The 144179-nt window shown below is 43.3% G+C and overlaps 1 protein-coding gene across 1 annotated transcript; it reads left to right on the top strand.

Moving 5' to 3' along the window:
• Positions 1-52882: 52882 nt before the first annotated feature.
• On the top strand, positions 52883-107206 carry C2_2H4orf46 (chromosome 2_2 C4orf46 homolog). Its single transcript, XM_085643273.1, has 2 exons — positions 52883-53123; positions 106713-107206. Exons 1-2 carry the CDS (start codon positions 52992-52994, stop codon positions 106866-106868), a joined length of 288 nt encoding a protein of 95 aa, XP_085499399.1. The 5' UTR covers positions 52883-52991; the 3' UTR covers positions 106869-107206.
• Positions 107207-144179: the final 36973 nt, after the last annotated feature.

Here is a 144179-nt window from a genome sequence, read left to right as displayed (position 1 = left end):
GTGAGAAAACATAGATAAAAACATACATATGTATAAAACACATAAAATACACCATGAAACACAACAAACTACATTGCCAATACTACATAGAAAAGTGACATCATTACATGTAGCCATATAAAATAGTAAACACACCTCAACGAACATACAAATTCAATTTCAAATTTGACATATACATATATTACATACAAAAGATGAGTCAAAAGTATATTGCATTTTCATACATATATAAAAACCAAAAATAACATACATATTAATCAAACACATATACATCACAAATGGTTTAAAAACACTACAGAAAACACATATATATTCTGCTTACTTTCACGGACAGGACTTAGTGTGTTCTGCCCACCTACATGCGCTGTCCAATGTTTTGTAAAGAGAACTCCTTTGAGTCAATTTATAAGTGTGAAAAGAACCCTAAAAAATAAAGGCGGGAACATCATGGTAATGAATCATGTAGATTATATACAGGAGATATCAAGACAGCTCAGTAACAAGACACATTATCGTAAGGTCAATGAGAATCCAATCCCCAACAGCACAGCGAACATCAATGCAAAACTATTAGAATGGCGGGAATCCGGTCTTCTCAGTGAAGATGAATGCAGATTTATGTGGGTGAATTGTCCGAATTTCCCATGTATCTATGTGTTACCTAAGGTACATAAGGGGGGGAAATTTCCCCCTGGGAGACCAATCATTTCTGGGGTGGGCTCACCCACAGAAAAAATATCAGAATTCGTTGATCACAAGCTCCAGAAATATGTCCCCAATTTGCCCTCATATGTAAGGGATAGTAAGGACATCTTAATGAAGTTCAAAGACTTTGATTGGTCAGATGAGTTAACATTTGTAACTCTAGATGTAGAGAGTCTCTACACCTGCATTAACAAGACATATGGTATCAAAGCAGTTCAATCCTTCCTTGATAGAGAAGACGCTAGCTTTTTTGACTACAATGAGATGATTGTTTCAATGATTAACATCATTTTGGACAACAACTTTTTCCTTTTTGATGGTGAATGGTTCCAACAGATACATGGAACCGCAATGGGTTCCAGGTTTGCTCCCTCTTACGCCTGCCTTTTCATGGGATGGTTTGAGAGGGAGCATGCCTGGAACAGGAATGCCTCCCCCTGGACCAATTACATTGTGTACTGGGGGAGGTATATTGATGACGTGATTTGCCTGTGGTCCGGGTCGATTGACCAATTAAATCAATATGTATCCTTTTTGAATAATAACACATACAATGTAAAATTTACCATGACTTACCATAAGGAACATATCAACTTCCTGGATATTACTTTTTACATCAAACATGGGCAAATACAAAGTACACTATATAGGAAGGAAACTGCGTGTAACGCTGTGCTGCACGCAACGAGTGCACACCCCCACTCTGTAAAGAAGAACATTCCCTTTGGTGAAATGGTGAGGGTCAGACGGAATTGTAGTGAGGAAGACATGTTCCATGCACATATTGGAGACACCAAGAGCAGATTTGCAAAAAGGGGATACGATCGGGCCACTTTGGATAGAGCTGAACTCAGGGTCAGTAGGATGGATCGGAATACGACATTACAGGACAAACAGAAAATGCACGTAACTGACACCAAGGTTAGGTTCATAACCCAATACACTTCCCATAGTAATACCATTTTTAATATTTTCAGAAAACATTGGCATCTCTTAGTGGGGGTCCCAGGCCTAAGAGATGTGATTAACAACAGACCATCTATTACATACAGAAAGGGTATGTCCCTGAAAAGATCACTCTGTCCTAGTTATGTAACCTCTCATCAAAAAACTCAAACATGGTTACCGGAGAAACCAAAGGGATTTTTCATCTGTGGAATGTGCAATGTCTGCCCTCTAGGCAGGAATAAAACATTCGTCTTCTGTTACAATAGCTCGAGAGAGTACAGAATTGAGAATTTCATAAACTGCAATACGACATTTGTGATATATGTCTTGGGATGCAGATGTGGTATAATCTATGTCGGAAGTACCATCCGGGCTTTAAAACTCAGGATTCAGGAACATAGAAGGGCAATAAAATCCAAAGACACCAGATACCCAATCACTAATCATTACGCTAGTGAACATCCTGATGATTTGGAATTCTGGTTCCATGCTATTGAACATGTTCCGAAACCAAAGAGAGGCGGCAACAGGGATCTGTTGCTGAGACAGAAAGAATCCAAATGGATTTGTCGTTTGAGAGCGAATTGTCTGGGGCATAATACGGATGGGGAAATGCACTATTTTTTATAGTTGGATACTTAGACTAATATATTGTTTTACACAGTTGGTTTTGTTAGATATGATTTTCTTCTTTTTTATACCTGTTGGACAATTGGGTCGATATACTCTACAAAATTTATTTATTATTTTTTCCGTGTTTGCTCTCCTCATCCTATTACTAAACTAGTTGCAGATAACCCTTGGTGGCCATTACTTTTTAAATAGCTCCACTGGTCACATGAACTTACCATTATTGACTAGAGGACATCGCGAGAACATCTAGAAGAATTGTCCGTTTATCTATATATCCCTAAGAATACCCTCTGAGTATAACTTGGGCCTTACTGGATCTCATTTTGTTCGTTTCGTCCCCTTCTTTTCCCTTCTCTGTTAAAGTGTTGATTTCCATTGTTCCAAACAGATTTGAAACGTAAATAAAAATTCGTTATATATTGAGCCCATGGAGGGTTGGGCAATAATGTTTCCTGGTATTGCGTGCAGATCGGGCGAACATCAATCTAATATCATTGGCGCTTTTTGGCTTCTAATGATATACACATCTAGTTTTGATGCGTGGCACTCTTTCCTATTTGATGCGTGTCATTCTTTCCTTTTAGGTAAAGATAGTACTAACATCAGGGAATGCTGGTACGTCATTATACATGGATCGTATCGAGCTTATACTCTCTTCACGCCCATTAGTCAATTATTCAGGTTCACGTGCCTATATTGATTTCAATATTTGTATATTTTCTTGGTGTGCACCCGTATATATAGGAAACCCTATATTTATTCTTTGAGGTTTCCTTTCGTTTCTCGATATCGCAAAGGTCGTCAGTATTGATTATTGAATACGTAGGCAAATGATACGCATAGGTCGCCACTTGGGCCTATACCTTACTACTGGATAACCAATAGGGTCGTAATATAGCATTTTTTGAAATACTTGGTTTATACTTAAAATTTGGTCGCCGCATATATTACGGTCATATATAGACATAAGAGGCCTTTCAGAATTATTTTCCAGCATGTTATTCCCATGGTGTCCGAGTACTGAAAACCTAGCAAAAGAACCGTTTTAGTGAAGATATTATTGTCGCAACTTGAATATGGGACTGATTTGCACATCGAATTTCTTATATTTATTCAAGTGACTTATATATATGCTGGTTTGACTAATATGAGATTGAATACTATGTATGGGAACTCCGTTCCAAAATGGCGCCCGCAGAGGTGAAACAAGCACTAAGATTTACATTTTCACCTAATAAACATCGAAATTCATCACGTGACATGGGGGCTATGCCTATTTAAGACGGTTGACCTATGGGGTAGGGTTTCACCGGTGACACGAGATAGCGCCCGATTTTGAAAGGTAAGACGAGATCGCTATGGTGTATGTGGAGGGGAGTGTATTGGTGCATCACCACCTTTGCATATTGAGGAGAAAAAAACGCCTTCATCGTTTGCTGTCTTAGATTTTATTCTATTATTTTTATTATTATTGTCTTTTGGGGCGAATTGTGCGATAAAAAGAAACGTTTTTACTGAATTATTGACATGAGCGTTGTTCGTTGCTCGTGTATTAATGCCTTTCGCTAGGATTTCCGCTGTTACCGTCCCATTAGTCTCACAAGTCAATAGCTCGAGGTGAGGCAGATAAGGACAGCTACATGTCTAAACTAGTGAATATGATGTTGATCGTTCGCCTGCCCAAAACGCTTCTGACGCTAATATTCTATGCACGTAATTAAGTGGGACCCTCCGGTCTTTGAAGCGGTCCAATGTATTATGGTGATAAATATAGCCTTTATTTTATTTTGTGATATATTAGTGCATATTCGAATGAACAATATGCAATAGAAATTATCAATACAGATTTAAACCATAGTGGACTCCTTTGACACATTGTGTGTTTTTTATATTACTTCTCTAGAATGATGGAGCCTGTACTGTGGGCATAAATATACGACAACAAGGTCGTTTTACTTTTTCCGTTGAAACATAGAAATCGGACAAAAAGGTTTCGATTAATTGATTGTTGGACTAGCCGGTGATATTTCAACAAGAACCTCTACATTTGCAGAGGTAAGACTTTTGTCATCATTTTGTGTATGAATCAAATGGCTACTTGAGAAGATTGTGATAAGTCATGCCCGCAATAGGCCTTAATGGAATTCGTCTTTTTTCTTCTCTTGTAAAACTACTATTCGTATTAGGTTACATACATTCGTATTACTTTAAAGGACGGCGGTGTCTCTTTTGGAATTTATGGTGGCCGCTCCTTGGAGACAATCTATGGTAAGAATTGTTATCTCGATTTCTTCATTATTTTTTTTCTTTTTATAGATTTTTTCTTTATTTCTCTTTCTTTATAGATCATCTTCTATTTGAGTTAGTGTCTTCGGTATTAAAAGGATTATTTTCTTTAACTCTATTAATATACCTGATTATAGATTATTATTTTTTAGGGTTCTTTTCACACTTATAAATTGACTCAAAGGAGTTCTCTTTACAAAACATTGGACAGCGCATGTAGGTGGGCAGAACACACTAAGTCCTGTCCGTGAAAGTAAGCAGAATATATATGTGTTTTCTGTAGTGTTTTTAAACCTTTTGTGATGTATATGTGTTTGATTAATATGTATGTTATTTTTGGTTTTTATATATGTATGAAAATGCAATATACTTTTGACTCATCTTTTGTATGTAATATATGTATATGTCAAATTTGAAATTGAATTTGTATGTTCGTTGAGGTGTGTTTACTATTTTATATGGCTACATGTAATGATGTCACTTTTCTATGTAGTATTGGCAATGTAGTTTGTTGTGTTTCATGGTGTATTTTATGTGTTTTATACATATGTATGTTTTTATCTATGTTTTCTCACAGCCCTGACGAAGTTCGTAGAGAACGAAACGCGTTGGCTGAGTCTGTTTCTTGAAAATTGAATGAAAATAAAAGAACAACAAATTGGATTTAGTGAAAAGACTTTTCCCTTGGTGCACCATCCTTAGGGAGGGTGTTCACTGGAAAAAACCCTAAAAATTATTCTTTGCGTTTCTGTGGCTGCTCCAAAAAATCGGATATCTGAAGAGTGTCAGTTTTTTCTTATTTTTATAGATAACAAAATCTGTCTGGCGTGATTGATTTGTAGCACACTGTCAAACACAGAGAACACCACCATATTCACGTTCGCGACAAACGGTTGTTTAAAATTTATTTTGACTTTCAGATTGTCATTTTTGTTAAGATTATAATGATCGCTATCTTCCATATCAGGACTCAAATCAAAAGCAAACAGTGTGTATCCAGCCCCATATGCTTCTCTTTCTACAGCAACGCAAGAGTCCTGTGAATGATTTTCCAGTTATTGATCCCACACCAAGATATTCCTAAACAAAATTGCTGTTATGAAAGCTTGACATATCAGGCTTCGCAGGAATCGCAACCCCATTGTGGAACATAATAGGTGATGTTATAGTGTGAAAATTAAATGGATTTGTGGCATACACCCCACTAAAGGAAGTATTGTCAATGAAGCCTATAATGATGAGCTTCTGAAGTTGCCCCAAAAGTAACTTTTGTTGCTGAGTTAAGCATGTCTCTGCAGGTATGCTGAATATCTTCAGAGCCCCTTTCTCAATATCGTACTTGACGTTTGATAGCTGCAAATCTTCAGCATGTACCAATCTGATGCTAGGCGACACTTTCACTTGCTTTATGAATAAACTGGCCAAAAGTATTACCAATTTATATTACTCAGCATCTCCGCTGATGAGGCAAAATGCATCTTTGTTGCAGGAAAGTTTTACCTTACGATCAATCCCATTGATAAGTAGTTTATCTTGAAAAAAGACAGCAGAATGTATACAGCCGAGGAGGTCAAACTGTTTACTTCCAGATGCGAATCTGGCTCTCTTTACAAAACCCTCATTGTCACAATCCAGGTAGGAATTTTCAAGGTGGGAAAATGTGTCCTTATAAAAGAGCCCTGCAGAAATTTCGGTATCCAGGGCGGCACTGCTGTGATTGAGAATACTCTCAATATAGGCTCTGTAAGCGTACATATTATCACTTTGGGTTATGCGACTTGGTTAAAAATAGTAGCAATAGGGTAAGAAACTTTTGTAACGTTGGCATCCGCTTCTATGTTGGCCCCATCAGCTTTTTTGATTTTACAAATCAGGTGTAAAAGAGTATTTTTGAGATCCATGTACATGTCTGAAGATTCAGATACAAAGAACTCTTTTCGGGCCAGAGGTGTAAAAGCCACTGAAGTTGAAACTTCCATGAAAAAACTACTTTCAATGCTGGTCTGTGTGGGCTTGAAGGAGAACAAGTCTAACTCCGACTTGGCACGTTCTCCAGAGGCAGAGTGTACAAAGGCCATTGCTATTTCTTTTTGAGTTTAAAAAATATTTACACATGCAGTGGTTTTCCTTGTTCTTGTAAGACCTCTTCCGACTTGCAGATCTTTTTCTTTTGTGAGAGACTTTTGAAGTGCGCTTCCTATTTTTTATGGGGCAGCGGTGGACCCCTTCAGTTGATGCTTTGCACTTCATTTTGATACCAATCTTAGGCCTGTAGAGAAGTCTTGCTCCTTATTGGTGCTGTTTGTTCATACGCTCATCAACAGCTGATGTAACTGAGCCCACCACATCATGAGCGATGTGTGCAGCTCCCGCTTTAACATGGGGTTTTGCTATTTCAAACCCTTTTCTGAAGAAAGGCCCAGCTCTTCTAAACAAGCTCCGAAAAAAGCCTCCCAGTCCAGCGCCATGCATAACCAGTGCACCTTGAAAGAAAGAGGAACCTCCATACCTGGCCTTATTACAGTAACATTCCCTATATAGGGAAGGGTCTTCATATGTTTTCACAAACACTATGTTGATTTATTTTCAAATATTCGCAGCCATGTTGCAGTCTGAAATGAAGCTTCTTAATCACTTTCCTGTATTTAAAGGCCACTTCCTGTGACTGATCGTCAAATATCAATGCTGACAAAGTGTTTATGTCGTTCTTAGAAATTGCTACGCAGTCAGGCTTGACATACTGATTATTATTGTCACCCTTGACATGCACATACCTTAGGAAAAGGGCGTAGCTATCACCAACTCTCTGTGGCTCTATAATATCGCTGCATACATAGAGAGTGTAGAAACCCCCATTAATATCTAAAGGGTCAGTACTTTTCAAATGTTGTACTGTTCCTAAAACTATACAGTGCAAATAAATTCTGTATAAAGGTGAGTGCATCTTAAAAAAAACCTTTCTTATGACACTATCTAAAAACAGATGAATATCTGAATACCTGTCAATGCTAGCTGGAGCTTTGTTGATAGCATCGACCACCGCTGTGACACTTGAATAATATCACTAAGGAAATCCGGCATGAAGTAACTCTACTGCCTGATGCTGCATAATGGTAAACTTAGCCTCAGATTTAGAAAAGGTATTCTAGGTTCGGTAGTACTGGATTTTCTGTGAGGGTGACTTCCCAATCCCCATTTAAATCTACTGGTTTATCCAGTTTCACAGTAAAGTTATAAATCCGATTGTTGGGAAACATGTCTGGTGAAGTGTTTGACAGTAAGGTGATATAGAATGACGAGGTCTCCATATTTGTACTAATTCAAGAGCCCTTTACTTCTTATGTCCTTTAGGGAGCTAGCATCCACCCAACTGTTACATTTCTCAGGCCACCCCTGCCATTTGACAAAAGCTTGCTTCTTTGCACCTTTATCTTTCCATTTTAACACCGTTTCAGTCCTGTAGACCCAACACGGATCCTCCATGGCTTTTTGTAACTCTTGACTGTAACAGGCCCTGAAACAGCTTCAGGTCATAATCTTGTAAGTGATAAATATAATCGTCTTCTTTAAGCTCAACCCTCTCCACTATAAAAATGTAATTGCTGAAAGTCTGTTGACAACCTTTTGTCAATACATCTTTGAGCTTAGACACTCTAATGTGATCCTCTTCTTTTAGAAAGGACTTCTTTACGCGAGCAATGAATCGATCGCCGTACTCAGTCCTCCAAGCTGCTAAAGCATTCTGGGATGTTACAGAATTAGGTGTAGTCTTGATAGTCCGATGTAACTAGCGTTATAAACGTGTACAAATGACTGTAATACATCCACATTGCTGAAGGTGTTGTATGCTGTGAAATACCTCCATATTTTAGATTTTAAAGTTCTAGTAAAATGTTCACTTCTGTGTGGGTAATAAAATAATGAATTGCATGCTCTTTTATTAATCTCTGAAAAGGCTTGTTCAAAAATATTTTTCACAGCATCTGTTTGTAGTTATTGAGGTGTTCGGCCTTTGCTAAATATGGCCTCAAAAGCTGCCGTAATACTTGACCGGTCTTGTCTTTTAGTGCCTCTGCAAAGGTGTACTTAGAAAGTGCATCTATGACAGTCAATATATATTGTGCACCATTATTAATATTTAGATAATTTCTGAAGGCAAATTAGATCTGTCTGCCATTGACAGTCATAGTCTCCACAACCGTTAGTCTTCTCCTAAATTGCTTTGAACAGGTTAATGTACACAATATGTATCTTCCCCAGATAACCACTACTTCCCCACAGTTCTTGCAACAGGCTCTTTTTCAGCCCGACCCTTCTCATCACAGTTTCAGCACTACCGAAACTTCCAACCCCTTTTTCATCATATTAAGGCTTCCTCAGCAGAGAATCAGTCATGTTACTCACAGGTGCAATCCATAAAATAAAAGCCTCTTGTTTTGTGTAATGTTATTTTATAAAAAATAATAATAACACATGGTTTACATTTTGAATATTTAAAGCTTACAGATCATAGGGCGGCTTCCGTATACCAACTAACTGTCACCATACCTATTAGTTTGTATTCGGAGAAGGACATCTTGTGCAATTGTCACTGTACTGTTCATAGATACGCTGACATAAAATCACTATCTTTGCTATTTTTCATAGCATAAAATAGGCTTTCCTTCTCTCCATGCCTATAACTTTGTATACATAGTACACTTGAGGCATTCATCAGTTCATACATTTTTCTGTCAAACAGTACATAACCCTTATTATTGAAATAATACACTATTAAATGTTCTAAGCTATCTTGCACTCTGACATTTGCTGGTAAAGTCAATCAATCCATACAGTACTTGCATAAATGCCAATATTGATCCATTGTAGGTAACCATGTATTTACGCATAAATTGGCAATACACCTGAGGATATTACACTGTGGAGTAGCAGATGGAATACAAAACTTCAAATATTTCAAAGTTGCAGGTTTTATTCTGCTAGTCATTCTTTAGGCTACGGGTATAGCAATTTGGCAGTGCATATGTATCTAGGTGTTATTTAACAGTCAGATTGTGGATAGCCGTTCTGAAATTTGCCCTAAAAGGTAAGTATATATATGTAAGTAAAAGCAAAATGTAGCCATAGCAAATTTTTAAAACAGCCTCTTTGGGGTTAAAGAAACTCTAAGATGTCTAATTTTAAAATAAACGTCACACACACATTTTTCTATAGGTCTTTCAACCAATCTTTTAACAATAACGGAACATTAGCCTTGTATCCACTCACGTTTTCTGTCAGGGTTACATGTAGCTTGAATCTCTCTGAATTTAACAAAACATGTATCATATCAGCATGCACCAGCATGCACTTTGTTACCTATCAAGTTATACAACAGTCTTAACAATATGTAAACTCTGTGAGGATCTAACAAAAAAAATATACGGCAAATAGTTCTTGACATGTATGAGGGTTGTAGACAGTCGTGGGCGTCCTGTTGAGGACCTTTAATTTTATGTCCATAATAGTGAGAATAGAAACCTCACTTTAATCAGGCATTTACTGCGCGGCTGCAAAACCCTTAACCTCCTGAATGTCATGGAGGGGTACGCCCCGGGCTGCCTTTTGTTAAAATTGCCACTATCATCATAATATACACAACTTTAACACCTCTCTCTGCTTTGGGTAGTTAAACTTTCATTCTGTTTTGAAAAGCATAAGCAGTAAAAATTAACAGTCAATCAATTACTTCCTATTGAATATGTATGTGCATACAGTTTAAGAACACAAGTGAACATATTCTACTCACTTCAGAGCATTCTGCTTGTTCAAAGGCACCTCTTCACTCCGGAGAGTCATGTACTTCCATAGATGTATAGCCATCTTCAGGGTTGGGGCGTTTGCTCTGAACGCCAGCAGCATCCGGAGTCATTTCATTAAAAAATCCCAAATCTTCATACACTGGGGGGTCAGGAACATTTATAGATTCTTTCACAATTTCCATATTTAGCAAAGTTGTTTTCAGATGAGTTTTCGATGTCTGAGGCAACACTGCATCGGTCCTTCTTAATAGGAGATATTAGCTCTGGCACATCAAGCAATCTGAGGTTTGACAACCGCTGGCAGAGCTCTTCTTCAAACCTTGTGACTTCATGGCTTTGATCTTTACATACAGGGTGCTGCAACTCCCCTCCAGTGATGGCGTCGTCAATCAACTGTAATAATTATCAATAGTATTCAGACATATAGCAGAAGGCATATTTTTATCGTATTAACTATATTTCTTCATGATGCATGTGGCTCTTGTGTGCAGCGTAGCACAGGCTTTTGGTGGGACTGTCTCAGAACCTTCATATATGTCTACCCTTAGCTAAAAAAAAAAATCACTTTCCACAATGTCACTTCATGGTCACATAGGCCACGATGGAATGCCACTTCACAGGTCTGCCTTTCGGGTTAAGACTCATAGAAAGTATAATTCCCTGGGCAGAACTTTCAGGTCAGGGGTAATGAGTGCTTCCATGGTAAGGGGTCATGGGCAGTGTCTCTTCCTGTTCAGAAGGACTTCTGTGTCAGTGCTCACAATGTCTTCAATTCTGGACGAGGAACTTCTGGGTTAGGGGGTCACAGGTGACATCACTACCTGTTCACATGAACCAGAGATGACGTCTCCATGACTTCCTTTCCGGAGCAGGGACTTGCTGGTTAGGGGTCACGGGTGACATCACTAGCGGGTCACATGGGCCGAAAGTGACGTCACTTACATAGGAGGGACTTCCGGGGCATTTTAGAGGTTGATGAAAGGTATCTCTCCAATACTTCTTGGTGGAGAGTGCCTGATACAGCAGCTTTCATTTGGACAAAATATGTAATGCAGAAGGAGAGACTGTATCCAACATGTTGCTGAATACTGTGCATACCTTTAATGAGCTGCAGGAGCTACAACATACTGCCCTAGAGTTAGAAAAGGCCAAATGGGAAAAGATGGACTATGTGAGGGATACCAGTGATATTTGGGTATCTGGAGAGGGAAAGCCTGTTCTCCCTGATTCCCTCCTGCCTGTGATAGTGCAACACATTCATGGTCTGACTAATGTGGGCTTGGATGAGACGATGTCCACCTTCCAATCTTATTGGTACAATCCCGATTTCAGATCAATGGCAGAGAGTTTTTAACAGCATTGAATAATATGTCAGAAACAGAATGTGGGCAAGAGAGTTGCTGTGTCCATGAGTCATATTGGAAAGTCTTATGGTCCCTTCAACCATCTCCAAATGGAGTTTGTGGAGATGCCACAATATAAACAATTGAGGTATATTCTAGTCATTGAGTGTCTGTTCTCACAATGGGTTGAGGCTTCTCCCACCAGGAGATGTAACAGCTTAACGGTCGCCAAGCTATTACTGAAGAAATCAATACCACGATTCAAGATGCCAGTTTATCTTGAATCAGATCAAGAATTAGATAATGCAGTTATTGTGTACATCCTTGTGGACTGACCAGGGGTTTCACTGTACTTACAGACCCCAGGCATCAGGTGCTTTTGAAAGATTGAACAGAATGCTCAAAGCTAAACTGGCTAAAGCGGGTGACTCCATGTCACTGAAATGTCCTGGCGCTCTTGAGCATCCAAAGTACCTCCTGTAAATTAACTGGATTGTCACCGCATGAGGTGTCGATGGGGAGGCCCATGCGAATACCCTCTGTCATGGCAGCTGTCCTTGTGAATATTACAGATGACCTGGTCCTCGAGTACTGCAAGGGATTGCCTGACATGGTGCTGTCATCAGGTTGACATTTCTGCTCCAGCTGTTCGAGGGTGCCCTGAAAATGACCTGAACCCTGGAAACTGGATCCACATTAAGAAGAATGTCTAGAAGTCCTGTGTGTAGGAGCTCTGGAGAGGACCCTACCAGGTGATACTGGTCACTGACACTGCTGTCAAATGTGCTGGTCCACCAAACTAGATACATGCCTCCCATACCAAGAGGACAAGGCATGAAAGGGAAGAAGCAGAGCCAATCTCTACTAATTCCTCGAGTTGCCCTAGGTTTTAGGTATGCAAAGTTCCGGAAGAAGAAAATCAGGCTGAGAGTCCATAGTGTAGTGCTGTTGTCCCAGTGACCACTGTGATACTGACCACTGGACTGAGAATTTGTATTCAGTGGAAATTCATTGAAAGCTGAAACTAATCTGCCACAGCAAACCTTGCAAGAAATTGAGGAGGAAGTAGGGTAAGGAAGCCCCACCTCAGATAGTGAGTCTACCTCATCTGAGATGGAGATTTCAAGCACCTCCAAGGGTTGAGACTTGGCAGAAGGTTGATCAAAGACTTCAGCCACGCGGAAGAGACTGTTGACACCTAAGAAAAAACCTGAGAAACTGAGTTAGACAAACAAGAACAGGGTGACCAAATTGACACTGTGAACAAAATTCTGGACTCTATACCAAGCGACCCAAATGAGAAAGAAAGATCATTCGGAAGTATTCGGGTCCGGACTGGACATACCTTGCCAAAATCAAGTTTGAATCTGATGACTGCCTGACTGACGTTGACGAGCCTCCCTGAGATGAAAAGACACTGCAGCAGGAGCCTTTTCACACTTACTGTTGATAAGAGATGAAAGGACAGATAGAGATTAGGGTAACAGTCAGAGTAAAGTAGCTTCTTTAGGCCTCCGGTTGATGCAGAATAAAACTCCTGGTAGCTTTCAAGGTAGGGTAGAGACAATAGGAAAATACGTAGAAAACTAACAGCTCCACTTAATGCTTCCTTGATCTGATTTAGATTGACATGGCTCAGCAACGCTGCAAAGTTTTACTTGTAAATTTAGCAGTTGCCATTCCTGTTGCCATGTTTGAATGGCTGTTGGATGTCTATTTGTTGGCAAGGGATATCCCTCACATGTCAATCACTCTACCTAGGAACTTATAGCTAGGCCATCCTCTCTGAGCAAAGTATCTCACCTTACCCAGCACGAGAGTGTGTGTAGTTATAATGTACATTAGCAAATGTTAGCGGAATATGTGAAGGTCATGGAGGTGGAGGATTCTTATTTCTGTTCTTATCTTTCAGCCTCTGCAGCCGAGGGAGCAGCATACTTCCTCTTTCTTCTGTTCGGTCTTCTTATATCTTTTCTATTGTCAGGTTTCCGTCGAGTTGTTTTGTTCTGATTTTGATGATCCTTTAGAGAAGGGACTAATCATCTATGGTGAAAATTTGTATTTGTGGGCTACTAAAGATACTTCTTGCTCTCATCAATTGTTTAAGTCAAGGGATCAGCGTCGGTATATGATGAATTCTTTTTCCCATTGATTAATGTGAGTACTACTAGTCAGAGCATGCATGATGTAACCTGCAAGATTAACCAAGATGAGAATGTATTGATAGATGAACTGAATGAGGGGATAAGGATAGATGAAGAAAGAGGAGATGTCGCACAGCGGACTGTGATTTGGCCTGCGGTGCTGCCCACTTTTTGCCTGCTGGCTGCAATACAGCCCGCGGCACCTCCCTCTTTTCTTAGGGCGCATCAGGGGCGATGCGCTGTGGCCCGCTGTTGCTGTTTTGGCATCGTGGGTGTGTCCCGTGGCACTTGCTATCTTTCTGTGTCGGGCACGCCCAAAACCTACACGGCTGCCCATTATCTGACAATTTGCATGACAGGAATGCTGCAGCTCCAGTTTGGAACTGCGGCTTCCTATTTTCACATGTTGGGGCACTATATTCTTACCTTACTTTCACTGGAAATATATTTCTTTCTTCATTTCTTCTTGGGGCAATCTTGCCTTCCCATGATTCCATAGTCTTCTTCCCAGAAGGCCTTGGGAAGTATCGGCTCTAATAATTCAAGATGGCTATCTTCCCATACTGCCCACTATCCTTTTTCTTATCCAAGATGGTGGTTATTTACTTCCTGTTTGGTCCCTTCCTGTTCCTGTTTGGTCACTTCCTATTCATGGGTATTTAAAGGGGTGAATCCTTCATTTCCTTGCGTTGCAACACTCTTTGCTTCTGCTGGTGTGTCCTCACTCCTGTTGGTATCCTGTGCTCCTGCCTGGTGTATCTGTGATTTTTGCCTTCCCATGATTCCATAGACTTCTTCCCAGAAGAAGACTATGCTCTACCAATTCAAGATGGCTACCTTCCTATTCCATTCACTATCCTTTTACTTATCCAAGATGAATCCTTCATTTCCTTGCGTTGCAACACTCTTTGCTCCTGCTGGTCTGTTCTCACTTCTGTTGGTATGCTGTGCTCCTGCCTGGTGTATCTGTGATTCCTGCTGGCGTTCCTTGTTCCTGATTAAAGTCTTCTATTCCGGTTTGGATTCCTTGCCTTCTATTTGCTCCTTACTGGTAGCTTCTTTCCTTCCTTTTCATTCCTGGAGTCTCACTTCAATCAGAGCTTTTTCCCTACAGGGGTTTTTCCTCTTGGGACTCCTTTTGGAAGGCATGGTCTGCTTTGGCCTTTTTCCATGTCGGCAGCACAGTGACTGCCAGAAGGGGTCACCCTTACCTCAGACAGACCAGAACCCTCAAGAACTGAAGTCGTGAATCTCTTCAACACCCTGGAACCAGTAAGAACACTACAAGTTGTGACAGATTACAACACCCAAAAACCCGTTTTGATCCTGATGCCATGGATCTTCGTCAATCATCACCTCTGGAAGGGTCAGTAGAAGCGACACAGGCATTAGTGCAGACTGTACCACAATAAGCTCAAGAACTACAACAGTTACATGAAAAATAATTAGCTTTGCGTCAAGTGGTGGTTACTAAGATGTCTGATATACCCACAGTCTCTACCAACATTCCTCATTAGTCTGGAGATCCCAATAAGTTGAAAGAATTCCTGTATTCCTTAACAATATTTTTTTGCCTTCCGCCCCGCCCAGTTTTCATTGGATAGAACTAAGGTTGGGGTATCTGATTAGTGCCTTGTCTGGTCCTGCATTGGCATGGGTGACTCCCTTGGTAGCCTCTGAAGATCCACAGTTATCAAATTGCATGTCCTTTTTTGCTGACTTTAAACAAATGTTTCAAAGACCCAGCTTGCAGACCCTCGCAGAAGAAGCCCTCTGTGACGTTCAACAGGGGAACCAGGATGTCCTGCAATACATCACGCACTTTAGACAACTGGCTGCAGAAACCATTTGGGTGGAACGAACATTAGTTACTCTTCTTCCAGAGGGCTACGAGAAGACATTAAGGACGAGTTGATGCATTCTCCTCGTGCTGAAACCATGACTGAACTAATGGATTTAGCATTGTCTCTTGAACATCGTCTCAATGAACGCCAATCGGAAAGACAAAAAGCACGTTCCTGTATCTGAAACACTCCTTTCATCCGGAGAAGAACCAATGCAAATAAGTCTGACCAGAGGACAGCTGTCCGGGGCCGAATGAGAATACAGGAGAAAACAGGGACTGTGCCTATATTGTGGTGCTTCTGGTCATATGGTTCTCAATAGTCCTACCCATCCACCGAGGCAGTCGGAAAACACCAGATTCCGTCCTCTGTAAGGGAGAGGACGGGATGGTCTGAAATACCTTCAATCTGCACATCAAAAGAGACCTTGAATTCTCTTGTTCTTTTACCAATGTTGTTGTGGTTGTCTGATGGTACTAAAGAAAGGTATCTATTTGGATGAAAGATGGGCTACAGAGAGACAATTATGCCATATTCAGAAGGAGACTCCGGAACAAGTACATACAGTAGACGGCACTCCTCTTGTTTCCGGACCGTTCAAAGAAATGACATCATCATTACAATTGACTTTTGGAAGACACCAAGAGTATTTATCCTTTGACCTGATAGTCTCACCCAAACATATTTTGATTTTAGGAATACCCTGGCTGATCAGACACATTCCTTACATCAATTGGGAGACTAGGACCATTTCTTTATCGTACCATTTTTGCCAACAATTCTGTTATCCTACTGAGGAATACTGGTCCCCATAAGAGATGCCTATAGTAAAACAGGAAGCATGTACCTCTGTTAACACAGTCCAAGGTGTTCCTAGTCACCACCAAGGGTATGCAGATGTGTGTCAGAAGCCGAAGATCTTGACAGTGCCCCCTCACCAGAAGTTTGATTGTGCTATCCCTCTAGAACCCAGAGCGACAGTACCTTTTGAAAGAGTGTACTCTCTTACTGAGCCCAAGAAGGTAACCCTTAGACAATATCTTGAAGAAAATCTTCAAAGGGGTTTGATCACCTGGTCCTCATCACCTGCTGGGGCATCTCTTTTCTTCGTACCAAAAAAGACAAAGGACCTTCAGCCTTGCATAGACTTCAGAGGTCTCAACAAGATCACTATCAAAGATCGTTATCCTTTACCCTCGATTAAAGATATCTTGGAGTCTGTTAGAGGAGCACAAGTCTTTACCAAGCTAGACCTTAGGGGTGCCTACCATCTCCTTCGAGGCAAAGAAGGCAATGAGTGGAAAACCGCTTTCAGAACACCCTTGGGCCATTTCGAATATCGAGTTATGCCCTTTGGATTAACCAATGCTCAGTCTATCTTTCAACAGTTAATGGATAACGTGTTCTCCGACCTCCTAAATCAATTCGTTGTAATATATCTAAACGACATCTTGGTGTATTCAGCTGCTCCTGAGTTACATTATGCACATGTTGTCCAAGTACTGGAAAGACTAAGTCAATACAGACTTTTCTGTAAGCCGAAAAAGTGTGAGTTGACAAAACTGAAGTGGAATATTTGGTTACCGGATCAACAAGATGGGTATTTCCATGGATCCACGAAAGGTTAAAGCTATTCTAGATTGGCCTTCGCCTTCAACAATCAAAGAACTTTTATCGTCAATTCATCGATAATTTTGCCCACCATACAAGTTACAGCTCTCAAACCTTCAAGAAAGAAAATCTCCAGCAAGGATTCAAATGGACTGAAGCAGCTGAGAGGGCCTTTCAGTCACTAAAACAGGCATTTACTCAAGCTCCTGTTTTACGTCATCCACATACAAGAAGGAAATTTGTTGTAGAAACAGATGCTTCAGACAGAGCAATAGGTGCTGTGCTTCTACAACAACAAGATGACAACGGGCTGGAACATGCAGTTTTTTACTTATCTCACATCTTGTCAGATTCAGAGAGGAACTACTCCGTTCTTGAGTGAGAGCTTTTGACCATGAAGTAAGCATGTCGTGAATGGAGACATTTCTTAATAGGTACCAAGAAACCGTTTGAAATAAGTACGGATCACAGGAATGTACAATGCCTTTGCAGCCTCCAGTGTCAGAACAGCCGCCGATTACGATTTTACCATTACCTATATGCCCGGATCTCAGAACAGTCTGGCAGATGCCGTATCCCGTCATTATCCGGAAAGTCCAACACTCCCACAACAAAACATAATTGAGCCACAACCGATCATTGGCACAGTTCAATCATTCCTAGACAGCGTCCAATTAGGGTATACCTGCCTAAACCAAGAAGAATGCTAGAAGCTAAATTGTCAGATCACAGAACGTGGTCAAAACTACTATAATGAAAGGGCATTATTCCTCCCAACGCAAAAGGTACAAGTAGAAGCCCTGCAGATGTGTCATGATTTTCCTGTTGCTGGTAATCAATTGTTAAAAATACTCTTGAATTATTGCTTCGTTCTTTTTGGTGACCGTCGGTAAGAAAGGATACCGAGACCTATGCATCCTCCTGTCCTGTCTGTGCCCAGGCCAAGACACTTCACATTAAACCAGTGGGGTTACATAATCCCTTACCTGTTCCACCGGCTCTATGGCATGTCATATCCACTAATTTCATATCCTCTCTGTCTCTTTCCTCAATTAATCAAGTTATTATGGTGACAGTAGACTCCTTTTCCAAGATGGCGTATTTCACTGCTTTAAGGAAGTTACCTATTGCCACTGAACTTGCAAAATTCTTCATACAGGAGGTTTACTGTCTTCATGGTCTTCCACAGATCATTATATCTGACCGAGGTCCTCAGTATATATCACGGTTGTGGAAACATTTGTGAAAAACCCTTCATATTGAAGTAGCCTTATCCTCAGGTTTTCATCCCCAGACTAACGGTCAACCGAACGCCTTAATCAGGGACTAGAATAATACCTCAGTTGTTTTTGCAACTGTACCCAAAGTGATTGGTCCTCATAGCTACCATTAGCAGAATATTCCTATAACAACACAGACCATAGTGCCTCCTAGACCACCCTATTGTTCTGCTTGTATGGTTACCATCCTAGGACCTTTCTATCTGCTTTACATGATGTCACTTCAATTCCTGCAGCAGCCTCCTTTATACGACATATCTGAGAGGTAAGACAAAAAGTACATGTTAATCTTCAGGCAGCCAAAAAGACACCGCTGATGTCCTTCGACATCAGTCTCCATCATACCAGGCTGGTAGTAAAGTTTGACTTTCCTCAAAGTTCTTGCCTCACCATTTATCACGTAGCAAACTTAAACCACGCTTTAATGGACCATTCAAAATCACTCAAGTGGTGAACCCCGTGTCTTTCCGCCTACAGCTACCACATGCATGGAAGATAAAACCTGTTTTTCATACTTCACAGCTAAAACCCTATGTTTCAGATCCGTACACAAGGGTTTTTCCTCGCCCATCTTCTGTTTTGGTCGACAGTTTTCCAGAATACGAGGTCCAAGAGATCTGTGACTCCCGTTTTTTTAGAAACTGCCTGTAATTCCGTATCCATTGGAAAGGCTATCCTCCCAGTGATAGATCCTGGAAGGATGCTGACTCAGGTCACGCCCCCTGAACTTGTACGCCTTTTTTTTTGGCTTTTCCCTAACAAACCCTGAGTCCGGGAGGGGGACCTACTGTTGCACCTCAGACCGTGATTCGGCCCACGGTGCTTCCCGCTTCTTCCTCATGGGTCGCCATACAGACCACGGTGCCTCCCTCTTTTCTTCAGGTGCATCGTAGTGCTGCGCGGTGGCCCGCAGTTGCTGTTTTGGCATCGCGGGTGCATCCCGCAGTGCCTGCTCTCTTTTTGTGTCGGCACATAGCATACCTACACAGTGGCCTATCTGACAATTTGCATGACAGGAATGCTGCAGCTCCAGTTTGGAACTGCGGCTTCCTATTTTCACCTGTTGGGGCACTAAGGTCTTACCTTCCTTTCACTGGATATATATTTCTTTCTTCATTTCGTTTTGGGGCCATCTTGCCTTCCCAAGATTCCATAGACTTCTTCCCAGCAGAAGACTAAGCTCCACCAATTCAAGATGGCTACCTTTCTATTCCATTCACTATCCTTTTCCTTATCCAAGATGAATCCTTCATTTCCTTGCGTTGCAACACTCTTTGCTCCTGCTGGGTCTGTCCTCACTTCTGTTGGTATCCTGTGCTCCTGCCTGGTGTATCTGTGATTCCTGCTGGTGTTCCTTGTTCCTGATTATAGTCTTCTATTCCGGTTTGGTTTCCTTGCCTTCTATTTCCTCCTTACTGGTAGCTTCTTTCCTTCCATTTCAGTCCTGGAGTCCCACTTCCATCAGAGGTTGTTCCCTACTGGGATTTTACCTATTGGGACTCCTTTTAGAAGGCACAGTCTGCTTTAGCCTTTTTTCTTGTTGGCAGCACCGTGGCTACCAGAAGGGGTCGCCCTTACATCGGACAGACCAGAACCCTCAAGAACCAAAGTCAAGAATCTCTCCAACATGCCAGAACCGGTAAGAACACCACAAGTCGTGACAGGAGAAGGAAAGACCAGTGCTAAACATGTTATTGGGAACGTCAAAGAGACACTAAAGGAACCACCTCCTAGAATGAATGTTGAGGTTGCCATGAAGCGATCTTTATGCATTCTAAGACTGCCAGAGGAAAATTAAACTGGTGAAAAACTAGAATGGGGTGAATGCAAACATAACTATTTAGTAAACGAAAATACCTTTTTAAATTTAGATACAAGTATAAAAGAGATCTATCATGTATGTGGTAAATTAGCTTATTTCAGCTACCACACAACTGGACAGGTTAGTTTTTTCCAGAATATATTATGCTAACAAGTTAGACTTTCCTCATGAACGATATATAAGGAGAAGTAAACGTAGCTTTAAACAATCCTCACTGACATCTTTGGAGTACTCATCCCATCTATAAGGGTGGTGTTAAATGATGTAAAGATTAGAAAATTATCAATTTTAGTTGACCGGCTTGCCACTAATACAGCAGACATCTTGGTGGTAATAAATACGGAGATGCTTGCAATGACAGCTATGATTATGCAAAATCGCCTTGTGCTGGATTTGCTCATCACAAAGGAGGGCGAAGTTTGCAAAGTCATTCATGCTCTGGAATGCTGTACATATATATATATTCCATGCATAGATAAGCAACTTGACAGCTATATAACTAACTTCATGAACATAAGCATGAACTAACGGAGCTGAAAGAATCAGGTGCCTGGGAAGATTTATGATCTGTATTTGGATCCATTGGAATCGGATTCGCTAAGATAGGAGGATGGCTTGGTAGTGTAGGCAACGGAATTCTGCAACTGTTTCTAATCCCTATTTTCCTTTTACTGCTTGGAATTGTATATGTGCTTGTTTCCTTGATAATGTGGAAAGGAATTTCATAGCGAAACAGTATGGATTGTGGGTATAAGAAGCTGTCAGCAAGAAGAAGGAAAAAAAGAAGAGACCTGATGTGAAGTTTGAAGAAATGCAAAGTGACCTTTATGACACCTTAAAGGACTTGGGCGAATATAACAAGAAGAACCAGAAATTATTTCATAATGTTCTGTAATGATGTTCTGTAATAAAGAATTGAAATTATTATTTTAAAGTCGTCGGGGGATGTGAGAGCTGATTCCCATACATGTTGAAGCGCATCACCAATTGAGGCTTACACTAACTCAAGTTGTATTTACAATGTTCTCCATCTTGTATTAACGTCATCAATATCATGTGGTAAATATTGTTGTTCTTCGTGTTCCAAATAAAGAGCTGCAAAACTCACACTAATAAACTGACAGATGTTCCCAGATACATTTTTGCTTGTTGCCTAACCAAGGACGTTTCAACTGTCCCAAGCTGTTGTCACACAACGTATCAACTGTTTTGCTGAACTAATTGTGAGAATGTTTGCAAATTCAATGTAGTCACATGATGGGAGAATCTTCACATTCTTTTTTAGTAAAATGTTTCTTATTTTTCGTTCCCCATTGGTGCATTTCCTGAGATTCATGTAGAAAGTATGAATGTCTCCATCTAAAATCCTATAAAAGAACATGTAGATTTCTATGTGGGAGAGACCCCTTTTACCAGACTTTGAGGCAAATCTATACCGGATTTCACTTAGAACTGTACTGAGTTCTTTGTACTTATGATTTGTATGCTTTGCTATTAAAGATTTCATGTTGCATACTCTATCTACTCCCCCTGTTAATTTTGATATAAAGCATTGCAACAACAACTCTTGTCTGTCATTCTTCTGAGCATGCTTACCACCTGCTACTCTAATTAAATTGACTTATTAGAAGTGACATCTCTAGTCGGGGAGCTCAGAAATCTGTATCGGGACTACACTGCTCCCAGTCCGAGTCGTTGGTACACCCTTTGAGTTGGATTTATGGTAGTATATTCTGCTGCACCAGCACTTGCATACCACTTAACGTGGTTAGTCCCCCCCACTACTGTTTTTAGGACTTGTGCCCTGCGTATATAGACATGGATAGTGATCCTGCGCTAGGCCAATCCTCTTATCATTGCTTATCCGTGGGGTCTTTTATGCGACTAAGAGGTGATGGGATTTAGCACTTGGTGAAACACATATACTTAACAGTGTAACCCATTTGACTGCACAATCAGGACCAGGAATCAGTAAATAAAGTCAAGAAGTTTTAATACAGGTTAGCAGTCAGCTTAATGTAAATCAATCTCAATACCATGTTGTAAAGGTACAGAATAACAACTTGATAGCAACATCTGGAGAAGTTAAGGCACATCAGTATGAGACCAACATAGTAATACAAATAATTAACAGCAGAATCTCATGCTCATGGAAGAGTCTTCGATCTTCTCTCTTAAACACAAGTAATATCTAAAGTCATCTAATTTAGAGTCTAAAACTAATGAGTATGGTTAAGTCTAAAAGGATCTCAAAAGTTCGGGAAAATGTAGAAAAGAAAGCAAATGTTGGGAAGTTGCGGGAAGGTTGTGGGAAGGTCTCAGCATTTCAGAAGCTCATGAAATGTCTTCTAGGGAAAGGGAAATAAGTGTTAGCATAAGCCACACTCAGCAAAGAATCAAAGGGGTAAGCATAGAGGTCTGTGCCTCTCAAAGTCCAAGGAAAAGTGGCCAACATCAACCTGTGAGAACACTACTTATTACCACAAGAATCGTCTGGGTAACACACATTCATCACACCATCAGAGGTTCCACTGACCTTTCCATTCTCACGTTGTGAGCTGCAACATTAGCAAATTCTCTCAGGCTAGTCCTGAGAACAACATTGTACTTGGTCACCTGTAACTCCTCGCAACATTAGTGAATAGAGCCTGTCAGTTAATGCTCTGGCTCTCCATGTTCTTTGTCAAGGTCTTCCTCCCAGGCTCTCTATTGATAGTACAGAGTTACATCTAATCTCAAACTAACAAACTATTTGAATGTACCTGTAAAGAAAAAGACACACAAGCAGAAATGGAAAAACAGTATTTTATGCAGAAAGAAATACCAGCCTAGTTTAGTCAAGTTAAGCATCTTAATCAATGGTGCACATTAATAAGGGTTGTTAGTGCATCTAGAACTATAAATGAATGACACATGTAAATACATAAACTCAGCATTAGATTCACGATGCACTTTAAGTAAATGTAAAGTAACTTTGAATGCACAAATAAAAGTTTAACTAAGAACTACATTATGAATACCAATTGTATTGTTATTGTATTGAACACCAATGCGAAAACATTAGTGCACACATTTACATAAATCTCTCTAGTTTCTAATGTAAATACATTTTAATAGTGTGAGGATGGTTAATCAAATCTCAAAAAATTAGATTTCGTTTAATAAAATTAAGGCACACAGTGTATATAATTCCTAGTTCTACAGTAAATGCACTACATTATTTTATTTAAGTGCAACACTTTACATTAATAACATTAGAACTCAAAAATATGTAGAGCTAAATGCACATATATATTGCGTATTTATGACTTGTAAGGGTGGAGCCAAAATTACGCTAGTCCAATCCTCCTTATGGTGAATCAAGCCATCACATTAACATCATAATCTCTTATCAGATGGACCATTTAAAACCTCATGGGTTTCATAAATTTTCGTCTATATTCCTCCAGCTGTTTCATGTTATCATAGTATCTGCTCTGTCTGTCTTCTAGTTTTATATCTGCCCTTTTCTCTTGGTTCCCTTCTTCACTTGTGCCCATTTGTATCCCTTATACATTGCAAATAGGAATATTCAATAGATGACAATTATCACAAGGGGCTTCAATATACTTACAACACTCTCACAGTTTCTAAACCATTTACCTATTACAGAAAATTAATTTTCAACTGCTTCCCAAGTACATGTTGCTTCTAACTCCTTCAAATCTCCCTTAAAGTCAGTGATGTTTTTGATAAACTTCTTCAAGTCCTTTGTTAGACCTGGCATCTTTTGGCATGGTTTACCTTGTCTTTTTTACCTCTGACTTCCTGTTTTTGACTGTTTGCTGGATTTAGTTTTTGCTGGCTTTTGGACTCTGGGAACCTTACCACTGCTGACCAGTGCTAAAGTATAAGTGCTCCCTGTCTAAAATGTAATGGTATTTGGTTTCTTAATTATTGGCCTATTTGATTTACTAGTAAGTCCCTAGTACAGTGCACCAGGTGTGCCCAGGGCCTGTACGTCAAATGCTACTAGTGGGCTTGCAGCATTGATTGTGCCACCCACATAAGTAGCCCTGCAAACATGTCTCAGACCTGCCACCCACTGTCTGTGTGTGCTGTTTAAGCTGCCATTTTGACCTGGCAAGTGCAACCACTTGCCAGGCCAAACCTTCCCTTTTATTACACATAAGACATCCCTAAGGTAGGCCCAAAGTAGCCTCATCCGCAGGGTGTATTGTATTTAAAAGGTAGGACATGTACTGCTGTGTTTAACATGTCCTGGTAGTGATATACTGCTAATTTAGTTTTTCACTACAGCAAGGCCTATCCCTCCCATAGGTTCGCATTGGAGCTGCCTTGTAACATCTTACAAGTGAATCTTCCAATTGTGAGCTGTTAGAAAATTGAAGTTTTGTGTCTCTGGACTCACAATTTTAAAATGCATCTTTTAGCGACGTTGTTTTTTAAATGGCAAGTCGGAAAATGCCAATGTTAGAAAGTTGTATACACAAAACAAAATCAGGTGGTTATGAGATTTAAACACATCTTAACTTATGTTTGAGGTACATTTTACTCAATAATCATGACCTCAAATTTGTTTTAGTAATGATTGAGCACAAACGTTTTTTAAACTTTCACATTTGGTGTGATAAAAGAAAGGACAATCTACATTCAACCTGATGAATATACAGTGACAAATATTTGAAAAACATGTGTGAAATATGAAAAGTTAAATCAAAAATACATTGTGATAACGCAAAATTTATACATGAACTAGGCTAAAATTGCATCTTCACCAATCCAAGATTTTACAAGACCAGAGCATTGTATTATATCATTACTAAAATTAATCTGAGGTCATGATTATTGAGTAAAATGTACCTCAAACATAAGTTAAGATGTGTTTAAATCTCACAACCACCTGATTTTGTTTTGTGTATACAATTGTCTAAGGCCCAAGGTGGTTGTAGGTAAGGCCCAAACCCCCCAATTCACACAACTGTTAGAAAGATGGAATTTACTTACTCTAACCATTCTGTACCTCTGCCTGGCTCTGAATACACGTCTGGGTCAGAGGGACAGTTGGGCTCTTGTGCATTCACTCTAGACAGTCACATAAAGGGAGCTGAGGTGTGCCCTGCATATCCTGATGGCCCATCAACCAGCTGATGGCCTTCCTCAGCTAGAGTGGTGGGAGGAGTTGACACCGAAACCAGAATAGGGCTGTGCCTGACCCCACACAAAGAAGGCTCATCCTCATGTAGTGTGTCTGGAGCTAGGATAAGGAAGGGCAGAGTTGTGTGCACTATAAAGTCCTTTCTTTGAAGTTTGCCTACTTCAAAGGCTGAATTGGGTATAGGTACTAGACCTCTGACTCCATATACTCAAAACACTTCTAGGCTGAGGACATTCTGCCAGTAAGAAAAGCTGTGTTGCTGCCAGGAGGGACTGCCACTTTGCTGTGCTGTGCTGGCCTGCTGCTTGCTGCTTCTCTCCTGGGAGTGAAGGGCTGGACTTTGCTTTCTACATCCTGCTTTCCAAATTTCTTCAAGGGCTTGTGTTGAGCTTGCCTCCTGATGGAAGCCTCAGGGCCATCAAAGACTGCATCTGCCAACACTTGGGCCTCTGTGCTGAGAGCCCTGCTCTGCCAAATAGTACCAATTCCATGTCTGGGCCCTTGGAAGTGAGTTCTGGTGCAACAAGAAGAAAAATCAACGCATCGACTCCAAGCGTAACTCGGAATCGACGCATCATTCCAAAAATCGTCACATTGCTGCTGTCTGAACTGAAGCATGGTCCCACACTCGACGCACCGACTACAGCTTTCAATGCAAACCCTGACCTTTTGACACAGCGCCTTTGAACAACCACTGCTGCGTGAGTCTCAAGCACCGCTTCACCGAAGTCTGTGAATGCACTGCTCCAACATCGATGCAGCACCGGCTGCGATGCTGTGGAATCGACATACCACAACTTGACTTCAATGCACCATCGACGTATTGTCTCTGAGCTCCGATTTCATCATAGACACTGTACTGCAGTAAGAAACCAAGGTATTGTGCTCACAAACGACGCATCACCTCCCTTGCATACACATCGTCCACAAACGTGGATGGCTCAAAGACTCTGCACCGCCTTAAGGAACCAACGCATCCCTGTCTCCAGCGACGCATCACCTCCTCTGCGCAACACGCTGTCTTTGCATGTCACCGTGCCGACTTCCTGCATAGCAGTTAGAAAGTGACACATCACCGGCTTTTCTGATGCCTCACCTTCCCTACGCCATGAATTGTCTTTACTTTTGAACACATTTAAGGTACTTTGCATTGGTCAAGTGCAACCATTTATTTCTAAGAACTCTAACATTATTTAAGTTTGAAAATTCATATCTTGAGTTGTGTATGTTAAATATTTGCAGTTTTGGTCTTGTTTTAATCAGATATACATTGGCTATTGTTTTAAACTGGTGTGGAGTCCTTTTGTAGTATTTTCACTGTGTTACTGTGTGTGTGTACAAATACTATACACATTGTCTCTGGGGATAACCCTAACTGCTCTAGCCAAGCTACCAAGGGGGTGAGCACATACTTACCCTGACTAAAGTGAGGGTCCGTACCTGGAGAGATTGCAAACCACTTCCAACTAGAGATCCCATTCCTAATATCCTTACTTTTGTCAGGGATTAAAGTACAACATTGTTTAACTTTTAACATCCGACAGTCACCTGCCTTCTTTTGCGAGGAGGATGTCTAACACAAGACGGGTCAATTAGACCATGGATCTTACAGCTACCATTTCAGTATCTACAACTAATAAAGCACCTGCTGTACTGGTGGACACCTTATCTACAATTGTGGAAACATTTCTAATTTTGATGTCATTCAAAATGACACCCACAGATGGAAAATAGACTTCTGTTCCCACACAGGATCATCAAAGTGTTCCACATGATAAATCTTTGGAAAACCTATGCCTAAATAACAAGTACCATACCATCCTTTTGTCAGTCTAAAATATGCTTGTGCTCTACAAACATAATAAACTCCTGAAATAGAAAGATCTTACCCTTCTAATGAGGATTCCCAGTGTCCTCTAGCTTCAAATGTGTGTTTACACTAGCTCTTTCCCACACATTTGGAGTCAGCTGTGGACTTTCCTCTAGATATACATAATTTTCCTTTGAGTCTCTAGTCCAAACTTAATGCAGCTTGATTCTTTGCTACTTGATGCTCAGTTTCTTCTTCAGCCCACAGGTATCCAATGTTAACTTTCTTTGATTTAGAATCCATTTCTCTCCTTTTGTCCTCAACTGAGTTTATAAACCTCTTCTCTACATTTTATACGATAGAGGTCAAATTGTTTTGATGAACATAAACAGTGTCTAACGTCATGGTGAGGTTGAAAAATCATTCAGATCCCTCTATATTTTTTGTTTCAGTGTGACGATTTAAATGCTTGAATATGGAAAACTACCAAAAATATCACACCATAATTTGAAAAATAATATTGAAAATGTTCCTGTCCATACAAAAGACCCATTAACAAATTAAAAATAACACCATAAGTCAGAAGAATGTGATGATACCCTCTTCAGCTGATGCAAGTAATTGCGTACAAACGTAGCAATCCCTATCATCCATAATGTCAATGGACCCATAAAGCAATTTGTAATAAATATTTGAAGAAAGATCTCTAGAAACATTCATGTGTAAGTCTTTCTCATTGAGCGAGTGTATTCTATCATCATTAGAAAGTGGGATCTTTGGGGTAAGTATAGCCTTAGTCTGCTCTAAATAGGTGAAGTGGATAAGTAGAATACCAAAAGCAACATTATTAGTACTACACTTACAGTTATCAACACACCTGCTATTATGTACATACATCTATTAGTGTTATTATTAGGTTATATGATTCTTCTAAACTCAGAAAGTTTGTCTAAAAGCAGCAGGAGAAAAAGTCTTTGTTAGTCTCCAACTGCGCAAATAGCACACAATATCCTTGCAATTGAAATGCCATTATATTATTTACAAGGTCTTCAAGAGTCTTCCTTAGCCCTACTCCGTGTTCTTCTAGGTGACAACCTTACGCACCTTCAGCAGACTTGGGCCTAGGTGCTCTTCTTAATTCTTTTACCAAAGTCTATTTACAATATCTCTGTTCAAAAAGCCCATTTCAAAGTTCAATCTAGAAATCAAATCAATGACAATTCGAGTCAGTATGTTCTGTGGCAAAGCAAAGTCAAAACACAGTTCAGCCCCAATTATGTATTCATGGAGGTTCAGCTGGATTTGCACTGTGACGCTCAAAGTACCAAAACTCTTTCTCTTGGGCATTTGTTGCACGATATGTACATTCAGGTGGAGAATACCAAGTACTCTTGCTCTCTTTGATCTACTTACTACCGACCCTTCATCATCACTGTCACTTAGGCCAGATTCCTCAGTATCTTCTGGGATAGTGTGTGGCAGATGCACTTCAGGCAAACTTTGTCTTCTTCCCTCCAGCCCTTTTGGCCACTGTTCTCCAGGCACAACTCATGTTACTGTGACACTAGGACCTTCACCAGGGTCTGATTCTGATGCAGTCAATGCTACAGGGTAAGACCCTGTTGTACCGACTTCAAGGGTTGACTCATTCAGACCCCCTTCAGGCCAAACGTATACTGTCCCAGACTCTTGCTGCTCCCTTTGTCTCACTGTAACCTCCAGCACTTCAAGGAGAGGTGTTGTTGTATCATCAAGGGGACATGGGACTCTGCGAGTATGCGTGGCATGCACCCAGTTGGGGATGCCTCCACACTTCACAGCTGTTGTTTTGACCAAGATGACATTGTAAGGTCCTCGCAACCGAGGCTCCAAACACATTTTGCACTTGTGCGTCTTCACCATAACCCAGTCGCCGGGACTGATGTCCTGGCACTGCTCCTGATGTAGAAGGGCTGTAGCCTCTCCAACCTGATGAGACACAGAACACACCACATCAGCTAGTCCTTTGCTGGAATCAAAAACCATGTAATCTGTAATGTTCACAAGCGCATTTTCAGGCACAACAGGCAAGCTCATGGCTCTGCCCATGATTATCGTATGGGGAGATAATCCTGTCCTTTTATTGGGAGTACTGTGAAGACTCATCAGCACAAGGGGCAATGCATCAGGCCACTTCAGAGATGTTGAAGTACAAACTTTAGCAAGTCTGGATTTCAGTTTCTCATTGACTTTCTCCACGATGCCTGAAGCCTCAGGTCAGTAACTGCAATGTAGCCCCTGCTCCACTTTCAATGCTGCAAACAACATCTTCAGGACCTCATTATTTAAACAAGTTCCTCGGTCTGATTCCAGAGAAATCGGGGACCCAATTCTCAGAATTAACTCCCACAACAACAACTTAGCTACTGTGAGACTGTCATTTCTCCTGTTCGGGTAAGCTTCAACCCAACATGGGAAGATGCACGCAGTCACCAAGACGTATCTCAGCCCATTGCACACAGGTATCTTGCTAAAGTCCAGTTGCATCCTATTAAATGGAGCTCCTGATCTCCAATTGTGACTCAGTGTTACTGCAGTTCTTCTTCCTACACTCATCTGCTGACACGCACATACCTGTGACACAACCCTTCAGCCATCAGTCTGGATTAAACCATGTGAAAGAAGCGCACTATGGCATCTCTACCTACATCAGCAGGTCCATGATAATGTCGTGCACTGGGGGTGACAAGCTGTCTGGCAACACAGGTCTGTCATCTCCTGAAACACAAATATTATCTTCATCTCTCTTGACACAACCTGCTCTAACCCAACCTTGCTGTTCTGCTTCTAACACTTCCTCCTAAAGTCTCTTAGGTTCCTCCCATGTATCCGCTGTGGTTAGCAAGAGGTTGTAATTGGCCTCATCTGTTCCTTGATTTTGGTATTCACCATTGAAAGTACAAGCATTTAAGGCACAATATTTGGCATTCTCGTCAGTGTACCTGTTGCCCACAGTTACATAATCATCTCCTTTGTGGTGTACAGAACATTTAACAACCGCGATCTGGGCTGGTAGCTGTAGTGCTTTCAACAAGTTATGCACACTTTCTCCATTGCGCATTGGTGACCCCAAAGAGGTCATAAATCCCCATTGTGACCATAACTATCCGACGTCGTGGGTGACACCAAAGCAATACTGACTATCAGTGAAAATTGTCACTTTCAGCTGGTCTTGAAACAAAGCATGCTGTAGTAAGAGCATTCAGTTTGGCAGCTTGTGCAGAAAACCCTCTTTGAAGCCAGGAGGCTTTGACCACATCTGGGACTGTTCAAACTGCGTAGGCATCAATCAACATTACATAATCTGATTCCGGTAGGAGCACATCTTGTATGTCAGGTTTACCACTGTGTTTGCTATGGCAGCTGCCCTGAGGTGGGGGAATAATTTACTGAGTTGTGATCCGGCCTCTATCCATGATACACTAAAGCATGAAATCTTTTACAGTATGAAGGGAAGAAGTACCTTCTTCTCAAATTATTCTAAAGCTTTGGATATGTTTGGTATTAGTTGGAATGAGGTGGCGCCATTCCCCAAGCTTCTCCTAAAAAATAATATTAAAAAATCCCTTTAAGAAGTGAGTCGGAATAGGGGCATTATGCTTTGTGTTTAGCATACCCAAAATGAAATTGAAACGGTGAGCAGTATTTAAAAAAAAAAAAACAACCTTATGTCACATTGTATTTACCCCATGGTGTGCGTAGAACAAGTTTATTATTAACGCTGAACTTGCTTTAGGATGGCCCGATACGCACCGGATCACTGGCCCCATTCAGGCTGCCTGGTACTGGACCTCGAGTAGGTCTTTGATACCTTGGAATGGGAGTTTCTGTTTGCAGTACTGACACGCTACGGGTACGGAGATGTCTTCCTCAATATGATTCGGCTCCTATACAAGGCGCCAACAATGAGAGTACAGACGGGCCCATACATATCGGCTCCCATTAGCGTGAAGCGAGGGACAAGGCAGGGCTGCCCTTTATCCCCGCTGCTATTCTCGCTAGCCATCGAGCCCATGGCGGCAGCCATCCAAGAGCAGTGAGGGGTTGGAGGATTCCCCTAGGTGATGGCATGCATGCGATCATTCTATATGCGGATGATCTCCTCATATACCTCAAGGACGTCCATTCAATCCCAAAGACTGTGACATATATCCTGGGAGTCTTCGCAGCCCAGTCTGGGTTAAAAGTAAATGTGTCTTTACCCGTTCGACACAACATGTCCCAAGCCACACTACACACACAATGATGTTGGCACAGAGTGGCAGACGGAAACCTTTCGCTACCTAGGGGTACGTGTTTAGCACCAACAAGACGATTTGTTTGAGGGCAATCTGGGTAGGGTGGTGAACTTCATTCGCTCTCAAATATCATTTTGGAGCGCACTTCCACTGACGGTTATGGGCCACGTGGCTTTGATTAAAATTGTGGTATTGCAGCAGCTCTTGTATTATTTTACCAACTTGCCCCTATACATATCTCCAGCTTTTGTCCAAACACTGGAGAGAGTGCTGAGGGGATTTATCTGGGGAACATCTCGCAGTAGAGTTCCACATCGGAAGCTTTATCTACCGACAAATCAGGGCGGACTCGCGTTACCCAATTTAGAGCACTACTATCTTGCAGCACAACTACAATGGATGGCTTGGTGGTTTTCTGAGCGATACCTAGCAGACAGTGCCTTCAAGGGATTTCTTTAGAGAGGACTAAGTTGTGCAACTTGACTATAGGATAAGGATATACCTATAGATGAGATTTATCTTAGAATATAAATTTCATACAGTTATATATTATGCATTAATCATATATATATACAAATCTTTTTTGTTGATTTTAAAGCAGTTGAATAATCAAAAAGGAAAACAGACAAAAGGTGTGTGAGAAACAAAATTCATTTATATCAACAAATGATGATTAGGGTACCTAAAATTAAGACAGTTATACAACATTAGGGAGGAAGTAATACATTCAATGGTTCCTCCACTTCAAGATATATCAGACACTTTTTCAAAGATATTTGTACATTTATCTAGAAAACAGTGTGACAGTCGACGTTTCGGTCTTTATGTACGATTTTATAAGACCATCTTCAGGACTGGTTATTAAAAGTTGACCCCTCGTAATTAGTGGCTGCAATATAGGCGTCTCATTTGTTTCGGTTCAAAGAATTCGTCTATTATTTGCTTCGGTATCACAGCATAGTGATTATGAATGGAGGCTATTGTTTCTAAAAAGGAGCTTGTATTGAATCAATTGGAGTCGTGACTTCGGTGCTTACACGGGAAACCACACGTGTCTTGCTTCTAAATTTAAGCTGTTCTTGTATGCTTAAGTTGAATCACAGCGTATTGGTTAAAAATGGACACTTTCTTTTCAAAGATCGTAATAAGTCAATCACAACCGTAGTTACGGTACTGTGTAAATACACAGGTGTCCAATGGCCTCCGGGCGTTCCTAACTGCCACCAAAGACTACTGGCAATAATACAGCGGTTTCTTCGGGTGAATCACGGCAAGTGACACTGAGCGTGTTACTGACTTCCCTTAAAGACTACTGGCAAAAGTACAGCGGTCTCCTCGGCTGAATCGCGGCATGTAGCACTGCTACATGCCGCGATTCAGCCGAGGAGACCGCTGTACTTTTGCCAGTAGTCTTTGGTGGCAGTTAGGAACGCCCGGAGGCCATTGGACACCTGTGTATTTACACAGTACCGTAACTACGGTTGTGATTGACTTATTACGATCTTTGAAAAGAAAGTGTCCATTTTTAACCAATACGCTGTGATTCAACTTAAGCATACAAGAACAGCTTAAATTTAGAAGCAAGACACGTGTGGTTTCCCGTGTAAGCACCGAAGTCACGACTCCAATTGATTCAATACAAGCTCCTTTTTAGAAACAATAGCCTCCATTCATAATCACTATGCTGTGATACCGAAGCAAATAATAGACGAATTCTTTGAACCGAAACAAATGAGACGCCTATATTGCAGCCACTAATTACGAGGGGTCAACTTTTAATAACCAGTCCTGAAGATGGTCTTATAAAATCGTACATAAAGACCGAAACGTCGACTGTCACACTGTTTTCTAGATAAATGTACAAATATCTTTGAAAAAGTGTCTGATATATCTTGAAGTGGAGGAACCATTGAATGTATTACTTCCTCCCTAATGTTGTATAACTGTCTTAATTTTAGGTACCCTAATCATCATTTGTTGATATAAATGAATTTTGTTTCTCACACACCTTTTGTCTGTTTTCCTTTTTGATTATTCAACTGCTTTAAAATCAACAAAAAAGATGTGTATATATACATGATTAATGCATAATATATAACTGTATGAAATTTATATTCTAAGATAAATCTCATCTATAGGTATATCCTTATCCTATAGTCAAGTTGCACAACTTAGTCCTCTCTAAAGAAATCCCTTGAAGGCACTATCTACCCATACACATTATTTACCCAAGCCCTCAAGGGTATATTGGGTTATCCACTACACAGATCGACCTAGCAGACAGGGCAACAGACTCTCCGCCCTTATCACATCACAATCTCCTCGCATTGTTCCACCCATGTAACAGGCAGAGAGCTCCAGTGCAATTTCGGCTTCATGTAGCATACCGATGCTACCGCAGAAGCTTGTACCTTACACGAGACACATAGCCATACGCCCTGCACTACAGTTGCTGGGTACGTCCAGAGGATCCACGACTATCATGGCCCACAAATTGCAGCACTTGGTGGAAGCCGGGATTCATGACATTGGTTATTCATACCTTGAGGGTGGACTTATGTCGTTTGCCTCTCTGGCAGAGAACAGTGGGCTCCAGCCAAGACAGTTCCTCATACACCACACAATAATAGCAGCGTTCAACAAACACTGGGGTGCATTGTCGGGAGAACCTCCAATACATTTAACTATTAAATACTTACATGTCATGGGACAGGGATGGCATTTAATGAGGTGGTTCACTGCCTCCCTCAGGCATCACACAGTGATTGCGCTACTTCTCTTGCGCATAAGATGGGAGAGAGACCTTCAGCGTCCTTTCTCGGATTACGAATGGAACACAGTGTTGGAAGGGCCAAATAGCATTCTGCGTAACATGCGTTTTCGCCTAATACAATACTTCATAAAACAGAGGGCATATCTCACTCCAGCGATGATCAATCAATACTACAATCGCACAGATGTTGGTTGCCTGTGGTGCCACGCAGTTGATGCCGATTTGCTCCACATGGTATGAAGGTGCCCACATCTGTGGGAGTACTGGCAATCTTTGGTAACCTCTTTAAATCACAATATACTCCTACGCTGGGAATCTTGCATTCTACACATTTATGGCAGAACTAAGGGTCAAAAGGTGACTTCCCGTTTCATTGCTCTTGAGCTGATAGTCACTAAACAGCTGATTATTAAAAGTTAGAGCTCCCCTGAAACCCCTGTTATTCTTGCATGGAGGCGCTCATTGCAGGTATGGACCACAGCACAAAGTGTTGCGCCGCATAGAAAGGATGCGCTAGGACTGCGTAAAAAGCCAATCGCCGCACACGATAATGCAAGAGATCCAGGAAACAGACGTGACTCCTGATGCTGGGCCAGAGTCTACATCAGGCATGCATCAAGATTAAGACATGTGAGGGCATTGCTGTGATCCTCCGCAACTACAAGAGCAGAAATGACAGACCTGGGTGAGGTTGGCCATGCATCCACTTCAATAGACCTTGCATGCTGAGATGTGAAAGTGCAAAGTCGATAATTTTTTTTGGGGTGCAGGGGAGGGTTGACCTGTCCCACGGGTGGTGCCATGTTAGATAAAACTTACAATCCAGTTATGTTTAGTTGTCCCCAGCCTTATTATCCGCCTCCCGAGTTAGTAGCTCTCACTACGGTACATTTACTACCAGTTATCCGACGGACCATGCGGTTAATCAGCCACTCACTTACAGCATGTCAGAGACTTGTATGAATCACAAACTAAGAGACACATGAATGTGCACAGAGGCATTTATTAATACTGTGATAATAGCATAAGTAAGTGACACAAATGTTATTGCTACAATATGGAGGCAAGCTGTACTGTATTGCGGATATCTGCTTTTTAGGTCTCGCCTGACCCAGCGCATGCGCTGGTCTGGCGAGACTTATTGAGAGGGCTCCAAAAAGTGCTACCAGGCCAGCCTAGAGCTACAGTGCATGTGCGCGGCGCGCGCGCCGCGCTTACCGCGATTACTTTCACTTTCGCGGCCGCTTTGATGTTTGATCGTGATCGCGATCACATTCACGGCCGCATGGCCGCTTGGCATAGCCAATAGGTCTCGCTTTTGGGACCTTATAAGTATTTAGTTATGCAACTGTTGCATGGCTAAACACTTATAAGGTCCCAAAGGTGAGACCCATTGGCTATGCCAATGCTTGTTTCTCTTGTTGTGAAGAAAACCAATAAAACAGATTCAAACAAAAACATTAAGGCTGAACTTGCTTCTGCTACGAGTTGTTTCTGGGTCCTGGGAAGACATACCAAGGAATAAGAGGTTTTGTGATCTTTGTTTGAACTATGTCCAGGATTTTAATCACGTGACATTTGTATGCCCTGTTTTACATTTGCTGCGTCGCCAATTGTTAAGACCACTCTTTTTGAAGTATTGTAAAACCTCGGCAGTGGAAGCTCTTCAGTGTTTACTTGCCCCCGCAAAAAAACAGACTCTGCTCATTTTTTACAAGTTTTTTAATAAAATAAAATAGTTTCTAATATGTTCACACATTGTAACTTTCGTTTAACTGTTTATTTTGCTTTGCTCAGTGGTGGGAGTAAAGGTTTTTAGTGCCTTGTCCTCGAAAACTGTATTTTATATGTTATGGATTAATGTGGATGCTCGACATATGCGAGGAGTGTTCTGTGTCTCGTCTTTTTACTCACTTTTTTGTAAATTTTGAAGTATCTTAACAGTTCCGTTGCACTTTAAATAGTATGTGCTTCAGACTAGCTTGTAGTTTATTAGCATTGTATGTATGCATCATTGAATTCTTTCAGGTATTCGCACAAGTAAAAAGAGGCTGCTCCACTGTCATTAAATAAGTGCTCTATATTAGCAGGTATTTTATCAGCATTTCATTCTAATGTTTAATTGAATTATATTGTTGCCTTTGTACACTGTTTTATTTAGCTCATTTTGGCTTTATTTAGTCTTTGTACTGTATCAAACGATGCATACCATTTTATAATGTATTAGGATTGAACTATACTGTCCGATTTACTTCTCTTTCACATTTGCACTTTATTTGATTCTGGATTTGTAATGTAGAGCATGGTATCAAGATTGCTATAGCACTTTTTTTTACTTTACTACCTATATATATATTTGTATCCTGCATGTGCTGCTGTATTGGTCTATGTACAGTTTTGTCTGTCTTTATGTGGACCTCTTAGGAGTTCTATAGTTCTATATCATAATTAAACTGAAACTGTATGCCAGGTCTTGGCTTGGTGCATACTTCAGGAACATTGAGACAGTCATGCTAAATTTCACCTTGTGCGGCAGACCCTGATGCAGAGGTCTAGCCCGGGTCCAGGGTTCAATTCCCCGCCTCGGTGGGTCTTGGGCTCAAAAATTCCACGGACCTGATAATTCTCGCCTCAGTGCCTATTCCAATCATGGAGTCCCACTCTGCAACTCTGGGCAATAGCTTGCTTAATCTCCACAACGGCCCCCACAACGCTAAGGATGCCTGGCCTCCACCTTGGGGGTTCCCAGGAGTGGACGCCTCACAGGGAAAGCCAGGATGGGTTCCACAGCGGTATTCGTACAAGCGCCTTGAGACCCTTGCGGGTGAGTAGTGCGCTATACAAGTATCAAATTTACATTTTTACATTTACCTTCAATAGCATCATTTCCAGGAATAGGCAGTAAATTAGCAGGGTTTAAGTTGGTACATCTCTTGATGGTTACGTTGTCTGCTGCAAGTATGACTTGGTCATATTTGGTCAAACGGCTATTGGTAAGGTGTTGTGTCTTTGTACAGGTCAACACTATTTCTACAGAGTGGGGGACAATAACTATAAGAGGATGGCCCATAACAATGCTCTTGCACTGTTTAATGCTGACACCTGTGGTTGCCACAGCGTTGAGACAGCGAGGGAAAGCAGCAGCAACTGGGTCAAGTGTAGCTGAAAAATATGCAACGGTTCTGTGGCCATTCCTTTGTGTTTGAGTTAGCACTGAGAGAGCTCAGTCCTTGCTCTCACAGCAAAACAAAGTGAACCATTTATCGTAATCAGGCATTCTGAGTGCCGGTGCACAACAGATACTTTCTCTCAGCTCTGAGAAGGTACACATGCAAATATCATCCCATGGTACTGGATCTGACAGCCTCTGCAAATGCTTGGTCACTAGGGAAAAGTTAGGAATCCACTGTCGACAGTAGCCCACCATTCCTAAGAACATTCTGACTTCTTTCTGAGTGGTTGGCGGATTCATTTTCAAAATTACTGAGATTCTCTCTTGCGACACCTTCCTTGATTCTTTCTCAATTTGATGTCTGAGATGCAGGACTTCTCTCTTACGGTATTGCAACTTAGTCGGGGATACTTTATGTCTATGATTGAGTGATAGAGCATTACCAAGGACTCCAGATTCCTTTTAAGGATGTGGTTGAAAATGGATGGACTCTCCGTATACCCTTGTGGGACTCAGGACCATGCAAAAACAAGGCAGCCTAACCGAAATGCGAAGAGGAACTGACTGTTCTCATTCAAAGTTATGGAGAACAATGCTTGGCACAAATCAATGACAGTGAACCACTTGGCCTCACTGTGAAATAAAATCACAGCTGAATTCAGTACCACAGGACAATAAGGGACTGCTTTGGTATTGATCTTTCTCAGGTCATGCACTATGAGATATTTGCATTGAGATTTTTGCAAACCCATAATGGGCGAGTCACATGGCTCCCCATAATCTCCTTTAGAATGCCTCACTGAATCATTGAGTCAATAACAGGAGGAATCCCAGCAATGTTTTCAGGGGTGAGATTATATTGCGGGTTTCTCGGATACTCAGCATTAGGCTTCACTGTTATGCATATAGGTTCAACACCTTTAATGAGACCGGTGTCGTTCTCTGAAAAGTTCCAGACTTCAGGTAGCACTGTGTCTTTCAGCTCTGGTGGCAGATCATCGCTTGTCAACATAGGGTACAGTCTGACATCTGAACTCTGATTTACAAGTTTGAAGACAGCATCTTCATCATGAATTTGAAACTCAGTACCCTTCGGTGTACAGTAAATGGAATAATTTATCCTCCACAAAAGATCATATCCAAACAGATTTGCGGGACTTGAATTACACATCACAAATCAGTGATTCTCCTCAAAGGATACTATTTTAACAGGTACTGCTTCAGTAATGGGGCTAGTCATTTGTTTATTGGCAACTCCTACAACTTGGATTCTTTTGCCCTAGAAGGGTAGGTTGGGAATCTCTGCTGTTTTCACAATCAAGTAAGATACGGGGTGGCTATTCACCTCACCATCCACAAATGGATCACTCTGGTCTACGTCTAAGGTGGCGCCAAGCACGCAATCCTCCTCCCACTCAGGCACCGTAATTGCGACAGGTCTGAACTGTAATCCTCATCTGCTTGTATCATAGGGTACTGTTGAGACCTACCATGATTCACAAAAGCGTTGTTGTTTCCATTGGGGACCTGATTTGCATTAAATCTGAACGCATTTGCATTCAGCTGTTGCCTCGGGCTTGTGGAACCTGCATTACCTGAGCTTGGGGAACCTGAACGTTTTGCATCATTTGCCTCTGTACACGCTGTGTCTGATCTGGATTATTAATTTGGGGTTGCACAAATCCGTTATTGTGAACCTGATTGCCAGCATTTAATCAACATTCCCACTTCCAATGCCCCAATTTGCTGCAAACGTGACAAGGATTCGACTTCTTCAAAGTTGCCACATCAATCCCTGTACTCAGATTAACTGGTACACCACGACTTCTACCTTGTTGTTGGAACCCGTTACTACCTTGCATTGTCTGAACTCCCTGTTGATACACTCCCTGCATGGGACCATCTTTCCCAATTAACTGTGAATTCTGACCTCGCTATGTACCTTTCATCTATACCTCCATTAACTTCTCCTTCAGTTTCCTATGCTTCATCTCCAATTCATCACTGCGATACTTTGCAAACCTCAAGATCTCATCAATTGACTTATTTTGCCAGCAAATAAGATGGTGTTGAATCATCTAGCTAATTTCAGGTTTCCATTCCTGCACAAATCTGAACACAAAATGTTCCGTGTCTTTGGCTTCAATCGTCTCTGTACCGCTGTACTGTTTAAAGGCTTGCAGCAGTTTCTCATAATAAGAATGTATTGTTTCTTTGGACTCTTGGGTCATTCTGTCAATCTTGAGCTAATCAATATCTTTCGCGGATACTTTGATTTAAAAAATGTTATCACATGCGGAAACTTTTTTATCACTAACAGCGATGGATCTTTTATCACAGGATGTCTCTTGGGCTCCCTATCAGGCCATTCTACAGACACTTTACATTCAGCCCACAAATCACTTGGAACTACAGTGTCAAACAAGGTATTCAAATCTGTTCACAGAACCTTTGATATTTTCACACATGGATCTACCTGTTTGTAACACTCCAGTAGTTTCTCTCTCAATTTTGGGAAATCATTTGTGAATGACGCAAAATCACTTCTACTCCAAGGCACATAAACATAACCTCCACTGGGCACGTCTCTCATTGGAAAACTTGACACACCCCTTTGTCTTCTGTAGACTGAGGCACGTCTACCCCTGGTTTCTTTTGTTCTTTCTTTTTCGCCCGTTTGCCTTCCCATCTATTTAGTTCACTCCATTTTTGGATATGGACAATTAATTTCTTAATTTGTAATTTCATTCCTGATGTTCTCATGCTAGTGATGTCCTCATAATTGAAACATGCACAGTAACTTTTCTGCAATGTCTTGGTCCTATTCAAATCAATTTTGTATTTCTGAGTTGATTCGGACAACCTTTCATAAACGTATCCAGAGCTCCAGGTAGCATCTTTACACATGAATACAAGTTCATTCTCCTGGTATGTATCTATTCTGGAACAATCAAGAGTTCCAAATATTAATCCTTCTAATTTTACTTTTAAATTGGCAACATCCACTCTATGCTCTCTCACTGGAGACTAAACAGTCTTTCCGCTTGACCCTGCATTTTCACCTTCATCTGAGGGTTCTATTTGCTTGAACCATTCATCGAGTTCTCGGGCGCTAAGACCTGATTGTACCACAGGGGTATCAAGTATTATCACTCACTAAATGTACTAGGCTTTTCATTAGGTGGTGAATTCAAAAGAGACATAGCAGAACGTATCAAACGTATAGGTATTTTTGTCTTGGGAGCACTGTAATAAGCACTGGGAGGCACAGACGTGATAGGCATGAAGAAAGGATGTGATCTTTGAGCAAACCTAGGGGAAAATATGGTTTGATTCAAAGTGCGCTCGCAGCACAAGGGGTCTGTACTTGTGTCAAAACCGAAGGAAATTGAGGAACCCTTCTCATTGTCAGGCCAGCAGGAGTGTAACCTGAGGCACCTATTTCAGTAGGAACAGCCAAAGCATGTGTTGTATTCTCTGTCGATTCAGGGTTATACAGTGGTACAACGGACCAATAGTGACCAAAACAGTAAGTGCATCTGGGGCGTTCAAAATGATTGGGTTAATGGGGGTACTCATCCCTGTATTCTCTCCCATCACATTAGAACTTGTATTTACTGGTGCAGAAGCTATTCCTGTAGTTCCATTGACACCTGCACCACTCATTCCTTCTTGTTGAGTTTCATTGTAAAGGGTGTACGGGTGGACAGTAATGCATTCAAAAGATAATCACAAGAATCACTGACAGGCCTCATCCACACACTCTGTGCTTACTGTTGTTTTCCCCTTTTTCTTCTTCTCTTCCTTTCCTGTCCCTGTCTCTTCGCTTGTTAATGTACAATCTAGCACCTCTATCATATCGGTTCTCCACCTCTTCTGTTCTTCATCCCATCTAGCATCAGCATAAGTACGCACTGCATTTCTAGCTCTTCCCTGAAATGTTTCCTTCTGCCTTTACTGAGCTGCTCGCTCCCAAGCATTAAATGCATCGTACTGTGCAGTCTAAGAAGTGGTTTCATGTTGTATATTACTCTCCTCAGATTCTCAATGATTCTCAACTTAAATGTGCCATAGCGTGGCAACATCAATGTACCTTCTTTCTCAGTGATCTTATACCATTGGTTAAGCCAAATACATGTATGGAGTCCTAGATTTATAGTCATATAATGACCTAGTGTATCCTCAGGTGGTGCATCTTCTCCCTCTCGAACAGGTATCTTAACATTTTCCCTCAACAAGCCTCGCATAGCCTTAAAGAATGACATTTTTAAACAGGAAGTCAACAATTACTGTAAATCTTTTCATTTTTAACCAGGAAGTACTTTCTTCACCCACAATTCTCGTTCGGCATCAACAACCAATCACAGCGCAGCACTCTATGATGTAGGCAACCAATACCAGCCCGGCTTTACACCAACCGACCAATCCCAGTGTGACACACTGTGATGTCAATCTCACTTTTTACATTGACTCACCCTCTTTTACAATTTTTCACTAACGCGTTCTCTCAGCAATTTACGCACAAAACAAATGCAAGCAGTTTCAACAACTAATTTGGTATTATCCTCTAAAGAAATTAATGTATCCATGCACACAAGAAATGGTCCGAAGCAACACTTTCTGACCTACCTTGACGTACACTTGAACGAAACCTCAACCAGCTGGGGGTCTCACTCGGATTAATACAGTTCCTCCCTGTGCACTGAGATTTACTATACCAACCACACCTCACAATCACGCAAAGATAAAGTCCATATGTCAATTGTGCCGTCGATGACGTCTCATGATTAGCACCACTACACAGCAGACAACTACAATATAGTGTATTCTACACTTGTTAACATCCATCCCGCGATCTAAGGCCACATCGGGCCCGGTGCCACTTCAACTTCTCTGCATTAAGCTCCACATTCACAAAACAACTTAAAACTTCTCAGAAGAACACCTCACAATCACCGCAAGAAATCGCAAGCTAAGCATAAGCAATTGCAATGGGCAACTCTGTTAATACTCATGCCTCTGTTGTTACGACTCCCTCGAATCACTGGAACCCCATCAATCCTCCGAACGAACCATGGGCTTTTAGAGGTTTGTACTAGGTTTGGGCAATTTCTAAATGGAATACCCTTACTCCCTCACTTTAGTAATAACCAACTGACAGTACTACCAGTTGATCCAGTGCTGGGACAACCCTCTTACCACGGGTTATCTGATGAGTCTTATGCGACTGAGAGGTGACGGGAGTTAGCACTTGGTCAAACACATATAATTAACAATGTAACCCTTCTGGCTTCACAATAAGGACCAGGGATCACTAAATAAAGTCAAGAGGTTTTATTACAGGTTAGCAGTTAGGTTAATGTAAATCAATATGATTATCATGCTGTACAGAATAGCAAATGTATTGTCAAATCTTCTGAAGAAGTGCAGGCGCATCAGTAGGAGACCAACAATAATTCAGTCACAGCAATACAAAGAATTAAAAGCAGAATCTAATGCTCAGAGGAGAGTCATCGAACTTCTCTCCTAAACATGAGTAATGTATAAAGTCATCTAATTTAGAGTCCAAAATTAATGATGATAGTTAAGTCTAAAAGGATCTCAAAAGGTCAGGAAAATGTAGAAAAAGAGAGCAAATGTTGGGAAGTTGCGGAAAGGTTGTGGGAAGGTGTCAGCATTTCAGAAGCTTAATCAAGAGTCTTCTAGTGAAAGGGAAATATGTGTTAGCCTAAGCCACACTCAGCAAAGAATCAGAGGTCTGTACCTCTCAAAGTCCATGGAAAAGTGGTCAACATCAACCTGTGAGAACACTAGTTTACACCACAAGGATCATCTGTGTAACACCCATTGATCACACCTTCAGGGGCTCCATTGTCCTTGCCATTCTCATGTTGTGAGCTGCAACATTAGCAAATTCTCCCAGTCCAGCCCTGAGAACAAATCCGTCCTTCGTCACCTGTAACTCCCAAAAATCTCCCAAGGTTTCAGATTGCTATGTGTGACATTTTCATAATTTCAGTGTACTTATGAGTGACATTTCAATGACTATGAGTGACACCTTCTCACGAGCAAAATCAAGCAATGAAGACGAGGGAAACATAAATATCAGAAATTACGCCCATGTGAGCAAGACGAAACTCCAAGAAGATCCGAAAACTGCTGCAAAGAACCAGAAATGGTCTCTCTGTCCATGTGGGACCCGGCCTAACAGGAAGGCTGTGTGGGAGCCCAACATGAACAAGTTACACACAGAGGCATCTCAGCTGCATAAGTGTCACACAGTCTCTGCTGACTCGCGTGCGGACAGACTGTCGAGCACCATTTTGCATTATCCTCACAGGCTGAGGCTGGCACAGTTATTTCCCATACAACATAGCCAATAGCTTATGACTGTCAGAAACCTGTTTTAAATTACCCCAGCGGTTTTGAGAAATAAGCTGCAAACATAAAGGACGGGACAAAAACACACACTTGGTCTCAGCCCCGGCCACGGCAGGCAGCCAGTTGCCTGTTACCTATTCTCGTTCTTTTAGTACTAAGGTCACAGGGACAGTGAAATTGCATGCCATACTGTCCAGTTTTAAACATGCTGTAGATTACAGTTTCTTCATTCAGTCATCACATGCCATTAACTACAGACTATGTATGTATACCTTTGTAAAAGGTGAATGGAGAGGGATGAGAAGGAAGAAGAGAAACAGCAAGAGGAGAGAGAGGGGAGGAGGGAGGCAATGGCAGTAGGGAGAGGAGTGAGAGGGAAAGAGGTAGACAAAAGGAGGAGAGAGGTGAGAGAGGGAAAGAGATAGAAAAAAGAAGGGGCATAGGTGAGATTGGAGGAGAGAGAGAGATACACAAGCAGAAATGGAAGGGGGAAAGAGAGGGACTAACAAAGGAAGGTTATGACTGGTAAGTAGAAGTCAAGGCAAAAGGAGGAGGGGAGTTTGTGATGGGGGAAGAAAAGGAAGAAACTCAGAGAAAGGCAAAAGGACTGAGACATAAAAGAGGTTAGAAAAGAGATGGAGCAGAGTGGTAAGAGGCGAAAGGAAGACAGAGACAATATGAAGATAAGAAATAATGGAGAATAAGGAGGAAATTGGAGGTACTGAAGCAAAGCGATCTAAGTGACTGGGAGGAAAGAAGAAAGGTAGAAGAGACAAGAGGAAAAAGATCGAAGGTAGGAAGGATCAAGAGAGTGAAATAAAAAAGAGGGGAAACAAAAGAAAGGTAAAGTTAGAGAGTGGAGGGAGGAGGATGGGGTGTATAATGAGATGAGAAGGATGGGAAGTGAAACTGTAGAGCAAGGAGATAACAACAGAAGAGAGGGAGAAATGAATAGTAAGGAAAGGATGGAGAGAGAGGAGGGAGAGAAGGTATCAAGAGTTTCCTGGTCTGTAACTATAACAGAAGGATGGATACTGTCGTAGTACTCTTTCGGTCAGTAGCTTAGAGGCTTGGTTTAGAGGCAGGCGGCAATCAAGTATTCACAGATTCCTGGGGTAAGTGCTAAATCTACAAGAGAATCCACTAGTGGTATTTCTATCTCCATAGGTTGTCAGGTTTTTGTCAGACTGCATCTGTTGCCCGGTATGATGTAAAGTCGGGCTGCTCTCAGCTGCCTAGTGCTCTGCCTGTGTGTGTGACAACTCTTAGCAGAATGAGATGCAACCAGGTAGACTCTCAGTTTTATCCTGTGCATGCACTGTATGTGCTTCACTGGTCATACGTTTTTGTACCTGGGAGCTCGGAGATGCCAGTGTAGTCATCATCTTTGTCTAACAGTTTCAGGATATCAAACCTGCCAAGTGCTAGGCATCAGTTAGTCTAACACTGTTTGGTCATTTTTTGTTTTTTGCATTACTGAAAGCATTATAGTTTGCCATGCAATTCTCCTAATGTGTGGTACTTGGCAGAACTGTAACAAACTTGTTCCCCAGGTTTCACTATGCTTATTAACTCCCACCCAACAGAGGAGAGCTATCTTGGACTGCAAAAACCTTCTAGATTTGCAGCTGCGACAACAGATTGTAAAGATCCAGTTAACTTGCACCAGTAAAGCAGGGCTACCCCTTAGCTTTGTAGAAGGATTACAAAATTGTTATTTGACAGCAGAACTGTCTCCCAGTTTACATAACTCTTTCAGGCTGACACCTTATGCAGCAAAGCCCTTCTTCGTGCATGCAAGCCTCTTACGACACCCCGTCGTATGTACATTGTAATTGTATTGTAACTGCATTTATACAGCCCTTACTACCCCTGACGAGGCGTTGAAGCGCTTTTTTGGCAAGTAGCAAGCTACTCTGGAATCCATAAAGGATTAGTGGTAAATTAGTATAGTAAAATATGAAATTAATTTGAGTGGTGGATTAATTAATTTGAAATATGAAATTAATTTGAATTGTGGATTAAATAATTTGAATATGCCCATTTCTGAGTATGTTTTTGTTGCGCTGTATGGCGGGATGGAGGGCGCACTTCTAAGCCCCGTGTGGATGTCCATCTGAACGGAGTGCAACACACAAGATGCAGATTCCCTGCTTTTTAATCCATTCTCAACCCGTTTAGGTGGCTGCATGTCCTGCTGTTAGTCCGTGGGCGTAGGAGATACTGAAATCTGGAAGGGGAAGGGGGCACAGGGGGGATCATGGCAACCTCCAGAAGCCAGTACCGCTGAAGTCCAAATAACCAACGTTAAAGGGCATAAAAACACGTGAGAAGAACGCGGTATTCACAGACCAACTTATGGATATCATTACAACTAACTCAACCCCTTGTTCCAATGACATATTCCTTGGCGACTTCAATCTCCATTGGGAAGACCCCCTAGACAAGCAAGTCAACGCTACCAAAATCTTCCTAGCAGCTTCCCTGATCCAAGCCATCTCAAAGCCCACTCACTCCAAAGGTGCTACACTTGATTGGAACATCTCTAAAGAAAAAAATATTGAATCTATCTTGATCACCCCTTGTGATTGGTCAGACCATCACATTATTACCTTCCAAATTCCCCCAGCTAGAAAGAAAACATACTCACAGCAATTCAAGCCTAAACACTGGATAAGAGACACGAAAAACCTCAACTGGAACAACCTTGCCTCCCATTGTGAGAAAGTTCTCACTCTTCCCGATAACATGCTAGACGTCAATGACCTCACTGCTCACTACAACTCCACAATGACCAAAGTCTTTGACCGAGTAGCCTCACCAAAACTCAAAAGAATACCGGGCAAAGACAAAGACCCATGGTTCAACGGAGCCCTGAATGAAGAGAGACATAAACAAAGATTAACTGAACGGAAATGGATACAACATCCCTCCCCCCTCCAACTCAAACTACTTAGGAAATCTAGAAACTCCTATAACAAAAGTATTCTACAATCAAAAAAAGACTTCTTCAGATCAGAACCAGACAATGTCAAAAATAGACTGAAGACACTCTTTCAAATGCTAAAACAACAATCTAACAAATTGGCCAAAACCGCATTCTTGACTTTGAAATCACAGCTTAGTAGTGAAGAATTTTCTTCATTCTTCACAGCAAAAACCAACTCCCTCCAATTTGAGCTAAGGACGGCAGCAATCAACTCAGCTACTCTAAAGAACACACAAGCTAAAAATCCTAAACAACTTGATCTACCTCTGCCCAAAAATAACTCTCATTGGTCTTCCTTCAAACTTTACGATCTCAGTGACATCACCAAAACCTTAGCAACTATCAAACCCAATAACCACCTCAATTACCCTGTCCCCTCAAACTGCCTACTCCACATCTACATAATCATCTCACCATCTCTGGAACAAAATCATCAATGCCTCGTTAGCGCAAGGTCACATCCCGGATTGCCTAAAAATTTGTCGTCACACCTATCCTAAAAAAAACCGACAGCAAACACCTCCGACCCTATTAACTTCCGACCTGTAACCAACATTCCCATGCTAGCCAAGGTCCTGGAAAAATGTGTTCAGTAACAACTGAACCAACACATCACGGATTTCAAACTGCTGAACGACTGCCAATCGGGTTTCAGACCCGGGAATAGCACAGAAACAGTGATTCTGCATATAGTAGATGACGCCCTCCTCGCGCTTGACTGTAATGAAACCTGCCTACTTGTCCTGCTAGACCTCTCTGCAGCCTTCAACACGGTCAATCATGAAAAAATTCTAAGAAGACTGGAAAACAGGATGGGTTTATCCGGCAAAGTCCTTCAGTGGTTCATATCCTTTCTGGAAAACAGAACGCAATCGTTCATGGTGAATAAAAATCTTTCTTCCTCTTCACCCAACCTACTAGGAGCACCACAAGGCTCAGCCTTATCCCCCGCACTATTCAACCTTTATGACGAACCACTAACCGAACTACTACAGCAGGCAAATATCTCCTACCACATGTACGCGGACGACACTCAACTTTAAATCAAGATCACCTCCATTGAAGAGCTAAAGATGATGAATCAAGCTCTCGAAAAGACCGTCCACTGGCTAACGACCAACTTCCTCAAGCTCAACCTGCAAAAAACTGAACTTCTCTTAATCTCCCCCCCCCCCCCCTAAAAACTCTCTGGAGACTAAGGAATGGACCAAGAGGATCACTGCTCTAAATTGCATGCCGATTCTGGTGGACTCCACCAAATCGCTTGGAGTTACACTGGATAAGAACCTTAACATGCCATCACACATCAACCTGTTGGCTAAAAATGCCCGCTTTTACCTCACCTATCTCAGAAAAATGAAACCATTCATCGAGAACTCTGACCTCAAAACTGCAGTTCAGGCGCTAGTCATCTTGAGGCTGGAGAATGGATGTACTTCCCTCTCTGGGCTTCCCAAAATCTCAACAGCCCCTTTAAAAGCCTGTCTCAATGCAGCAGCAAGACTACTAACAGGATCTAAGAAGTTTGACCACATATCGCCACACCTGAAGGCGCTCAACTGGCTACCCTACGAAGCTAGAATCCACCTAAAGATGGCCTGCATCACTCAAAAAGCTCTACACCACAATACCCCCCGGTACCTTTCCCAGAAACTTACTTTATCTGGAGGGAACAGACACTCTAGGAGCTCCGAACAATCTACTCTTGAAACCCTCTCGCTTCAGCAAGAAAAAAACTTCTGACAGAGCATTCTCCGGAGCGGCACCAAGAATATGGAACTCGCTACCTCCTTGCATCAGAAAAATCTCTTTTACACCACTATTCAAAAGCGAAGCAAAATCATTCCTGATGAGCAAATTCCTCCCTTAATTCAGCACATGCCTCACTGTATGGGGCCCTACTATCACACAAGCTATTTCACTGACTTGAAAGGCACTGAACCAGTCTACTACTTTGACGGAACAGGTAAAACTAAATTTTGTATACCTTCTCTATTTTGCATGAAATACTAATTACTTAATTGATTTATATTATAATTTGATTTAACTGAGTGGTGTGTTATACTAATCAACATTTCGCATTTTTTGATAAACACAAATTACACGCGGGACTAATTGCTATTTGCATGGCTGAATAACTCTGATAACTAATTGTGGTACGCCTATTAATAGTAGTACGTGTGGTGATAGAATATTGCATGATTTATGTTGCTTTGGGGACGTTTGCGTTCCGGTTTGGACCGAATGGTGAGTTTTACTGCTTTAAATGTCGGTATAAGCTAGGAAAATACTAATACAAAAAGGGGATTAGTGAGGGTTTAACATTAGAATCTTCCTTTCCGTGTATTAATTACTTTTTGTGTTTGTTTTGCTTAAGTTGGCATTTGGGCCCAACAAACCATGACATCCAAAATGGAGTTCCGAAGTGGCCACCGTCTTGTGAGCGCGATCTCTACTGCGCAGACTCGGATGGCTCCGTAGACCTCCAGGCACCCTCAAGTCAGAACACAGTGTTCCCGGTCAAGGATAGGAACATGGAGGACTGCCAAACTTCAGTTAGTAAAAATCAATGCAAGGAACAATGAACTTCCACAACCAGGAAAAACTACAATGTTGCATGGAAATGTCATTTACCGAGGAAGTGACCTAGCACTTCTTTGAAAACCAAAGTCTGGGACAGTTGGACGATGTTAACATTTTCTTCAAATGGACCAATCGGATTATAGTATTGTCAAAGAAATGTTTTATGTTATAAAAGGGTAGTAGAATAGGGAGGATTTATCTTCTATCCACACACCCGTACCAACCCCACAGGCGATGACAGATGAGCTAGATGCTTGCACGATTCCTGGTCCTATGGAGATCTTCGGGAATGTGACGTGCTGAGCAAATAACTTTTTCCGTACTTTGAGCCTTGGCCTGCTTTATTGGGACAATTGAGCAGAAAAATTTAGTTTATGCAGAGCCAATTGAATTAGAAAAGACCCCGATAGCAAGAATAGGTAAATATAAAATGTCATGCGATTTGTGCGATTTGACTAAATTTCAACTTTGATTGACCAAAATGCTAATTATATAATTGCAAACAAGATTTAGATAAACAATAATTTGATTAACAGAAATTATGAGTTTGTGATTCTTCCTTTAAGAGATTAGAGGATTCTGAAGTTTAAATGTGTTTTAGCTGATTCTAAATCCCCATCAACCAGTCCAACTAATTGGTCCGTCGACCAAGTGGTGGTGTGCCTTGATGTTAAGATTAGGATCCTATAGGTGGTGATGCATATATGTATATTCTGTAATATAACTTTTCTTCCCTATAGGTAATAAGGTACCCCCACACATGTCCAGTGCATCATTCCTCCTGTGTGCAGACCTGTGAGAGAAACGTATGAGTGTTGGTGTTATGGGCCCCACCAATGGATGTGTGTGTGAATGAGTTAGCGTAAAGTCGGGTCTGTGACGCAGGGAGGATCTGTAAATTTCGCCCCCTTCTTCCCCGCACTGGATCAAGAATATGGAACTCGCTACCTCCTTGCATCAGAAAAAACTCTTTTACACCACTATTCAAAAGGGAAGCAAAATCATTCCTGATAAGCAAATTCCACCCTTAATTCAGCACATGCCTTACCGTATGGGGCCCTACTATCACACCAGCTATTTCACTGAAAGGCACTGAACCAGTCTACTACTTCAAACTGGTTTCTACACTTCCCTTAATGACACCCTCGCCTCTATGACTTACTCGCAGCCGAACTTGTTCCTACTGCTCCGAATAAATCATCTCTATTATCGCTTCTGCTACCTGCCGAACCTTGTTAAAAAAAGGTTTTGATACTTTCTCTGCTCTGTTTTTGCTAAATGTTTTATACTTACCCTGCTTTGTTTTGTAAAGCGCTCTGATACCCTACTCTGGGTCTTGTTCGCACTATAGAAAACTGTACATATAAAAAAATAATGAGAAGACAAAAACGTGCACCAATTTGAAAAATAATTGTGAAAAAGGGAAACAAATGGTGCAAAATAGTCATACTGTACAAATAAACTGTCTACCACAGGAAAGGGGCTGCTGGACAAAGCAGACTCAATCTGGGAACAACAAACAAAGTAAGATTCATAAATCGAATGTCGACTTTTCCACTCTTTTTCAAATTAAGAAAAACAAGGACGTTATTGTCCATCCACATTTCCTTGATATTCACTTCACGGCTCAAACTAACAGGTTTGCTCTTGGACACGACGGATCACTGTCATGCCATTACTACAATCCATTCTGTAACACAACTGGCACCCACTGACTGCAGGCAGCTGCCGATAGTGCACTGCCTGAAGGAATTAAATAATTACACACACACACACTCGGGTGGCTGCACTGCACCACTATGTCTCCCTTACTTCTCAACTTCACTTGCAGTGCCTCTGCTCTGCGAGGCAGGCTCAGGCCGCAAGCAAAAGCTCAATTACCGTTTGCTGCCCCCTACCTCAGTGAATCCTCTCGACCAGGCCTGTCGGGTCCTGTGACAGTCGGGCGCTGCAACAGTCACTCCAGTCTACCTCTCTTGGCAATTGAATTTGCTGCGGGCAGCATGGCCCGGGCTCAAATATTTACTGCAGCTTAGACAGAGACAGTTGAGCCACCCAGTGGCCAGAGGTGCGATCATGCAGGGATGCCGCGCCATTATGAATTGACGCAAAATACCCCAGCGCCTCCCACAAGTTAACTCACAGCAGGACGTGACGTCCGGTCAGGTCCCAGTGGCACCTAAGTCAGTGTATCAGCTACTAGTAGCTCAGCCTGTCATGCGGAGCACCACACTGAAATGCATTAGTCTTACACCTGATGTGTGGTACATGGCAGGACTGAACTCCTCACAACATTACTGAATAGAGCCTGTCAGTTAACGGTCTGGCTCTCCATGTTCTTTGTCAAGGGTTTCCTCTCACGCTCTCTATCGCTAGTGCAGAGTTACATCTATTCTCAAACTGACAAATCATGTGAACGGACCTACAAAGAAAAAGTCACACAAGCAGAAATGGAATAAATACCCATATTTAATGCAGAAAGAAATACAGCCTAGTTAAGTCAAGTTAAGCATCTAATTCAATGGTGCTCATTAATATGCGTTGTTTGTGCACATACAACTACAAATTAATGACATGGAGTACACAAACTCCGTATTAGATTCACGCTGCACTTTAAGTAAATGGAAAGTTACTTTAAATGCACAAATAAAAGTTTAACTAAGAACAACATTATGAATAACCAATGTGAAAACATTAGTGCACACGTTTCCATAAATCTCTCTGGTATATAATATAAATACATTTTAATAGTGTGAGAATGGTTCACCAAATCTCTAAAGATTATATTTCGTTTAATAAGGTTCGGGCACACAGTGCATTCCAAGTTCTACAGTGAATGCACTTTAGTATTGTATTTAAGTGCAACACTTTACATTAATAGTTAGAACTCACAAGTACGTAGTGCTAAGTCCACATATATATTATGTATTTATTACGTGTAAGGGTGGAGCCAAAATTACTCCACTCCAATAGGATTTTTTCTCGTGTTTTAAAGTATATATTAGATAATGCACGGGATGATCCAAGCTCATGACGACACAATCAGAGCCTCCCCATCCCCCAGGTAGCTGGAATCTGAATATAGCAGTGCTCTGTAAAAATGTATTATAGCCTTTACGCTGTTTTACTGTTGACTAAAAAATGTGCTTGGTTTCAACGTACTTATTCTACTTCTATTCTTTCAAGTTTTTTGGCGCTAGGTCAGTTTCATAAAACGTTCAAACATTTAAAACGCATGTGCACAAAGGCAATCCTATGGTCAGGCAATGCGCCACGTAACGTATATTAAGAATAATGAGCTCGAGCCTGATCCTAAAATGGCACCGCTCAGGACAGGATCCGCCCTTATGAAACAACGCAGCGAACGGTTCTGTATGTTTTAGTAGTCCCTTCGCGGAGTTTTCTCATTCTTTTCTGAGAAAATCTCCGTGATGGCTGACTCTTCAACGAATAATAGTCGGCGCCGTCCACAGAGTGCTAGAGCCGGCGGGGACGTCCATATGAGGAGCAGTCGCGGCGGCAGAGAAGAACTGCTGGAGGAGGTGGAAATGCAGATAGACGATGTGAGATTCTTTTTGTTGTTTTTAATATAAGCATAGGCAAAGCCCGTGTCATTCAAAACGAGAGGGAGGCGCGAATTGGAAACACGAATTTCTGAGTACAACCCTTCAATCCATCTGCTATTCGTCCTCTAATAATCCAGCTTGACTTTTTTGTCCTAACTTTCCAAATTGCTTTAAATAACTTTTTAGTTAAACATTTACCATCAGAGTGCTAGCAGTTTGTCACGAGAAAGGGGACGTGTTTTGGAGAAACCAGACAGGAATTCTTTTGACACCTAAGTTCTTCAAAGTGCAACTACACATTCAGGAATATAAATCCACCCTCCACACTTTCAGTTTGAACAAGCATTGGCATAGCCAATAGATCTCGCCTTTGGGACCTTATAAGCGTTTAGCAATGCAACAGTTGCATAACTAAATACTTATAAGGTCCCAAAAGCGAGACCTATTGGCTATGCCAAGCGGCCGTGCGGCCGCGAAAGTGAAAGTGATCGCGATTGAGATCACGATCAAACATCAAAGCGGCCGTGGGGCCGCGAAAGTAATCGCGGTAAAGCGCGTGCCTGCGTTCATGCACTGTAGGTCTAGGCTGGCCTTGTAGCTCTTTTTTGAGCCCTCTCAATAAGTCTCGCCAGACCAGCGCATGCGCTGGGTCAGGCGAGACCTAAAAATCAATCAGGGAATTATAAAGCACGGCAAACCACCCGTATGGTTCTAAAGGCACCCAAATTGGTAACTGCTTCGTGGTGATCTGTTCATTCGAAAAGCCAGGTCTGGAGTCTTTTCCTAAATTTCCTGAGCAATGAGGCGGTCCTGAGGTGCAGGGGAAGGTTGTTCCAAGCTTTGCCTGCCAGGTGTTCGAAGTAGCGTCCTTTGTTGCTTTGGCGGATCTGGAGGAGGGGGGTGTCTGCGAGGAAGAGGGAGGCGGATTGTAGGTGTCTGGTCAGTTGGTGGAAGAGATTGCGTTTGTTGATATATGCTGGTCTTTTGTTGTGCAGGGTTTTGTATGTGTTGGTCAACATCTTGAACTGGCATCTCTTCTGGATCAGTAGCCAGTGTAGCTTCTTGGTGTGGTCTGATGTGGGCCCGTCTGGGGAGGTCGAGAATGGGTCTTGCTGCTGAGTTTTGTATTGTCTGTAGCCTCTTCAGGAGGCCTGCAGTGATTCCTACGTAGAGTGTGTTCCCGTAGTCTAGCCTGCTGGTGACGAGGGCCTGCGTGTCGGTCCTTTTGGTGTTGACTGGGAGCCACCTGAAGATCTTGCAGAACATGCGTAAGGTGTGGAAGCAGGTGGATGAGACGGTGTTTACCTATTTCTTCATATAAAGCTCGCTGTCCAAGATGATGCAGAGGTTTCGGGTTTGGTCTGTCTGGGCGGGGAATGGGCAGAGTTCAGCTGGCCACCATGCACCATCCATGGCGAGGTGTTGTTCCCAAAGATTTGTACTTCTTTCTTGTCCGTGTTGAGCTAGAGACCATTGTGCTTCATCCAGTCGGTGACGTTCATCATACATCAGTCGAAGTTGGCTCTGGTGATGATGGGGTCTTCTGAAAGCAAAGGATAAGCTTGGTATCATCAGTGCGATCTGGCAGTGTTGGCCAGGGGGATCATGTACGTGTTGAGGGTGGGGCTGAGGTACAAACTTTGGAGGACCCCACCGGGATCTTCTTGGGTTCCAAGGTGTGCAACGGGAGACGTATTCTCTAGGTTCTTGTGGTGAGGTATGAGGCAATCCATTTGAGGGTGTCTCCCTGGATTCCGATGTGATTGAGTCTGTTGATCAAGATGAGATGGGAGAAGGTGTCGAGGGCTGCTGTTTCGCCTTAGTCCAGGAGGTCAATGATGTTGTTGATGGCTGCAATAAGGGCTGTCTTGGTGCTGTGGCTGGCTCTGAATCCGAATTAAGAGGGGTCCAGGAGGTTGTGTTCAAATTATTCAGTGAGTTGCTGGTTGATTGCCTTCTTGAGAACCTTCTCTGGAAAAGGAAGCAGAGAGATGGGTAGTAGTTCTTCAGTTCTGCTGGGTCAGCGGATGGTTTATTCAGGAGGGGCCTCATTTAAGCATGTTTCGAATCCTCAGGGAAGGAGGCCGAGGTGATGGAGGTGTTCAGGATTTTTCTGAGCTCGTAGACAATCGTCTTGCTCCATAGGTTGAAGATGTGGTGGGGACAGCGGTCCGTGGGTGCTCCTGAGTGCACAGAGTTTATGATGGAGATTGTGACTTGAGTTGTGAGTGTCCCACTGGCTGAGCAGGTGTTCAGGGTTGAGGTTAGTGGGTGTGACCAGGCTGATGCTGTCAGCGGTGGGGGGTTGGCGTTTGAAGTTTTCGTAGATGACTGAGATCTTGTCGTGAAAGAAGTCCGCCAGGGTGTCGCACAGTTCGCGAAAGGTGGTGATGTCGTTTTCAGCGGCTGCCGGGTTGGAGAACTCCTTCACCTTTGGTGAAGAGTTCCTTGCTGCGGTTTGTGCTGGCTTCTATACAGTCCACTAGTGTGTTCTTTTTCTATTTCTTTCAGGAGGCAGTGATACTGGTTGAGTACTGTTTTGAAGGTGGTATGGTCTCCTCTCTCTTTGCTGGTGCGCCACTTCCTTTCTAGTTGCAGGTAGTTGCATTTGGTGGATTTCAGCTCTGCGTTGAACCAGCTGGCTCTTCTGGCAGGTCCTTTGAACTTGGCTGGCTTGGCGAGGGCAATTATGTCGACTCATTCTGTGATCCACTGGTAGAGTTTGTTCGCAGCTTGTTCTGGATTGGATTATGAGTGTGGGAGTTGAGTGTTCCACTGGCCTTCTGAAAGCATGTCATGCTTGATATTGGGGCTAATACCGTTTTCAGTTTGCGTATGTCTGACAGCTCCAAATTCTGTGTGTGTTAAATTCCCTGTGTTTTGCCCTTTATTGCACACGGGACAAAGCATTTACATTTGTGCCGTCGGGGCACAAGTCTTTAAAAAAAAAAAAAAAAAGTGGGGGGGACTAACCAAGTTAGGCAGTATGCAAGTGACAACATGATAAGTGACATGACGGCGTGTGACATCGCATGTGCCATCCCAGGAAGGGACCCTTCAAGAAGTGAAGTCCAATATTCAGATCTCACACACATGTTTAGCATGTCTATCATGAGTACATTTAAGCGAATTACAAGATTTAACAAACAAGATCTCAACCCTGACTGAAAATCTGCGCATCAACTATTACATTTTTTTTTTTTTAAACCTATGCCACAAAGGAATTGGCAACAAGGATAACATGGCAGTAGACCTGTTCTGCTTAATTTATTACAAAGTCTGAAGTTTAAAATATTTTATGGGGTAAAAACACCTGCTGCAGAGGTCTTCTTGTACCCAGTAAATTTCAAGGAATAATTATAAATCGTAGGATAACTCAGGAGGTTAGCACTTTTGCTGGAGAGAGATGTATTTTGTCTAGTCCAAGATTATAATCAAGGTAGTATAGAAAGTTAGTGCGTCTCCTGCACACCACATCATGTAACATGCAGAGGACAGATTTTTATTTTATGTAGATAGGTAAGTGGGTTACTACTTTTAACACAGAGGTCTTTTTGTTACTTGCAGTTCATAAATTGTAATCCTAATCTGGAACAGTGAGCTATTATTGAAGGACGATATGTGACTCCTACATCTTGTTACCCTCACTGTCTTATGTAGCACATCTTATACATAGATTTACACACTTACATTATTTAGTATCAATGTATAATGTGTATGTTAAGTAAAGCACTCTGACACCCTGCACTGAGTAGCTCTATATAAGAAATAAAATAGTGGTATTTAAAGTATTTGTGTAAATACTGGGACAGACCAACTTGTTTGACATTCTTACAATGCATGCATATCTCTTATACACAGAGACTGAACAAAGTCAAAAGCATGTCTCTTTTAAGTGTCTGTGAAGTAATAATAATTTGTGTGCCTTTGTTTCCCCTTCGTTGCATTTGCATATAAGTGTGAGGCTCCAGACCGTGCCCAGCCAGGATCATATGGAAACAAAAGGAGGCCTGCTGGCCCCTTAACTTTGGCCTTTATATTTGGCCCAGCTGGAGGTGAAAGTAAAAAAGGCCCCTTGTGGCCTGCACTTTGCTGCTGGCAATGGAAATCAGATAATGTGCAGGGGCTGCTGAATGTGTCCTGATGTCTAAGAATTACACCTGGACAAGTTCAGCATATTTCAGTGGGCCAACTTCTTGGAAGGGTGGATTTACAAGTTCTCTCTCTCCATCTATACTACACTCCCAACCCCCATCTCTCCCATCAGCTCCTTGCAGTGTCTCGCTGGTTCCCTCTGTCCAGGCACCTCCTCCCACCACTCCTTTCTTAGCACAAATAATACAGTAAAGTTTCACGAGGGCAGGCCAATGTCCGGTGGGGTCACGTGTAGGCTGGTGCCCCACCTCAAGACCCAGAGAGGAAAGAATGTTCTGCACAAAACATGTTTATCTGTGATGTGATTTATGGCCTTTGTGAGAAATTGGATTGTTGGTTGACTGTTTTGTTGGCTCGGGTCAAGCAACAGCCACAGTCCCTGGCAGGATGACCCACAAAAACTCACTAAATTACCCTATGCTTAACCCTGGGTAGCATGGCACAAAAAGCAGTCGGTCTTAACTTAGACGCAATGTGTAAAGTATTTATTCTGCACTCAACCAGGAATAAATGGAAGGCACAACACGAAAAAAATCCCACACAAATGTGGAAAAATTTGGTACATTTTAATACATTATTTGACACCAAAACGATAACAATCCAATCAGTACAATCAGAGTTATGAATTGTTAAAGTCTTTAGCAAAAACTAGCGCCTAAAAGATCAAAGCGCTAACCGCAGATATCTAATCCTGTGAGACCGGGTCAAAGTTGAAAAATATGGCCGACTGTGATGGAGCGTGGGTCGGATACAAGAAGTGGGTTGGGCCCCGTCGGCATTTACCTTCGGACTGAGAAGAAATTCTTGAAAAAATGTTCTAAGAAGGTAAAGTTCAGCGGGGCAAGGCTGCAGGTGGTGTCTGAGGAAGAAGCTTTGTCAGGGGAGCTGCTAAACGAAGTCGCGTGAAAATTTGTACCTTAAGATTTATTCCTGTTTATGGAAGTCAGAAATTTCCAGCAGGACGCTGTAGCCGATGAGAGTTCCAGGAGGCCGGATACTCCTTTGGCTAAGGCCAGCTGAACAGGATATGCTGCTGCGAAAAAGATTATAGCGGGAGCAGTTGTGTAGTCAGGCTGACCGGTGATGCACCTTGGGCAGATAGACAAGCAGGTTGGTCTTGGTCTTCCCTCGGTTCTCAGAGCAGTTTTTAGCCAAAAATGTTCTAAGTCCTAAGTTTTGGCTTTTGGCTATCTGGGCACCTTTAGTACCACCACCAAGGGTCTAGGACTGAATGAGCACCACTTGGAGGTTAGGACTCACTCAGGCTAGGTCCAGGTGTGGGTTCAAGATGGTGGAAGCCTATTATGTCCCTGTGGCACTGAACAATAGGCCAGCAAACTAGCTCTTGGAGCCATTCTGGTAGGCCTGGGTTCAGGTGAAGCAGCAGGGCTCGAGCAGCAGCGCAGGCCTCCGAGGGTTCAAGGCAAGCACCAGGTAGCAAAGCTGCCCTTCCAGGTGCAGCAAAGCAGTCTTGTGGAGTTCTCTGCAGGCCACAGCAGCAGGCAGGCCTCTGAGATGTCTTCCACATTTCCAGAATGTTAACTGAAGAGAGTGGGTCTGAGGGCCCTATTTGTATACCTGGTGCCTTCTTTGAAGTTAGAGAAATTTCTAGAGATTTCTCTTTCAAGTGTTTGGAATTTCCTGACTCCCCTGCCCTGGCTCCAAGCTGACTGCAGGGACAATGCAGTGGTTACAAGCCCTTTGTGTGAAGGCAGAGCACAGCCTATTCAGTTGCAAGTGGTGCTCTGCCCAGTCCCCCCCCCCCACCCCCCATCCTGCGCGCAGACGGCCCATTCAGGCACACCTAATCCCTCTATTGTGACTGTCTGGGAGGAATTCACAAAGTCCTAACTACACCCAGTCATGTGACCCAGGGGAGGCTGGAGGCACCAAATGGCAAATAACAGGAAGATGTCAACTTTCCAAAAGTTAAATATGATCTAGAGCATTTGTTCTAGACAGGGTGTGCAATAGTGAAGACGCTCAAATGAGCGTGTATGATGCTAGTAACACAGAAGTTTAAATGTGCTATTCAACGTACTTCTAACATAACATACCAAACATATAAAGTCAAGGTGTTCAACCTATAAACCGTAAATAAATGTCCATCTTCTCATTGTGTTGTCTTTATTAACCCTTCATTGAAGAGTCCAAATTAACAAAAATTCTGCTATCCTCGGATTTCGTAGGATTGCTTGAGAAACATCCAAAACAATGTTGCTGAGCTTTAAACGTCAATCCCAATGCATTTCGGGTGTGATTATCCACCCTTCGTCAGGGGAATCTACAATCAAAATCACATAATATTACTTGTGTAATCCAAAAGATGAAATGAAACACTGAAACAAATGGATGCTAAGGCCTCTAAAATTCAGGAAGGAGTTTAAATTTGTGTCGTTAGTAATGGAAAAAGGTTGCGTTTGCACACTAAAAGTCAAAATTGCAGTTATTTAGAAAAGACTGTGATACCGGAGCTCACTTAGAGTGTAGAAAGATTACCCATCACCAAATTATATAAGTCCATCCACGGTGTCTAACCACAGTGTAAAACTAACAACTGTGAATACCTGAGAGAGAAAAATCAACGATATGAAGTTTCAAAAGCTTGCCAAAACTCGCAATGAGTAAAACCCCAAAAAATGGATAAATCAAAATTTGTGATGCTATAAAAGCATCATGTTACAAAAAGTGAGATGCCACATACAAAGGGCTAATAACAACTCACCATATCGTTGTGGATCCTCTGTTCTGAAAACAGAGCAGAAGGCCACTGGCACAGCGTGATGGCGCTACCGTGTAACAATCCAAGCACTCGTTCAATCACAAAAGTGCCCGGGTATTCGTACTGCGTATTAAAAGGTGGCTGAAAAAGTGAAAAAAATGAGTGAACGCTGCTAGTTGAGCGAGCCAACGAGTATTCGAGCTATCAATAGACATGCTCAAACAACGAAATAGAACTAAAACGGGCTTACCATGAACTATACGGAGTGCACCAAACTTTTCGAAATAAACGCCGTAGCTGAAAAAGTGAAAAAATTAATCAACGCTGCTAGTTGAGCGAGTCAACGAGTATTAGAGCTATCAATAGTCATGCTCAAACAGCGAAATAGAACTAAAACAGGCTTACCATGAACTATACGGAGTACACCAAACTCTTCGAAATGAACGCCGTGATGTTAGTTCTATTGTGTGATGTCTCCCATTTACTAAGTGAAATCGTATCGGGCGTATGTGCGCTACGTCAAAGTAAATACTGAAGAAGGACTCAGATTAGTACGTGGAAATGAAGCTTCAGCCATATTAGAGTGGTGCGTGAGTAACATTCAGCGCACCTGCCAGAAAGTATCTAACATGTAATGATAAATGTCAGAACACATCAACGAACAGTGTTACATCATTACAATTTTTGCCGACATACCTTAAATAAATGTAAATGAAATGAACAAAATAGTCTCTGCCTTCATATAAATCCTGAACTCAGAGATCAGTGCCAAATAGAAAGTAAACGCAGGATAAACATTAATAAAGAAACTTCCAAATCTTAAACTGTACTTCTCCCACAATATGGCTATTCAAATGCTGATCTAAACCCACTGTGTGTAGATGAATAAAATTAAAATCCTAAGAATCACTATTATGTCTAATTTATGTAAATGGCAACCAGAACTGAATAAATGACATAGCTGACCTGGCTTGTATGTGAGATGCCGGTATCATCCCAGTCTCTAAGAGAGTGATGAATTATCTGAACAGTCGGAATGTGCATTGCTGATGTATTATAAGAAACAGGACCATTCCAATTTGTTATTTAAACCTTTGGGATTCATAGTATCTAAATACTTAATCCAGAATGTCTCCCTTTGTGTGATGAATTTCAACATATCTCTGTCCTTATATACCTTCACTACTTCTAGCACACTAAATCGTACCTGTGCTATGGAATGATGTGCTTCAACCCAATGACTGGCAAGTGGAGAGCTCATGGTCTTTGTCCGAATCCTGCTCTTATGTTCTGTAATCCTGACTTGCAAAGACCTCTCGGTCTTGCCCACATAATACATGCCACAAGGGCACCTAATTATGTAGACAACATTTTGCGTGTTGCAATTAGCAGTGAAATGCAACTTGATCTTCTTGCCGGTCCATGGGTGTGTGATAAATGTGCCTACAATAACATTGTTACAGTGTGAACAATTGTGCCACCTCATCATGCCCTTGTGTGAGTATGTATCTTGGGTGTCTCGTTTCTTAAGTAGTTCTTTTAAATTATTGGATCGTTTATAAGCAAAAATAGGTCGATCTTTGAAGAGTTCTCCAAAATCTGTTTCTGTTTGCAAGAGATCCCATCTGTTCAGAATAGTTTTTTTGATGGCAGGTGAGAGGGTTGAGAAAGTAGAAACGAACACTTCTCTTTTCTCAGTTGATTTAACTTTCTTCTCTAGAAGCAATGATCGAGAAAACCCTGCTGCTCTTGTGGCTGAACCCTCCACAATGTCCCTTGGGTATCCTCGCGCCACAAAGTTACGTGTAGTGTTATCAAAAGTTTCCTTCATAACACTCAAATCAGTAGTGATGCGTTTAATTCTCAAAAATTGTGAGAATGGGAGGTGTCTCTTTAGTGACTCAGGATGAAAGCTGTTGTACAGCAGTGTGTTGTTTCGATCTGTTGATTTTTAAAAAACCTTTGTAGAAATTTTAGATTCCTTAATGTCAATACATACATCCAGATATGCTATGTAATGTCTGTCTATAGTGTATGTGAATTGTATCCTGGGATTAATGGCATTCAGTGAAATGAGTTTCCTTTCTAGTTCAAGTCTTTCTCCACGCCATATTACAAAAATATAATCTATGTACCACCGGTATATGATGAGGTGCTCTGTCCATGTGGTGTCATTTAAAATGTTTTCTTGCTCAAACTTCATCATAAAGATATTTGCATAGCTAGGTGCCCCTGCAAAACCCATCGAGGTACCATTGGTTTGAAGAAAGTAACTTTCCTTCCATTTAAAGTAGCTGTTAAAAAGACAGAATTGAAGCAATTCAAGTAAGAAAACTTTATCAGCTGGAATCTCCCCTTGTATTAACAAAGCCCACTCTATGGCTTCTATACCTTCACCATGAGGTATTGAGGTATAGAGGGATACAACATCCACTGTAGCTAACCACACGTCTTCTCCAGATGGTAAAGTAAGATTCTCTAAAAGGTTCAAAAAAATGTGTCGTGTCCTGTACATAAGTGGGTCCTGACTGTACTATTGGTTGCAGAAAGTTGTCTAAATATTGGCCCAAAGGTTCATGAATGGAACTGCAACCTGACACTATGGGGCGAAGTGGAGGATTCTGAAAGTCCTTGTGTATTTTTGGCAACATGTATATGAGTGGTCTACGTGGGAACTTTGTGTACAAAAATTCAAAAGTTTTTGAGTTAATCCAACACATATCTTTGGCATGTTCAAGTATTTTAAGGAGAATGGCTTGAAATTCGAGAGTAGGATCCTGTTTGAGTGGCAAGTATGTTGATTCATCTGACAACATCTCACTGACCTTGGTTTCATAAAAGACAAGATCCATTACTACCAGGGCACCTCCCTTATCTGCCGGAAAATAAACTAATGCATCATTGCCCCTTAGGCTTTTCAAAGCTCTTCTCTCTGCTATTGTTAGATTATAATGTTTTTTAGATGGAGCTGATATAAGAGCTAGATCCCTCTTCACAAGCATCTCAAATGTGTCCAGGGCTTTATGAGACATAGGGGAAACAAAATTACTTTGAGGTCTAAATTCAGTTTGCTGCCTTTCTGATAATTCTGTGGTAATCGGACTTTGATTGGCAAAAAAATATCGTAGTCTCAGTTTCCTCATGAATTTATATAGGTCTATTTCTGTGTGAAATGCTGTAGTATGAAATGTGGGCACAAAAGTAGTGCCCTTGTTTAAAACAGCCATTTGTGTTTTTGATGAGATGGTTGAAGAGATGTTCACTACTAATGCTTCTTCTGCCGCCTTCCCGCACTGACTTGCTTTGTGTTTTCCACTACCTCTCCTGGTTTTGTGGTGCCTGTCTCTGCTAATGCTTGTGCTGTCGGTGGGTTGTTGGCTGCTGGGCTGGTCTCCAAAAAAGAGGCCTTAGTGCTTCAAGTGGATGGGCCTTCTGTGGGTAATGAAGTAACGATGGGTGGTGCTGGTAGTCTATTTAAACGAGTGTCGCTTACTGAAGCCACACTCTCTTCGGATGAGGCATTCGCCGGTTTCCGGTAGTTGCGCCTCTGTGCATATACCTCCGCCCAAGAGTACACCTCATCCAACTTGTAGTCAATGGTGTCACGTCTAAATGTCCGTATTTTACGCTCATGGATCTCTTTGGCATACTGATCTAGTTTTTTGTTGACATCTTCTAACGAAGTTGCCCATTCTTCCCCTGTCATACGTGTTTTTAGTGAATCCTGTAGTTGCCTGTATTTCCAACTCTAGACCCGCTAAAACACTTGATAATTCCTCGACTATCAAGCAGCTCGAGCAGCAGTGCAGGCCTCCGAGGGTTCAAGGCAAGCACCAGGCAGCAAAGCAGCCCTTCCAGGTGCAGCAAAGCAGTCTTGTGGAGTTCTCTGCAGGCCACAGCAGCAGGCAGGCCTCTGAGATTTCTTCCACAGTTCCAGAATGTTAACTGAAGAGAGTGGGTCTGAGCGCCCTACTTGTATACCTGGTGCCTTCTTTGAAGTTAGAGAAATTTGTAGAGATTTCTCTTTCAAGTGTTTGGCATTTCCTGGCTCCCCTGCCCTGGCTCCAAGCTGACTGCAGGGACAATGCAGTGGTTACAAGCCCTTTGTGTGAAGGCAGAGCACAGCCTATTCAGTTGCAAGTGGTGCTCTGCCCAGTTCCCCCCACGCCCCCCCACCCATATCCTGCGCGCAGACGGCCCATTTAGGCACACCTAATCCCTCTATTGTGACTGTCTGGGAGGAATTCACAAAGTCCTAACTACACCCAGTCATGTGACCCAGGGGAGGCTGGAGGCACCAAATGGCAAATAACAGGAAGATGTCAACTTTCCAAAAGTGGCATTTTCAAAATTGTAATTTTAAACTTGACTTTAATGTTCAAGAGGGTTTTAAATTACAACTCCGTAGATACCACGCATGAAATGCTTACATGTCCCAATTCAACATTTAGCACTCATTAAGTGTAATAAGGCAACCCAGTGTTATCCTATGGGACAGGTAGGCCTCAAGGTATTTGTTTGAGCGCACAGCTACTCAAGCTAGAGTGTCCTGGCACATAGACGCGGGGGAAGAAAGAGTGAAAAATACCCAGTTAGTGATTAAAAAGCCAAGTTTTTAGACTCTTCCTGAAGGAAAGTAAGACTGAGTTTAACTTCAAGGCCTCCGGATGGCTATTCCACAATTTCGCAGCTAGGAAGCCAAAGGATCTGCCTCCAGTACGGGCCAGGTTTACATTGGAAGAACGCAAAGGTCTAGAGGTAGTGTAGTGATTAACCCGTTTGATTAGGTAGCCGGCTCCTGCTTTGTGAAACGCTTGAAAAACGCTTAAAAAAAATTAATGTAGGAGTTTTTCACTACGAAGGCATATAAAACCTAAAAGTACATGTCTAACCTTTTTATTTACGGCGCACCTTACCTTCTAGGCTACCTAGGCCCTTCCTTAGGGGGGACTTATATGCTATAACAAGCATTGGCATAGCCAATAGGTCTCGCCTTTCGGACTTTGTAAGTGTTTAGCCAAGTAGCACATTCTGTGTAACTGTACTAAATTGATGTAGTGAACTCCCAGTATTAGAAGTTGCACCACAATTCATACTAACAAGTTTGCTTTCACTCACGTTTGCCTTTCGAAATTTACTTTTTTCTTTTCTTCTTTAGAAGAACTTTATTAGGTTGCGCTCTTCTCAACAATGCTGCCAGGATGCAGTGTGTAGTCCCAACCCTTTACAACAGGGCTAATGCAGTTTATATTCGCCATTCCCATCACATATTTGCAAGAGAAGTAAAAAGCCTTGTCCTAGAAGGAATCTATTTAAACTCTTTTAAGATATTTTAAACCTGTGCGTTCAAGTCACCTTTTCGTCGTCGTTTGATGCTGGGGTGCATCTTGATCTTGTTTCTAGATGTGACAGGCATGAGGGTGTCCAATCAGAGATGAGCAGGGTCATTTTGCAGGTCATCCAAGGTTTCGTGCTGGAAAAGGAGCTGACAGCCCCCACCCCCCTTCCCTGCTCCCCATGTGATTACCATAACATTAACTTAAATTACAGATAACTTCTTCCTAAGCTGTAAGTCTGGAATGTAAGACTCAAAACAAAATGCGGGTGGGGAAGGAGGAAGTGGTAAGGGACAGGGAGTTAGCACAAACAGCATAGACAGAGGGGGGTAAAAGAGGCAGAGCTAAGAGACAGCAAAATGCAGAGGGGTGTTTGAGACGGTAAGAACGAGCGGGTAAGATAGAGTAGAGAAAGAGGGAGAGGCGGTAAGAGAGGTGGGAGGTAAAAGTGACAGATAAAAAGGAGGAAGGCGAGAAAGATTAGGTAAAACACAAAAGACCACGAGTCTCTACTAGAGACAGCCGAGATAGGAAATGCGTGTTGGAGCAAGGGCTAAAGGAGACATTAGCAAGTGGAGGAGGAAGGGGTAGAAGAAAGGGAGAGGTTCGAAAGATAGGAGACAGGGGCAGAGACCGGGGAGCTTGAGGGGCAGCAGGCAGAGTGGAAGGGGAGGGAACAAGGAGGTGGGGCACCATCCTACACGTGACCCCACCGGACATTGGCCTGCCCTCGTGAAACTTTACTGTATTATTTGTGCTAAGAAAGGAGTGGTGGGAGGAGGCGCCTGGACAGAGGGAACCAGCGAGACACTGCAAGGAGCTGATGGGAGAGATGGGGGTTGGGAGTGTAGAATCGATGGAGAGAGAGAACTTGTTGTAAAGTAAGAAACTTAATCAAAAACATGAATGCACAGGATTACATTTGCGCAACAAGTTAAAATCACAGGGAGCCCTTTTGACCAACAGGAGAGGTGTTCCCACGTGTAAAGTAATTGTAATGTGCACTCTTTGGGGTGTTAAACAGTGTAACGCCCGGCACCTCCTCCGGCAACACAAAGGGGCATGTAATGGAGTCGGCGCCAGCCGACCTGTGTTACCCCGTGAGTCAGCCAAAGCACACTGCCCGAGCCTGATCGCCACCCCCGGCTCCGATGCTCACACATGATGCTGGTCACCCGGGTCAAACACGCAGGCCTCAGTTCCACGAAGCAGTGCGTACACTTCGAAGCATCCCTAGGCAGAAGGACCACTGCCTGCGGCGGACCATCCTTCCCCCGCCTCGATGCCCACCTGCAGACAGACGTGGCGTTCAGATCTGCGGATACGCAACGGTCTGTGGCGAGGGACACCCTGCAGATACGCCACCACCACAAACCGCCCACCAATCTAGCGCGCGACAAGAGGCGCCAAGGCATGGTCGATTGGCGCCTGAAGCCCGCCCGCATGCCATGCGCTACATTAAGAGTTCGGCCACAGTATGTTGAGCATGTTCCTACACCCCACCCCCCCCCCACCCCTTCCTAATTATACGTCAGATAAATGTCCTATTTCCAGGATGTCACACAAGGATTCAATTACAGTAAAAAAACAAGCAAGAGAGTCAGGACAGTACATGGGCCGTCCTTGTCCCAATGTAGTAATCACATAACTAACGGAGACTGGCCACTAGAGAGTGAATAGTTAACCAAGTAGTGTCTGACACCACTGGAATTGTTTAAAAGAACCCTCACACACCAACCTAGTTGGTGTCATGCTTCATCATGACACCAACTAGGTTGGTGTATGAGGGTTCTTTTAAACAGTTCCAGTGGTGTCACACTACTTGATTAAATAGTCACTTCAATTACAGTCAACCTGAGCTGAGAGCATCATGAAAACCCGACACAGATCAGTACCATCAGGAAGGGACAATAGAACCCAGTTATATAAATGTACATATACACACACACATATATGATCAGCATTCAGTGGGGCCGCCTTCCGTAACAATAGGTACTTACAAGACAATACACATGGGCAGCCCCAGGAATGCACTTTTCACGAATAAGACCACTAAATCAGCCGCTCAGACCCACCCAGGCAACATTCACAGCCCAAGGCTCCCCGAAAAAGAAACCTAAATCTCACCACTGAGCTCTCCTGCGGCAGGCTTCGCACTGAGCCTCACGGGTTGATGCTCGCCCCAAAGGGTCCTCCAAACACCAGATAGCGGCCCTCGGTGCCCTCCTGCAGCTGGATTCCACCAGACTGGACCAAAGGCTGAGTCCCTCTGTCGCTATTAACACCAGCTGCCCACGTGCTTCCGCCTTGTGCAGCCTTTAGCGCTGGAGGGGGCGTGGTGGGCGGGAGCACGCTCGATCCTGCCCCGTCAGCTTAAGTCAGCATGCAACTGAGGTCCCCCTCGAAGCCAGCCAACCGCTGAGCGAGAGCAGACTGTCCCCTACCCTCGCTCAATCCGTGAGGCTAGTGTTAGGCTTTTGGGCGGAACCAACCCACCCGAGGGGGTGGGAGTAAATGAATAAACACTGAGGAATAAAACAAGAGTCTAAAATCTGTGCGTTAGACAAAATGAAAATATTTTTAGTAATTTGTATTTCAGTGACGCACTTGTGGCAATAACAATGAGGATTCTGCAGTAAAAAACAGACTCCCGCGACAAAACAAAACGTTAAAACAAAGGCTCTTAAAAAAAATAACCGATTTTGCCGTGCGCGCTGTAAGGCATGCAGCTGCCATAGTGCCTGTCGCTGCACGCAAAAGTAAAAGCTAACTGGAAACCTGATCCTGAACAGATGGCACTCTGCGCGCCACTGCTCGCTCCCGAGACCCCTAGGCCATGGGAGTGAAAGTTTTGAGGAAATGCATGCTTTCATTATTGAAAGCCACACGCAAAGGCCAATGGGATGTGTGGGAGGTGGCAGACCAACACGGAGAAGTCTCTTGTAAGTCTGATGTGATTCCAAGAGGCCTTCTCCTAGAGCATCGCATGTGCCTTGCGCTAAGCGAGACCTAAAAAGGGGAGTTTAAGGCTTGGCAAGGAGGTTATATTGCATAGTGAAATTGGCAGTTTAAAACTGCATTCAGGCTGCAGTGGTAGGCCTGGGACATGTTTTAAGGGGATACTTAAGTGGGTGGCGCAGTAAGTGCTTCTGTCCCACTAGTAACATTTAATTTACAGGCCCTAGGTATATGCTATACCACTCTACAAGGGACGTATTTGTAAACTAACTATGTCAATCAGGTGTAATCCAGTTTTACCATTTTTAGGGGATAGAGCACAAGCCCTTTAGCACTGGTTAGCATAGGTAAAGTGCACCGAGTCCTAAGGCCAACAAAACAAGTTTTAGTGAAAATGGATGGAAACATACAAAACGTTTGAGGAAGACCACCCTTAGGCTTATAGGGCTAACAACCTTCAAATACATGCATTGCATTACTTATTCAAATTCATTTCCTATTCATACGATCTGGGTAGTACAAGGATATGCCTAGCATGCTTGCACCACTGGGGGCCGAAATTATGTTACATTGACTGACTTTGCAGAAGCATTACGTCATAACAAGACAGGTGAGCTGCTGTCCTGCTTAGCCTACAAGTAGCATAATCATGTGGGGCACCTTTAGCCTGAATGATTATTTTTTTTAACACTGAAGAGCACACTGCATCCTGGGACTTAAAGTTTCTCTATTTTACATTTTGAGTATGTACTTCAGGGCAAACTCTGGTGTGGGAGGAGTGAAGCAGAATATTTACTGCCTTCTAACAATCCAACCAGGGACTACTCTTTATGTTCAGCAAGCCAAGGGTTTGTTGACAACTTGTGATTAAATTTACAACGGAAGGTGTGCTTGTGAAGCTCATTTAGAACACATCTGTGTTTTCCTAGATCTTTAGTACTGATGGACAAAACTTAATGTAAGACTAGAACGTTGCAGTAAACAAAGCTGCCTGGCAAGCCTGTCCGTCTGACAACTTGGAGTAAGTACCAAACTCTCTTTCCTTCCACTTCACATTGACACCTGGCAGCAGCTGGTAGTCTGTATTATACTTGCTAAGTTGTCAAAGACTAATACTGGTGTGTCACCTCTCTGCTCGGAGTCAAAGCTTTGGATTGACGCACAAGCTGACCAGGATCATGTTGTCGTGAGAGTTTGATGCATTTGACTAGGAGCACACCAGCATGCCATGAATTGGTCTTGCATCTGCTCACATGCAGATCATGCATTGAACTACTGGGGAGGACTACAGAAAGTCTGGTCTGACATGAGAGAGCATAGCTTACTCTTCTAATACTCTGCACATACTTATGAGACACATTGGCCAGATAGAAAGCGCAGTTGGTTGCACTCCTGTAAAATAGTGATGACTTGCCACACGCTGCATGGGCTCTACTCTGGATGCAGTCATTTCCAGAATAAAAACCAAAGGGGATGATGGACGGAGTGTTGAAAATTGAAAGCACTCACCCCCAGTCAACTGATCTGGGTTTAATCCATCATCATTCTTTAGCTCACTCCGCCACCCCAGTCCAGACATGGCCATATGCAAATCAGTCTGACCCTGTGCCTCATGGGAACAGTCCAGCCTGAACTGCCAAGCCATGTCTTCCCTGGACCGGAAACGAGCATACTGGGACCGGTTTCTGGCTAATCAGACGTCATCAGCCAGGCTAGCTTGAATCCATGCCACTGGAATCAAGCTATCCTGGCTGAAGAGGGGTGAAACCCCGAAACTGGTCCTAGGATGCTTGTTTCCAGTCCAGGGAGGACCTGGCTTGGCAGTTCGGGCTTGACTGTTCCCATGAGGCACAGGGTCAAGACTGATTTGCATATGGCTGGGTTCAAACTGGAATGGCATGGTGAGCAAAAAAACGATGGATTTAGGCCCAGATCTCTGTACTGGGGTGAATATATGACATTGTTCTGCATTCTGTCCATCAACTGTTGTTTTTGTATTTGTCATTTCCAGAATGACAAATCTAATGACCAATAACCTCATCCAGTTGAGGTAAACGAGTAAACTTTACATTGAAGCCTGTGTTAATTTGACCCACCAAACCTTGCCTTGATAGAGCCTCAACTTGATATAGACGAGGCCACAGGCAGGTTCTACATCAGCATGTAATCCTTGATTGAGGAAACTGCACCCCTCAAGAACAAGTGCAGCAGACCCAAACTCTCTACCTTGGTACTCTAAAAACCTCTACGAAGAAAGGAAGCATCTCAGAACGCCAGAGAAAGAAAAGAGACAAGCACGGTCCTGTCAGGCTGACTAAGCTACAATTTGCAAGGAACAATTGTAAAGAGCACATTTTTAAAGTCAATTCTTCACATATCCGTTACCTCCTGACACTGCCAAGAATAGATCTAAACTTCTATTTGAGGTAATTAAAGAATCTAACAATACTCCTCCCAATACCTTATCCAAGCTCTGTGAGCCCTCATGCAACAACTTTGTGAAGTTCTTCGACAAAGTTAAAGACATTAAATCTCATTTCCGGACACCATCATTAATAAAGCCAAGAAGATACTACCATGCAAGACACTGTAGTCATGGTTTTCATTCTCCCCAGCCTCCGAGGCAGATCTACTGTTGATGATTTCCAAGGTGAAACTCTTAAACCATCTATGTGACATAATTCCTGACTCTATAAGTAAACTCCTTGCTAAACAACTATTCCACTGTGAACCACCCTGGTCAATGGCTCTCTCGAACAGGGTTCATTTCCAGATAGTCTAAAAGTTAGGCAGATTTGGAGCCCAACAACTTCCATTCTGTCTCCACCCTCCTGTAGCCTCTCAAGTTTCCTTCCACATCCATGCAAACAACCTCCTTGCCCCTATTCAATCTGGTTTCCATCGGGTTACAGCACAGAAACTGCAATTCTGCAGATTGTGGACTATACCCTCACATTCTTGACTCTGGAAACTCCTGTCTTGTTCTCCTCAACCTCTCCTCTGCATTTGTGACAGTCAACCACCAGGCTCTGATATACTCTCTGAAGCACTGAATGGGATTTTAAGGTGCAGTCCTTAACTGATTCACCTCCTACTTTAACAAAGTGCTCTCAAATAGTGAAATTCTGGAACTCTGGATGCCAGTTAGCTCAGCAAGGGGTGCCAAATGGCTCAATCTTCCCTCCAACCCATTTCAATCTCTATCTCCCACTCCTCTGTGTGGTCCTTAGGAACTCGGGGATCCTCTTCCACCTGTATGCTGATGATACACAAATCTTTCTGAAACTTGCATCCCTAGATGATGACATTCTTATATCTAACACCTTTACAAGAATTCAAACATAGATGTCAAATCACAAACTTAATCCTGAGAAGTCCGAATTCTTTCCTATATCTCTGAAAAAGCCAGTTCTTTGGTCCGTGACTGGATGGATCTATTCCCCATCTTGTAGGGCTGAACTTGCATTGTTCAGAATGCCAAGTCACTGGGATGCACCCTTGGCAGCAACCTCAACCTAAAGAGCCATATTGCAGCCATGGCTAAGAGCACCCGCTTCCATCTAAGTCTATTATGTAGAATCAGGCAACTCATCCCAAAACAAGACCTACAATACATTTTCAGGCGTTAGTTCTTTCTAGACTTGACTACGGGATTGCCCTCCTTTTAGGCATACCTAAAGTTTATTTTGGCCTGCTCAGAGCAGTTCTATATGCTGCAGCCCACTTTGTGACCGCATCACTCCCTTCAGTGGCTTCCTGAATAGGCGAGAGCCCAATTTAAGACCACCTGCACTACCTGCAAAGCATTGCACTCATCTTCGCCCGCATTCCCAACTGAGAAATTGAAAGTTTCAGGTGCTAAAAATGGGGCACGAAACACTCAGTACCATCTCCTTGAGCCTCCCATCTTCAACTGACAGATTTGTGAATCAGTCTCCAGATGCGCCACAAGAATTTGGAACTCCCTTCCACTGATCCTTTGCTTATCCACATACCATGCTACCCTAAAAAATATCTCAAAGCTCTTCTCTTCGAAAGACACTTTTTTATTTTGTAACTTTATTTACTTTTTTAGCACATCATTGGTTTTCACTGTTTTGGCATTGCAATCGAATAAGGTACAATGCAATGTGAAGTAGCTACACAAAATCTGACACTGCTTGTATCAACAAATAGAGGAATAACAGCCAGGTTGACAAAATTAAAAGGAAAATTACAGTCTTCTCGGCCTTAATCTCATCCCAGAACAGTACCACTTAATAGTCCGTAGTAGGGACCCACACCCTCCCAACCCCAGTAGACCCATGAGAGGCCAAACAGAAAGAGGGGACCAATCACTCCAGGACTTGGAAATGCACAGGGTATCGGGAGTTAGAGGGTTGTGGAGCTGTCTACCCACCCCAGCAGGGACGATATCCTGTTCCAGCAAAGAGTCAGAGGCTTGTCGAATGAACTCCACATGAGATCTGTATGGGCCCCAAACATCCTTGGGGCGGGAAGAGCTAGGTAGTGTACTGGAAAATACTTCACTGTTGGTATTACAATATGCCAGGCTATTCAACCAACTCTGCAATGTGGGAGCTGTCTTGCAACCCCAGTGGATAGCTATTTCCCGTTTGGCCAGTAGCAAACTGAGGGATGCAAATTTCCTGACGTTTTTAGGGGAAGTTCACCATATAACCCAGCAGTGCCACCTCTGGTGTGGGGATGAGGGACAATTTGGTCATGTCACCCAGCGTCTTGTGCACTTTCTCCCAATATGATTGTAATTTGGGGCAGGTCCAGGTGAGGTGCGCAAAATCTGCGTGTGGGGCGTCGCATTTGCGGCAGCAGTGGGGCCTAGTTGGGTCGATTCTGTGAGTTTGGGCCGGTGTAATGTAAATTCTGTGCAAGAACTTAAAATGTAGAAGCTTGTGCCTACTGTTTAGTGAAATATCTTTCGTGACTGCACAGCATTTAGCCCATTGTTCGTCAGTGATGGGGTGACCCAAATCACCGTCCCAGTCCCTGCGGATCTTGTCGTCGTCAACCGGTAGCAGCCCAGAGCACGCCTTATAAAGTTTAGTGATAAGGTGCACTCCGCTCTCACTCTCAATGATGAGCGTAAGTGGAGGAAACAAGTCTGGCTCAATGGGAAACCCCGGAAGTGCGGCTCGAAAAACCGAGTGGATCTGTCCTAATACAAATCTGTCCATGAATGTAGTGTCATGAAAGCGATTGTCCTCCGTAATGGAAAAGATGTGTCCGTTGGGATATAGGCCTCCCACTTTTGTAATGTTAAATTTGGTCAAAGTACGCTGTACCAGTCTCTCACCGGTTATGGTCATCTAGCGGGCATTGGGAGAGGGAGAGCAGAGGAGTACAGTGTCTGGGAACCAGTGAATCGTTAGGTCTCGCGAGCCAAAGGCTCGAAGAGACATTTTGTATGTGGGATTTTCAAAGTGCTACCCACAGTCTTTTGGCTGGCCTAAACCTTGAGTGCACGATCACATGCACGTGCACAGCTGCTCCTCTGCTCATTGCATTCCCCCCTCCCTTCTCACCCAGCCCTTTGATGCTCTGCTCGCATCTCCCTCTTCCCTGGGCGTGAAGGGAGACAGAGCCATCCTGCTTGTCTAAAATCCGTGTAGTTCCGATGCAGCGGTTTCTAACTACAGTGTCCTTTCACTTTGCTTGCTATCTGGTTAGCACGCTGTAGCCTGCCTTCTGCCTTTGTAATTGGAGACTTTAATGCATGTTGTTTATTTACCTTCGTTTTATCACTGATAGAGGTTGTAGGCTGTTTGAGCACGCTGGCTCTGAACTGTAATGTCTGCCCCAGCCTTTTGTATGATTACAAGACTGTAGCGGGCGGACTTTTTACCGCATTATAAGTTTGATATTTATTATTGGTTCTGAACTGTTATGTGTTCCCCGGCATTTTGTTTGTATAACAACATTGTAGCTGGAGTGCTTTTAACTGCGTTAATATTGCTCTCTTTTTAGCACGGTAGCTTTGAAGTGTTATGTCTGCGACTTTTTCCCGTGAAAAATTCTGGGGCACACATAACAGTTCAGAGCCAGCGTGCTCAAAACACGGCAATAATAAAGATGAAACTTCTAACGCGGTAAAAAATCTTCCCGCTACAGTCTTGTAATTATACAAAATGCCGGGGCAGACATTACAGTTCACAGCTACTGTGCTCCAAACAGAGCAATAAATGATTACAACATTGTAGCGGGCGGAATTTTTACCGCGTTATAAGTTTGATGTTTATTATTGCCGTGTTTTGAGCACGCTGGCACTGAACTGTAATGTCTGCCCCAGCATTTTTTGGGTATTAGAACACCGTAGCGGGAGGACTTTTTCCCGCGTTATTATTGCTCTCTTTTGATCACGGTGGCTCTGAACGGGACACTATGCTAAACACTGATTTTGAGCTTGCGTGTAGCGCTGTGACTAGAACCAGCTTTCTGCAAACTTCAAAGGCGGAAACGTTTTCCTTATGCTAGAAATTTGCCCGTAATGACTAGCCCGTTTTTATTATGCTTTCTATATGTTTAATTGTTATTAGCATTACACTTTACTTACTGCTTTAATTGGGCCGGGTCCAAGCAGATACTGCAACGGGGGCTAATGGGGCTGTGCATTTTACTATTATTACAGGTGACTATTTTACGTGACTCGACTGTCATATGAGCTGCAGCGATGCAGATCCATTGAGAGGCCTTCTGTATTTTGTAATTTTCTTAGCATTGGATTAATAATTTGTGTATAGTATCAGTACCGTCCACATTATGTACAAGTGCCTTAGTAGATAGACGAGAGGGAGATGCATGTTAACAAGCGGTCCGGTAATTTGGATCATGAGTATTCTAAAAACAGAGTTACTTATTTTACTAAGAGGCTGTTGGAGACTGAATCTGCTCCAAGCGGGCGAGTAAGCTTTTGAAAATAAAAATGATACAGAAGGGCAAACTTTAAGCAGTGGTTACTTTAGGGAGAAAATTATTTGCGTATGCTTTATATATGCTAAACTACTATTACTACTACACTTTAGTTTGGACTTTAAGTTGGCCTGGTCCAAGCAGGTTCTTGGAAGGGGTGCCAATAGGGCTCACAGTTTGTACCGTAGTTGTAGGGGGAAAATTGATGTTACCTTTGTAGCATCTTATGGTTTAAAAATGTATTTGCTTTTTGGGCCATTTTATATAGCGCTAAATTAGTCCTAAAGTATAGCATTGTTGTATATAGCCACTAGTCCTATTACAGAAACATAAAGTTTACGTCGTTTTGGGAGGTAGGCTATTACTGTAAACTGTTTGGGTGCAGTAGCAGGATTCGTAAAATGCCACTTAGGCGTTATACTATGCTGAACATTAATTTTGTAGCTTAAGCGCTTTAATGTATGACGCTTATTAATTGCGTATGCCTGACACATGTTTAAACCTTAGTCCGTTATTTTCCAAAACAACGTCTATGTTTATTTCTGTAGCCATAGTGATTACATACATAGATATATTAACCCTTTCACCGCGGCGGGAATTCCGCCGCGGTGCTGGGGGGTGCGGGGGGGCAGCGCGGTGGCGCTGTGCTCATGACGGAGCCGCTCCGTCATGAGCCACGGTTGGGCTGTGCTCATGACGGAACGGTTCCGTCATGACTCCGCCCATTTGCGTTGTCCCCCCGCACAGGCGGGGAAACAGCGCCGCGCAGGCGGAGCGGCCGCCAACGGGCGTGTCATGACGGAACCGTTCCGTCATGAGCACACGGCAACCGTGGCTCATGACGGAACGGTTCCGTCATGAGCAGGGAAGGGGTTAAAACGCATTGCCATTTACAATGCCGATTGCTCAAACTCCAGTAAATGCGAGACCTATTGCATTGTCAAATGCTTGTTTTAAGTTTGTCTCATGCCCAGCTGGTGGTGGAGACCGGCTGTATATCACTAGGGTCTCTGGGCACACCTTTCGGCACGGCAGTGGAAAGCCGCTCAGGAAGAACGAAGTCTGCCTCCGGGCGGCACTTTGAAAGACACTTAGGTTAGTTTCCTCGCTCTGCATTGTATGCTTTATTTAGCCCGAGTTTGCATCTCAGAGTTAACCGTGCCCTGACTCTCGGAGAACTTTACTTATGTACAGCGTATCTCTCGTCTCTTGATTTCCGGTTTTTCCTTCCTTCTGTGTTGCATCCTCAATGTATTCTTGATGTTATTGTTTGCTGCCGTTTCTTCTGAAAAGTGCTCTGATGTCCCCGGGCCAAGACCACGCTATATAAACTCAGAAAAAATAAGTACATAAAATAACTAAACTGTTCTCTTCAGTGCACTGGACGCTAAAGAACGTTGTCTTCCAATTATGAGATGCTCGTTGGGAAACTGGTGCCCTGTGGGGGCATAATTGGTCTCCCGATTTGGCTGCATGTTGTCTGGGGCAGTGTAATCTCTGAGCTGTAAGAGATTTCGACCCTTAACATACTGCCATCTGAGTTCAGTTGAATTGGAAATTAAGTCCATTTTACATCGATTTGTTTTGGAATCCTGTGGTATTAATTGCAATTGTACTGTTTTCTTTTTACGTTCTCCGTGTTTTAAATTGGAGTTACATAATTTGTCACTATTGTGGAATCACTGTGTTCCTCCTTTTCGCCGCCTCGTAAGGTTTTGACAATTTGCAAACTGGAGACATCAAAAATTATTAGCGTGGTCCTTCAGGGTAAGTGTTCTGAAGCTTGCTTTCCAAATTAGTGTAGTTTTGCTGGATGGTCATTTTTCGCCCACTTGCATCAGTTACAGAAACATTTGGTTCTGAGTTTCTTGTTGATCTCGGTTATAGAGTGGCAAGAGTTTGGGCTCTAATTTCCATGCTGCTGTCTCAGTGGCTTTCATTCATATTCTTGTGTTTTCCTGCCCAAATAATATTTCAGTTTTAATGTGTGTATTTGTGATGAATTGTGTCCTTCCACTGCTGACAGGACCTTACATCGCTGTACCTAAAGAAGTAGTTCCTCTCTTTCTGTCTTTGTTTTCCCTGCTCCCCTTCACCTTTACCCTTCCTGTGCTCTTGCTCTGTTTGTTTAACCTGATGTGGGTTCCTTTTTGTGTGGTGTTGTCACAGTTTTACTGTTTGAAATGTTGCACAAATATTTCACACATTGCCTCTGAGTTAAGCCTGACTGCTCTGTGCAAAGCTACCAGGGGGCTGAGCAAGGGTTAATTTATGGTTTTCTGGTGCCGTGCCCTGACCAGGGTTGTGTTTGCTGCTTGACCAGGGCTCACACACTCAGTCAACCAGTAACTCAATTTCTCACAGTGGTTAACGTGCTTTCGTTTTCCTAATGTTCATCTTAGTCTATATAACTACTGTACTAAGGACAAACATGAGGTTCAAAAGGCACTCTATGCACTTTATCGTAATGAACGGCTAGGAATTGAACTACAGAAATCAGGGGTCAAAAAATACATTGGTAATGGTCTCTGTATGCAAATCATGCCATCCTACCTATCACTGCCTATGTCAAATTGGGAACGATCTCTACTGTTTCGTTTAAGGGCAGGAACTGTTAAATTTCTGTTCTCTTTTCCTCTGGGGTATCAACACCATACTGTTCTTACCCCCTGCTCCTGTGACGGTACAAGCACTCAAGACGATTTGCACTTTCTGTTTTTCTGTAAATATTATGTGAGATATACCAAATGGCTTTTAACCCCATATTTTAGAAAACTCAGACCTCTTACACTTCAGGAATCCTACATGCTGCTGCTCACCCTGGACAATGATGAATTGACATTTCGCACTAGCACTTTTTTAAGACTAGCCATACGTGCACGCAAGACTATGGAAAGTCCTTGTAATCAGATTCAGTCAAAAAATACTACTGCTAAAACCTTATAAGCTAATGGAATTTATTGTCTATCCTCTGTATGAATTGTTTTGTTATTATGAAATGTAAATTATTTAATTGCTTTGTATTATGTGTATGCATATGTTCTTTGATGTGTCGGTACTTTTATGAATTTTAACAAATTCGAATAAAGGTCTTTTGAACTTGAACTTGAACTACTGTATTAGAATAATGGTAATTACTACGGTAATCTCAGCATAGGGTTTATATACTAATTGAACAAATAACCTTATATTGTAAAACACCAGCAGCTGTGGGTCTATTATTTATTGGCTCAGAGATGAGGGTTCACACATCTATAAATAACCCCTGCGAATAAGAGTTACTCTGGCAGGGTTGGCTTGACTGCTAACACTCTGAATCCGAATTAGCCTAACCCGTCACAGCGAACGGTGACGGACATAGTTCTGTTATGCATTTTCTCCTAAAAAGGAAAGTTCACAATAAAGCTCCCTGACGTTGAAAGGAGGATCACACAGATCAAGTAGTACAGTAGAGGGGAAGAGTGAGAAGTATCAGTGTAGTATCTTCTCCAATCGATTAGGTTTCACCGAATGAAAATATAAGTGACAATACATGCAAAGGCAATAATTGGAAAAAGGGTATCTTGTAAGGTTTTGAAGAGAGAGTGCTTTACTCTTTGATCATGGAAGATTTTAAAGAGTGATGCAGACTGCTGTCTATTCAGGATCCAAGTTGGAAAGATGAGTACACGAAAGAGGCAGTTGTTCATTGATAGTGTAGGCCTGAGGTCTTCAGACTACTCGGGCGCTCCCCTTCCCTGAGGAAGTTGGTGCCATGGGGTTGTGGTGAGGCCCGCTGCACTAAAGAATATTTTGCTTGCCCTCTACCACCAGTTCCTTTGCAATTTCTTTTCAGGCTCTGCTTCTTGATATAAAACAAAATAGATTAGAGAAAAAAGAGAGGTCGCCTCAGCCAGTCTTTAATTGCAGTCTATGAATGTCCAAGAGTATATGTCAGAAGTTGGCAGCAGAGACCATTGAGAGAGACCCTGTGTTTTGTCACTTCATAAGCTAGCATGAGAGCCTGAGATATAAAGCGATCTGCTTCAACTGCCTAAAAGTATGTCACAAAAGCCTTGAATTTTCGTAATGCACACACAGCACTGAGGAAAATTCACATAGGCTGTAGCAATGACCAAAGGCACCAAAGCAATGTCTTGTATATTAATGATTTTTATATAGACAATACTTAATAGAAGCTGGGTAACTATATAAAAAAGTTACTCGAATGTTAGTGTGTAGTAATGACGCTGGAGTCACTTCAAAGTAGAAATTAAGGCTTAATGCGTTACGTAGGCCACAAGTAGGAACGCGGTCTCCTGCCATTCAGCAGTGCAACTGACTTCCCAGACAGCTTCATGGCAGCTCCCTGGATTACAGATGACTACACATTCCACTGCAGGCTATACACAAATACTATTTACTATACAATCCCCTCCTCCTTACACTTTAGTTTGAAGTAAAACACTTGAATACATACACATTTAACAGTATACGACAGACAACACATAACCAAATAACATTTATACAAACAATACATACAAGGAACCCTGGGCAAACAGTGTCCCAAAAACAAGTTCAATGCAGTAATCATATGTAGGGAAAAACAATGTGAACTCAGCATTGTGCTGAAAAACATCATACTAGTGTAAGAGAAAGGTGAACTAGGCAAAATCATCTCACACTCCATTAACCTAGCTGGCATCCTATGAGTTCTTCGGGGATTAACTTTCAGTGGCTTACATTTCCCCCAATATTTAACTCCCTTTGTGATTCATTCACATCACCACCTCCACCTGAAGCACTTATCCCTTTTAAACCATCCAGACACCCTGCATCACTCATGAACATTGGTTCACTACACCCATCATTCTCAATGTTTCTCAAAACCTCCATTCTCTCAGTGCTCTTTTGATAAAGAGCAACTCTTCTCCCGTCCACCTTTGTCCATTAGACAAAACCATGTGATTTCCCTTCACACTTTGCACCTGACAAGATCCTCCGAACCAGTTTCCAACTGCCCAGGTTTCACTTCAACCCATTGACCACTCTTCATTCAACTTTCCTTCCTACGATCTTCAAATTCCCTGTAATCTTACATTTCTTTTCCACCTTCTTGGGTCATCCAAGAAAGCGGAACCAGTTTTGTTTTCCCTTCTCCACCTCTCATCATCCTGAATGGTGTTTGACCAGTTGACATGCCCGATGTGCCTGTGCCGCATCCAGCACAAACTTCTGCACATCCAGCTTGCTTTTCCATACCAATTCAATCACTCCCTTAACCAACCTATTTTCCCTTACCACCATGCCATTAGCCTTTGGGTTGTAAAATGAGGTCCTGGAATGCCTCACCTCTGTTTGAATCAGAAAGTTTCCCTCGATGTTAACTGTGCACCATTGTCTGTAACTAAATATGTGTGCACACCTTCCCTAGTTAAAATTTTGCTAAGTACTTTGATCGTTGTAGAAGTTATTTCACGAATTCAGCTTCCATCCGTTTGGTGTGCACATCAATCATGACCACTGCAAACCTTAAATTGTGAGCCAACCCATAGAACGGTCTTATAAAGTCAAGACACACTCTCATCCAAGGTTTACCACGATCTTGTATGTGTTGGGCATTACCACCAACAAACTTCAGTCTCTCCTCATTCTCCTTACATACATTACAAGCACACACCCAATTCATCATCTCATAAACATTTTTGGCCACCAGAAATTCTCCTGCAGGCACTTGGCTGTTACAGTTTGACCTAAGTGTCTGTCATGTGCTAATTCACATATTCTTTTCCCCAATGTTACTGGTGGAATACATTTTTCTCTGTGCATCAACATGCCATTCCCCCCAATAGACAACTCCTTCAAGATTTTCCAATAGGGCTCACGTCAACTCTCTCACAACTTTCTCTTACACTGCTCGTCTTCAACAATTTTTTAACCTTGTGTAAAAAGCTCGTCGCCTTCAAGGGTACGCATCCATTCCTCCTGTGTTAGTGCTCCTGTACACTCAATTACTACATCATTCGCACTGGCAATCCCTTCTTCGACCTCTATAGCTTAATCCTCTCCATGTGCAGGCAATGGTAAACGAGATGGATATTCTACCTGTTTATTGCGCCACCCTGGTATATAGCCTAGCTTATACTTCAAATCTTGTAGTCTTGAAGTAAGTCTCGCTAGTCTAGCTGACACATTCATTCTTCCACCTGTCAACAATACTTTCAATAGTGGTTTGTGGTCAGTCCTAAGAGTTATACTTAACCCCCAAATGTAGGTTCTAAAGTACTCCATGGCTCATGCAGCTGAAAGTGCTTCCCTCTCAATGACTGAGTATTTTCTCTCTGCATCTGTCAATGAACGAGACGCAAAACCCACTGTCCTTTCTACACCCCCATTCATCTGGGCCAAAACCGCTCCTATTCAAGCTGCACCTGCATCCACAGTCACACAGGTTTTTTGTTAACATCAAATTGCCTCAAAGTTTCGACATTCACAATGTCCTTTCTTAACTAATTTGAAAGCTTTGTCTTGCTCATGTAATCACACAAATAATTTTACGTTTCTTAGCAATGACCTCATTGGTTCAGTTTTGTGTGCAAATCCCTTTACAAATTATGCAGAACGTTTTATAAGACCCATAACATATCTCAGTTTGTCCTTATTTTGTGGCTGTGGTGCTTCCCTAATAGCCTTAACTAAATCACCTTTCGGTCTTACTCTCTGGGCACAGATCGCATAGCCCAGCCCAGGTATCCCACCTCTTGTTGTAAGAAATTACTTTGTCCTATCTCTGTGTTAAATGAGCTGTGTTAAATTTGCACAGCACCTTTTCCAAAACTATATTGTTCTCTTTTATGTTTTCCCCAAAGACCAGGATGTCATCCTGAAAAAATACAATATTATTTTTACCTTTAAATATATCCGCCATCATGCGTTGGAATATACTGGCTACTAGTGAGACCGAAAGGAAGGTGATTACATTGAAGCACACCTTCTGTTCTTATAAAAGCAGTTAGTGCCTTTGAATCAGGGTGTAGCTTTATCTGGTGGTAAGCACTTTTGAGGTCTAATTTAGAAAAGTACTTTGCATTCTTCAACATCAGCACCATCTCTAATATTTGGCAACAGAAAACTGTCGACCACTATATTTTTATTTAAAGAATGAAGGTCAATGCAAAAACGCAACCTCCCATCATTTTTTGGGTATTGACCACTGGTGACGACTATTGGGCTGACTCAGTGGGTTCTATTACACCCTAGTGAATCATTTCCTCAAGCAACTCTTTTACTTCTTGCCTGCATGATACTGGTATCCTTCTTGGTTTATATCTCACTGGTATAGACCTTTCCTTCAAAACAATCTTATGAGCATAACCCTTCAGTGCTCCCAACTTGGCCTCAAATACATCCATGACTTTTTCCAAGAAACTCTCAACATCTATATTGAATACACCGTCAACAATCACCAGTTGATCTCATCTCTTTGGTTAGAAACAATGCTAAGGTTGTATTGGTGTAGCCATCCTAATATTGATGGCACTGTCTTCGCTACATAGACTTTCCCTCATATCATCCTGTCCTTAAACATTATAACTAACTTCATAAATCCCAAAACATCAGTTGAACTTCCCTGAATCCTGTGGGATTAATATCTTTTGGTTCTAGCTCACACCTTCCCCATATTCTCTCCCACAAATCCTCAGGCACTATGGTAAACATTGATTCTGAGGCCACCATTAGATTAACTAATTTATCATTAACTGTGAACATTTCTTTGGGTCTGTTCTTTCTTCCTGAATTCTCATCTCCTTCCCCCCACACTCCCTATCCTTTCCTTAGTCTGGATTTCGTATTCTTTTAATGCTACACGTCCTTTCCCATTTCTTCTGCAAAGTGCCCCTTTTTGCTACATCTTCTACACTCCTTGTCTAATGCAAAGCAATTCTTAAAATCTTACGAGTGCCAATTACTTCCACATCTTCTGCATGGTTTGGCTGCCACTATCCTATGTTCTTACTAGTCCAGTTAACATCACTGTTCATATGTTCAAGTAGGCCTGGGCGGAGAACTCTGCTCCGTTCGTGGAGTTTGCAGAGTTCTCTGCACTCCGCAAAGCTCGCAGAGTGCAGAAAACTCAGCTCTGAGAAGTGCAGTGGAGTTTTTTTCCCTGATCTCCAACGGTAAGTTGGCGAGCGCAAGCTGCCGCTCGGGTAGAATTCGTACCCAAGCGGCAGGAAGATCAGCGCGAACGACTTTTTGTCACTTCGCGAACTACGCCCAGGCCTGATGTTCAGTAGATGCAACTTCTTTATATTATTTATTGTCTTTTGTGTTCCATCTCCTTCATGCATTTTGATAATTCCTTTACAACCGTCGCTATTTTAATAGTACCCATTAGTGTCGGATTCCTTGCTGCCCAAAGTCTCTTGCATTTTTTATTGTGACATTGCACAATTAGCTGTTATTTTATCAGTTCATCTGTCATTTCTCCGAAATGGCCCTTTATTACTAACTCTCTCAATCGTGCTGCAAACTGTTCCACTGTCATCTTTGTGGTTATAAAGTTTTTCTTGTCATTGCTACATCACTGATTTTACAAATCTCGTTTCTAATGTTTGTTTTGCTTCTTTATAAATGTCTTATTTAATGGTCGTGAAGATCTGCTGCAGTTGGTAAAATTTGAATGGCCTTCTTTTCCTAATTGTAGCGGCTGCAGCGATGAAAAGAAAGCGAGGGAGACTGAAATAGAAGTCCTGTGGTTTCTTTATTCAGTTGCAGGACTCAAATAGGATACAAAGTAACAGGACCCACAGCAAAGACATCAGTACAGCGCGAAGCCAAAGAATAGAATAGTCAGAGCGTAGAAGGGTTCTAGAAGATAGAATGAGAGGGAAGGAGTGGAAAGAGAAGAAAGGCAAAGAGTAATAGAGAGAAAGGAGAAAGAAAAGAAAAGGAGAGAAGGGAGGATACTACAACATCTCCCTTTCTTTACAAACAAATTAAGACATAATAAAATCTTTATAACGTAAAGGTAATCTGCAAATTCTTCTTGCTGGTGATACAGAAGAAACAGATGAAGGAGCAGTAACAATGGGAGGAGAAACATTAGAAACATTCAATTGAGAATGAAGATCACTCGTATGAGAATGAACATCGGGTTGTGAGACTGAAGCATGAGATGTAACAACAGATGGTACAGCAGTATTCTCAAACAAAATGAAATCTTCAGAGAAACAAGGTACAGCCGTTTTCCTGTGAATGTCAGCTTGTAAGTCAGAAATGGGAACAAGTCTTCCCTTGTTCCACCACCCCCTATCTTGCAACAAACAAGCACTTAGACTAACTTTTTCAATTTTACAAGGAGAAGTAAAAGAGGACTCCCCTTTTCTAACATCAAATGGTACCAACAGTGAATTATTTGTGGTGAACATGTTTGAGATTATCTTAATAACATTTTTGTCTATTTTGTGCTGAGGAGACTGTGTCGTAGAATGGAATCTCGATTGAGATTGGAAGTGCCAGGAGAAACAGAATGTTGCTGCAACCAAGAGGGAAGGAGTTTGGAACGACATTTCCTACCTCTCAACAATTCAAAAGGAGTGTAACCAGTGGTAGAATGAGGAGAATTATGGTAGGCATTCACTTTGTCTTTCAGAAAGAGCTTGTAATCAAAATGTGAGGAAAGAACAGTTTGAATGCCTTCCTTGAGAAATTGATTAGCTCTTTCCACTAAACCATTGACAGAAGGGCTATACAAAGCAACTTGCAGATGTTTGATATCAAAACTTGCCAAAAAGCTTTTCATAGTGGTGGAGGCAAAGTGAGTGCCGTTGTCAGTGACTAATTCCCTTGGGGGACTTTCAAGAAAGAAAACATTTTTGAGAAATTGTAAAACGGAAAGAGTGGAACCAGAATCCACAAATAAAAAGTAAATCCATTTAGAGTAGTAGTCAATTAGTACTAATAAAAACTTTGAAGAGTTGGGCAAAAGATTGAAAGTACCAGCAAAATCCAAAGTAACTTTCACCCAGGGACCATCTGGTAGGGGAACCGGGCGAAGAGAATTCTGTGTGGTTCTACAATGTTTATCAGAAACAGTGCATTCAGGACACAAATCAATACAAGAGGAGACTTGAGAATTCAAAGAGGGCCACTAATAATTTTCTCTAAGCTTTTTACATGTAGCTGTGACTCCTAAGTGTCCATCATGAGAAACAGAAATGAGTTTATTTCTTATAGAACAAGGAGGGACAAAACAACCATTTCTGATACAGAGATCATTATCAAGAGATAACTCGTAGTAAAATTGTGCGAAAGGTTTCAGATCTTGAGACAAATTGCGAATGGGAGGCCAATCTTTGACAATAAAATCACATACTTTTTTCAAGGGAAGAAGCATTGAGCCATTTTTTCTCAGAAATAATACCATTGGAGGAAGAAGAGGCATCGATGGTAGCTACAACACAATCAAAATCGTCAGTAGAATCATCAGTTGAAGGTAATGGCAAATGAGAAAGGCAATCCGCTTTGAAATTTCTGCCACCTTGAATGTATTTGACAAAATTGTATTCTTGTAGTTTGGAAAGAAGGCGTACCAAGCGGGCAGAAGCTTTGCCTAAACTGTCACCCTGCTATAGGTAGACAAGGGGTGTATGATCCGTGTAGATAACGAAATGGCTGCCCCAAAGGTAGGTTTTAAATTAGGTAACAGCCCAGGCACAAGCTAAAGCTTCCCTCTCTATCGTGCTGTATTTGGACTCAGCATTGGATAAACTTCTTGAAGCGAACGCAATAGTATGATCCTTGTGAATTTGCTGACCAAAAACGGCACCAAGACCTTTAAGGCTGGCATCAATTGTAACCACACACTGGTGACCTGGAACAAAAGGACGTAATGCAGGAGCATTAATAACCAATGAAAGCAGTGTTAACATCATCGGTCCAAACAAAAGCAGTGCCTTTTTAGAGAAGTGAACTCAAAGGTTGAACGTAAGAAGAGTAGTCCGGTACAAAGTGAGCATAATATTCACAGAGACCCAAAAAGGACCTTAGAGCATCTTTGTCAGGAGGATGAGGAGCTTTAATGATGGCCTCAACATTGCAGAATTTAGGTTTAATACCCTCCAGGGTAATAGTATGTCCCAAATAATTGATTTGTTCAACCTAAAATTTACATTTTTCTGGTTGGATGGTAACACCTCTGGCATTGAGAATGGAGAAAACGTTGTGTAAGGTGTCTAAATGAGCTTCTTTAGTTTCAGTAAAAACAAGAATATCATCTTGAAAAGCTTGAACGTGGGAAAGGTCCTTAAAAAGGACATCCAAGGCCTTCTGAAACACGGAGGCAGCGGAAGCCAAACCAAAAGGTAGCCTTAAGTACTTGTATGCTCCAAAGGGAGTGACAAAAGTGGTGAGTTCTGGAGACTCAGTCCTCAAAGCTATCTGATAGGCTGAATGCAGATCAATGGTGGAAAAGTATTTAGAGTGGCGAATGTTGGAAAGCATTTCTTGAATATGGAGAAGGGGATGGCAATCAACAATGATATTGCGGTTTAACGACTGAGATCAACACAGAGACGAAGATCTCCATTCTTTTTCTTAGCGAAAACAATGGGAGAAACCCATTCGGAGGAATCGGTAGTAGCAATAATGCCATCTTCAGTCAAAGACACTAATAGTTTTTTTAGATCAGGTTTCAAATTTATGGGAACAGATCTGACCTTGTGAGTAACAGGTGTGGCATTAGTCTTAAGTCTAATGACCTGCTCAAATCCTTTGATGGTGCCAATACTATTGCTGAAAACAGAAGGGAAGTTGTTTTTGAGCAAGGTGAGAAGGTCAGTATCATTTAGTTGTCAATATAAAGAAGAGGAGGATCTCCTAAAACAATAGGGCTCTTATGACCTGGTTTTAAAATTATACCTAATTTGGCAAGGTCTTTCCAACCTACTAAATCACTGCCCCTGACTGCTACATATACCTTGGTTTGGGGGGGACCTACTCAAAACTTGCAAAGAACCAACGAAGAAACCAAGAAGATCAATGTCCTTCTCACCAAAAGCTTTGGGAGATATGTCTGGAGCTTGGAGGTATATGGAATGGACCCATAAGGTATAAAAGGTGGTGTCCGCTAATATAGTAATGGGAGCTCCCGAGTCAGCCATGACTTCTAAGGATTTATCGTTAATAAGGGCTTGGCAAAGGGGACGTTCAATTTCAATGGAACTCAAAGGCTCGTCAATGGAGAGAAGGAGATTAGAAAAATTATTGGTGCAGTCAGAGACAGAGGAATTGTAGTCTGGATTCTGCAGTTCAACATTGTGAATTCTGACAGTTTGAGGCGTGCGTTGAGACCTTCAAACTCCTTGAAAATGCCCTGTCTTTTCACATTTAGTGCATCTTCTTCCCAAGGCAGGGCAAGAAGGAAAATTACCAATATGATTTTTAGAGCCACAACGATAACAAAAGCGTTTAGATGCTTCCTTGTTAACACTTTCTTTGTTTACTCTAATGGCAGAAATGGGAGACGAAAAATCTGAATTCTCTGAAACACAGGATATGGGAGAATGGCCTTCTTGACCTGATAATGCCTGGGAAGAAATGTTAGAACGTTCAATACTCTTTCCAATATCAAAAACTTCTGAAAGAGAAGGGTTACGACAAGTAAGAAGACGCTCTTGCATTTTTTTTTAGAAAAGCAGTTAAAGACTAATTAGTCTCTAATGCAAATGTCTGTAGAATCCAGAAAATCGCAGGTAGAAGCAAGAACACGTAGAGCAACAAAATATTCCTCGACTGATTCATCGCTGCCCTGTTTGCGTTTGAAGAAACTGTCTCTTTCCAAAAGAATGTTTGGTTCTTCAGAGAATTGTTTTTTAAGTCTTTCTTTAGCTTCAAGATGAACATTCCAAGTGCCATCACCAGCGGGTCGTGGAAAAGTGGGTAAGTTATCAAAGATTTTTTGTGCAGCAACACCAAGATGATTGTAGAGAAGAGCATTCTTTCTTGCTGGAGAATATTCTAAACCATCAATACCTATAAGATAGTTTTCAAAAATATGGATCCATTGTTTCCAAAGAATCTCCGGCTTGCTTGGTTTTGGCAGGAATGGAGGAGGATGCAAAGCATTATCGGTACACGACATGAAGAAAGTATAGTGAAGCTCTTACAAAATGAAGCAGGAGGAAACAAAGGTGTAATTGGAGCAGAGCTCCCACAACCACCTAAAAACAAAATTCACCTCCATACAAAGGTTGTCCAAGTAGAAAAATAAAAGTAGTTGGAGTGGAACTTCCACAACTACTTAAAAATATATACAACCCAAAAAAATGGCAGAAAAACAACAAAAGGAAATGTTTCAAAGGCTGCTTTAGTGATAATCAGCGTAGAATGGCTGAAAGAAACGAAAGAAAACAAGTTTGTAGAGCTAAGTGTTAATTTACTTTATGACAAATAAAGTAGATTGATGAACAGCACAGCCAGGCTCCAGGAAGAGTGAAGCAACCATGAGTGTGTCACAATGAGAGCAGCTCAAAGGAGATTCCTTAGGATACAAGGAATGTAGGCAGCATCACAGTGAAGGAGCGTCACAATGAAGAGCTTGTCAGATGTTGCTGTGGAAGCAAAACCGTGCTGGTTGCAGACTTGGAAACGTAGGGCCGCTCTGGTTGCCTTGGAGACGCACCGCGCTGGAAGCTAATCTTGGAGACGTAGGCTCGCACTGGTTGCCTTGGAGACGCTGATGACAAAGACTGAAGCGTCATAAACTACTCACAAGCAGAGATTAAAAAATGCGCTGGCTCAAGCAAGCAGGCAAAGACTACTGAGGTTTAAGAAGGAGGCTGTATAATGATGATATTGAAATAAACACACCTGAGCGCTTGCGGGTCCTCATGAAGGCAGGTGCGGCAAAGTCTGGAAAATCGATAGGGTGTAAAATCGCTGGTGTCGCAGGAGGTGTAGCGTGGGTTGCAGATGGCAGTTGGAAGACGAAACTCTTTCCTCTTCACCCCACTCCTGGTACCAAAATATGTAGCGGCTGCAGCGATGAAAAGAAAGCGAGGCAGACTGAAATAGAAGTCCTGTGGTTTCTTTATTCAGTTGCAGGACTCAAACAGGATGCAAAGTAACAGGATCCACAACGAAGACATCAGTACAGCGCGAAGCCAAATAATAGAATAGTCAATCAATCAATCCAGACATTTGTAAAGCGCGCTACTCACCCTTGAGGGTCTCGAGGAGCTGGGGGGGGGGGGGGGGGGGCTGCTGCTCGAACATCCAGGTCTTGAGTAGCCTCCTGAAGGTAAGTAGGTCTTCGGTCTGCCGTAGGAGGATGGAGAAGGTGTTCCAGGACTTGGCGGCGAGGTAGGAGAATGATCTGCTGCCGGTGGTCGCTCTCCGGATGCGGGGGACAGTGGCGAGGGTGAGGTCGGCAGAGCGTAGCTGGTGGTTTGGGGTGTAGAATGTGAGTAGTTTGTTGAGGTATGCTGGTCCGGTGTTGTGGAGTGCTCTGTGTGCGTGGGTGAGGAGCTTGAAGGTGATCCTCTTGTTGACAGGAAGCCAGTGCAGGTCTCCGGTGGGGTGAGATAGGGCTGTGGCGAGGGATGTCGAGGATCCGGCGTGCAGAGGCGTTCTGTATGCGTTGGTCATTTCAGCAGTTTGGCTGGGACTCCCGCGTAGAGGGCGTTTCCGTAGTCCAGTCTGCTGCTGACGAGGGCCTGGGTGACCGTTCTTCTAGTGTCGGTGGGGATCTACCTGTAGATCTTTCAGAGCATGCGGAGGGTGTTGAAACAGGAGGATGAGATGGGGTTGACTTGCTTGGTCATGGAGAGCGTTGAATCGAGGATGAATCCCAGGTTGTGTGCGTGGTCGGTGGGTGTTGGTGCTGCTCCCAGGGCGGTCGGCCCCCAGGAGTTGTCCCAGGCAGAGGGGGTGGAGCAGAGGATTATGACCTCTGTCTTGTCCGAGTTCAGCTTTAGGCGGCTGTTTTTCATCCTTTCGGCGACCGCTTTCATTCCTTCGTGGAGGTTGGTTTTGGCGGTGAGAGGGTCCTTGGTGAGCGAGAGGATCAGTTGTGTGTCGTCGGTGTAGGAGATGATGTTGAGGTTGTGCAGTCTGGCGACGTGGGCGAGTGGGGCCATGTAGATGTTGAACAACGTCGGGCTGAGGGAGGATCCTTTGGGTACGCCGCAGATGATCTTGATGGCTTTGGATCGGAAGGGGGGGAGGCGGATGCACTGCGTTCTGCCGGAGAGGAAGGAGGTGGTCCAGTCCAGTGCTTTGCCTTGGATTCCTGCGTCGTGGAGGCGAGTGCGTACGTAGACTGTGTCAAAAGCGGCTGATAGGTTCAGGAGGATGAGGGCCGCGGTCTCGCCGTTGTCCAGCAGGGCCCTGATGTCATCGGTGGCGGCGATGAGGGCAGTTTCGGTGCTGTAGTTGCTGCGGAACCCAGACTGGGACGGGTCCAGGATGTTGTTCTCCTCGAGGTAGCGGATCAGCTGTTTGTTGACAGTTCTCAATGACCTTCACCAGGAACGGGAGAAGGGAGATGGACCGGAAGTTCTTGAGGTCATTGGGGTCTGCTTTGGGTTTCTTGAGCAGGGCGTTGATCTCGGCGTGCTTCCAGCTCTTTGGGAAGGTCGCGGTCTCAAAGGAGATGTTGATGGCTTTGCGGAGGTGGGGTGCGATGGTGGCGCTTGCTTTGTTGAAGATGTGGTGAGGGCACAGGTCTGATGGGGAGCCGGAGTGGATGGTGCTCATTATTTTGATGGCGTCATCGTCGTTGATGTTGGTCCAGGTGAGTAGGGGGTCACTATGGGTGGTGGCCGTGGGGTCTGAGATGTCGTTGGCTGCCGTGGTAGACTGGTTGTTGAAGCTGTCGTGGATGTCTGCGATCTTGCGGTGGAAGAAGGAGGCCAGGGAGTTGCACAGGACTTCCGAAGGTGGGATGTCGTTGGTGCTGGAGAGTTCCTTCACAAAGTTGAAGTGCTCTTTGCTGTTGTGTGCGTTGTTGTCGAGGTGGTCCTTGAAGGAGGTCTTTTTGGCGGATCTGATGAGGTGGTGATGTTGGCGCATGTTGTTCTTGAGGGCTGCTTGGTTTTCTGGGGTCTGTTCGAGGCGCGATTTCTTCTCCAGCTTTCGGCAGTTTTGCTTGGAGGTCTGGAGGTCCGCGGTGAACCAGCTGGCAGTCTTGTTGGTGCGACTGTTGGAGGGGTTCTTGATCGGGGCGAGGGTGTTGGCGCAGTTGTTGATTCAGCGTCTGAGGTTGCTGGCGGCGGCGTCTGGGTCGGTGGGGTCTGTGGGTGGGCTTCGAGCGAGGGTGGTGTGTAGCTGGTCTTCAGTGATTTTGCTCCAGCAGCGGCGGAGGATCTATTGGGTGCTGTGGTGCGTGGTAGGCTTCTCGAAGGTGAAGAGGATGCAGCGATGAACGGTCCAGTGGAGTTCGGTGGTGTGGCTGAAGGAGGCGTGGGAGCTTGCAGAGAAGATGGGATCAAGCGTGTGTCCGGCGGAGTGGGTGGGAGTCGTGACGAGTTGTTTGAGTCCGAGGTTAGCGAGCAGGGTGGTGGAGTTGGTGTCATTGTTGTTCTCGAGGAGGAAGTTCAGGTCCCCGAGGAGGATGTAGTCCGTGGACTCAAAGGCGTGCGTGCTGACGAAGTCAGCGATGGAGTCGCTGAACTGTGGTCTGGGCCGGGGGGCCTGTAGATAAGAGTTCTTCTGAGGGCGGTGTTGGGATCACTGCGGATCTGGAAGTGCAGGTGTTTGGCGGTGTTGAGGATGTCGTCGGAGTTGGGTGAGACCTTGAGAGTGGATTTGTGGATGATGGCCATTCCTCCTCCTACTCCGTTGGTGCGGTCTCTGCGGGTGATCTTGTAGCCGTCCGGGATGGCTATGGCGATGTCAGGTGCCGAGGAGCCGTTCATCCAGGTCTCTGTCAGGAAGGCGACGTCCAGGGAGGACGTGTCGAGCAAGTTCCAGAGATCGACGGCGTGTTTGCGTGCGGAGCGGGTGTTCAGGAGTATGCATCTGAGGTGGTTGCGTGCTGTCCTGGTTGGTGGATTTGCGGGTCTGCTGCTGGTGAAGCTGCAGTTCCGGCAGGAGAAGGTCCTTGGGTGCATTTCGGGGCGGCCTGGAAGCAGGAGTGTGCTCGTCCGGTGTTGAGTGCATGGAGGGTGCTGGCATTGTAGCGGAGACGGGCGCTGTGGCGTTCGCGGGATCTAGGGGTTCTGGTGCTGGGCACGGTCCAGGCGCAGATGGGCTTGCCTTAGGCGCGGCAGCCATAAGAGTGGGAGGGAGGGGGACGGACGAATGGGAGCAGGGGCGGGCACGCAGGGGACGCAGCGGCGGGAAAGTGGGACCGGCGAAGGGCACAGAAGGCAAAAACGGGCACAACGAAGCAGTCAGAGCTTAGAAGGGTTCTAGAAGATAGAATGAGAGAGAAGGAGTGGAAAGAGAAGAAAAAGAAAAGGAGAAAAGGGAGGATACTACACGAATGCATTTATTAGTACCGCTTTTTTCCGCCCTGGATTAAAATTCTGACCAACGATTGCTACCAGATCGTTTTCGAAGGTATCCCGTCTTCTTATTCTCTTACTGGTTGACCAGGCTGGGGTAGGAAATTGGGTGGTTGAGTTATTTGAGCACTTTTCATGACCGATTGTTCAGAGTTGTTCTTTGGGATTTTCAGTTCCACATTGATGGAAATTTGTACTGTTAAAATATAGCCTTTTAATTTATAAATAGTACACCAGTAGCAAGGCTGGTTAAATTTTCGTTTGATGAATTCGTATTTGCTTATTTAAAGACATACAATTGTGGTCTCTCCCGATGCAAAGCTCTCCTTTTGGCCACTAGATGGCGTGTGTGTCAAAAGAATGAAAAGCACTCACACTTCTCTTGTATGCCGGGAAGTTTCCTTATCTTTGTTCACCGTGACTGTGGATATTTCTGAGAGGACCTGCTCGGGGCTTCTGCTGATAATCCTATCTTTGGCTTTTGTTGAGTTATCCAGGCAGACAACATGCGAGTAGCAATATCTTTATTTGGTAAAGGAGACGTTGTGCCCAAGTCGTCCATCCTCCACAGCAATCAGCCAGCAACTATCCCTCATGGAATCTCCTCATGCGAGAACCCAGAGTGACATATTAGAATTCTATAATACGTAATATAAATATAAATTCCCCTCGTGGCCGCAAATACATTACAGCATAAACACAACACATCTTCCTTCTATATAAAACTAAAACAACAATAGAACATGAAGTTTGGATGCTAAACTTAAATACCTTGCAATGCATTTCAAGAGTATAAATACTAACACAATTGTACATAATAGAACATAAAACAGCGTAAGCATAAGAGTTGCATTACATTTCAAGTGACATAATCCTGCAGCTGCACCTGATCTACTGTTCAACTGAACCTCTTGATCTTTGCTCACCTCAACACCTTCAGTCACCCTTTCATCAAGGCATAGGATCTCTTCCATAGCCCCATTATCATTCTCACTCAACTCACTCCAAGACTTACATCCTCACACCTTCAACCACCAATCATCAAACCAGAAATGTACATCCTTATCCACTTCCTCGTCAACCTTTTCCTTCTTGCATGCCACAAAACGACTCGGATGCCACACTTTAACATCACTCAGCCTTGCAGAATGTAGTTAAGATTTATTTCACCGTTAAGGGCTTAGAAAATTGACTTCCCCCTTTTTGACCTTAAATGGTAACTTTACTCTCACCAAACCCCCCCTCCTAATCTGACGCCCTTTTGAGACTCTTTTCTTGTCCTGATATTCTTTATATTTTCGTTGCCCCTTCAAAATGTTGTCTTTTACTACAGCAGGGACCAATGCAACAACCTCGTATTCTGTAACCATCCTTGATTATTCTTCACGAAAGGAACTCTCCCCCCTCATGATAGAAAAAGGGTTAAATCCAGTAAAGGTTGGAGTTGTACAATACATCCACAGAGTTCTTTTGACACCCACCTAACCCTAACTTCCTACTCCTAGCCTTTTGCAACAAAACATTAATCACCCTATTGAACCTCTCAACTTCTCCATTCCCACTAGGATGATAGAGAAGTAAATTTGTGTTCAATACCATTGCGCAACATGAAACTTCACTTCTAAATTGTACCCCATAATCAATCAATTAATCACACAGTATTTGAAAAGTGTGGCTTCTCTCCTGTGGGGGAATCCAGGTGCTAGGGCCCCAAGGGCCATTAGTCGAAGCGCCAGGTCTTGAGCCCTGCGCTGAACTTGGTGAGCGAGGGAGCAGTGCGGAGGTGGATGGGAAGGTTGTTCCAAGACGGACTTGGTGGCAAGGTAGGAGAAGGAACAACCTCCGCTGCGGGGTACGCGTGTAAGGGAGGTGGGGCAGAGATGTCTGGCGGGGTGATGGAAGGTCAGGCGGTGATTGATGTAGGTGGGTACGATACTGTGGAGGGCTTTGAAGGTGTGAGGAAGTAGCTTTATCTGGCATCTCTTCTGGACAGGGAGTCAGTGGAGACTTCTGAGGTCGGAGGTGATGCTTGCTTGTTTGGGAAGGTTGAGGATCAGTCTGGCTGCCCTTGTTCTGTACGACCTGGAGTCATTTGAGGACCTGTGATGTGGTTCCAGCATAGAATATGTTTCCATAGTCTAGTTGGCTGGAAATGAAAGCTTGAGTGACTTGTTTTCGTGCTGTTGATGGGGATCCATCTTAAGATCTTTCGGAGCATGCAGAGGGTGTGAAAGCAGGATGATGCCACTACATTGACCTGTTGTTTTATGTTGAGTTGGTGGTCTAGAACGATGCCGAGGTTGTGGGCATGGTCAGTTATGGTGTGCGATGGGCACCAGTTGTTGTCCCAGGCTGATGTGTTTCCGAAGATGTGCACTTCTGTCTTTTCCGTGTTCAGCTTCAGGCATTTGGAATTTATCCAGTCAACGACCCTGGTCATGGCTTTGCAGAAGTTCTATATGGTGTTAGCTGGGAGAATGAGTTGGGTGTTGTCGGTGTATGAAATGTTGAGTCAATGAGTGCGGATGATGTCGGCCACAGGTGTCATATAGGTGTTGAAGAGGGTGGGGTTGAGGGAGGAGCCTTGGGGCATGTCGCAGATGATACTCTTGGATTTGGAGGAGAAGGGTGGAAGGCGTATCCTCTGTGCGTCCGTTAAGGAAGGAGGCAATCCATTTGAGGGCGTTACCCCGGATGATGATGTGGTGGAAACTGGTGATGAGAGCGTGGTGAGATATAATGGTAAAAAGCCGCTGAGAGGTTAAAGAGGTTTAGGGCTGCTGTCTCTCCTCGGTTGAAGAGGTGTCGAATGCTGCGATCAGGGCGGTCTCGGTGCTGTGGTTGGGTCGGAAGCTGGTTTGTGAGGTGTTGAGCAGGCTTTTTTCTTCCAGATGTTAAGTGAGCTGGCAATTGATGGCTTTCTCCAGGACTTTGGTGGAGAAATAAAGCAGCGAGATGAGGCGGTAATTGGGGTAGGCTGTGGGTTTGTTCAGGATGCATGCTTGCATGTGCTTTGAACGGTGGCTGTAGTGATGGATGTGTTGAGGATGTTGGTGAGGACACTGCAGAATTCCTTTTGTCCCTGGTTGAAAACGTCGTGGGGGCATGGGTCTGTTGGTGTGGATCGAGTTCATAATGGTAGTGGTGTCCTGTGGGGTGAGCTGCTTCCAGTCGCTGAGCAGGTGGCTGTGGGCAACATCGGTGGGTGTCAGGAGGTCATCCAGGATGGTGGGTTGAGGGTCGGAATTGCTGTAGATGCTGGCTATTTTGTTGTGGAAGTAGTCTGCCAGTCTGTCGCAAAGGGCTGGAAGGGGCGGATTGTGTTTTCAAAGGCCGATGACTATGCTTGAGAGTTCCTTAGTGTGGTTGGCTCTTGTCTTGATTTGGTTGGTTAGGGCATCCTTCTTGTCTTCCATTAGGTCAAGGTGGTAATTGCTGAGGGCAGACTTGTAGGTGGTGAGGTCAGAAGGATTTGTTCTGGAGCGCCACAGATTGTCTAGTCGTTTGCATTCTGCCTTGAGAAGTCGTGGGCACTTGCTGGACCTGCTCATGCTGGCTTTCCTCATGGGGCGACTGTGTTGGCGGATTTGGCGATCCAGTCAGAGAAATTCTGGACGTCCAGTTCTGGGTTTTGGTGGTGGCCGTCCGGTCTGGTGGGGTCGCTTCTGGTGGAGTTGAGGGCTGTGGTCCATTGAGCCTCAGTGACTCTGCTCCAGCCGTGATGAGAGGGGATGGCGGGTATGGTGAAGGATGTCTGTGAACCTGAGATGGTGAAGCGGACGATACTGTGGTTTGTCCAAGCTAGCGAAGTTACATGGGAGAACTTGTTTCTGCCGCTGAAAGTAAAGATGGAATCCAAGGTGTGTTCTGCTTTGTGTGTGGGGCTGGTGACCATCTGCTTGAGGCTGATGGTGCTCAAGCCCTCCAAGAGGTCGGAGACGTTGGTGTCGTCGAGGTGGATGTTGAGGTCACTGAGATACATGTGATGATTGGAGTCGATTGCCCAGGGAGTGATGAATTCAGCGATGGCGTTGCAGTAGCTGGACCAGGGGTCTCTAGGCGAGGGTTCCACAGATGGTAGTCTTGGCCTCCGTGCTGATTTTGAAGTTCAGATGTTCCATGATGGGAGAGATTTAGTCTTCGAGGTGGTGCACTGGAATGTGTCTTTGTAGATAATGACGATACCCCCCTAGCTTGTTGGTGGTGGGGGTGTCTCTGTGTATCATCTTGTAGCTGTGGGGCATTGCAGATGCGATGGGCGTTGATAAGGTTTTGAGCCAGGTCTCCGTAATGAATATCGTGTTATGGGTGAGGGTGGAGATAGTATCCTAGATTTCCATGGCATGTTTGCCAAGGGATCAGACGTTGAGCAGCTTGCACAGGTGTTGCCCATCCGGGTCGAGGGTCGGCTGTGAGGGTGCCGCCTGGGCTTCGGCTTTGCAGGTGAAGTGGCAGCAGTGAAGGGTCCTTCTGTGGATCATGGCGAGGTTATGCAGCAGTTGTTGTTCCGGCTACCAGGGGATAGGGATCGCTGCTCTGTTGTGGTGTAGTGGTGGATGGTGGGAGGTCCATGGTTCCTGGCACGGTCCAGGCACAGACGGGCCTGACTTTGGAAGGCCTTTGGCATGCCAGCTGCAGACCTGCGCTGCGGCCTTCATTAAGTAGGTCCTAGGGGAGGAGAGGGGTGGCGGGAGGCATCAGGCGGGAGAAGTGGCGAGAAAAGGAGTGGTTGGGGGGCAGAGCTAGCTAAAACAGAAGGCGAGATCTGACTAACAAAACAAGAGGCTAACTGGCAATACCAATGGTACAAGGGCCTGAGTAACAATGCAGAAATGACAGAGAAAACAGTGGGATAGAACAAGTAACAGTAATAATAACAGGAACACAATGGGAAAATAACATAAGGGCGCAGGAGAAAGTCGGGCGCAGGAGTTGGCAGAGCACTCGCTCCCAAGCTCAGTGTACGGTCATCAGGCCAGGGTGGACAAGAGAGAGCAGATGACGTCAGGGGGGCTGGCACAACAGTTGCAATTCTTTTAGGAAGTCCTTCTCAGTGAAAAATTCCATCCAAGAATACTACAACAGATTCAGCATTTGCACTGTGTACAAATTCCATATCCGGCCATTTGTAAAAGTAGTCCATGGCTAACAACACATACCAATTAGTACCAACCTCCCCACTCACTGGATCCATTATGTCCACTTCTATGGTTTTTTAAGCCATAGCAGAACGCTGAACAGAATGAAGAGATGGTTTAATCAACACCTGTGACTTGTCTGCTCCTCTGTCTGCTCCTCCACACAAGTCACATTCTCTGACCACCCTTTCCACCTTCAAATCTATTCCTGGCCACCAGTAAGTCCTTTTCACATTCTTCTTTCTTTTCACTATACCTACGTGTCCCTCATGGCATAATTTGACTATAGAATTCCTCAAAGTTTTGGGTAGAATCACTAATTGACCCCTTAAGACATTCTCATTCATCACAGTCAATTGATTATGTACCTCACAATAACACTTACAGCTTACACTCCTCTTTCAAAGATTTCTTATCCGGCCATCCTTCCACCACTCGTTTCCTCACTTCCACCAAAGTCAGAACACTTTCAAAAGCTTTCTTCCACTCACCTTTGATAATGGCATTCAATTTCTCTACACAGGCCCATGACACATTCACATTTTCAGAACTTCCTTTAGAAACCTCTTTTAATGGCAAGGGCAATCTAATCAGACAATCGGCCACCCGATTCTTGACACCTGGTAAATAGTACAATTTATACAAGTAGTCCAACAATCTTACTGATATCCTTGCAATCCTGGGTGTGGCTGTCAACAACTCTTCTCGTGTCAACACTTTCAATTCGATCTTATGGTCACACTGTATTTCCACCTGATACCCATAAAGAAAATTCTGAAGTGTGAGCATCCTTTCGGAGTTCCAATCTTCCATGAAAACACTTTAGGAAAGGTCCTCTTAAATTCACTCCTCCCCCCCTCCCCCTTTGTCTCCAGACTCAGTGACCAAAACCTTCTCCTGGCTGTTGGGGTTCAAAATAATATCTAACGCTGTCTGGTCCACCCACCCTAGAAGAGATGGTCCGTTTGCAGACTGTTTTCCTTCCCTTGAGCTCAAAAGTTAATCTTCGGTAACCAACTTTAGGAATGGGTCCTCCTGTGAAACTCTCTGGAGCCGCATCTGACGGGTTCCGTCCCAGGACAGTAGCAAACTTTTCATCCCACAAAGTTCTTTAAATAATGGTGTATGGAGACCCGGAGTCTGCAACTACGAATGTCCATCCCACCTAACTTGATGTTACAAACTGGTTTATTTCTTTTTTTTTTTTTTTTTTTTTTTTTTAAAGCTTTTATTGAACAGTAAAAAGGATACAAGCATGGGCCTACAACCACCAGGGCCGGCCGCTAGAATCAAAAAGGGATCACACAGTGTTAAAGTCATTAACCGGCCCATGGGGCCCAGCCCATTACAGAAGCTCCGGTTACACATAAGGGAATCAGGATACATACATTTAACATAAATAACAATTAAAAAACAAAAGGCGAGGCGTAGTGACATGAAGTGGGCGTCAGACTACAGCAGGGGGACTTCACATTCGACCACCAGATGGCGGTCAAGGAGAGAAACTGGTTTATTTCTTGATAACTTAGCAAGGAGATTTGCACTCCCCTCCTCCTTAGTTTACATAACTCCCAGTACACATTCATTTTGTTGAAAAAATACTTCTTTTGCAGATTTATCAGGTTGAGAATCTGAGTCCGATTCAGACTCACCCTTAACCACAATTTTCTTGTTGCATACCTGCATACTTTTGTGAAATGCACTAAAAATTCTTCACTCTCCACATTTTTGATTGCGAGCAGGGCATTTCCTAATATAAGCTGGGTGATAACTACCACACCTATACCATTTGTCTTGCTGTCTAGAAAGCTGTTTCAATGAGCTTTTCTTATTCTCCTCTTATTTCTGCACCTCTTATTTTTTCTTTTGTTTGACCTTACAAACAACTTCCTTCTGCTATCCTCAGAACTCACTTCAGCTGCACTGGCACACTTATTAGAGATTCCAGCCTTCTTAACCACAGAAATAACCTCACTATAGGATGCTTCTCCATAAATCAATAGCCTTTCTTGTATGTGTTCATTCTTCAAATGCATGATGATTTCATTCCTTATCAAATCATCATCCAAGAACCCAAACCTACAGGTCAGTGCAATTTTTTTCAAGGCAGACACATATTCTTCAATAGGTTCTGTTTTATTCTGCTTCGTCTTGAAAACGTTATGCCCGTCTATAGCTATGCAAACTGACGTGGAGTAATATTTATCTAAATCCTCCAAGGCATTTAAAAACACATCAGACTCACTGGCTGTATGGGTTTTTTCCCTTGCATTACACACAGTAATCCCTTGAGTCCCTAAGGAATGCAAAAAATGTTCTTCTTTTTTTTTTTTACCTGTGAATGCTCCTGATCCTCAATAGTGTCACTGTAATTCAAAAAATATTGTTTCCACACATCCCACTTAATTGGTGGATCTCCAGCATCTGTTAAGAATGGCTGTGGCGGTGTTAAAGAGAAAGTATGCGACGCACACATATTTTCCCAGAAGAATAAAGTCCCCAGACCAAAATACTAACACAATTTGCAATACAGTACAAATTTGCAAGGCTCCCCAAATGTAACCTTTATTTTCCAACTTTTTTTTATAGCTTTAAAAATTTGCTGCACTGCTTAAAAATGTCCCCTACACTTGTCATTGTTTCTCCTCGAAACCTGCACACCAAATGTTGGCAATCGCCGATGCTCTATATTTTAAAGTGCTGAGATGTCAGAGGAATCGCCATGGACAGCAGCTTCCCAGAATGGCCAAAACTGCATATGCCAAGCGACAGTAAGCAGTACCTGTAAATGGCTTTTGTCCTAAATGCCTCAGTCACGCCAACGAAAGCTCCTCTCAAAACGGCTCCTGTAACGACAAACGGAGAGAAACTCCTGAAGAGTCTTCTGCCGTCTGCGCAATTTAGGTTGTGTCGCGCTGATAAGCCGGTAACTAGAATGGCAACAGTACACGGATCCTCAAAATGGATGGACGCTAAGGGCATTGCTGTGGCCCGCTGATAACCTGGTAACTTGAATGGCAACAGTAGATGGGTCCTCAAAATGGATGGATGCAAAGGGCATTGCTGTGGCCTGAGATGACGTTGGCAGTAGCTTTGAACAACTGCGCGACGCGGTGCAATACCAACAACTAGAGCTCCAACACTAGGGCTGAATCCTCAATATGGTGGCACGCAGTGCTTTAAGTGGGATGAAAAAACTGAGGGGTCTCTGAAAGGGGCATGGCCAATGTAAATAAGGGTGTGGCTTAAAAACAGGTAAGCTAAAAATTTGTGCTTAGCATAGTGTGCTGCCCAACTTGTATTTTGCTGTTTAGGTCTCGCCTACGCAGCGCGCATGCGCTGCGTAGGAAAGAGACCTTTAGTAATCGGCACAGCTTTCCTGGCAAAAACGTGCACGTGTTGCATTGCTCCCAACGGCAACGCATGCACGTCTGGCGATTCCCTTGCGGGAGGGAGCTGCACCATATGGTAGCAATCATCGTGCCTTGCTGCTCGCTCCTGCAAGGGAATCGCGCAGGCCCCCTCTCTCCCCCGCCCCCTCTTGCTGCCGCACGCGCTTGTGCTTGTTTACTTTTAGCGCGCGCACTTGTTATTAGTTACTGGTGGACCTTTACGCAAAGCACCTTTACCTGTGCTCATATTTACTAAAAATATCGAAATATTTTATACCTCATATTGCACAGGTGGAATTTGCTCGTCCTTCACAGTATGCTTAGCAGGGGTACATTTGGTAAATGATTCCGGTGCTGGGTTATTGTGCACAGACATTAGTAGTGACCAACGAGAATGAAACTGATATTCACACCGACCTCCCACTGCGAAAAATGCACTCATGACGGGTGTTGTGCAAAACTCTTTGCACCAGTTCAAACATCCATAGCACTGACGCCACCATGACCAGAATCAGATCACCAGATGTTTATCACACTGTGTAAGTGCAAGAGACGTCACACCCGTCTCCGCCTCCCTCGATGGAAGGTACAGAGTTAATGTTTCACCTGCTCTGCACTTCCCCTCTTCCTGGTTGAAGGAATGCGACCAGCAAGAGAGATCAGGTGAGGCCACACTTTGAATGGGCCATATACAGCCAGAGCTCACATATAAATATACACTCAGAGATGGAAGGGCTGCTTTTAACCAACAGAGAGTCGCTCCCAACTTCTCCCAATATTAATCCCCGCGAATATACATATCAATTTCAAAAGTATAAGACTGGCCAATGCACTGGTGCCCGCAGCCGCATAAAGCACAATCAATCAATCCGTAGATTTGTAGAGCGCTTTTCGTCACCCGTGAGGCTATCCAGGCGCTGCATTTAAAAAGTACAAAACGTTTTAAACGAAAGTGTTAACTAACATACAAGTGCATTACTGTTCTAGTTAATCAAGGTTTAGGTGAGTTTAAGTGAAATACTGTTACACCTAGCTTTCAGATTTCAACAACTGTACCGTTGTTCAAAAAAAACTCAAAAAAACTGAATTAGTAAGGAGGTCTCAAAGTGAGCCGTGCATCTAACTAAGCCTTTATTTCCTGGGAGAATGGACAAACCAGCAGAAACAAGAGCAGCGCCTATTTCAACTCCACAGTCTATACACACAGCACTTCTTGTTCAAAGCAGACATCAGCTAAGAAGGTATGTTCAACCCAAAGGACAGCGGGAGCAAGGGATTCATCAACCCATTCACTTTGTCTAATGCATCTCTACTGTTCTGTGCTGGCTGAGCGCTCTCGACGGTCTCACACCCTGCTCTGCTCGTTCATTCTCCGTGTGCTGAGGTCAGTCTGAAAGGATTTCCGACCTGATTTCAGGTAATGCTGTCAAGATTACCTTGAAGAAGCGGGAGCCAGGCAATGGCGGTATCCTGGCCACCCACTGCGTGGATCCCTTGCCTAAGCCACCAGGGTTGGGGTTCACGAGGCGACTTAAGGAAGCTTTAGGGCCCCAAATTTCAACAAAAAGATTTTCTTAACGTCCTATTTAGGTCTGGCTTGACAGAGCAGTATCTGCAACACCTACTGTTACGATTTAAAAAATATATATATACCTACAGTGGATTGAGTCTTTGCCTAAAGAACCCCCTCTCACCTTTTGCTACTGGCTGCTTCTTGAATCATTCCACCACATATGGGATATTTGCACAGCAATGACTGTGGAACTATTTTCAAAGGTAATCTGAATCAAGACATTTTACAATATTTGTCTTGTAGATGCTTTATGTATAGGAAGCAACATTTTGTTTTTTCTTTACACAGTAGAAAGATTTTTCTATGTTTTATTGATGACTCAAAATATAACCCAGACCTGTTGGCTATGTCAATGCTTGCTTGTGTAGTGAGAGCAATCAAGCTTGCTATAGTACCAGGCTTCCTCACTGAGGATTCTCTCTATATCCACATATATTTTTGTATTATTTCCCCAGTTAGTTTGAGCTTCTTCTGACTATCACTGTCATTTCTCCACAGGGTCTCCCTGTTCACTGCCCTGGGGTGCGTCTACTTTGAGGCCAGTGACCTTGGCAGTCACCAGCCAGGGGGTGCCACCTTGGCTATAGAAGTACAAAAGGGGGTGGTGATGGACGGAGCATCAGAACCAATCGCTTTGTTCGCCATAAGTTGGCAGGGTATGCTCAGACGTGAGTCCCTTGCTCAGTTTGCCACTGGATTCAAGCAAGCCTGGCTGAAATGCCAGAAACCGGTCCTAGGAAGCTTGTTTCCGGTCCAGGGAAGGCATGACTTGGCAGTTCGGGCTGGACTGTTCCCATGAGGCACAGGGTCAGACTGATTTGCATATGGCCATGTCTGAACTGGGGTGGCAGAGTGCGCTAAAGAACAGTGATGGATCAAACCCAGATCTTTTGACTGGGTGTGAGTGTTTGATTGGTTCTGATACTCCGTCCATCACCACCCCCTTTTTGTACCGCTTTGTTCGCCATAAGTTGGCAGGGTATGCTCAGACGTGAGTCCATTGCTCACTTTGCCACTGGATTCAAGCAAGCCTGGCTGAAGACGGCTGAAATGCCAGAAACCGGTCCTAGGAAGCTTGTTTCCGGTCCAGGGAAGGCATGGCTTGGCAGTTCGGGCTGGACTGTTCCCATGAGGCACAGGGTCAGACTGATTTGCATATGACCATGTCTGAACTGGGGTGGCAGAGTGGGCTAAAGAACGGTGATGGATCAAACCCAGATCTTTTGACTGGGTGTGAGTGTTTGATTGGTTCTGATACTCCGTCCATCACCACCCCCTTTTTGTACCACCTTGGATATAGAGGCATCTCATACGACTTAGAGTGGAGGGATGCCAGATTCGGTAGAAGATCATTTGGTCTATGGCATCAACAGTCCTTGCAATGGGCTGTCACAGCGGTCTTCTCTGCTCACCTGGATGAAGGCGGGAGGCTTACGCTCGGCATGCCTGGTACACTGCAAAGATGGCTTTCAACGTGCCAGCCAATCTCATTATGAAGGTTGAGAGAAGGAATCACATTCCCGCCATTTTGAAGATTCTTTGCTAGACATGAATGGTGAATACAGTGCAGTTCTTGTCATTCTGAACTTGTGCAATACCTCCTCCAAATCACTGACCACCCTTTACTCACTCTTGAACTCTCACCTTACAGACAATCGAACTGATCGCCCTCTGCCGAGGGCAAACACTTAGGGTGCAAGGCTCCCCTTTGACAAATTAAACAGAGGTGGGAGATTAGTTTTACAGTCTTTCAAAACTACCCACCAGGCAATCAAAATGACTTTGCAATCAACTGCTTGGTTTCTTTTCTTTTCTTGTGGTACTGGGAACAGGGGTTTCATAAGGCGAGTAAAGGCAGCTGCCTTAGTACGCCACCAAAAGGTGGAGACCAATACATTTAAAACCAGCATTGGCATAGCCAATAGGTCTCGCCTTTGGGACCTTATAAGTATTTAGTTATGCAGCACAATATCCTTGGTGCGACAACATGAACTGTTGCATGGCAAAACACTTATAAGTTCCCAAAAGCGAGACCTATTGGCTATGCCAATGCTTGTTTTGTCATTGTATCCAGATATGCTACAACAAGTAACATAATACCTACAAGAAGTCAGGACTATTGGCTTTGTCAATAGTTGTTACTTGCATAAGATAAATAAGCAACAACTATGGCACGTATATAATATTGAAAAAGCTTCCACTTTAAGCCCTGGTGACACCACGACAATGTTTCTGCTCCTGAGTTTCAAAAAGAGAAGGGACATCTAGAGAGAAAATGACTCTCTTTGAAGGATTTCCCTTCCCCTACAATGCTCACCTGGCGTGACCTCATGCCGTAACTTCTCCACTATCGATAAGTGAGCAGTCCATACTATCAATAAGTGAGCAGTGTGAGCACGCGCACATGGATGTGCCTGCTGTCACTGCAGTCCCTAAAATAAACGAACCGCATGTGCCAGTGCACGAAACAGAGTCCGATAGAGACCCGTTTCGAGCCCCCCTTTAAAACACTGCCCATGCTCAACACCGGTGAGACCCGGCCCTCTTAAAGCCCTGGTGGCACGTAAGTAATGTTGAAGCGGCTGGTGTTTATGTCAGCTAATCATTAGATGGACACAACACTTTTCGACAGTCTCGTGACAAACAGTCGCAAAACTGCACTATCACGCGTTGTCCAAAATATGCCTCACATTCGTCTGCAGATGCTCCATCTGCAATATTATGTCACTCGTGCTGGCCCCACTCATCACTACTTCCTATGCTGGCAGAATTTCCCCAGCACACATCCACGATAGAGGTAGGCACAAACATGAAGGTAAACCGCACTCTTTGTTTGCACGCTGTAATCCTTGAGTTCAGTTCATCGCCAAAATTGTTGAGGTAGTCAACATGCGAGAACCAATATCTTTATTAGGGAAAGAAGTTGGGGCCAACACGTCCAACCTCCACAGCAGACTGCCAGTAACTGTCCCTCATGGAATCTCACATGCGAGAACCCATAGTGACCTGTTAGTATTCCATAGTATGTAATATACATTCTCCTCTCTGCCCCAAAGACATTTAAGCATAAATGCAACAGATCGACTCAAGTCCACTACTGATTTATTTCCCACCAGAGAGTGTGATGAGCTAATGCTTGTCCATTTTTTTTACAGGCCACACTAAACACTGAAAACTACTTCTTCATAATAATCTAGCAGCGCAAATGGATTGTTATGGTGTGGAATACTGGTTGCCAAGGCGGCGTGTGGCTCTCGCTTGCACTGCGTTAATGTTTGAGTGGCAATATTTTATAATAATTAAAGTCATTTAGTACCACTTTGCTTCTCTACCCGGTACGTAGCCTGTCGTCTTGAATTTTATTGAAAATCGTGAGCCACTTCTGGTTCTAGTTTTCAAGGGCTTAGCTTCTTCACACCTTTACTCCTTCTTTCCTTCACCTCTTGGCACCTGGTGACTCCTGATGGTGCTTGTCGCCAAATTGTAGTAATGACGCTTGAGTCACTTCAAAGTAGAAATGCAGGTTTATTGAATAGTGTAGGCCACAAGAGGGAACTCTGTTTCCCTGCCATTCAGGAGTCCACCTGACTACCCAGACAGCTCCATGGCTATCCCCCCTGGGATGCAGATGTCTACACATTACACTGCAGGGTATACACAGAAATACTATTTATAACATCGGGCTGTTGGAATCTTTGCCACAAATACTGATGTTGGCTGAGCAGTCTTGTTTATGTCAAATGTACTGTTGTACTGCAGATGTTATGTAGGCATACGTATACCGTTAACGTCTGGTATCGTACACTCTTTCTTACAGGGGATGCGAGGCTGATAAAAGCAACAGTAAATGACAATAAATAATCCTGAAATGTTCTATTTTTTTCTGTTTGTAACAGGCAGCGTTCTCACTGACCAAGCTGCTTGAGAAAACATCTGCTGTATCTGCCCAAGTGGAGCAACTTGAAGCCAAAAGCACAGAAAATGCCCAATTTCTTAAAATGTGGCTTGATTTACTAAAAGACGGACATAAGGCAATGCAACCAAGCAGTTGATTATTGAAGGTCATCAGCAGTAAACGTCTTGAGCCATTGTTAAACTGAAATGGACTAATTGTTTTGATCAGTAATTGTAATACTTTACCATGTTGAGTTTTTTTCTGTGCTTGTTCAGCAGAATCTGTGGTTCTCTATTGAAGTATTACCTTCCACAAACAGTAGTAGCTAGACTAAGCAGAGTCATTTAATATTACTTTGTGCTTCTTTTTAAAATATTTATTACAATTTAAATATTCTGTTCATTGTTTGATGGAAAACAAGATAGCTTTATTCCATTTACAAAACCTGTATTTGGATCATTTAGAGAAATGGTACAAATAAAACTGCAGTTTAAATGTTGTGTTGATGATTACATTTTAGAAAGCATTGTTGATAAACCATATTATAAATAATGAACAAGATTCATTTATTTAATAACCAAAGTCAGCAGTAGTAAGTTGTGTTTCAGGTTACCTCTTCTCAGTCCCTTATTCTTGGCTTGGTTCAGTCTTGGTTGTGATGTTCAAGAATGTCACAACAGCCACTCCTAATATCTATGTTATAATCACCATTCTGTACATTGAAGCCACGTACTATGCCAAACATTTGTTGGAAGATTTGATTGGCTGAGCTGAAGCACAGAATAACATCTCCATACTGGCCTCCAACCCAGCTTTGGAACTACTGCTAATACTTTTTGTTAATGTTGTAGTGATACCCAGTTCCTACTGCTGTGTAGGGAAGATTGAATAGACCTTGATGGTATCTGGAGAAAAAGTGGTGGTTTGGTAGCATGACACGTTTCATTCGGAGATGGTGCAGTGTTTGAAATTCTCAGACAAAAGGTACCCAGTACGTTGTCTTTCTGGTGATGGGTTACACATTGGTTGCAGTTAGAATTACAATTGCCAGCATGCGGAGTCTTCTAAAATTATGCCCAAGAAATTACGGAAGAAGAAAATGCCGGATGGGCCCTGTGGAGTTTCCGCCATACTCTTAAGAATCGCTGTTTCTTCTGTTGAGTGGTGAATTGAAACCTGAGCCGGGAAAAGCAGAGCCGGACCTGATTGGGGCCTGGGGCAAACTCTGCCCGGGGGCGGAAGTAGCAGGGGCGACCGCTATTGGGCGCCCCAAGTAGGCCTGTCGCCCCCCCATCAGGGGGTGAGTTTGCAAGCGGCTGGGGGGGGAAAGAAGGGGGCGCGAGCCCCCCAGAGCACCCCCCACCCCCAAAGAAGTCGAAAGAAATAGTGCCTGGACGACGAGACAACGCCAGATGGATCATCGCATGATCAGCTGAGCGGAGGAAGTGGCTGGGACCGGCTGCAACCAGATTCGGCGGCAGGACCAAGGAAAACTTCGGCGGCCTGAAGGACGATCGGCATATGCTGAAGGACGCCTGAAGTCGGCCTACCTGAGGAGATGAAGGAATCGAGGACCCAGGGAGCAGGCAAGCAAGGCCACCTCATGGGTGGAGTGGTCACATTGGCGGCTCATCAGCTTGAGGGAGCGCTACCGCATACAGACAAGGGGGTGGTCAGACAGAGCAGTGAGCGGCACGGGCTGGGCATGGCCAGCCTGAAAAAGCTATTAAAGGGGAACGGCCCCCTCTAACTAATTTCCCTGAAATCGCTCGTCGTCGGAGGCACCAGGGGACAACGCCGGAAGCAGCATAGAAGTGTACGCTGCTACTGCGCCCGACAAGAACCAGCGCGAAGCGGTTGGGCCACATCGTACTTGAGGGAGTGATCACCGGTAGGCATACCGGCCTCCACAGTGTTGGATTATTTTTATTTTCAAAGAGTATTGCATTTAACAAAGAGGAGATCTGGGTGTAACAAGATAGACATTTCACTCAGTGACACAGTGTGGTTTTGGTGACTGGGAATTGCAGCAAACCAGGACCAGAGGCAAAAGAGCTGGTGTGCTGCCCACATCAAGGCAGTTGGGAGCAGACCGAAAGAGAGGGACTGTGATGGCAGCAAGGTGCAGAACAGCCGGCAGGGAGACGAGGATGACGGCATGCTTCCGGGAGGCACAAGAAGGCATGGTGGCCCCGCAAAAGGGTCAGAAGAGACCAAGAGCTGACGCAGGGAATGAGCTGGACGCGGACCTGCAAGCGATGTTAGAGAAGGCCAGGGCCTTGGTGGCGTTGAAGGGGAAGTCCTGGATGGATCAGCTCATCGGGGAAGTACCCAGCCGGAACGGAAAGGAATCTGGGCAGGCACTCCCACCAACGCCAGTTACCAGGCAACCGGAAGGCAGGGGGCATGTAGCCAAAACGGCGGCCCCGCGTAAGGCGCATAAAGCAGGAGCAACAGGGGCGGCAGCCAAGAAGACTCCTGGCAAAAGGGACAGGAGCAACACCCGTGCTAAGGAAACAGCGCCACCAGCCCCATAGGTGCTTTCCAGCTCAGATGATTGCAATGAGAGCTGCAGCAACGAGGGGTCTGTGGCCAGTACGGCAGCCCCTCAAGAACCACAAGGCAGTCAGACCGGCACGACGGACGAAGCTGGTAAGCAACTAGCAGACAGCGGAGGGGCCAAGCGAAAAGGGGGCTGGTCCGCAGAAGGGGGCCCAGGGCAAAGACTGCAGTGGGGAACCCAACTAGGGGTAAACAACATAGCGTCGCAAGGGATATGGCCTACCCAACCACCCTGGTTAGTGGGACTAGAATGGAGGCTGGCAGGGATTCCACAGAGAAGCCTGGGGTCAAGGACCAGCTCACCCAGCTGCATGGATGCCATGGTGGCAATGATCAGGGGCGGGATCCCCGTTTGGGTGGGGCCCCCAGGATAATGCAGAGAGTAGGGGAGAGTTCCAGGGTATAGAGCAGCGTTCTAATGGGAGATGAGGCAGGGGATGAAACCACACTGGGAAAGGGGGCAGTTACCGAAGGTGGTGTGGGGGGAAAATAGGGGTACAGGGGAAGCTCCAGACCTCAAGGGGAAACCAGCTAGCAAATATCTGTGCCCATCCCCAAGCGACCCCTCCACAACCACGAAACTCCTAGGTCTAGCTAATCTCATCCCACTGACTGTAAAGGAACGGATCTGGAGAAAGGAATACATAGATATCTTTTCACTGTTGGTGGTGCGCCAAGAAGACCTGGACCTGACGATACAAGACAAAAAGAACGAGAACAGGAGGGATAGTCGCAAGCCCAGGGTGGAAAGGTCTTTTGAGAACTGGCTGAGGGCTTTCAGGACTCTGGCATGTGTATTCATGTGTATTCATTGAGAAATTTACCCAAAGTGCAGGAGCACTTATTCTATACGAACAGAAGGTACACGATGCACAGCTAAAATACCAAGGGGAGGCCTGGCTAAAATATGACGAAGGTTTCAGGGAAAAGATGCAGACGTGGCCAGTTATTGAATTGGACTGCCAAGACATGGAAGGGTTCGCGACACACATGGTAGCGGCCAGGGAAGGGGTAGGCCAGAGACAGCACAGTTTTTGCACCTTTGTGGCAAAAGGGAAGTTTGAAAATCAGGGGCAGTCTTTCAAAAGCAAGACCCAGAGCAGCAGCAAATCAGGGAAAACCTGGTGGAAATTCGACAGACTAATGTAAGTGGGGGGACGCCTGCAGGTTCAAGCATGCCTGCGGGACTTGCGGGGGGAACCACCCTGCGATGGCTTGCAAACAGGCCCACGGCACGGGGGCCAGCAAAGAGAAGGGAGGGGCCAAGAAATGAGGAGCAGGGGGTGCCTGGAAGGGGCAATGGGGCTGCGGATGGGGGGGCAGCCCTTGCCCACCCATCAAAGCGAGCAGACTATTGTATTTATTGAGACAGTGGGAAGCTTTTAGGATGGTCATATGTGAGCACTGCATCAAATCAGTAGCAGGGACCAGGCTTTAACTATTGCAAGATATTGACCAGCAAGAGAGGAGACCTGAAACTTTCATAACACAGGAGGAGTTTGTGAAGGAGAGCGACTACCTGGCACACTGAACAGAAAGGCTGAGATGCTTGACTGTAGGATGTTCCTAACCAAGGTGCTTCATGAGCATGACAAACTTAAGTACCTGGATAAAGGGGAATCCCCATTATGGGGACATGGTTCACTCCGATCAAGATAAATAGCTTGTAGACTGCATTACATGCTGTTCAAGATGTGGTGAATAACAGGGAAATGTGCTACTATATTAAGGAACCTGGCCTGCCGGCACTGACCTACCCCCCCAATGTGATGGAAGGTGGATATTTCAGAAGTGGAGTGAAACCTGCAATCAAAAGGGATGGTGACTGATAAAAAAGCAAGGCTCGGACATCCTCTCTGCTGCATTCTATGTCATGTATATAGAGATGTTTACAACATGATGCTCTCAGACAACACGAGGCTCTACTAGTATCCGTGCCCAAGCTGGGGCGCGATTTGGCTGACATGGCATCATACAGACCTCTGCTGACGCCTAATGCCAATTATAAAATCCAGAGTAAAGTACTGGCTGACCGACTCCGTCCATTGATGCGAAGTATGATTCATCCTGACCAGAGTGGGTCTATCTTGGGACACATGTCCATGACTATCATAAGGAGAATGTTGCTCCAGCTACTCAATGGCTTGGCAACCTCCCTGTACACATTGGTAGTCTTTTCGATAAATGTGTAAAAAACAAACAAAAAACATATAACACACTTAGTAGAAAATTCTTATCAACTGTAAAGGAGGAACGGAGTGTAGTTTCACTGTTCCTTAATTGGACCCCACTACTCTATACTGATCCCAGTACAAGTCTGAACCGTCATGTGACCTTTGATCGATCACTATAAAAAGAGGGCATGAAATGAATGCCCTCTGTCCCCTCTCCTTTTCACCTTTGCAGTGGCGATCTTTGCAAACCTATTGAGACAGAACACCAAAAGTATCACTGTGAGCACCACAACTCATTCTATTTCGCTTTGTGCCGCGGACATACTGCAGTTCCTAAGTGATGCATGCAACAGAGCTGAAGGGGCCATCAGGATACTATAAGCATTTGATGAGGTTTCACCCGCAGTCCACAACCTTCCCACTACAGGCTTACCTTAGATTGCAGCAAATTGAGATGGTTACCTACCACAATTCATTATCTAAGGATACAGGTGTCTCATACCGAGTCGCGGGTCTCCTTGATGGGAATTTAAAGCCTGCGCTGGCACCCCTGAAGGAAGTATAGTTTTTTTGGTGGTCCGTGCCACAGTCAGTGGTAGCCCTATCGAAGATGGTGACCTTACTACGATTGTCATGCTAATTTGGTGTCATGCTGATATGGATCCCAAGGCAGATATTCCACAATCTCAACGCTTTGTTGGTAGACCTAGTAATGGGGTTCGGGGAGTTGTAGAGTAGCACTGCCTTAACTCTGCTTGCCCACTGCAAAGGGAGGTTTGATCGTGCCAGACTTTACATTTTATTATCTGGCCACCCACCTTAAATGGACTACAAATCAGCTGGATGGACACAAATGGACTGACGGAAGAAGCACCTGCACTCCCGCTATGGACGACCTAATATGTATCCTTAAACCTAGAGGCACAGCTGGGGCTTTGCTGCGATTGTTTGGGTTGGTGGCTGTGAAGGAAATATACTGTAACACTTTGATTCTGGGGAAACTACTAATTGAGCTGTTGGGCTGAGGTAAATGAGTTGATTGCCAGTTTGGGCAGGAGAAGGGCCTTACAGTGGTACACAGTTTGTAAGAGGGTGAGACTCTTAGGGATCATTAAGGCTTAATGCAAGAGTATGAGAACTACTTGGAACAATTCCTGATTCATGGGTCTAAGAGCTATGGTACGGTGGACGTGGAAGGTTGGGGACTCTGCCACTCACATACACAAGGGACCGTAGGTATTCTATACATTGGGCAGGGGGAGTAAGGTCATGTTACTTGGGTTCTCCTCAAGCGCTTCAAATGCTCACTAGACGGGCTTCAAAATAAGTGGGCAAGGGTGACTGACAAATCCACCGAGGAGGATGCCCATGTTTACATGCATGTCAGAAGGAAATGCATAATTTGTGTCAGATTTATAATAGAGGATTGTTGTTACCATTCTATATATTGAGTCCCATCTTGCAGTCCTTTCAAGCTGTGAGTGGAACGCCCATCCAGTAAGGGTTTGCATGCCTAATAAGGGGAAGCACTGGAGGTTTCTCGGCCAACTGTGATCCATGGTGAAAGGCCGATAATCAATGGACTTTCCTTGCCAATTATTTCAACTATTTGTATCTTTAGGACCACCCATTTAGCCCAAAAGGTTTGAGAACTGACACCGGAACAAAGTCCACTCTTATTGTCTCCACAATATAAAACCAAAGGATCTGGTGGTCTTCCCATGCACTCTGTTTACATACTTGTACCAAGGCCAGTATATAGCATAAAAGATTGGCGATAGATAGTCTTTAGGATATCTCATAACATTTTCAGGGACATCAAAAATAATCTATTCTACACTTGCCTATATTTCATGGCCCATTACTTTTGTAAATGTTTTATTCACAGATTTCCAGAAACTTGTACGACATTTGCAGGATCAAACTATATGCCGATAATCTCCCATTGTATGGGTGCACGTCTTGCAATTTGTTGCAGAAGCATTATTCATTTTGTGAGCATTGTAGCTGTCCAATACAACCTGCAACTTATAATTGATCAAAGGATGAATGCCATAAATGGTGGATTGGGATCACCAGTAAGCATCCTTTCCACAATGGGCACCAAATCTTATTCCTCAATCTCATGCAGTGCTTTCTACTAGGTTATCGCTTATTTCTGTACACACCAAAAGTAACCAAACTAAGGGCCCCATTGCGATGAGACTCGGAAAGCCTCCAACCACAGGTCGGACGGAGGCTTTCCGAGTCACACCGTGGGTTTCACTTTTGACCGCTGCACTACAATGCAGGCAGTCAAAAGTGAAACCAGCCGGTCATTCCGGCTGGATTCTGATGGGCTCAAGGAGCCCGTCAGCCTGTCAGAGGCCTGACCGTAATCCCAATGGACGGCGTTTCTGCCAATGGGATTACGATGTCGGGTTCCAACAGGCTTTCCATGTCGGGCATTCTGACATGGAAAGCCTGTCTGAAAGCGACTTTGGGGACACTAGCAGGGCCCCCTTCTCTCTGTGGCCTCTGGTTAGGGGCCGAGGTTAATCCCTGCCCCCTAACCTTTAAGACTTGAAATACTCCACTATGGATGATGACTGGGTCGCATACTCCGCACAGCTAAAGTGTCGCAAGAAACACTACCTTCAGTCTGATTGAATCCAATTTTTTGCCCATGACATGTAATTCTCTGTAACATCAACACGTTTTGTCCTGCAGCACCATGCCCTGATATTGTCCAGTACCTGTATTATGTAAAGGGCGCTGTGTCCTTTTTGCACCTGGGTGCTCCTTTAAATAGGTGTGCCAAGTGCAAACTGGGATAGTGTGCCTTGTTAAAATCCATATGCTGCCCCCATGGCATCATCGAACTTGTGCCTGCCCTGGGGGAAATGCATTAGTAAAAGATATATTGGCTGCTTGAAGCAGCTACTTGGTCTTTTACTGTGCAGGCAGCACCAGCCAGCACTTCCAAGGGGGTATAGAGATCCCCTTGTTGATGGGTTCAGTGAGTGGCTGGATCTACCTGCAGGGGGATGTCCGAGAAGTCCATGGGACCCTCTTTCTCTCTTCCATTGGAGGGGCGGGGGGGGGGGGGGTGCACTAACTATGCACCAGCTCTTTTTGGTGAACATTCTGCGCCTCCAGACCGCCTTTTTCCCTGTGCATCTGCATCCATATTATGGCATGGGTACAGCAGCAAAGCATTTCCCTCATTTACATAGGGCCGCACCCTCATGAAAATGGACGAATGCACCCTTGAGATAGCGCTGATGCTATGTGTGTCAGTGCTATCTCTATTACAGAAGTGACATACAAGCATCTGCTACTCCTTTGTGATACAACAGTGCCCCAGGGGAGCAGAAAACAGGTGCACTTTATGTAATACTGTCTCAGATGGTTTGGGACTGTTTGAGTCTAATGATGTATTAGGAGGGGTTAAACGCCTTACAAATGGATCATAAGGCAGTCTACAAATCTAAGGGTTGCCCAGTGGGCCTGTCTCCATGCCCCAGAAACAAGACAGTCCCTAGCAAGCATTGTTAATAGGAAAATGACAGAAAACAATGGGCTGGTAGGTGGTGTGTGGGCCAGCTTGGCTAGGTAGAAATGGGAAGAGTTGACTTGGGCTGACAGAGAGAACTCATTACATTTAGAAGCTAGAAATGTGTTGAAGAAATCACTTTTCAGAGCATTACACTGTGGGATTGATACGGGCCACACAGGGATAGGGACTGCAGAGCAATAACCTATAATATCCGGGCGCTATTAAAAACAGATATTGAACTCTGGATTACTAAAACTGACATGGCATTACTGGGAGACTGACCAAAACATACTTATCCATTCCTACCCAGCACTTGAAGACCCTGGGTTTAGTTTGGAAGTTTTGTTAGCATGTCAGGTGCAGTAAACAATAAGGGGTCGCAGTTCCTGTGACTGGAATAAGTCGGCCAAATTTTGTCGCTTCTCTGGGTCTTTCAGAAAAAATCTCTCTGAATAGATATGAAAAAATTTGAAAAGATACAGGAAAAACGAGGGGGGGGGGGAATCCCTCCTTTTAGAAGAAATGCCCTCGCACACCCTTGCAGGTGTCATGCTTCATTGGGCATTGCTCCTCGTGGGGGTGGTGCTGCTGACCCCTACGCACCCCGCAAGAGGGCACTTTATCGGAGATCATTTTATGGAGTAACACCGCAGTTGTGAGTGCGGGTGTGTGGGCTGGAAAGTGTGTTGATAAAAAAACCATGTTGGTTGGTACAGGAGAGCACTTTAAGGAGTGTGAACACTTTTTGGAGGGCGAAGAATGGCCTGATTACCTTCCAGAAGAATTCTTCATTACTCCTAGTAATTACTAATGAGATGAACTCACTTCACAGAGACAGGAAAACTACAGGAATGCTGCAAATGTAAGTCTGCCCCTTCTCGCGGCGCCATAAAAATTTCTTTCATTTCCAGCATCACTCTAACATACTTAGCTTTGACAACGGACAGTCAACGAATGGAGAGTGCGTCTTAATGACTGGCACATGTAAGAGAAGGTCTATGTAATGAAAAGGAAGGGTAAGTAGGTTTTACCTCTACATATCTCAGCCTCATCCTGGTCATTATTAGGGAGGCAAGCCTAGGCAAAATAGACTTTGTCTTAATTAAGCCGAAAACAAATGCAATTCAATGCACGCCATTGTTTAATTGAAACAGAATTTTCTGTGACATAACAGAACAGAGAACAACACCACAGCAAAATATTTGTTAACCTTGTGAAACCCTTGAATTGTGAACAAAAGTGTGAGGGGATGCCCAGGTAGCAGCTTTGCAGATCCCGACAAAAGGGACACTATTGAATTCGGCCAAAGAAGCTGCTAAAGCTCAAACCTCTAGTTGATCTTACCGGGTAATCTAGGTAGTACAGGCAGATCAGCAAGAGAATAGGCCAAGGCAATAGTGGACCTAATTCACCAATTATTAATCTTTCTGTAATGTTTGGTGGATAATAGAGTGTTTAATCAGTTTTGATCTGTTCAAAAACATCTTCAAAATTCTTACAACATCGATAGTATGAAGGTTTTCTTCCTTGTCCAAGGAAGGCTAACGAAACATTTTTGGACAAACTGCTTAGAATCTCAGATACTGTTGATGATTGGGTCATGGAAGTAAGCATCCCTAAGGTCTGAGGTTACCATAATGTTCCTGCTGCAATCAAACCAATAATTATTTGGAGTGTCTCCATTTTCAAGTGCGTCATTTTGACTCACTGATCCACTTGTTTGTGATCGATCATCATTCTATATTATTCTGTAACTTTGTAGACCAAAAGAAATATGGAGTACATACCCTTCACTTTTTTCAGATAGGGTAAAGGAATCGCAGCTTTCTTTAACATGTGATCTTAAAATGCTTTAGAAAATAAAATCTTTTTCTGTAGACACTTTGGCCATGAAGTGTTCTTGGCTTGGGAATATAAATTCTATCTGATATTCACTTCTATATGGAGAAAACCAGCCACCCACCCACTTGCATTGGATTCCTCTGGTGCCGTCCTGAAATACTGAATCCTTCCTCCAAGTGGCCACTCTTAGCCATCTCTGCCATATTTAAGAACTTGGGATTCACCCAGTCCTTGCTTCCACTTTCAAGGCTGTATTGACTGGAATCCTTTCCAATGATTCTTTGGGAATGAGTGCTGTTGCTGACATCTTGACAGCTGATAAAAACATTTGCATCCTGCACATCCGGATGTAGAAAAAGTATTCGGTGGAAGATGCTTAAAAGAAGAGTAATGTTTCTTTCCTTTAAAAATGTTCTCATCTTGTCAACGAACTGTTGCACAAAAAAGATGCGTCTAATCGAAGGGCATACAATGAGCTAAGGAATTTTGTTGGTGTCACTACACCAGTCTCAGAAACAACTTTCTTCTAGTAGCTATTGATGCGCCCCCAGCAAAAGCTGCTGCTCTTAAAAAGGATATATAAAAAATAAACTCCATTTGCTCTTCTGTTGCTTCTAACACAGCACAGCATTCTCTGCCTTCTTCCACTATTGTAAACCCCTTTTTAAAGCCTGATATGAGGGAATGGGAATGTTATGCCCCCCATATATTCCCTTTCTTAAAGACAAATGGGAGCCTAAATAGAACTTTTTAAGCAGAGTACACTTTTTATGTGTTGCATCTTGAAGGATTGCTTCTTTTGTCATAGAAATTCTTCCTACTAGGCTCCTCACCATAGAATCCTTAAAAATGGAGTCAGGTATTTTATGTCTATTTCATTTAAAGGGTAAAGACATTGCATCATTTTCTTTACTGCTTATGGAAGGAGCCGGAAAAAAATAAGTTTTCCAAGTTCTTCTATTCCCCAAGCACCAAATCCATGACGTGTGGATAGATCCGAAGACCAAGCCATAGAAAACGAAGACACTGTCTTAGTACATCCTCTCATAACGTTCCAGGCTGTTCTGGGGCTAGAAACCCCATATTATCTCTCACATGAATTAAAATCCTAAGAAGTAAGTCTTAGTTAGCATACTTGTCCCTTTGCTCTTCAGCAGAGGAATCCACAATATGATCCAGATGCTTCTGAATTTGACAAAAAAGATCTCCTATAATCAGTTCGAGATTTTTTTGTTGTTCGTCTCTGCTAATGTCTAGCAATTAACGCCTGACTTTGCAATCATCTGTTTCTGGATGCAGACCTGTACGTCTTCGATGGAGGTGAAGAAGATTGTCATGTGGAACTGCCCAAAGATGAGGAAGACGCATGATTCCTCTTTCGATTATGTTTCCCATGATAATAGCAATCTGGACATGCCACACAGAATTAGCAACCACGCTCTCGATACACCTTTTCATCAAAGATGCTTCCCTACCAACATTGCAACTTTTTATTAGAAGTGATTCAGTAGTTCTTCCCATTTTGGCTCTAAAATGAAAGTGCGCCAATGCGTGGTCCAGCTCGGACTTTCCATGCATTGCTGCTCATAATGACCAATCCTCGTCATAACAAGGACGCCAAAACCATACGTAATCTACAGTATCAACACCAGCTTCTCAAGGTATGAATCCAACCAAATACCCCAGTGATATTTTAAGAAAACTACTATTTTATCTCCCAGATTCAAGAATAGCAGAGAATTTATATGTATATTTGTATCGTGTACTGAGCTTCTTGAAATGCTAGATCCATGTGATGTACTGTTTTTTGATTTATTTGTATTGTTTTTTTGTTTTTCGCATTTATCTTTGAATAAAAAGATTTATTAAAAAAAAGAATAGCAGAGAATGAATCCTTGATCGCTGATTCTACCAAGGTCAGGCAGTGATGTACTCAATTCATAATTTGAGAAAGTGCTAATTCCCCATTCCAAGTCACACAGCAAAGGATCTTGAGTGTTTAAAAAAATAATTCCAGAGATCAAGACCCAGCCAAGACCTCTCAAACCTGAAAACCTTGTCTCAACATGACAGAAAAAACCTGAAGAAAAGTAGGATGCTGGGAAGGAATGCCATTTCATAGCGCCCAGTAGAAGTGTTGGCTTTTCTATTTCATTATTTTCTTTTTCATTATAATTATCTTAATGGCCAGTGATCCGATTCAGGTGTCTAAGTGCACCCCCTTTACCATCAATATTAAACATTTGCAGAGAGAAAATGTCTCACCTTTGTTTATCTGGCAGTCAACTTATCATCAATTAATCAGGGGAGTGTATGGTGCGGCTACTCACCCTGTGGGGGTCTCAAGGCGCTGGGGGGTGGGAGACGGGGGAGCTGCTGGTCCTTCTAGGTGCAGGATCATTTGAAGAGCCAGGCCTTGAGGTCCTTGGATTTTTTTCAGCAATGTGGATTTCCTGAGTTGGAGGGTCAGGGTGTTCCAGGTCTTGGTGGCGAAGTAGGAGCAGGATCTTCCTTCGGTTCTGGTCTTGTGGATCTGTGGGACGGAGGCTATGGGTTATGACATATGTTGACTACCAGAGAAGCAAAGGTGAGATGTTTTCTCTATGCAAATGTTCAATATTGAAAGTATAGGGTGTACACTTAGGCACACATGCTTTTTATTTTCAGCATTCATGTAGCTTTCTTGTGTCCGAGAGAAGGGATAACTTCATTGGTAATTACTGGTTACGGCAATAAGGGAAGTATTAAACACAAGTGAACACTTTTTGGATGGTGAAAAATGTTTTTATTGTGGATGACCACCATTGAAGTCTATTCGATGCATTTGGTTTGTTTGAATGGTGAAGATAACGCCCTTCAATCAAGTCTCATTGATCATAGGTGAAATACATGTTTTGAGATTACTTGTATCTTGAACACATTGGCCCTCACCTCCAGATGCAGCTCCTTATAGAGCAAGTCTGTTTGAAGAGAAGCTCCTGAAAACTGAGGATGCTGCTGGAAGCACATTGCAAGTGAGACCCTCATGCAGCTCCATTAGATGAGAGCTACAGCAGAACTTTACTTTACTACTTGGGCGTTATATATGTCACACCTGATATGGATACCTAAGTATCCTCTTCTGTTGTAGCATGTCAGTCCATTGAATAAGTAGCACATCAGCACGTCTCACAGTGCTAATTACAGAGCGAGAGGCGAAAAGGTAAGCACCCTCAAACAGTCATTGTAACGTCATTCACTTTTTGATCAGCCAACATTTATCACTTATTAGTTTATAGTCAATTAGGATTTATGGAGTTTCGTGGTTGCTTGGTGTGCATCCATTCCATTAGTACTTTATGTAATGGTGGGTGAAGAGTCCATTCACTGAAGCAGAAATGCACATACCTGCTGCTTCTGTTGGTGCTCTGTGGCAATCCAGATTGCCCCTGATGCCTGTAGCATGCCCTGCCTGCAGCCTACAACCTGTTTCTCCTGTCACTGTTGTGTAGTTCTGCCTCACCTTAGCTCATCCTGGTTTCGTATATTGCAGCTTTGTGGCAGGCAAGCCTGCCCTATGATGTCTGCATCCCGCACACATGTAACTTCTCATTTGAGTCTTTGAGTACCTCCTCTCCCACTGCAATGTGACTGCCTCATGATGCACTCCACTTAAATTACTCCACTCCTATTTTTAGGTCTCGCAGAGCGTTGCAGCACAACACGCTGTTCGCTTTGCGAGGCATGCAGTATACAGTATAGTGGGGGAAGATCCACCCACTTTCTGTCTATGTTTTTCATTGGCTTAAATCGGAAATGCTCCATTCTGATTTGTTTTCGGCTTGTTTGCCCCTCCTCCTCACGGCCATGTCGTAATTTTTACCTTCCATTGCTATCGGCACCTTTACTTTACAAACTTTTGTTTCTTATTTAATGTGATTTTATATAGCGCGAATATTACCCGAAGGTGTCAGAGCGCTTTACAAAAGAACCAGTTGCATAAGAACTTTGGATTACATGAGTTACATAAGAGATACAAACAGAAAAAATTGCAAATGTACAAGTTGTAAAGTCACACAAGGAAGAGATGCACACAGAAAAAATTGCAAATGTACAAGTTGTAAAGTCACTCGGAAGAGATACAAACGGATAAACTCTAAACTCGCATAGGAATGGTAGTAAGTACAAAGGTCTACTACATATACTAGTGGTTAGTGTTTTATATATATATATATCACAACAGGATCCCAGGGGTACAACCATCCAAGGTAGAGAGAGGTGGGGGGAGAAGAGTCGGAGGCTGAGATTGGTGAGAGAAGAGTGGGGACCTGAGGGGGAGAAAGAGATAATGCAGTCCAGCAAAAGAGAAATGTCTGAAGTTCGGCAGGATGGAGTCCAAAGAACTTAAGTACAGGACAAGAATCAACAAAATGGCAGATCCGGGTCGTGGGCATCAAAGGAAACTATCTCAAAATGGCAAGATGCACCCAAGTCAAGATCCAAAAAAACCTGGAGAGCAGAGTTCCATTAAGAAGGTCGAAGGGGGGACGCAGCCACAGCACCAAGGGAGGACGGAGGGTAGTAGAATGACTGCTGTTTACGTGCACAGGCACAGTACCGCGAGGGCATCAGGGTTGACGATCAGCGCATCATGGAGAGTTGAGGACTGGAGCGAGCCTCTAAACAAATAGGGACCACAGAGACCGAAATAGAAGAGTGTCTAGTCTGTTGCTTGCCTTGTTGGGAATTGTGATGAATTCAGGCCAAAATCCATACACGAGGAGGGAAACCGGAGCTACCGTTAATCAGCAAGCGCTGCCGAGGAGCACTCTGCCATCTTGTCCTCAGCAAGTGCGTATCTGACCCGGGGAGTTTAAGGCTGGTGGGGGGACAGGTCATCGGAGCTCCCTGCCGTCAACACCGGAACATCAGGGGAACCCAGAGTCATCAGCAGTGACCCCCTCACCGTCTATTATCCCGCGGTGCGTGACTGCAAACAGTGGAGACCTCATGCATTCAGCTTTGCGTTCTCCCCTCAAGAAGCACATCGACAGCCGCCAACTCTGCTATGATCTCCTGCACCGTGAGTGGCTAGGCGAGGCTCGCTGGAGTGCTGGGAGTTTCTGAGACCGCGCGTGCTCACCGTAATAATACATGCTGCGGGCAGTGGATTAGTTTCGGCAGCAGTGATGGCGCCGCTCCGCTGATGCTATCTGCGGCTCTTCTTCATCACTTAGGATCATCACCGGCGGGGACGGCAGCTAGGTGGCACTGGATAATCGTGGTTTGCAGGCAACCGATCTCTGGGTGTGGTGGAGTCGAGATGGGCTATTTTCATGGATATTTCGCCAAAAAGGCGATCCCTAGCCAGGGAGCTCCTGGCCAGAGCTCCCTACTCATGGGCCATCTTGGTTATGATGCCCCCCCTTCCCTCCCGCAGTCCGTAACTTCTCTGCCCCCCCACCGCCCCCCCCACTCCCGATCATGCCCTCTTGGACGCCCACACATTTGTTTATAATGCAATAGGTCTCTCGTAGTACGAGTCCTATTGCATTTATAAATGCTTGTTTTTTCATCGGTTTGCCTGGGGGAATTCGCGCTCTTTTATCTTGCGCATGCGCAGTGGCCGCCTCTCCTCCCACAGCCAGCCCGGCCCCCTTTATGTTAATTTTTTCACGAGCCTCCTCCTCCTATATATCTGACTCTATCTGTACAGATTTTATTTGAAAAAATGCGTCACGTACGTGTCAAACATACAGTTACGTTTCCTGCCCGCGGGCCCTTTGTCTCAAAGGAAAGGGTTCCCTCTGTAAGATGGCATCCATGGCAACGTATTCCGTTGACACTTAGCTGACCGCAAGCCTGTCCTCTTTCTCTTTCCATAAGGGGGCAGTTCTGCCGGCAGCTTGCAGCCTGCACCGTGCTATTATTTGTTGCGTAAGGGGCCTGCTTTTATGTCTGTAAGAGAAGAGAGCAGTGCAGAGGCTGCCGTTACAACGCACGAATCGCTCCTGAATACCGCATACCGACAGCCTTCACCGCTGGAGCCCTCTGACAATCTCCCACCTACCCTACCCTCTGCCATATCTGTGGAGGTAGCTGCCCCTGGTGCCCACTGCCACTGGAACCGGTGTCCGGATCCTCTCCCGCCGCCAAGCCACTGCTCAAGCCCATTCTGGCTGTGACCCCCGCACTGTCTAAGCCGCCCCGCGGACCAGCCCTGCACCTCCGATCCCTCCCGCCAAGCCATCGCCCACTATGCTGCTGCTGCCCCCGGGGAGCAAGGGCACCCAGCCCCTGGCCCTAAAATGCTTGTATTACTTTCCAGATGGTGCTATTAACATCTTCCCTCGGACACGTACCCCTGTGGCTCCGACCACACTCGCAGCCCAATGGCCCGGCGAATCACTCTGGGGGCACCTGCCATTTTACAGCACCCAAACACCCACCTCACTGCTGTAGCAGTGCACGTAGAGCACAAAAACACAATCGCCTTTCTAGGGGACACCTGTGGCCGTCTGCATAAGGTATGTGGGCTGTCCTTTACCGTGGCTAAACCCATGTGCTCTTCTCAGAGCTGAGGGATAATTGTGGAAACATATGTATAAATCCATTGTAGGTTAATCGTACGACACTCATGTCTTCAAATGCTGCTTCAAATGCTTGGTCTCCGAGCATAACTATAGACGATAAATGTGTAATTCCTGCAATGTCGGCATGTACTTGCAGGGAATAAAGAACACTCATATATTGCTTCATATAGCACACCCTATTTGAGCTCAGTGCATCACTACACAGGTTGAATGGTATCACAGACGTCTGCACCGGGAACAGGTTATCATGTGGCAATGATGTTCTTGTGATTAGCTGTTCCGCTACACATGGTACAATGACTGCCCGGGCAGTGGATGTGGGCATCTTGGTAGCTGTCCAGGCTGGCTCTGAGATGGTTCTGTCTTCCATTTGCAGTTAGGTGTGAGGTGGCTACTGCAGTGGCAGAAGGGTTTGTGATGTGGGTGTCTCCATCATCAGTTTTGGAGATATCTGTAAGGCAGTGAAGGTTTGTCTTTGGCAAAGTGTCTAAATTTGAATCACAAGCACACCCAAGAAGCCTTGCCTTGGTGTCAACAGGCCCCTTTACTCAACCGTTTATGTCGAGCCTAGAGGCTATTCCAGGGCCACAGGAATTATGCGATTGTGCAGCCACAGCGATTTTTGCATAATAAAAGATTTGCCATATTTGCCACATAGTCCATCATTTGCCACATAATATGCTCAAATTGAAAAATTAAGTAATACTTTAAAAAAATGTGCTGCATTACATGGCATGAATTGTTTTTTCTTGCTGCATAATTCACTCAACCCTTACACATATTTTGGCCCACCCATGCTGCATAATTCCAGTGGTCCAGGCTATGTCCTACCATTTTAATATAGTGTCTTTGTCAAGAGTCCATTCCTGGGAGGTAGGAAGCCTTGTACACTTGTGCGGCAGGAAACATGCTGCGTTTGTGCTTGGAAATGAGTCAAGAATGAGGATCTTTACAAGTGTGTATAAGTTTGAATGGCTAAGTAGCTGCGCTGACCCCAAAAGAGATGAGAATTGCAAAATGCTGTTTTCTTGGGCAGGATGTATTTTCAAATTTTGTTCAAGCATCTAACATTTAGGAAATTATCGGACATTGTGTTTTTATGCTACTAAAGTGTTTTCATCAGTTACAACATACTCCATATATGACATTGTATCAGACCTGCCACCTTAAAAAATAAATAATTTGCAGTGCAATAGGTCTCGCATTTTCAAAACTTTAACTTATTGGTATTGTAAATAACAATGCCTTTTATTATTGCATTTTTTTAAGATGCATAAATGAAAGGCAATGTCATTTACAATGCCAATAGCTCAAAATCTCGCAAATGCCAGACCTATTGCATTGCAATCAGCATTATTTCACTCGGCACCACACACTTCCATGCCACACAAGTCAATTCTACACATTTCCATCCCAACACAATTGCACAACACACCACATTCATCCAATCCACATTACAGAATTCCACATCATGCCAAATAATTCAACAGCACACCACATAATTAAACTCCACAAAATAACACTCCACCACACAAAATAACATTCCACATAATTACACTCTGATACACAATCCCAATCTACATAATTACAGTGCACTCAATACCACATAATTACTATCCACATATTTCCATTACACACCATGCCACAAATTTCCACTACACAAAGCCACACCACAATATTCCATTCCAAACCATTCCACAGCTAACAATTCCAAGGCACATAAATTCACTCCACACCACATAGATATGCTCCTATACAAAACATATGGGTAAAAGACATTCTCATTTACAACGCCAATACCTCTAACTCTCACAAATGCGAGCCCAATTTGCATTGCAAATGCTTGTTTTTTTGCTCTTTCTTTGTTGATGCACTAGCTGCTGTCATTGCTGCTCCATAGCAGTTTTTTTGTTTAAAGGAGCTGAATTTTTGTGGTTGGGCATAGGTGTTTATAATGTGCAGCACTTTCCAGTAGAGCAGTATGATTTCGAGAATCTCAATTTTTTTTTTCTTTTTTGGCGACCTTTTTTCCTTTAATATTAATTTGATACAGTCTGCTTGTCACCTAATTTGTAATCTGCCTGAGATTCTTTAGGTCTCTCCTGAGACCGCGCATGGGCTGATACTTGCGATTGTTCTTTTGTTACTAAAAGAAATTAAAACTCTGAAAAAGGGGCCTTTAGCCAGCCCATTACCTACCATTGGTGCTGTTAGCCTACCCCTTACTTACTGTAGGTTGGCTTTATCATCTTTCATTTCCTTGCATCTCATTAGTCAGCGCATCGGTTTCAGTTTCTTCTTTGTGCATTTGTCCATTCAATGGAGCATGGACCAATATTGATTAATTGCTTTATTGGTATCCTTCCATTGTTCATGCTTGGATTTAGGTATTTTTTTCTTGCTTATTGCTTTGTTGTTTGCCTGTCTCCCCTACTTTGCTTCTTGCTGCCACCGTCCCTCCCTGCAGCACCTGCTTGCTGCCTCCCACTCCATCCCCCATTGCTTGTTCCTTCCATCCCACCATAAGACAAACATGGAGAAAGTCTCATAGCTCTTGTTCGTATATGCAAGACATGTTAGTCATTGACAATGTGTTTCTTTAGCCAGGAATGCTGTAACCGTTGGTGGCAGAACCAGATGTGCTAAGTTGAGGCTTGTTTGACTTGTTGGGTATCAATATGCAACAATCTGTTCTGCGAATGGTCATTGGAAGTTTGCCTCTGCTGCACTCAAATGCATTAGAATTCAAATAGAAGAAACCACCATACAACTCCAGCGTCACCATGCGCCTGCAGTAGGTGCGGGTTAAAGATCAGCAACAGTAAAGGCCATTATATTTCTTATATGTGGGGAAAGAGGCAGGGAGAGAACAAAGAGAAAGGGGTGACCACTGAAAGGAGGGGGGGGGGGGGGTCACACCAAACCATTTAAATGCTAAACGTACAATCTTTGCAGAAGTGTCTCAGGTCATTGGTCGCGGACTATGGCATCTCTCATACTTACGAACCTTGTGAATATTTCCTTGGCATCAGATTTCTTTTTGCAAAAATAATTATTTTGATTTCCAGCAGGTAAAGAAAACAAGCAGAGGTTCAATAAGAATAAATAGGATAAAATTAATCTTGCCCCACGTCACAATTCTATATTAACAAGTATCAAAGGTAGGAACTTTGTCCCCTTTTCAAATGGAGCGACAAATCAATAAATCATTGGGTTTACCCATAAAAAAAAACCATTTAAAATGTATTATACCCCACACCAGCAGGTAATTGAGTCTACGGTAAAGATTTGTATAGAAAAGATAGGATCTTCCCCCCATGCTCAAGTAAAAAGCAATAAAATATTTAATTTCATTTACCCAGGGAAAAAAGATACAGTGTCTTAGTATCGCATGTTGTTTTATAAAACATTCAAAACATCCTAATTCATATGACATTGGTAGCTAGTTACTGAGAAAAGAAGATTGGAGAACAGTCAACAAATATCTATTAAGATCCCTAAAAATCCCCATTAAGTCATTCATCAGACCAAAAGCAATCATTGTTATCCTAAAGGTTTTGGACGCCAACCTACTAACATTAAGCCATGAGTACTACCCTATCCTATCTTCCCCTTCCTATATATTCTGGAATTTGGAAACTGCCCCAATCCTCAAGGCACAGAGCTCTTCTCTTGCTTTAGCCTGCTGTATGTTTGATACCTATTGCTCATTAGATGGAGCTTCTGTCGATTTCCATTTCAGGAGGATCAATGATTCGGCCAATAGGGTTGAAATAAAATATAGCTGTTTCTGATGAATCGTCAGGCTCGCAAGGCTGCATATCCCAAAGAGGGCCCCCCATTGATTCTGATACTAATGTCATACTAATGTCATTTGGAGCTTCATCCCTACCCAGGGGAAAAGCTTGATGTCTGCTTTTCTTAACATAAGATCGAGATAACAATTCTACTTAGGATGTTGAGAGTTTGTTGCACGCATGCAGCAATCTAAAAAAGAGGCTGGGAAATATTTCCTAACGTGAGGAGTTGCTAAACCACCATCTTCAATTGGTGGCTGTAAAGTTTCCAACTTTGTCCGAGGCTTTTTACCTGACCAATTGAAATGCAGCAGCATTTGATCAATCTCCAAGAAGAATTTCTGGGGAACTTTTATAATAACATTGGAAAAGATAAAAAAAGGACAGTGGTAAAATCATAATTTTGATTAAAGGGATACACCCATTGATAGTGGATAAAGCTGCCATTTTGATAGTAATAATTGAGCCCCCAGTGTGGGGATGTAATTAAGATGATAAAGATCCCAAAAGTAATGAGAGATAAAAGCGCCTAAATATCTAATAGGGCACACAGCTTGCACCTGCAATTGTATTTCCCTAGGTAGTGCAGAACAGTTATGTTAATGTTTATTTATAGAGCGCACGATCACCGGCTAGGTCTCTTGGTGCTGGGTAATGAAAAGTCAAGGATCGCTACTATTTATAAGCCTATGTAAACAACCACATCTTTAGAAATTGCCTAAATTTGGTGTAGACAGGTGCCTGCCTCATTTCCAATGGAAGTGTGTTCCAGATGCGAGGAGCTGCGATAGAGAACCTACGTCCTCCAATCCTGAGTTTCTTGTAGGTAGGAGTGACCAAGTAGTGAAGGTAGCTTGATCGTAGTTCTCTCGTCGGACAATATTTTACAATGCGTTCTTTTACAAAGCCCGGGCATCTCAAAAGCAGCACCTTGAACACCGTGCAGCATGCCTTAAATCTGCATCTCTGTGCCACCAGCAGCCAGTGGAGGTCCCTAGTCACCTGCGTGATAGAACCCCCTCTTGGAGGCTGAACTATCAGCCTGGCTTTGTATTAACTAGAGCTTGTGCAAGAGGGATTTAGGTAGATCCAGATAGAGAGTCAGTGTAATCCAATCTGGACATAACCAGTGGCAAGATAACTTGGATCAAGGCCTCTCTCGTCAGGAATTTCCAATTTCAACTGATTGATTCTATAGCCACCCAGCTCGGAAAAGGCTTGAATACTATCAAAGGTTTTGTTAATATTGTATTGCTCAGCATTCAGATAGAAAATCCCATCATTTGAAAACAGTTTAAGTTTTGGAGCACCAAAAACCGGAGGTTGAATTTGTGGATCTTGGTGAAGAGAAAGAGCTAGTGGTTCAGTGAATAGCGCAAGGAGAACTGAGGAGATCGGACACCCCTGGCGAGTCCCCTGACTGATTGTAATTCATCCTGCCGAATGTAAGTTTATCATAACCTTAGCTTGAGCTTGATTGTATAGATTACCCATGCACTTCGCCAATTACGAAGGGAAACTGAATCTATTCATGATAGAAAAAAGAAACTCCCACTGCACTAAATCAAAAGCTTTTTCAGGGTCTATCATAATAATAGACGCCTTGATGTTATTAGCAAAGAAATCTATGGCTTGAAGGAGAAAGTTGGTATTTGCCAAGATGGTCCTTCCCTGGAGAAATCCAGATTGGTATACAGGAACTACGTCTTGTGCCAGTGGTGTTATTATGGTGGCAGTTATTCTGGCCAAGATCTTATAATCGCTATTTAAGAGGCTGATGGGGCGATATGAACCAGGCTGATCCCCAGGTTTGCCTTTTTTAAATAGCTGATGATTACTGACTCCGAAAAGCTAGATGGAATTTCAAACCTAGATAACCAGAAAGGGAGCCAGTTGAGGTCCAAAAATCTTATACATCTCAGCTGGTAAACCATACTTCCCATACGCTTTCCTATTTGGGTGGTGCTTAATCGCTTCTTGAATCTCTTTGAGAGTGATGGGGACAACTACACTCTGGCGTTGTTCTTGAGTAAGAGTTGACATGTCAATGCCATCAAGGAATTTGTTTATTACTGCTGTCCTAGTAGTCAATGAAGACGTATACAAATGCATGTAGTGGGATAAAAAAAACGTTTTCTATCTCCTCCGGTTGAGATACCAGCTGATCACTAGCTTTGTGATAGATACATTTAATAGAATTGTTCTACCTCTTTTCAACTGACCATGCATGAAAGTGTCCAGCCTGTTCACGCTCTTTGTATAATTGCTGAAACCTGGATTCCTGATTTAAGATTATCTGGCTAGAATAACATTCTTTCAGGCCTTGTCTAGCTTCATCTAATCTAAAACCAGAGTCCAGCAGATCCCCCCCGTTCCTGGGCCCAAGTGGCGTGATCAAGCTCTACCTGTAGCTCTTGCTCCTTTACCCTTTTTAGTTTCTGGACTTGAGCATTATAGGCAATAGCCTCACCCCGTATAAAGGCCTTACAGGCTTCCCAAATCGCAAAAGAAAAAGCCAACCCCATATTCCTCTCGAGGAATTCTTCACGATTTGAATTCAAGGTTGCGACCCAATCTTTATTTGTAAGCAGAGATTTATAAAGAGACCACCTTGGTCTTTCTAGCTGTTCAAATGTAGCATTCAGTTTGATGAATGGGACTTAGTGTTCTGAAAAAGTATTAGACCATATAACGGAATTCACGGCGGTCCATTGAAAAGAGACAAAAAAAAAAAATCCTCGAGACTGTATTATATCTTTTGGAAAAACTTGTAAATTCCTAAGAGTGAGGGTTGCCTAATCGCCAGGGATCAACTAAAGCCAAGTCCTTTGCCATATTGGCAACAAAAAAAACTCAATGCCTTGGGTTTGTTCTGAGTCTTATTAATACGGGATGAGTCCAGTCTAACATCCTGTAGAATATTGAAATCTCCTCCAGTCACAAGTAGGCCAGAGCAGACCCACAGTGCTTCATATAACTCATTTAATGCAGCTACATCATCTTCAATCGGGGACATAAAAGCTGGCTAAACAAAAACGTTGGGCTCCTAATAACACCTTAAAATAATCCATCTGGCTTTTGAATCTCTTAAAACCTCTACAACTTCTCTTTTAAATGTCCACGCTACTAAAATTGCTAGCCCTTTAACAGCTGCCCCTGCGGAAGCCTAGAACGCTTGGGAAATACCCTTTGGCATTTTCAGCGGCTTACTTTGTGCATTTCTTGTAGAAAATGATCTGTACTTGGGCTGCTAAGAGCCAATCTATAGTCTATTTGAATTTGACCTGATTGTTAGCGCCATTGATGTTACAAGAAGCTACTTAATAAACACTAAACCCCATCATAGCACATCAAAAAGAGAGTTTTCCCGTGCAGCAGATAACCTTATCCCCTGGTAAGATCGGTCTCTCACTTTGTAGCTCCTGGCTATTGTATAATATCTTGTGAGTACCAAACTTGGCAGCCTGATAAAAAGATCTGCAATGTATGCTATACCTGCTCTTTCACCCCTATCCACCTCTCGTGCCTCATCCCTCCCTCAGTCGCGGCCAGCATTAATCACGGTAGGGGTGCGGGGGTGATCGCATGGGAGGGTCGCGTAGGGGGGAGGGGAATGAGGTTTAATACATTTTAAAAACGTACCCATCCGCGGGTCTCGCATTTTCCTGTTTTCCTGATCTCATGCAGCCTACCCCCCCCACCCCCCTCCCCAAATCCAATCACAATGCTGCAATGGCAGCGTTGTGATTGGTCGGGATGCCGACCAACCTGGCACCTATGGGGAGGCCATTTTCTCAGCCTACATGGAGAAAAGGCCCAGAGGGCCGACCAAACAGTCAGCACCCTTAGCAGTGGGCAAGCCACTCCTTGCCTGCCCTAGAGCAGACCTGCCCACCTGCCCCCCCAACCAAACCCTTCTGCTTTCTCACAGTGTGAAAAGCAGAAACCTAAAATGGTAGTTTTACCATTTTATGTTTCTGCTTCTCACACTGTGAGAAAGCAGTGGGGTGATGCTCCTCCGCCCTAATGGAGGAGCCACCCCTGCCTTCCCAACCCTCCTGCTCACGAGGCCCCACCCATCCTAGGCCTCTCCCAGGAGCAATTCTCCCCTTTCTGTGCAAAACCAATCCAGCCTGTAATGCAGGCACCCTTGCTCCATAGTGCTATGGTACCTGCGTTGGCGCTGGACTGCAGATTGTGCACAAGCAGAGGACAGTAATTTGCAATATCTTGATAGACCTGGCTCATTTGTGCCGTCTCCCTATCACATTGCGCATCACAACAAGTTGTCTTGCTGTTTTGTCAGAAAAATTGTTAAATCTGGCCCTTCATGTTTTTACTTTCGCAAGCTACAAGGACCTGTTCTGGATTGCTGAGCTCTAGCACAATGCTTGAAGAAGGTTAGTCTCTCCAACCCAGAACAGACGAGTCTTCCTTGGCCATAATTTACATAAAGCTTTTCTGCCTTTAAATTTGTAACCACTCATTTATATGGAATCCCCAGTGCAACTTTCAGGCTTAATGTCAGGTGGATTTAGATGTCTATAAATTTTACTAACAAAATCATTCTCCCACATTTTCTTAGCTACGATGGTATATGGTGACCTGAAGCAGGCACCTACCTGTAAGGCCACACCTCTAAATGTTATACAGAGTTGTTTGTTTGATTCTTTGCTGTTAATGTTGACAGCAACATTTCCTCTTGGAATATCCTTAATTACTTTATCACTAGATGATAAAGTATCCCCATTTTCGGTGATACATTTGACCACTTTCTATTCAAACGTATTCCTATACCATGATACCCCATTCCAAACACTTTATATTTTTAGCAGGGCATTTATGCAAATTTGTGGAATGCTGAGTATTACAACGATAACACACTACTAAAGGTTTGTCACTTTTGTGATCAGAAATTCTGCTGACGCACTCTTCCGTGCTTTTGCTGCTATGTTGAAGAGCTGCTTTTCCACATCAGTTCGATAATTTTTCCTTCTGAACAAGTAGAAGATTTCTTTAAATTCTGCATCTCCATTGACCCAAAACCTTTTGCTGAATACTCCAAGTGTTTGTGTGCATGACCACCTCATCACCAATTCAATAATCGTGTAAGATCTTGCCAGATCTTGCCAGAAGTTGAAGAGCTAAAACCTATTCTTCCATGGCTTCAGTTTTAAGTTGGTTGACTTGAAATAAATCCAGTCTCATTACTGCAATGCATATGGCGGGTGAATAATGTTATCCAAATATTTAATGTTTGTCGAAAGACGTCAAAATCTCCTCCACTAGTTCCCCATTTTCTGCAATCAGTTAGGAACCCCTAGGCCTTCTGGGCCTAAATTGTGTAGGAGCAACCTTTTCTTACTCGAGAGACAAAGTAGATTCTTCCTCTTCTGTTGTCCTAATATAACATGGGAAATAGTTTTTCTACTAAAACCGTGGCAAAGCAGGTGGACCTGATACAGAAAGGAATTCCATTGGTGGGTTTAAATTGATATGTTGAATTGACATTTTAAAGTCGGAAGATGACTAAATATGAGGAACAATTTACGTATTTACTTGTCAAGAAGGAAAAACACTTTGTAGATAATTCCAATAAAAACAGAATTATATCTTATATAAATATGCGGTAGCAGCAAAAAGTATTACTTTTGGGCACCACAACAAGTTCTATGTTATAGTTTGTAGTTGCTCCAATAAACAATTCAGTGTCCCAGCGTTCAAGGTAGATAGATTCCTAGGTATGCAATGCCTTAATGTGTGTAGGCACACAAAGTGTTGCTGCTGGGGAAAATTCCATAACTTGCTGAAAGGATAACACACTGTTGTGTATAGTTGCCTAGTAACTGTAGTAAAGTAGGCTCCTGGGAGTGCTGCAGCGTCATATGCAAGTTGACGTGCACCCTTTGCAGCGGAGAGGATGCCAGAAAAGAGATGCAATGGAGAGTGCACAGCGAAGTGCAAGCAAAAGCCTACTGTTAATGGTCAGAGTAATCCCTCTAGGGCGCTATGTCCAATCGGAGTTAAAATTATCAGTCAGCACACACTGATTGACCGCTGCATGAACACACACTTACAAAGTTTGGGCGTGAAGTCTACATTTTCAATGTACCTTCTTTTTCTCTGTATCTAATATGAGTTGGGTGAATAATCTGTGTGTAGAGTAGATGTAGCATGGGTTCTTTGGCTGTTTGAGTCAATTGTTGCCAAATCTGCAGCGACGGCTAATACACATTGAAGCTTGAGTCACTTTATTTATGAACACCCATACATAGGGAAATCTTTATACTCCTATCTCTCCCTGACCACGCTACAGCGAAGTTTCCTCATGCCTTCTAGAATCTTGCCCCACAAGCTTCCACAGTATATGTTCAAATCCAATAAAAATCGATACTACAACCACCTCACTCTTGCCTGCCTATATCCATGTCAACACTATTTTACTTGCTGTTAATGCCCCAAAAACAAGAACCAATGTATACTGAAATAAAGATGCTTGATACTGTGGCACATGCAACCTAGGCAATACCCACATTATTGCTTCCAAGGGCGTCCATGCAGTTCCTTTCCTTTTAAATGGGGTAGCCTTCTTCCACCTGCCCTGACCTATTGTTACCTTTTTTAGGTCTCGCCTGAGACAGCGCTTTAGCGCTGCTCTCACGAGAGCTTTTGTTAAAGGGGGATCTGGAAGTGCAAACGAGTGCTTTTCAGGCCTCCAAATACAGTGCATGTGCGCCGGGCGCGCGCACCATTTGGCAGCCTGAAAAGCACTGCCTGATCACTTTCACAGCCGCTTTGATGTCCTCAGTGAGCCGCGCGGCCACTGAGGACATCAAAGCGGCCGCGAAAGTGCACACCATTTGCCACCCCCTTCCTGCTTGTTGCCTTTGCTTCCTGTCACGCTACACCCCCTTACTCTCCCACCCAGACCTCTTACACAAACTAACGGGGTGTCTTACACTTTTTTTTGTCATTTCTCATCGTGATGCCCTTTTCCCCCCACTTTTCATCTGGCATATCTCAAACCCCCCCCTCCTCTCTGTGATATAGCTTTCAATAGTAGCAATTTTTTTTTCCTTCAACCGCATTTCAAAGGTAGTTCCAAGGGGCCCATTTGAGGCCGAAAAGCGATCTATAAATGACTCACTTTTCTCTGGGGTTTGTTCAAATTCTGTAGGATTTCTTTCACCTCCTTCGTCCACGACCCGTCTCTATGTCCCATACCTCCTTCATTCATTTACACCTCACACCCTCTACTCCCTGACTCGTCTTCACTCCCTCACATTTTCTGTCTCCCTCTTTCTCCCTTCATTTCTACACTTTCTTCTCTATTTATCAGCAAGTCTTTTTGTGTGTGGCTTTTTTGCAGTTTTATTTACTGCTGACTCGACCCGAAGGTATTGGAGTGCTTTACAACTCCCCCACTTCTTTCCTCTTTAATGATCTTTTGCCTGCCACTGCCTCCTCTATGATGTGCCTCCCAACTTCTCTGCTACCACCCTTGCGCCTTCTCCTGACTAGACACCCTTACTGTCATTTCCTATGTTTCTCTCCCCATCCTTTCATCTCCTGTACCCAGCACTTCTACTTCCTTTCCCCCTTCCCTTCTCGTGACCTCCACCAGGTCAGTTCCCTCTCCCCGCACTCCTCTTTCTTTTTAACTTTTTCCTACCTCACTTACCATCCCGCCTTCTTCTCCTCCACTACTCTCCCCCTGCATTAGTCCATCCCCTCGCTACCCATCAACGCTCCCTCCTTCCCCTCCTCTCCCTCGTCAGCATACTTCCCTCCTTTACTCTGATTTTATTTATGCTTTTTGCATTGTCTTTATTGCGATTAAAGTCTAAACTCTTTAAATCTGGGGTGATGAAAGACGGCTTGTCGGCCTACTTCAAAGCGGCGAACTCCCTGCACGCATGAGCGGCTTCACAAAGGAAACAGGCAGCCTCCCCGGTAGATGATGGGGGGGGGGGGGCTCTTGTACTGTTGATGAGGACTTTTTTGGGGGAGGGAGCAGGTCACCGACAGTTCGTTTTACCAACGCAGGTCCTTAATACACATTTTCTTGCCCAGCCTTATTTCAATATAGCCTTTCCCCTGCGCCTGCTATGGCACTCTTCTGAAGGGCACAGTACTACCCCAGCAGTCCATAGGGAATACATTCGACACTTGTGTGCACCTGGAATCGCTTTTAGGCGCTTCTCCTCGGGACAAGCTCTTTTATTTTTATTTTTATGTACATTGCATACTTACTAATTTTACATTCTAAATCCTCCGATGTTGGCAAGTGGTATAATTGGGGCAGAGGGAGTAAAAAACACACGCTTCTCGGCGCTATTCGGGGGTATGAAGCGCTATATCATTTAAATCTCGCAGTGCTTCGAACAAGCATTTGCAATGCAATAGGTCTCGCAGTTATACGAGTTTGAGCTATTGGCATTATAAATGACAGTGCCTTTTATTTATGTTTTAAAAAAACCAAACTTAAATAAAAAGCATTGTCATTTACAATGCCAATAGCTCAAACTCCTATAAATGCGAGACCTATTGCATTGCAAATGCTTGTTTTAGATGTCCATCTGTCCATATTCCATAGTGGCGTCCAATAAGAAGTTTGAACACATGATTACTGTTCATCATCTGCATAAGTTCACTACTTCTTTTTTACTCCCGTTCTGAACGTGGAAAGATTAGGGGTGTCCTTATAGAGTGTTTAGTGCGTCCTTATTGATGATCTGCGATAAACTGTTCTGGTTGGAGCAATTACATAATGTTTCCGATACATGTGCGTTGTGTGATTCTGGATCTACAATCTCCTCACGAGCATATTTTTGCTTTTGCCGTATCAGATCGCTTAATTATATAAATATGAAACCCTGTTACAACTGTGGTTGGATAGGGTCCGTGCGTAGCTTTTATCATTCTAAGATGGCAGGGCATTGTCCTTTATGCTAGTCCTGTGTCTATTTCAATATGTTCTGGATGGGTTTATTACATATTGTTTCCGATACATGTACGGAGCTTGAATCTAGATCTACCAGCTGCTCACAAACACCATTTTGCTTTTGCCTTATCAGATCACCTAAATACATAAATGTGGAACCCTATTACAACTGTAGTTCGAGAGGGTAGGTGCATAGTTTTCATCATTTTAAGATGGCGTCCGACAATAGGTTTTGTACACGTTTCGTATCTGGGCATTGTCCTCTATACTAGTCCTGTTTCTATTTCTATACATTGGGTTATTTAAGGATACTCCAAGATGGCACCGGTGCGAGACACCGACATATTGCCAGGAGTACACTCCACTTGGAATATTGCTGTTTTACTTGGTATGTTGGTTCTGTACCATGGAATTTATTACTTTGCAACACATGTATTTTGTTTCATAAATATGTACACGCATAGTTGGTGTTTAGAATGGGTGGGTGACTACTCGCTTCTGCCGACGTTTTTAACTAATAATTTGCTCTTTAATACCTAGTGGCTTTTGGTTTCTTGTGTATGCTATACTTCTAGCTCTACCTCTACTTGTGTTAAGATATTAAGTCATTCCTGGCATAATATTTAGTTTCCCTCTACAATTACTCACTTTACTGTCGGCTGCCATTGTGTGATTTATGAGTTAATACTATAATGTTCATGGCGTCTTAATCTAAGATTTGGTTTCCTCATATTTATTTATACTATTAGGACCACATATGAAACTTGACTGGAAGAGTTATGAATATCCACAGAGCTGCTGTACATATTACTTTGAGGATTGACTATTTATATGAGTGAGTATGCTTTACCTTTCGACCACAGGAGTTATTAGTGCTATTTCCTGCTGTGTTGCCAGTTTTTTACTACGATTTGTCGGTACGATTATGGTGATTGTATTTTTCCTCTGTTCTTTGCCATAGGATTATAATTTGGACTGTTTCACAAGATACGGGATTTGTTTTGGGTTTCTGACCCATCGTACATATATTGCTCTACGATATATATATCAGTTGCATACTAAGATTGGTAAACTGACATGATCTTTTCTTGGATGTATTGGGGAACGTACAGGTTGTCTTTTGCTCTATATACGTCTCTACAAGGATTATCTTTTCTATGTCATTTGTCACTTTTCTTCCTATTTTTTGGACACCAGGTGAACTATGGTGTCTTTTTCTCTCACGGGTCTGCATGAGGGCTGATTTCCTGCGCAATCTTGTGCTCACATTTATTATTTCTTTTTTCCAACACCATGGTTTCAACACAAGTGCTAGGATTCTTCCTCTCGATCTTGTTCACTTGCTAAAACCATTTTTTTGTTTGTTTAATAGTATATTGTCTTTAGCATTACTGAGGGATACAATATGGGCTTTCATGTTTAAATTTCTAGCCCTGAAGAAGTCTGTGGATCAGTCCACGTAGACGTAACACGTGTTGGCTAGGAGTCAAATTCCTGTTGAATGCTTTTGAAGAAAAAAAAGAACAGAAGAAGAATTCTGATAACGGCGGGTGACCGGTATCTATATCCTTGAGCATTCCTACGTGATTACTTGTACTCTACACAACTCAGCACAACTTATACCCTTCCACCCTTTTCGTTCTATTGTATTATTATTGGGTTTGCAGCGTGTTTTGTTCAGACCAATTGGTCTCTTACTTTATAAATATGTGTTCAAGAAGTGACAGAACTAAAGTGGCAGGAGACCTTTTCAAGAATTTACATGCAGGTGCGTCGGTCAATAGAGCAGTGACACATGGGAATGTGAGGCCAAATGAGGGCCTTAAAGCTAAGTTTATTAGATTAGAGAGACTTAAAAAAGAAGAAATCTCTAAATGGTGGGATAGAGCGACTCTCAAGAAATATCACTGTTTAGATAGAATTCCTCGGGGTCTCCGCTCACAAATATTTCCAACCTACGATGACCTCGAGGAAGATTTACTTCTGCTTTGGGAAAAGGAATTAGTAACGATTCATTGAAATTAATGAACCTGCTAATTGAGAACTCATAGAGGAAGATAACTAAGACAATACGGGAGGTAGATATTTTGGAAAAGGAGATTGTAGATCTTAACTTGGTGGAAGGAACAAAGAAAAATTACGCAAATCTAGAGGGTATCCTAGAAAAGTTTGGGAATTATATTAAGCAGAGAAAGGTGCGCAAACTCAAACGTGATGAACTGGACTATGTCAATGGCAGAGTGTTCACGTTTGCCAAACGGTTTGACAACTTGGTCAAACAAGACATGGTACGAGGAGAGAATAAAGCAGCTTCAAACAGTGGCCAAAGCGCCACATCGTCAAGTAATGTCTCCAGTAGTGGAGATGAGGTAGCAATGGAGGGCATTTCTGACTTGTTGAGCAATCATTCTTTTTTAAAGGAAGTACAAAGAATACGTATGGGGAACAAGGATCTCAATTCCAGACAGAGGGAGGACACACAAGGCAGACCAAGCGAGGGAAGAGGGGGAGATGAAAATCTTGGAGTAAATGAAGGCATGCACACATTCACATGGAGCAAGAACATTAGGTATAATGGGGTAAGCCTGTGTCCCTCGGAACCTGGGTATTTATGATATCTAAAACAAGTGGTTCTGTCGGGAAATTATCAATTACTTTGCTCAATGTATATAATACAGTGACCTTTGAGCTTTTAATTTCCAAAGGCTTGAAAACAACTTTCAACAAGTAAAAAAAGAATATTAAATAATAAGAAAATTTGAAAGATTAGGCAGAGAACACACCACAAAAGCCAAGTAATTTAGTCAGAAATAAAATGTTTACTTAAACATTTAAGGGCAACAGAGAATGAAGAAGGCTGTCAAAGAAGCCATACAAATATGGCGAAATAACAGTGACCAAAGTGCAGGATATGTGACTTTATATGTGAATAAAGAAAACAACAAATTATTTATTTTCCCGTCCGTGTATTGACGCATGAATACACGACCCTAATATTATATTGTATTTAGGTCAGAGAGACTGCATGGACTAGGGTGATGATCACGTCGACGTTTCAACTCTTGTATATGCGTAGCTTATTGTACGTCAAAGGCGGGTCTTCTTCAGGACTGCGGGGAAGATTGACAGCCTGTTGAATAATTAGAAATGAAATTAAGGTGTGTTCCTATCATTAATTATGCTGTATTTGGCAGTAGCTACATTAATGCTTACCGCAACTGATAGATGTCTGGGATCCTATATGTAAAATCGATAGAGATCCATTGGTTACGATAAACCTGGTGACCTACATCCAAGGGTTGTGGTCTGGGGAATAAACATATTTACAATGAGGTCTATTATCCCACTTTAAATAAGAGACGCGCAATGCTTTATAATTCAGCCGGAAGCGCAAAATATATCCAAAGCGGTACATGAATGAGACTCACAGCAGTACGATACAGTATTTGCTGAAATAGAATCACGGTGGGTGATCGGGACCATGTAGGCCAGTACAGTGTGTGCATGGCAATTATGCGTGGCTGTCATTTGCTGTACGAAAGAAGTAGCGATATCTGTAATTTGTGTGTCTAAGTCTGAATTAGGTTGCAGTTCAAGCGTTGTGGTAGTCGGCACATACAGGCACATAGCCATGGGCAGTATTGCGCTAGTTGGAGGGAGTGTAGCAACATGATTTTGCAAAATAAGATAACCATCTACCTGAAACAGTATAATTCTTCTCACGGTTACTTCACCAGCTGGTTGGAGACGTGGCAAATTATTTCAAACAACGCCGCTGAAGGCGATCATTGAGCAGTAAATCATAAGGATTGGTTATCAAACTGTTGTCCAATATTTAAGGCCTTCCATTCATTTAGCTAAAGGGGTGTTACGCTACTTACACTGAGATGCTTCCTCGTCCATCTGTTTCCTCTTGACAAGTGTTTTCCGCGCTGCAGACTGTCAGTATTTGACAGATCGCAGACATCGGTATGCACGTCAACCCACGTTGTTCGTGCAGCAGCTATTGCTGGCTAAACGTGAGCCGTACGGGTCCCGGTGGACTCACCGACTCGTTGGCGCGCTTGAAAGTATGGACTGTATTCCCTGGGTAAATGTCTCTCTTGAGTGTATCAGTGGTGAAATACAGAAATTACGAAATCGGAACATTGTACAGAAATTACAACATATGGTGAACTTTTCAGAGCACGTTTCAATTGTAGGAATGATGATGAATTTGCTAACTGCAGCGGATATAGAACATAGGTTCCTGGCAAGGGGATATAACAAAGATATCATTCAGAGAGCAAAAAGGAGAGTGGCTAACCTTGGTAGGAGTGAGACATTGAAAACTAAAACTAAATCTGGAGTGAGTAATGCTCCTCCCATTAGACTAATTACAGGTTACCATCCTTGGCATTTAAGATTTATGGAATACTGAAATGATATTGGTATCTCCTTACTGCTGATATCACACTTCGACCATATCTAATGAATCATCCCAGTGTTACTTACCGCAAAGGGAAATCAATACGTAATATTCTTAGCTCTACTTATCCTAGGGTACAGGGTTATGGACAGACATGGTTACAACAATGAAGTATAGGCTCATACAGATGCTCTAACTGTAGCATGTGCAGATTAGCAGTTCATGATATACATAACTTTGAATACAATGGATCAAGGAAGTTTTACTTAGACACACATATTGATTGTACAACTAAATTTGTGATTTATGTCATTCCCTCACATTACCTTGTTAGCTCTGTACTAAATGTGTCTGGTTGTTACTAGCAATGTACCTTATTGATGGATCATATGCACTGATTGACTTTCTTTTACTTTGGCTGTTACCGTGATGGAGCGGGTAAAATAAAAAATGTTAGTATACCCAATCCATTTATATATGTTTATATTAAAATGACTAAACGAATAATTTTAATGATTAACAGTGTGCTGTGATGAATTAACCAACCTTATTAACCAAGAGAATACACGTGGGAATGCATTTGCATGGCTAGAATAATAAGTGAACTAAGTTTGTACGCATATTAAATTTTTATGTTTAGTTTAAGCAGTGTTTAACGTGAATTGCGCTTAAAAAAACCCAGCATTAACGGCTTTAAATGTTGCATATGGCTAGATAAATGCATACAAATAAGGGTATTAGTAAGGGAATAACACTGTTTTAGTCATTTCTATGTATTAATTATGATTTTGTGTTTCCTTTACTTAAGTTGACTATTTTGGCCTACTAAAAGATGGCTGCCGACTGAATCCTCACTAAAGTACATGACTTCATGCACTGAGCAATGGAGGAAGGCGCCTGCACTGACTTCATCGTAACTTTACCATGAACTTTTGAACCAGGTCTATGAAGACTACTCTGGGCGAGATGCCAATGTCCCTGAACATGGAGCAAATGTTGCCATCTGGGAACCAAAAGCCACCTATTCACAATAGACTGATACTTTCCTGACCTGGGAACAGCTTTCCCATGCGCCTAGTTTATTCATCATCCGTATGTGAAATTTTGAAAATGTTTCTTAAAGTATTGGGACGGGGCTGAATTCAGCCAATCAACGGCCTGGAAATAAAGAAAATGTTACTTGTATATGTAAATTTTGGTATAAATATTAGTAGTCTAGAGAGGGAAATTAGGTTACCACCCAAAGAGCTTGAGACGCACCCTGATCGATGCTACTCTATGCGGCACTCCACGCTGACAGCAGAGGACGGGACGGTAGAATCTCTGATGAATTTCTGAGGACCAGTTTCTGACTTAGAGAACGACAATTAGCCAGAATAGGTAATTATGACAAAAGATAATTTGCGTTTGTTAGGATTTAACCTGAAATTTTAATTGGATAAAGAAAAATCATTGTTTGAAGAACTGTGTCGGGTGGTTATTTCTTTGAAATGTCTATTGATTAAGTTAAAGTTAAGCGCGTCATCAAATTATACAACAACTAAATGATCTAATCGACCTCCGGATGGAGGAACTATTAGGGTAATTCAGTAGATGGGTTTCCGCTATCCAATTAAAGAACTGTAGTTTGGGATAGTTGAAGATTCCTCTGTAGGCACGGATAGGATTGATGCGAATGAATGTTGGTGTTATGGGCCCCACCAGCGTGTGATGTGTGTATGTGCGTGTGACTGAGGAATCCTTCCGTCCGTGGAAGCAGGAGGAGATTTTGTGTTCTGAACTGCACCAGTATTCTTGGTAGCTAGAGATGGTTTTTATTGTTTTGGTTTGATGATTTTGGCATGTATATAGCTTGTCGATTATTGATTGGTATTAATATATGTACTAACACTATATGTTGAAGTTGTATTGGGTTTTATGTTGTCTGTACGGCTTCCGGGAGGTAGGAAGTCGGGAATTGATGACAGTTCTGTAGTAGAGGAGAGGTAAGTGCTGCTCTCGGGAAAGACAGAAATGTGGTTACCCGTATGTACACAGGAGAAATGTGTGACAATGAAGTTGCACGACGCATTGTCTGGGTTCGATTCGGTAGCATTGCCAAGTGTTACCATTAGTGATATTTTCTGTGTGAGAAAAGTGTGAATGATAGCGAAGGGTTACCTGTGAAATTTTGGTCTTAGGTACCAGGTAACCAATTGGCATACCAATAACGCTTATGAAAAGGTAGCAGGTGTTCTCTGAGCTTGTTAGAAGGACAAAGTTGAGGTAAGCGCTGCTTTGTTAATGTATGTTATAATTCTGTAGTAGGACAGACTGTTCGCTGTTCTCGGGAAAGACAGGATTCTGTGTGAATGAACTATATTTTTCCTTGCGTGAAAGTGCGTGAATGAAATAGCATTCGGGTTAATTGTGGAACTCTGGTTTTAATTCTCAGGAGCATTGCGTTTCCAACTAGGTGTCTTAAATCTGGAGAGAACAGTTAATTGATGCTTGATAGAAGGGTGAAGTAGAGGGATATGCTACTTTGTCAACGGATGTAATAATTCTGTAGTAGGGCAGAGGTAAGCGCTGCTCTCGGAAAAACAGGATTCTCATGGGAAAAGGTCTTTTTGCTATTCTGTGGTTAGCGGAGCAGACAATGGAGATGTTTGTACGTTGTAACTAACAAGAATTGTAGAATTGAAACAAAGTCTATCGCGTAGTTTTGTAAAGGAGGGGTAGACTGAAGACAGGAGTCAGGAGTAGGAGCCGCTGCAGCGACTGTAGACGTCAGGAGGACCGCGCTGGGATTGGAAGTTGTGACAGCGACGTAGACGTTCCAGGATTGGTGTGTTAGTGTGAGTCACGCAGGGATTGGAAGTTGTGACAGCAACTTAGACGTTCCAGGATTGGTGCGTTGGTGTGAGTCGCGCAAGGATTGGAGATTGTGACAGTGACGTAGACGCCCCAGGATTGGTGTGTGAGTAAGAGTCGCGCTACTATTGGACTAAAGATCGGACAGTGGTAGAAAAGGACTAAAGGATTCATAAAAGACAGAAAGATGTATTATCATTCACCCGAGAAAAAGAAAAAGTCTGTGTTTAGTAAAATGAGAAGTTGGTTTGTGAAGGACAAGGAGATTGTGACTAGGGAAGGACAGTTACTCCCTCCGGCAAAGACCCCCGCATCCTTCATGGTTGCGAAATATGGGTACCATACCTGTATCTGGTTAGACAATTGGGCAAAGTATACAAAGGAAGACGGAGTTCTAGCGTTTACAGAGGATGGGTCCTTTAATTTGGCAATATTAAGGAACTTACGGGAGAGGATGATGAGCTTAGATCCGCGACCCAGGCCTACACAGTTCGAGGCATTGACAGAGTGGGAAGATGAGATGCATGAGCGAGAAAAGCAGAGAAATGGCAGTAGATATCGGTATATGTCCCGACGGCCAAACGATCGGGAAACTCATAGTGATCGAATGAGAAGGTGGCGAGATGCTAGTATGACTGAAGGATTATTTCCCGTTAGAACAGAAGGAGAAAGTGGAGGAAGGAAATGCCTAGAAAAAAGAAATCATGTAGAGACCCGGAGATATGGGGCTAATGAGAGTGACGATGATGTCTTAGACAATATGTTTTACAAAAACCCC

The sequence above is a fragment of the Triturus cristatus genome, chromosome 2_2 (assembly GCF_964204655.1).
Source record: "Triturus cristatus chromosome 2_2, aTriCri1.1, whole genome shotgun sequence".
Classification (NCBI taxonomy): domain Eukaryota; kingdom Metazoa; phylum Chordata; class Amphibia; order Caudata; family Salamandridae; genus Triturus; species Triturus cristatus.
The sequence above is the reverse complement of the archived record's forward strand: the minus strand, read 5'-3'. Positions and strand labels throughout refer to the sequence as shown.

Excerpts from the sequence above, each read along its gene's own strand:
- C2_2H4orf46 (XM_085643273.1), top strand. The coding sequence starts at position 52,992 with ATGGCTGACTCTTCAACGAATAATAGTCGGCGCCGTCCACAGAGTGCT. Across the intron at positions 53,124-106,712 it reads TGGAAATGCAGATAGACGAT|GCAGCGTTCTCACTGACCAA; the intron begins GTGAGATTCTTT and ends TGTTTGTAACAG.